We start from the raw sequence: 144,179 nt of genomic DNA, 5'->3' as shown, positions 1-144,179 counted from the left end.
GGTGCTATTTAGAGTGATGAGACCAGTTTACGATTGTGGTGGATGCATTTATGCACTGCAAGAAATGGAAGGTAAAAGCACAGACTGTGAGATCAGACTGGCTTGACCCAAATCAGAATTCTGAGAATAAATCCAAATAGTTTACTTGCAGTGCTGTTCGTGCAGTTTCCTTTCTTTGGCCACCTTTCTTCCTCTTTGATGATGAAGACACTTCAGTCTAAGAAGCATTGGATGAGTCTGGAAGGGAAGGGAAGGGTGTAAAGCAAATGTAAGAAAATTGCGATTTCCACTGTCCTGCAGGCTCAGGGTCAGTGTTGGTTGGGCTTAGGTGCTCTGCTCAGCCTTGCTGTGTCCTTGGCAGAGGAGCTGGTAGTGGCTGTGCAAACTGTGGCTGTGCAAAAAGTGGCTGAGTTTGAAGATGCTTGGAAAAGTATAGGTATTCCTGTGCATCACCAAAATAATTATCAATGGAGGTCCCATTTCTTCTCATTCTAAGAATTGCTGCAAGTCTAGGAAATAAGCTTCATTTTAATGGAAATTTTTTACCTCAGCTTCAGGAGATGAAGCACTTCTGCAATAGAATTAATCTTTGAATATGCATGCTGTTGCACATGCTTTTTCTTATTAGAAGAATTAACTTCTAGTGCTGAAAAAAAACAGTGTAAAAAATAAAGAGGGCACTAAAAACATAATATTGAAAAGCACATAAATCTGTTTAAAAATTATAACTTTTCTAGTTGAGCTGTTTATTGCCATTCATATTAAAATTTTATGGGACACTAAAAATGTTGGTTATTTCTGTGCATCTGACCATTAAACTGCAAGCTTGCACATTAGTTAGAATAATGAAGTTCAAAGCACATACTCATATCTGAATGGCCAAGTCATCTGGAATTTCGAAATACTTTAAGTTAATGACATAAAAAATAATGTATTTCAAAGAAGTTATACAAAGTTAATATAACGCAATATAAGCAGGTAAGGAATGATTAACTGTTAGGTAATAAATTGTTTTCTTAAGAAATTTCCATCGGTACTACTTATAAAGAGTCTTCCACAGAAGTACACTTGGTTTAGCACAATTCTACCTCTCAAATAACAAGTGTAACAAGAATCTGAAAGGTAATCACTGCTAGTAAAATTTGCCAATGACAAAAAATTAATGAAGTAGCCATAAGTAATGGTGATGGATCAGTTCTACAGTTCAGCTTGGGTGAGAAGGCATACTTACTTGAACACAAATGACAGGCTCAGTGCAAGTGTCCCTGGCTAAGAGATATTATCGTGTATGCTGCAGGAGATTAGACTAGATGAACGTAATGATATTTTAGTGGCTCTTGAAGCTCCAAACAACTGTGTAGTCTTCAGTACAGTAAAAACACCCTTGGTCGACTGGATCTATATATCAGATCTCTGTAAATGATTGTGAAAGTATACTCTGTGGAGAAGAGCTTTTGTTTTGCTTTGGTTTTTTAAGCTTTGTTTTTACAAGTAACGGTTTATTGCTTCCAAGATATGCCTCATGTTGCTAAGATCTACACATTTGCAAAAAGAACTAGTTTTTTATGCACTTTAGGAAAAATGTTCTTTATAGCCTGTGATTGCAGATGGGTTCTGGTTATTATCTTTCAGTCTGACATCACATTCTCCTCATTCAACATCTTTTTGCATTTCCTTTTTGTCACTGTGATTCTGATTATTTACACAAATAGAAACCTTTAAAACTAAATACTCAAGTTCATATTTTCACTAGTTTGCTAACATCTATTGACACACAGTGTCTCCTGCAGAATTTCTTTATGCTCTTCAGTGTTGTAGTTTTAGCTGTCCTAAGTCCTGTTTTGAGTCTGGGGTTTTAAAAGTGTCAAAAAAAGGGAAATATTTAACTCTGGTTCTCACTTCAAAATCATACAAAAGGAGGAGTCTGACATAGTTTCAACATAAAATCTCAAATCAGAACTATTTTTCCTATGCCTGATACCAGGGCAGCTGTAAGAATCTGTAATTTCTGGTGTGATTCATACTATATCCACTTACATTTGAAACTAGATAAGTTTTCCATAATCTTAAATTTTCCTTTATGCTTTCTGTAACACCAGTAGTTAACCTCTGGCCTTGCTCTCACTAAAATGCCCCTTTGTTGCAGGACTTCTTTCTGTGACGACTCCCTCCCTCCAAGGTGCCTTTCCTTTCAATGATGATGACAGTGTTGCTGAGTCTTTATTGTTTGCTTCGTGACATATTTAATATAAATAGCTGCTACCCAAGATGTAAATTCTTCTGTGGGACTAAGCTAAGTGATCACTGGCTCAGGGTAAATAAATCCTCTGTGACCTTGGGCAAGACACTTCAGTACTCTGTAACAAAATTCTATATAACAACATGTGAATGACACCACTTGAGCTATTGCTTAAGAAGAAAACAACAGTAAAGCTTTTTGCTTCTTGCACTATGATAATACATACCCAGCAGGTGTTACTGTTCACCAGGAAAGAAATCACTGAGTACATTAGCACTAAGTAATTAACCATGTACAAGTTCAAGATTTTGAGAATTTTATACTTATACACAAGTGTTTCAACTTTTGAATCCATATGTAGAGACTTGGGAGTTTGCTTATTATTACTTTACTAAGACAAGTAAAAAAAAATGTTGTTGTTCTTTGTTCATTACTGAACCTGCCATGTGAAGAGTTCAATTTTTGAGTGCATTGCATTCAATTTGCTTGGTAGATGCAATAAAGATCTGAGCCCTTGAAGTCTGCAGAGAGCTATCTGTCAATATGTCATTATAACATGGCTTCAGGAAAACTACAAAGTCCACTGCTGTGGCACAACCTGTCCTTTCCACCACACTGAGAAATTCCACACTGACATCACCAGGAATGGGCTGCGGCCGTCTGCAAGGAATGCTTGCTTTCTGAGGTGGGAATATAGTTAGGTTAACTATTCTGTTATGATTTAACATCAGTATTTTAGTTACTAATATTTATACTTTTCAGAAAACTAGGTGCTCCTAGGTACATAGGAGGTACAAATATCTTCCATGATTGTAACTAGGGAAAAGTGCCTAGTTTGCTTTTATATTTACTGTTGTTGCCAGTTTTGAGTATTAAAACAATAAACTGCTTCTAACTGCCTCACTTTAAGAGGTGATGGGCTGGATTTATTTCTCTTTTTCTACCAAACTACTCAGAAATACAATTTTTTCTTTTGTTGATGGTTTATGACTTAAAAAATAAAAACAAAAAAAAAATCACTTCCTGTGGTATCAGTCTTCTAACCCACAGCTCATCTCCATCTTATCTTGCAGGCTCACAGGACTGTTCCTCTTCCCCAGACACACTGGAGCTCACATGCAGGTACGTGCTTCCTGCTAAGCCATTAATAAACAGCATGTTGCTGTGTTTCCAACAATTTGCAAATCACAAAATACCAAATACATATTGAGCATATCAATTAATTTAGCTCACAATTTCTGCAGTAAAACATTGCAATTGTTCTACACGGTGCATTCTGATCCTCACTGCGATTTCAAGTTAGGTAACTGAGAATCTGCAGATACTCACTGGTGGTCAGGACAAGGGATTTGCTCATTCTCACCTCAGTCATTGACTCTAGAAACCTCAGATAAATTTCTGCTGGAGAAGTTATTAAAAGAGATTCCTACGTCTGGGTTACAGGTATGCAGCTTCTAACCATGACTGAAGTTTGATGCAGTGATCTCTCTTCCTACCTGTTTTAAATGTGTCTATAGTGTTGTATATAGAGAAATCTAAGGCTTTTGCAGTTTGGTTATAAAAGAATGCCTTGGCTAAGGTAACTTTATTCTATATAATGTTTTTATAATTTCCTATTCTTGTTCGTTGCTAAATTTAAACATCATCAGAATATTATAGCAAGATTTTTGCAATATGTGAATTGAAGCAGGTATGTTTGCCTTTCAGGTTCATGAGGCGTCGTCTGCACAGGTGAGACCCTGTGTAAACCAGCAAGGACTTTCCTTCTGTTCCTTGCACTTTCATTTCCAGGGGAAATAAAGCCAGGCCCACACAGGCTGCAAGAGAAAGTGGCCTCCAACATTGTCTCTCCTTGATTACTGATCTGGATAATCACAACCCTGTGACACACTAAAGTATACAGGCAGCCTGGAAAAAAAAAAAAAAAAAAAAGTGGTTATCTGAATTTGGATTTTGAGCTTACATTTGCTTTCCAATAAGGACTCCTTGAGAGGCTCTAACTAGCCAGTACCTTTATATAGTGGTATGCAACTCTTTTTGTTTTTCTTTATAAATTTGGCTTTATTTTGGGGACTTGGTTTATATCAACTCCCCCCCCGCCCAAAAAAAAAAAAAAAAGAAAAGTTTTCAATGTATTACTCTGTTATCCCAAAAAAAAAAAAAAAAAAAGATGCTATGCTGTTTCTCTATTTGGGTGCAATGATACTTAATATGCTTCTCAGAGAGCTGCATGGCTTGAAGTCAGAGAAACCAGAGCTTTTCTTCTGACCTTTCTCATGTCCTTTGTATAATTGTTATTTTTAAATCTTTTTGATTTTTTTGAAGTCCAAGAGTGGGAAAGTGACTTTTAGTTCTATAACCATTTCTTAAGACAGATAAAAGGGTGCAGAATTTCTGGTATCAGGTTGCCAGTATCTTGAAGAATCACAAGAAGTGATTTAAAAGTTGACACAGTTTGAGTCTTTTATTTAAATTCAGATCTGCTGTAAGTAGATTTTGAGTGCCCTGAAATCAGTGAAGTGGAATGCTTTTATGAAAAGTTTCATTGATTACTTTATTATTATCTAAAGAGATGACTTTATTTGAAGTATTTCTCACCTCCAGCACCAGCATAGAGGTGCCCCTGCCCCAAAATGGGGCACCAGCAAGATAGCTGGCAGCTACAGCAACCCTTATATCCTGCTCCAGGCTGCCTTTTTTTCCAGGCTACCTTATACGTACTTCACAGCTTGCAGGCAGAAAATAGCCTGTAGGTTGTAAGATGGCAACAGTCCTTAGATTTAGCCTTCTTTTTATAAAAGAAAACATAATGCCGAACTCATTTAAAAAGGCAGGCACGTGGCTTTGCTTCTTCTGTTTCGTTTTATAAAACTTGTAGAGTAACAATGCCCTGAGCATTCTGAAGAGCCTGGGGCATCTGGACTGGAAGATTTCTTTGAGGTTTGATTTTTCTTGCTGTTTGCCTTGGTCTGATCTTACCCATGACTGATCTGGATTACAGAATCAGATAAACATCTGATGAAAAGGAGCGGGATACCATCCTCCTCCCCACCCCACCCCACCCCTCAAAAAAAAAACCATATATATATATATATATATATTTGAGGCAATAGGTAAAGAGAACATTAAAAAAAAAAAGTGATACTTTACATGCATGTTTCTGGGCATGTCATGCAGGACCCTCACTGTTTTTTACATTGGCTAGTGGGGCTGCAGGGACATGATACAATAAACACTATTGAAAATACAGTTCTGTGTACTGATGCACAACAAGAAAGAGGTATAAGAAGAAAGTATGAGAAAAAACGTAAAAGAGTTGCACACACTTGCAAATCAGCAGTGTGACAGTTAACCAGAATAAAAGCTGCTCACCTTAATTATGTCTTGAAAATATGCAGTAATTAGGCATGATAGTCTTGAGATGCACTTCTTTCACAACATCAGGCATATGATGAGCATTTAACTCACAGAGATTTTTTTTCATTAAAAATGATTACTCAAGCATGGTTTTAATTTTTTTTTTGAGGAAAAATATATACAGGAGTTAAATCCCTTAGCCTTTATACATCTCAGAGGTTCTTTTCTGTGTCAGTTTTGGATAAGCTAAAAGGCTAGGGAAGGAGTTTGAAATTGTGTTTTTAACACAGTATAGAATTTTTCCAAGTATTAATATTTATTAAAGGAAGTTTAATACCTAACTAATACCAAATCTATTTAATGGTGTAATACTGTGGCTTTATATACTCTTCTCTGGAATAAGCTAAGGCTTCCTACCAAAAAAATGCAGGAACTAATTTCCTTATCAAATTGTGGGGCAAAGACAGGCGATATTTAATTTTTCTTTCTAACCACTATCTTAAAGATTATTGTGAAAACACAGCATCTTCATGCTGCTGAATGATATGGGGCATGTCTCTATCTTGGGAATAGATACAGCTGATTAAAATCTTGTTTCTCTCCTCTCTGTTCCTCCCTCCCTCTTTCTCACAGTACACCCACGTTGTTGTATACATTGTCCAGTACTGATATTTTACTGTTTTTAAGGGCTAGCCACATCAGCAGCTGTTACTAGACTCTTCAATGGCAGAACATGAAGGAGAGGAACTGCAAAAACCCTCCCAGGTCTAATTGACTTGGATGCTTCCCACAACTTCAGAATAGCAAAACCTCTGGTCTGCTCGTCAAGAGGAAAACAAGCAGCTGGTCAGTGAACCTACCAGGGGTGGTGCCCCGCTAGACCTTCTCTTCACAAACAGAGAAGGACTGGTGGGAGATGTGGTGGTCGGAAGCTGTCTGGGGCAGAGTGACCACGAAATGGTAGAGTTCTCTATTCTTGGCGAGGCCAGGAAGGGGACCAGTAAAACTGCTGTCTTGGACTTCCGGAGGGCTGACTTTGAGCTGCTCAGGAAGCTGGTTGGCCGAGTCCCTTGGGAGGCAGTTCTGAAGGGCAGAGGAGTCCAGGAAGGCTGGGCGCTCCTCAAGAAGGAAATCGTGATGGCACAGGAGCGGTCCGTCCCCACGTGCCCAAAGATGAGCTGGCATGGAAGAAGACCGGCCTGGCTCGGTCAGACAAAACAGAGAGTTGCGGCTGGAGCTTAGCAGAAAAAAGAGGGTTTATAATCTTTGGAGAAGAGGGCGGGCCACTGAGGAGGACTACAAGGATGTAGCGAGGCTGTGCAGGGAGAAAATTAGAAAGGCCAAAGCTCATCTGGAGCTCAATCTGGCTACTGCCGTTAAAGACAACAAAAAACCCTTTTACAAATACATCAACGCGAAACGGAGGACTAGGGAGAATCTCCATCCTTTACTGGATGCGAGGGGAAACCTAGTTACTAAGGATGAGGAAAAGGCTGAGGTGCTTAATGCCGCCTTTGCCTCAGTCTTTAGCGGCAATACCGGTTGTTCTCCGGACAGCCAGTGCCCTGAGCTGGTGGAAGGGGATGGGGAGCAGGATGTGGCCTTCGCTATCCATGAGGAAATGGTTGGCGACCTACTACGGAGCTTGGATGTGCGCAAGTCGATGGGGCCGGATGGGATCCACCCAAGGGTACTGAGAGAACTGGCGGAGGAGCTGGCCGAGCCGCTTTCCATCATTTATCGGCAGTCCTGGCTATCGGGGGAGGTCCCGGTTGACTGGCGGCTAGCCAATGTGACGCCCATCTATAAGAAGGGCCGGAGGGCAGACCCGGGGAACTATAGGCCTGTCAGTTTGACCTCAGTGCCGGGGAAGCTCATGGAGCAGATTATCTTGAGGGTCATCACGCGGCACTTGCAGGGCAAGCAGGCGATCAGGCCCAGTCAGCATGGGTTTATGAAAGGCAGGTCCTGCTTGACGAACCTGATCTCCTTCTATGACCAAGTGACGCGCTTGGTGGATGAGGGAAAGGCTGTGGACGTGGTCTACCTTGACCTCAGTAAGGCTTTTGACACCGTTCCCCACAACATTCTCCTCAAGAAACTGGCTGCTCGTGGCTTGGACTGGCGTACGCTTCGCTGGGTTAGAAACTGGCTGGATGGCTGGGCCCAAAGAGTTGTGGTGAATGGAGTCAAATCTGGTTGGAGGCCGGTCACTAGTGGAGTCCCCCAGGGCTCGGTACTGGGGCCGGTCCTCTTTAATATCTTTATTGATGATCTGGATGAGGGCGTCCAGTGCACCCTCAGTAAGTTTGCAGATGACACCAAGCTAAGTGCGTGTGTCGATCTGCTCGAGGGCAGGAAGGCTCTGCAGGAGGATCTGGATAGGCTGGAGCGATGGGCTGAGGTCAACTGCATGAAGTTCAACAAGGCCAAGTGCCGGGTCCTGCACCTGGGCTGCAACAACCCCAAGCAGAGCTACAGGCTGGGAGATGAGTGGCTGGAAAGCTGCCTGGCCGAGAAGGACCTGGGAGTATTGGTGGATAGTCGGCTGAATATGAGCCAGCAGTGTGCTCAGGTGGCCAAGAAGGCCAACGGCATCCTGGCCTGTATAAGAAGCAGTGTGGCCAGCAGGTCGAGGGAAGTGATTGTGCCCCTGTACTCGGCTCTGGTGAGGCCGCACCTCGAGTACTGTGTTCAGTTTTGGGCCCCTCGCTACAGGAAGGACATGGACGTGCTCGAGCGAGTCCAGAGAAGGGCGACCAAGCTTGTGAGGGGTCTGGAGAACAAGTCTTACGAGGAGCGGCTGAGGGAGCTGGGCTTGTTCAGCCTGGAGAAGAGGAGGCTCAGGGGCGACCTTATCGCTCTCTACAGTTACCTGAAAGGAGGCTGTAGAGAGGTGGGGGTTGGTCTATTCTCCCACGTGCCTAGTGACAGGACGAGGGGGAATGGGCTAAAGTTGCGACAGGGGAGTTTTAGGTTGGATGTTAGGAAGTACTTCTTTACCGAAAGGGTTATTAAGCATTGAAACGGGCTGCCCAGGGAGGTGGTGGAGTCACCATCCCTGGAGGTCTTTAAAAGACGTTTAGATGTAGAGCTTAGGGATATGGTTTAGTGGAGTACTTAGTGTTAGGTCGGAGGTTGGACTCGATGATCTTGAGGTCTCTTCCAACCTAGAGAAATCTGTGAATCTGTGAAGATGACTTGTTAAAATACAGGCACCAATTTCTCTGCTTCTGGTGTTCACTAAAGCTCAGACACTGGGATTTCATTGCTGGGCAAATCCAGGAACATTGGTAATTTTGTGGCTCAAGTAAGTACAAAATGTCATTAAACCATTTATACTGGTTTACTGGTTGGTTAGTACATACAAAATTGCTGTGAGTAGGTGGAGCTGTTAGCTATATAACAGGATGACAGATTCCTTTTTCAACCCTGTTACAGTACAGTAGAGACCAACACCCGAAGTGCTTCATGTTAAGTCTTCTGAGCAGTGTGGACAACACAGATCTTGGATGAGCAAGTAGAAATAGTTTGGTAAGTTGTTTATCACTGATAGTAAGGAACAGACTATATCCACTATATTATTGAACATGCAATTTATAGATGTATCATGGGTTTTAGTAGTATTTTGACTAATTTTCAGTGTGCGTTTTTGTTTGCTGTGCATGGTGAGAATATATAATGAGCAGGCATGGATCACTTTTTTATATACTTTTCATCTTTCCTACTCTGATATATGCACTACTTTGCCTAGAATATTTCTTCACAATATCCTACATAGTGTTTCCTTTTTTCTTTAGCAGGATATACAGGGAGAAAGCCTATAGTGAAGAAAAGACACTAAATATTGACATGCCATTGAATCAAAATAATTCAGTATCTATACAACATCAGTATTGTAATCATAATAAGACATACAGAAATATTAAAATTTTAATTAATCCAGTTGTATCATTATTATCCTTCAAACCCAAATGGACCAGGTAAGGAGTAATATTAAAACTGCTAAAACACACATTAGTAGTTTTTAAGACATTTATAATTTAATGCAAGAAAATAAAGAAGATCAAGACTAGTCTTATGTTGTACTAACTCAAAAGTTGGACTAAGTCGAGGATTATAACATGAAGTTGCCCAAATTAGGTTCACCCTAAATAAAAGCATGTCTAACCAGAGAAGAGATGTGAAAAAGAGATCACTTTGCACTACTGATATGCTCAGTTATTACAAAGTCCCTGGGAGGCACCTGTACCTATTCTAGGGATGCTCTGACTTACAACAGGAAATAAAGGAATATAGAAAATGACTCAACTGGGGTTTTGCCTCAGCAGTCTATTCCTGTGCTGGGCGTAGTTCGAGCACAATAGAGACAGAGGCTCAGAATGTATCAGAGTGTTATCAGTCAGAACACAGAGCCTATAAAATATTCATAAAAACTCCGCAATTTGAGTTGGCCTTTCAAGTAATAAAAGAATACATCAAAGTAATACAATAAATGAGGAGTTCCCTCTACTGCATGTGATATAAAACAGAAGAATTTCTATTAAATATTTGATTATTGTAAGGTAAATTAGGCTTTTTCTGATGTGACAATTATGGGATTTCATACAGTATGAAACTAACAAGAAAGATACTGTGTTATTGTTAATGCCTCAATTTCTTAACTTCTAAACTAATGAGCATGTTTGATCTTCCCTGATTTCTTCATGCTTCATTGTTTCCATCATTGTCAAAAGCCCACCTTTTCACTTTTCTTGTGAAATAATCTGCATAATGCAAACTGACTGTTTATGGAGCACAGTGAGTATTCCACTAGCAAGGAAGAGAGGACATCATTTGATAAAAGCAGACATATCATTGAGACAGCTACAAAATTAGATAATTTTAGCAGAGAGCAGATTTTTTTTTGCTGCCAGCCAGGATTTAAACAAAAGAATAATCCCACATTTGGCAGATAATTATGCTTCTCCAAGGGAAAACATAACACTGAGTGAAAAGAGTTAAGGTCTCATTTTTCTCAGATAATTTTGTTCTTTGAACATTTGCAACTGTTTGTTTCACAAAAAAAAAAAACTGTAGCAATTATTGTTCCAGAGATATAAGCAATGTTCATGTCATCATTATATGAGTTAATTTTTTTGTTGTTTTTTCTGTTTCTAGACTCCTGTATCAGTAATTTTTTGCTTTTGGTCCCCAGAGCTGCAGATACCAATGTAGGAGGAGACACCTGTCATCCTCTATATTGCTGGTATACAAATTTGGATAGATTTATTTAGGCATTGATTTGAATATTGATATCTATCCAATCCTTTTCTTAATTATAATAGTATTGAGTGTCTATCTGAAGTCTACATATGCAGAGTTTTTGCAGGTTTTGTTATTAGCCATATTTCCACAAGAAACAAGAGGATATGATTTTAATGATCTTTAATTACAAATTTGTATATATTTAGCACAGCCTGGCCAAATTTGAATCACTGTTACAAATAAAATCTATGTTTTAAAAAGCATGTTCTTACTCTCAAATAGGTATCACTGATATGACAGAGTCTGGAAAAGAGAAGATCCCACACATGAATATACAAGACCTGATTCTTTCTGCATTTGTGCCCAACACAGTCTCCATTAACATCAGAGACCACAGACTGACATCTGTGTGAATGACATGATAACCAAGACAGTAAAAATGGTTGGGACTTCCCATCTCTAAATAGGCTGATTTTTCAAACTGGAAGCAAATTTGAAGTACAGCAGCCTTCTGCAATGCCTTGACCTGCCCATTCAATGTGTCCAAGCATTACATGTGTGAGTATGTGCAATTTTTCTGTTTTGCTACACTTTAAAGTGCCCTCCTATCACAGAGGACAGTTTTCAAACTGAGAGCCCAGCTGCTGCTTGGCTCCCCTGAACTTTCTTTGTCTGAAAGTGGGAAAATAAAGCAAAGTTTGTCTTAGGAAAATAGGATAGGAAAATAGTAGGATGTTTTGTTTGCAGTGGGATTGGGACATGGAGAGTACTGAGGAGACTATGATTGATAACTCATTGCTGTGCAAAATATTTTATATACTTTCCGCATACAGAACATATCAATTTGAATTTTATGCGTGTTTTGTCTGCTTGTAAATTGAGCTGAAAGGGGGATTATTAATAATAATAATAATAACAGTAATGCACATTAAAGTGCAGAGGTAATAGGTAATAGAGGTTGGGACAAATGTTTGCTGGATCAGAGGAAAAGATTGTTCAGACTTTACTGGGCACAGAATGGGCTCCAAGTCTCTCTCTCTAAATTAAATGGCAGTCTTGAAATACATAAAACACAAAGGTATAATGAATATAGGAGGAATTTTCCATTGAATACTTACAGCCCACAGTGCTGGAGTTACAGAGGCAGTGGCTGGAAAGACCATTTTAGCAGAAACTGATATGTTACTGTATTACTATCAGTGGAACAATTATGATGTGTTATGTGCTAAGTTAAAGATTTCAGGATGTACCTTGCTAGCCTGGTTTCAAGAGAGACAGAATTTGAGTCCAATCCCAGTGTAGTGATTAAGGCTATTTAGGAAAGTCCAGAAAAATCTGTAAACATTCTCATTTTAAAGCAAACTGAATATTTACAATTTTTCAGAAATATTAACTATAAAATAAATATGGGAGTCTCACTGCAGTACCTCAGCCCAGGCAAATCAATATATGTTAAGAATACATGCAAACATCAAGTATTAGATTAGATTTAGGTAATATTATTCTAAATATATTAAAATATCTCTATATAAATGCCTATAGTTGTTTAAATCATTTTTTCTTTATGACCTTTCCATATTACATCTTATATCTCTGTAAGCTTTTGTTTTTGTTTTTTTGTTTTGTTTTTGTTTTTTGTTGTTGTTGTTGTTTTTTGTTGTTTTTTTTTTTTTCCTGGCAGCGTCTACAAGTTGCATTTACTTCTCTGCTCTGTTACTGAAGCACAGATGAACTGCTTTATGTAACTTCCCATGTTCACAATTTTTCTTTTTTTTTTTTCCTTTTCTCTCACTTTTTATATTTTACTTGGCTAAAGTAACTGTTACTTTACTGCAAGTTATGCATAAACCTTAGATTAGTGATAGCTGAATACAGAAGGCCAAATTCCTGGCTGCAATGAAAATAGGAATACTTGTGCAACTTGACTGACTGCCTGAGAGTTATCTTGGCTTTCACGGCCAAAGTGCTACATGGAGAGAAGCTGGCTAAATTTTGATGTTCCTTTCTGAAGCCAGCCTAACTGAAAGGTCGACAACAATAAAAAAAAAAAAAACAAGAGCCGGTTTTCAAAGAGGGAGTAGGAGAGAGCAGCAAGAAGCTGCCTGATCCCTGGAGGAAGGAGATTTTGCTCATTTTCTTCCCTGCTCGTACAGTCCTGGGGATATCTTGACCAATATCAGAGCTCTAATGCAATATGTAAAAGAGATTGTATTTCATTACATATTTTAAATTGTACCTTTCCGTACACTGTATTAGCATACAATACAGTGCATTTTGTAGGAATGCAATTTTATCTGATTTTAATACTTTAATGTTAGCTTCCATTATTTGCATAGTAGGTAAACAAGGAAATTCACATGATATCTGGATTTAATTCGATAGGACATGCTATCACTGACTGACATGAGTAGAATACATTAAATACGGGCATTGTATAATATTCTGTCCTGAGATGACGCACAGCAAGTTACATTTAATGTGGACCACCAAAACCCAGCCACTTGAGTTTTGTTTAAAACACATGAAATTAAATTTTGTAGACAGTAGATGTGGCATTGATAACATTTTCTATTTTTTTTTTTTTTGTGGCTAGAATTTTTCACCAGATTCATCCAGTATTTGTTATTTCTTTCAAAAATGTTCTTCGGACTTTCATTAAGCAACCAAAAGAAAATCTTGTACATTCTCCAGTAACTGAGTCTTAGTGCTCTTACTATCTGTCGATGTTTTCCTTACCCCAAATGTGTTGTTGTTATGCCATGTACAAGAGCACCAGGTGTAAAAGTCAAAAAGAGAAGGGGGTTGTGGGAGGAAAGAGCCAGGAAGTGTCTCCATCCTGATATTTTGAAACCCTACCACAGAATGAAATTACTTTTTTCATGTTTTATTTCCCATGGCATGTGGTCCTACATGTCTCCGTGGTTCACCGATGTCCCTGATAGTTCTCTGAGGCATTAGTTATGCCTCATTAGGTATTACTAATCCCATCTGAGTTCCTTGCTGGTGTCTGGAGCCCAGTTGGCAGGCATGGCATTGTGTAGCTGTTCTCCTGTTCAGGAGGGCTTTTCACTCCAGCACTGCTTTCAAAGCCCACTGGTGATGGCCAAATAACAAATGTTGTGTAAGCCTTACTCTTTGCTCTGTTTTACTCTGTTTTATAGCTCCAGGTCACCAACAAAACTGAAGGCAGTAATCACTTGGGGTTTCTCTGCTGTTCTCCTGCTGCTTTTCCTCTCTGAAGTACTTTTCTAGCCCTTTCATTGCTATGCTATCTGACCACCTCATTGTCTTTAATCTCTCAGTAGCTTCGAAGCTGTATCTGGGGTGGCAGCTGCAGCAGACCCTGCTGGCATAACCTCAGGCACCACCATGGCACAGTCAAAGTGGGTTGATACCAACACTGACAGCCCGGATCTCAGCATGAGCTCATTCAGCCACCTTCTTGGGTAAGTTTTGCATCCTGTTTTGTGTCCGTAGTGCTGTCCTGGGACTGCAGAGGTACCTAGTGCTGATCTGCAGTGGTACCTGGCCCTTCAGCTGCTCCTCTATTAACTTTATACAGGATCATATGTACTGAAATGTTAAGGTGGACACAGGGCAACCAGAAGTCCTGCAACCACAATGTATTGGCTGTGGCAGAGCTAGAGGGCATTTGGAAAACCAATACAAGTGTTCTAATATCTGAAAATCCTCCAGGACAAGAAAAAGAATGGAGACTAGTGCTTTGGTAACCCCACATACTTTCCTCTATGGTATCTTTTTTCTTCTTGGTTGGTAGTTCCTATTAGACAAAAAACTTTCTACACCACAAACAAACTGTGTTCACTATACACAATCCATGCAGAAAATTGCTAGCTGACATTAATGTTTCTTATTTTATATGAGAATAGTCAAAAGAAAACCAGAGCCATTAAATTCCTCTCTGTCTCAACAGGTCTGATTTCCAGTAGCTCCTTTCACTTCCACATGGGTTTTTGATTTTCCCTCACAGCAGGCTCCTTCTAATATTCAGGAAACCTTTATTCACAGCTACAGACATTCTTGGTTTGTTATTTATGCTATCTACAATAATACCCCTTGCATTGTAAAGCACCATACAGAGTATGTCTGGATTTTATATTAAAGCTTACGCTGATAAAACACATGGGATATTATTTGTATTTACTTATACAGCTGCAGTATCTAGCACAACATCACAAGTTCTATAAAGTATTATCCCATAAAGATCCTTTTGAAAGTGAATGTCATATCTCATTTTACTTTGACATGTAAATACATTTCAGCCTACTTATCTAGGCCTTTCCAGCACATCTATCACTACAGAAGTGTGCTGGTGCCAGTGAATCAAAAGCTATAGAAGCAGTTAACAAGCACTGCACTAATTAATGGCTCAAGCAGAAAGTTTTAAGAGTGATTTTACCAGCCACTTCACTCATAAGAGATTGAGAAGGAAATGCCTTTTTAAAGTTTTTGATATAATGTCACACTAAATGAACCATGAAGAAACAATATAGAAAATACATAGCTTGGAATTTATGAGAACATTTTACAACTATTAAAGACCACATTTAAAGGTCTGGATATTAAATGGAGACAAGGGACCTTTGAAACCAGCTTTTACCAGCAAGGTCATCTTTAAAAATGAGAAGGAAGAAAGCCAGTTCCCAGTCCTCACACTGAAGAACATAACAAAGTCTGGAATTGCTAGACAAGAGAGGAAACAAATGAAGCTAACATGCTAAGAAATCATTATCCAGATCATATTTATTCAGATCCAAGAGAAGTGTTGACTGCCAGTCAGCAGCAAAATGAGAAATGGCATTGCGGCTGGCTTTTAAGCAAAGGTCTTTGGGACCAGTCATGCTCTACTGCTACATAAAACTGTTGCTGTTCACAGCTCAACTGGTGTCATGTTCCTGCATCTCAGAAGATGCAAATCTTGGCTCATCAGAAATGGGAATTCACAAAACATTATTTCTTTCTGCTGAAGTATGGAAAGAAACTCTTCGTACATATTGAAACTATTTTACTTTCTTTCAAGCAGTTTCTGTCATATGCTATCTAGTAAAGTATAAAAAGCATTGCCGAAGTAAAAATAATAAAAAAAATAGAAAAAAAAATCTGAAACATTTTTACAATGTTTTCTTTTAGGAACATCATTTTTCCCATCTTTTCATCAATAAATTCAATTTCTGTGAAATGGACATTACCCTTAAAAAAGTAAATTTTCTTTGCTAAGGCAATGTGTTGACTTAGATTTGGATTCTCTGGCAACATTTCTCCCAAAACCTTTTTTTTTTTTTTTTTCAGATCGCCCTACTGTCATTCAAAATGACAGTAGAATCATTATCTTTGTAAAAAAATAAAGGTTCTCTTTGCTTTAAAAGAGGCAGTTATTGTTCCCTACCCCCTCCAAAAAGACAGAACACACATTGGTTGAAAGGGAGTACAAAGCCAACTACTAATAGTTTTTTGGCAGCGGATATCAGGCCAAGTTCTATTAGTATCTGAAAAACGGAAAGCAAAAGTCTGTTGGTTGAAACAAAATTTATTAGTTGTATCCTTGATTAGTTTTGTTTGTTTGTTTGTTTTCCCCGGTAACTCTAGCCCCTCCCAGCCATGCAGATCGTCATACCTACTATGTGGCCATAATCTAAACAGTGTCAAATGCACACTTGTCCTTGTCTGCCCTACAAATATTAGGCTGTGGTTGCATTATTGGAGGAGCAGCATGTCACAACTGCACATTTGCAGGTGATGGGAGAAGTAGTGGGAGAACACACCCTTTGCATTAAATGATCTAATAATCCACATCTGCAATACTCATCATATATAGGCAGGCTCCCACTACATGAGTCTTAATTTTAACTATTGCATGGATAGAAAGTGATTTTGTTTATCATAAGTGAGGAGCTGAGGAAAGTCACGCAGCTCAGAGTGGGAAGTGATTTCCAAATCTGAGATTCAAAAGGCACAGCCTGGCTCTGCTGCAGGCTGCTGTCGGCAGGTCTGTGTGGGCTGGGGGCATCTCCTCGCCTCTGCTCTGTGCACTGCTTGGAGGAGGGGACAAGGCAGGGCTGGGGCTCATGCTGAGAGGTGCAGACTTTCCTGTGTGTGACTGAGTAATGAACACCCCAGTGCATCTGTTGCCTTCAGTGAGTCAACAGAGAAAAAGCTTGCCAGCTGTTCTTATTTCTTTCTTTGCACAGCACTGGGAGGGGGTGCAGGGGTGGACAGTGTTCTGGCTGCTAAGATCATTCTCTGCTTGAAGTTTGGGAATTGCTTAAACACATATACCCTTTACCTTTGAAAAAGACATCATTACTGAAGTTTTTACAAAGTAATATTAGCCTATTTCATATGCATTGAAGAGTGCTACTTTTCTTCATGCAAAGCTAAAGTGAATGTATCTAGAACAGAGCTCAAAGTTAATTAGCAATGATGTTTTGCCACCTTTTTCTTAGTCAGACACTTTCAATCATTGTAAATAAGTAGCACCTAGCATTATTTATTTATTTTTATATAATATTTTACTTATCAGTTCTTAAAGAAAAGAAAATAGGCCTAGAATCTTGTAAAATTTTAGCCTAGAGCAGACTTCACCGAAGTTAAAGAGCCTTGAAAAATAAGATTTAGCTTGGGAAGGCTGCTAAAACCCTTTTAGTTATTTAAAAAAAAAAAAAAAGTATTTTGACTGAGTTGTACCTTTTTGGCACCAAGAGCATGGGAATAGCTGCAGAGGCAGGGAGAGGACTTGCCTGCTGGGGAAATATTGGTCTGAATAGACCTCTGAAAATCATCTAGTCCAACCCCCCTGCCAAGCAGGATCACCCAGAGCACGTTGCACAGGATGGCATCCAGGGGGGTTTTGAATATCTCCAGAGAAGGAGACTCTGTTACCCTCACAGGAAAGGAGTGCCCTCTCGTTTTCAGATGGAATTTCCTCTGCTTCAGTTTGTGCCCATTGCCCCAGCTGCTACCCTGCTTCCTTCTCCCCTGCCCAGTGTGCTGGGGCAGGAGAGATGGTGGCAATGAGCTCCTTCATTCATCAATACCTGGATTGAGCTCAGAAACTCCCACACCATCAGTAAGGAAAGATTTTTTCCCTCCCCTAAGTCCCTCTAGCAAAAGACAGTAAATGTGGGATGTGCATCTTTTTGTTATTTTTTTTTAAGTATGAAAAATGGGAAAAAGGCAATTTCTGCTTTAGTTTTGCAAAAAATGTTCCTGCTATGGAAAGGGATATTCTCTGTTGACCCTATTGCAAACCAGAATAGTACATATTTCATCTTGAAGACAGAATAAACCTGTTCATCAGTAGTGCAAAGTGGTAAAGTGCCAGAAACTAGAGCTGGCTGAAGATAATTATTTCACTGGTAATTTTGGCAGAGTATCTTGTCAGATAAATGAGAACACACTCAGATCAGCCTGATCTCCAGGAAAACAATTGAGAAGTTTAATTTTCTTTTGTGGTTGTTCATATATATGTATATATAGGCTTACTTACACATGCGTATGTATCAATGTATATATATCTCACATAAGTATGTATAGTATAGTATGTATAGTACAGTAAGTAGACCAAAGTGTGTATTTTCCTACATATGCAATACAGATAAAAGGAGTTCTGGGAGAAAGGTATAACTCTCAGTTGTAACAATAAGTTGTATCAATAAGCTCTTGCATTTTGAAAATGTCATTGTACTGGGAGTAGGGGGAACATTCATTCCATGCTTGCTGTGCACCATGTAACATTGCATACCTGATGAACACGATTGAAAATGATCATAAAACACCCTTGTAAATGTTCTATGTCTTATTTGGGTTTGTCTTTTTTTTTTTTTTTTCCTCCTAACCTTGAACCATTGTAATCTGGACTGAGAAAAATTACAAAATGCAATGGTGAATTTAGGAGACTGGCTTTTGTTAACATGTTAATGCTGTGTCTACACATTTACTTATTTAGCAAACATTTTTATTTCATGAACAAACTGTATCACTTCCTATTTTAAATTAAGGTTATCACAGAAATCAAAACAAATTAAAAGACCCATTTGCTTTTCTGCGCAGGGTAAACTAGTACAGTTCTGTAATAAAGTTTTAATCAATTTTGTGTTCTACTTGCAATTCTTTTTTATATCCCTGTCCCACCCCCACCCCTACCCCCCCTTTTTTTTTTTTCAAGACAGATGTCTGGGGAAAAACAGAAAAAAACAAACTGTCACTACATTCACCAGGCTGGACCCTCATCCAAAATGTCATTTTTTTCTCACGCTGCTTGGTAGGATCATATAAGAAATGACATAGAAAGGTCACAGAACCATCACTTCTATATTAAAATGAAATAGCCTCTCATTTGCCAGGCTTCTTCACAGTTTTCAGAACTTAATATGAGTAAACCAGTGGCATAAAAATGGCATTTATAAATTCAGTCTATTTTGTCGTAGCTAGAAAAAAGAAATGGAACTTGGCACCTTCTGGGTGTTTTCTTGATAGCAGATATTTAGAAAAATATCCATCTACAAGAAGAATTATTTATCAAACTAAACACGCTATCTATATGTAAACACCCCTACCTGTTGCAGAGATTACTTTTACATTCCCATTTTTCTCCAGTCTTGTTGTCATATTGTAGCACTTGAAGTGGTGATAAAAATGATTGGATCCTGCTGACAGCAGAATAGATGAAAATTCACAGATTAAAGTGAAAATAATTGCTGAACTTGCTCTTGTTGCTTGTACATATCTTCTTGGCAACACAATGTTCATATTAAATAGACAAGTGTAATAGATAAATGTCTCTCCAGCCTTACTATCTCTGTCCAAAAAAAGAATGCCTTACAAAATTACTGGCTACGAACATTAGCACTCCATCCTAGTGGGCGAACATTGTTATGAGATTAGTCACTAAACTTCCCTCATTACTTTTTTGAAATGATACTAGCTGCTGCCTGTCAGCACCTAAATATCTATGACCATCTGGTCCATGTGAGTAGATACTTAAAGGGGCATGACAATGGGTAATGTGGGAATGGATACGGTTCCTTAATATGTGGAAAAGGAGAACTCTGGACTAAGAAAGTTTCCTGACCTGAAGTACTTCTGAGAAACCTATCCAAAAGCAAAGGCCAAGGGCTGAACAGTCATTGGATCCAGCTCCTTGTAAGCAAGCCCACTAGTGACTTCAAACTCCATCCGAAACTGAAGCAGAACAGCTGCTTCCCTTCTCCTGGCTTGCCATACCACACCTACACTATCTTCACATTCATAATCCACACTCATACTCCTAGTGAAAATGTAACATACTTATCTCCTGTAGAGCCCCTCTGCATTGTCTTAAACCTCCCATTTTCCTTTCCGTTTCATTTGGATATCCAAGATTTTTATTTATTTTTATTTTATTTTTATTTTATTTTTATTTTATTTTTATTTTATTTTTATTTTATTTTTATTTTATTTTTATTTTATTTTTATTTTATTTTTATTTTATTTTTATTTATTTTTTATTTCCTTTGTGTAGTCTGACAACTTCAACTTCCTTCTTTCCCTTTCTCTCTAGATTTCCTTTTCCTTGCCTAAATCTCCTCCCTGGAGCTTTGGCTCCAGATAAGTTCTTTTTGACTCCACCTTTCATTCAGCATCCCAAGAATTGGATGCCATCAGTGCGTGTCCTGCGATATATGACTCATCCTGCAGCAGAACTTCTTATTTCTGTTTTACTCCTCTGAAGGTTTTTGTTTGTTTGTTTTGGTTTGGTTTGTTTTTTTATCATCTTTTCTTACTAACAGACATGGCAGATGTTCCTCTCTCCTTATTAAACCTAGTTGTATGACATGACAGCTAAGAAGCTCATTGTCTCTGCTGCTGAAAGGTAATATTTTTATATTAGTAAGGCCCCTTTGTAATATTTCGCCAGTGCAGCTGTAGGATGTGAGTTCTGGGTCATTTTTGTCTCAAACCTTAGAAAACCATTTTGTGTTTAAGATGTAAAGTGTTTTCCTGATCAAGGGAGATGCAGTGACAGATTCTGCTGGATCAAGTCTCTAGTGTATTCTTTCTGTTACTGTTCAGGTAAGGCAGATGAGCGAGAGATGGGCGCTTCTCTTCTTGTCGATAATTCCAGAATTTCTTGAGAGAAAAATCCATGTTCTTAAATGGAAAAGACTGGATTTTCAGTACTATACTTTCCTTAATATTTATGCTTATGAGTGCAGACTATTATTTTCTCAATGAGTAGGAAGAGAAATGGAAATAACACTTTGTTGTTCCTTGGTCTGTAAAAGTGATATTTTTTCCTGTTACTTCTATTCATTGGCTATTGAATAGGAAAAGTAACTCCCAGAATTTGGCAACTTACACCCATTAAAATTTGCAGCAAAACTTCCATTCAACTTAGCAGAGATTGCATGAGAGGGTCTTCCTGCCTTTTAGCAGGATTCAGTTCCTATTCCACTCACTAAAGGAAGCAATGGCGTCAGTGAAGTGCAAGCTCAAGTATACAGTAGATATGAGATATCTAAGGCCAGTTAAGAACATATCAACATAAAGATCATTAAAAACAGTTATGGACCTGACAATGGACTAGTCTGCCAAGAGACAAATTTTCCAGGACCATCTCCAGCCACTCTAAATTTACTCTGGGGTGCAGTAACTGAATTACTCTCTCTTTTTTATAACCTCTAGGTCAAAACCATTTTGGTTCTTGAGAGTTGAAAGACACAAAAAATGTGACAAATGTGTGTCGTGGAAACGCCACAAAGTTACACTACCAGTGAATCTGATGTCCATACCATAAAAATTAGTAAAAACTATAAGAAAAACAGAAACTGATAAACCAGAGCTTTCTCTGACTCAAGCAGTTTCTGATTTCAGAAATTGTCCTAGGTCTGTCCTAGGCATATCCTTTCATCATGGATAGAGACGGCATATTAGGAGGTTTGTTCTTGACCAATATAAGCATTTTTAATGCTTTTACCAAAATGATTCAGAGAATTAAGCACTGTATATCAGACATCACAACTACATTTTATTTGTTGTTGATGCAGTTTCTTCAGTGTTTTGTTTATTTTGTGATTTGTTGTTTTTTTGTTTGTTTGTTTTTTTCTAAAGACTTCCGTAAGTAATATACATAAGCCTAATTACATCAGGCTTGTTTTCCTTTCTTATGGGTTTATATATCCATTTTGCACCCATTTTATTCCTTTAATCTTAAACTGCGATGTTGCTTTTGTTCCATCTTATATCCTTTATATTTATCTCTCTTTAAATGTTCCTATTATGTATGTTCCTCCAAATCATGGCTTTGTCTAGGAAGGCTAAGGAAGTTTAAAATCAACTGTTCTGAACTTGACTGGACATAATTTGACTGGCAGGTTGCATTACATATTATGTTGTTCTCTACATATGCTTTCGATTTTACATCAGAAGTTTCCCTGAAGCAGCACTTACATTATGATGCTTTTCCTAAGACAGGTTAATTGCTATTCTTTTTAATTATTCTCTACTCAGCTTCAAAAGAGCTGTCAAAATATATCTTTATGTTAATATATTTCAGATAAAATTGGAATGAGGACTGGACTATTGAAATTGAAAGTAAAAAAAAAAAAAAAAAAAACTAGATAAATTAGTTTTTCTCATCAGCTATCTTGGAAGAAATTTGTACAGCATAATGTATTGCATACATCTTTTGGAGTAAAGCATGTATGGTATGGAACAGCTTATTGAGAGTGACAAATAATTTAAAAAGTTTGATAAGAGAAAGATGCCAGCATATGAAGACTCGTAGAAATCCTAAAGTCTTTATTAGATTCAATTCATACAGCAAATTGGGCTACTTCAAGTAATGTCCTCCTTTTGATGTTCCTACCTCAAGCTCAAAATAAAACAAATCAAAAAATTTTGATAGAATTAGGTCCATGCCTTGAAAACTTCTTCATCACTTTATTGTAGGTTGTCGAAGATCATTATCTGTATTATAAATGAGGGTCTGCTTTGGCTGTTGCCAAGTTATTCACTGTCTTCCCTTGGCCTTTGAGATATATTTTTCTCTTTTGTCTTTTGCTGTTCTGATTGAGCCACATCTTTTCTGTTACTCACTATTTCTCTCTGCCTGTGACCAAGTTAGCTTTACTTTTCCAAAGCCCACATGCCTCGGGAGTCTTTGAGCACAAAGTGTCTTCAGAGATAGGCATAGACAGATGCTGGATGAAGCTTCATTACCACTTTAGGCTGATCTAGATCATAGAATCATAGTCATAGAATGGTTTTCTACTAGAAAACATGGAATTACCTACACAGAAATTTCTACATAGAATTTCTACTACTTTTAGTGAGGTTGTCTCTCCAGTGTGACTCAAGTTCCTCTTTAGCTGCAATGCTCGTTTCTTCTGTTATAACAAGTCCTTCTGTCACCATCCCTTTGGATGACTGCAGTTTTTTTAAGCATCAGGGAGTTTCATAGACTTTAAGGACAGAGGAGAGATTTTCAAATCTTGTATACTCCAGGCCTTTAGAGTTCATGCACAAACCCTATTGCTATTGCCAAAGTGGCTGAGTTTATAATCTTAGACATGTTTTAAGAGGTACATGCAGCACCCTTTGCCTGCAGCAGAAGTTGCAAGCAATATCAGACTCAATCTTACATCTGTCACTGTGTCCTTTGGATCTGCCACAGTGCAGGAAAGCCAGGGAACTGTCATGTGGTTGCTATATCATTAATCACATCCATGCAGACCTGCATACCCATCTCCAGTTGTTGGAAAAGGCAGAAAACAGAAAAAAAAAAAAAGAGAAAATCAGGCTGCTGATCTTTCAATGGCCTCAAAACTTGAACCAGCCTCTCTGCCGGGTTTTAGACAAGTCCAATAACAAGGAACACAAAGCTGAATTACAGAGGCCAGTAAACTGATCAGAGGTTAATCTCTAAGGTCATGTCTAAAGTGTGGTTAAAGATATTTTAGTGACTTTTTCTTACAAAGTATGCAATGCAAATACTAGCATATATCCCAGTTACAACAATCTTAAAACCTAACTAATCTTCTGAGCATCAGTTCCGTTGTAAATTTGTAAAATTATGCACAAGCCCAAGGCTGTATTATTTCACATCATAATGAGAGAACATCATAACTATGGAAAGGAATCTGTTGAGTTCCTTGGGAAAAAAAAGACCCAAAGAAAACTTCTACTTCTGAATTATTCACTTTGCTAGCATATGCACAACTTCAGACCCACAGACATTAGCTGTCTTACAGATGCTAGTTAAAATATGTGGGATCTGGCCAGCAAATAAAATATATGAAGGCATACTCACTTTCCATACAGATATATTCCCTTCTTCAGCTCAGATAAGCAAGTTACATATCTCATTCATAGAAAAAATATGCAATTGGTCAGTTTATTTAGCATTTACAGTGTATTTACAGGTATGGAGAAAGAAGTGAATGCCTTTGACAAATGTAAACCATGTAGCATTATAATCTGATAACTTTTAGCTAGCCAACTTGGAGGGTATGTTTCCCAAAAATGCCTGTACTACCATTCATTGCTCAAAATAAACATCTACTCTTGAACTGTCACTTTTTATTGGGATGTGAAATAAAAGTTTATAGCCATCTTGCTTTAATTTATTTATTCTTAGATGAAAATGTATAGGCTGGAGCAGAGCACCCAATATATGCCTCATCTACATATGGTTTTTGTGCAAGAAAATTATTTCATAAGAGTAAATGCTTTAGAAATTTCCCTGGAAGTAAGCCAGTGAAGTATTGCAAGAGCATTTCTCAGCTGTATGCTTGTGCCAAATTCAGTGAAGTCTTTTTCAAATTAGACATAATACGCATTTGTTTTACTACTAGTTTGAATATCTGAGAATCAAATTCAAGGATATTCCTTTGAATCCCTTTCCTTCGAGCATAATCAAAACCATCCATCTCGTAAGTTCAATAAGGCTCAACATTGCCAATAAAACCGCAGCCCTGTGTTGTATGTCCCACTTATAATTTCTGGATAGCCATGAACATCTTTTGCTGGGTGAGGTAAATGCATGAGACTGCCATGTCTGCATAATGTCTTGGCCTCCCTTTCTAGTACATGGTATCCAGTGCCTTAATCCATAGGGCAATATGATGATTTTGCACAAATATTCGTTGTCAGTACCAAAAAGACTAATATGTCTGAAACTAGTTGCAAGTATCTAACAGAAAGCATAGTTCTGGCTTAAGTTGATCTTTTGGTAAGACACAGTAACATCAAACATCTGTTTTATATCTCATATTTGTTTAAAGGTATAACTTATATTTTTCAAACTTATACAGAAAAACAAAAACAGAGAGGCCAGCATCTCCCACAAGGCTGCATTTTGTAAACAGTATTCCACTGAAAATTTAAAAATGTTTTTTTTTTTTTGCTTACATGATTTCTGTTCTAACATGCCTGTTAAATGTAGTTTAATACATGCAAGTCTTCCTAGGATTTTGTTTTCAGAGGGCTGTAGGAGATATTTTAGTTCTTGTGCGTCTCAGTACTCACTGTTACCGGACTGGTAAGGTTTTGTGTAAGAACCCAAACCCACCCAGACAGAAAGCATTTTAGACTTCAGTAAGGGCAGTGAGTCCTTACAGATGTTCTTGTCTTGGCCTGCACCACTCTATATCATGATTATACATTATCAAACATAGGTAAGTGAGATATTGCCCACCCCAGACTGTCTATTCACAGGTTTAATTAAATGTTTAATTAATAGGTTTAATAGGTTTAATTAAACGTTACTCTTCAGCTTTGTCTTTCTCTGAATCTCAAGCAGCATTGGAGAACTTTTTTTTAAAAAAAATACATGTATGGGCCAAGGTTTAGCCCTGAGATAGAAGGTTGGTTGCAGAGTGAACTTGTTTCATTTCTCTGCTTTCTACCTTCTTTCCTTAGCAAAGCAGGGCTTGTTCTGGAATAGAAAAGGTACTACTTTTGTGCAATTTTTTGTCAACATTTTGTGGTCGATCAAAGCCTGTTATTTGGGGGCCCTTTCCATGGAATTTAGCCATTCCAATGACACTTTGTAATTTGCTTTGTTCAGGAGAGCTTTACAGTCATGCAAGTAGCATGAATACAGAAGACCAAAATAAATACTTTTCCAAACAGTGAGATGTTTATATAGAAGAAGGCTTGCCGAGAAGTGAAGTAATTATGGGAAGAATCTATATATCCTATATAGTTCCATTGGCCATGTACAGCTTTAGTGACAAGTGCTTCATATTCAGAATAACTATTCCAAAAACAAACACACACACACACACACAAAAAAAAAATTTGTCCTGCAATTTTCTGGACCTTAAAAATGTCAAAGCTAAAATAAAATCTGAAGTTGAAAACTCTCTGAGACTTTGGAAAAATACATTGTTTCAGTGCTTTTTTTTTCATTTTTTAATCTGTTGCTAAAAAAATTTCACTCCACACCGATTGTTCATTTGTATGATGGTAGTGTCCAAGTAGCCAGGCAGAATAAGGTACAGACATTGTATGTAAGCTCTGTAAGTGCCATTCAGTTCAACTGATTGCTTATGTATAACTTTGTACTCTTAGGGAATATCAAGAATTAAATCTTTGCACAGGCACCTGTTATTTTGGTTCTGTTCCATCTCTAAGAGCAATAATGTGATCAACAGAGAGTAGCATACAGTCAAAGGACTCATTGCAATATTGGCAATAGTTTGGAGTTTGTTTGTTTTTTGTCTTGTTTTGTTTTTCCTTCACCTCCCTTAATAAGACCCTTTCAATAAGAAATACCATCTTTACATCCACTTCTGGATGTGGGAGCCTCACATTCCTGATTTTTCTGTTATGTATTTCCTGTGACATATTTACCATTTGCAGACACCAGCGTTCCAGGCCAGGGATGCCATCAAGTGTGTGTAAGACCTGCATCTCAGAGGACACCAGGGTTGTAATTGAGTTATGGATTGCTGCTTCCCCAGGACTGAAGTCTGCAATATATATGGCATTTCTAGTCCTTGCCAGCTAAAGCAGAGCATCTTATTTTTACAATAGTTTAATCAATAGGGATTGAAGCGTGCAATGAAATATCAATGCCTGTAGTAACATGGTTTTCCATCCATCCCCAGCATGTTTTTATGGCTACTGTAGATCACTTTTACTTGTGTTCCCAAAGTAGGTATCTTCAAACCACTCAATATTCAGACTTAGAGTGGAAACTGGAAACCCACCCATAGTGATGACAGCTGAATGAATATGCAGTACGATGCAAAAAGCTCCACATGTTAACTGGAAAGGAAAGACATAAATTCTTCCTATACATGCCAGGGCATTTTCAAGCAGGCTTTACCATTATAGCAGAATAAATGCAGTTATTCTTTCTCATAGTTGAAGAAGTATGTTGAAGGCCAGGCCAGGTTGGATGGGGCTTTGGGCAACCAGGTCTAGCGGAAGATGTACCTGCCCATGGCAAGAGGGTTGGAATGAGATGATCTTTAAGGCCCCTTCCAGCCCAAACTGTTCTATGCTATATCAAAGGAAAGATGACCAGAGTACTATTGTGGTATTTTCTACAGAAGTCATGTCTTGACCAAGGTTACAGAAGGCAGGAAAAGACAGCAACAGTCAGAGGTTGAACTGCCACTGAAAATATGGGGACAGTAATTCATCAGGCAATACCTAAGAGGAAATGTTAGTCAATGTATGTCACTACTGCCACCCACTGTGTGGCTATATATGTAAATGTATATATGTATTTTTCTAAACCTGACGTTGTCCTGTGGCTTTTTTTCAACTGTAAGATTTCTCTGTGCTAATAGTGCCAGCTAAGCTTTTAGGTTTTCACCCTTTTCTGATTGCACAGGGAGGCAGGAATAGCAGTGCAGCTTTCCTGCACTGCAAAAGCACATCAACTTTAACAGTGTGAAATTGTGCAGAACTCCAAGTCTTCAGCTTCTCTTCTTTGCTGGAGAATTGCGCTGCTGGTAGCAGAGAATGTTCACAAAAAAATTGCAAAATTTTATGACCAGATATTGTGCTTATTTTTCCTGTCAACAATGTGAAAATAGAAATCAAAATCCTTTCTGTAATAAGGATGTTTTTCTTTTTTTTTTTTGATTAATTTTTGAAGGGCTTTTTTTTTTTTTTTAAGGGAAAAAGAAAATGTCGGGAACATTTTTATGAAGTGTTTTCAAGATTTTTTTTTCTTTTCTGTATGAACACTTCTTCCTGTTTGTCCTCCCAGGAAGCTATGTTTCAAACAGTTCTGCTCACTCCTTTTCATTCACTTTTGGTTTAGGAAAAAAAATATTATTGAGATCATCAAGAAAAACCAAAAAAGTTTAGTAAATGGAAAGATACCAGAATTTTCACAGTGTTTTTCACAAAATATCAAACATAAGGATTGTTTGATTAAAAAATCTTCTGATTCATTGTAACAATGGACATCCCTCTGAAACTTTAGCTTTGAAAGTTATTTTTCTAGACTGTCAATAATCTTGAGCAAACATGTCTACATTTTCATTGTATTTGTAGTTTTGGACTTTATGACCTAAATTTAAAATTAAGAGTTTGGGGGCTGGGGTGTTTCTTTGCTTTTTATTGTTGTTCATGTAAATAGAGGAGGAAATTCTTTTTTCAGAAAATGCCTAGAAAAGTGAGAACAGCAGATACTGCCCTGTGGTGGCCTATTCCAAGTTCTGGTGCACAATACCTTAAATAGCCTTACGTAGCTTTTCCCCCTCTGCATAAAGGGAGAAGGGAGGAGGATTTCCATCACAACAGAGAGCCTATGGGGGCAGCGTCATGGTAGCACATACAAGATAGCTTCTGTTATGGTGTCATGGCCTGATATTATAGTTTTACATGAAATAATTTATTATACCTAGTCTGCTATATGATAATTTTACAGTTGGAAAATTCAGAAACGAGAGAGATAAATTTAATTCTATGATTTTCCACACATAAAAGTTAATGACCATGGAAGGTCAAACTGTTGTTTTTTTCAAGACTGGGTACATCCAACACTAAATGCATACTGCCCCCATTTATATCACCTGCAGGAAAGCACTGGCTGAGTCCAGCATTTTCCTGAGGAGGTCGGTGGACTTTATAAGAGTGTCTGAATGCTGCTCAGAAAATAATGACGGTAAGCCAAGAAGAGGTGGAAATACCTGACTGTGAGAAGTGATCTATGAGAAAAAAATCTGCTCTACAGCTGGAGTGAGTTCTATGGTTGGTACGGGAAAAAAAAATCATGGATGGGTCCGAAACCATTGAGGGAAGAATGTAGTTCACTTTAGAATGGACTTTTGGTTGTAATCCTAAATCTGTTGAAGTCTATAGAAGGATTTGTATTGGCTTCAAAGGATATTGAGCTGTGGCGTGGTTCCTGAGCTGCCTTTGGGTTACAGGATCACAGGAATATATGACAAGATTTCAACCATCTGCTGAAATCATTGCTTGAATAGAACAGTCAAGGGTGCACTTTAAACCATTTTCCACTTAATATAGAATCATTTCATACAGAGTGGGATCTTTTCTTTTAAATAAGGTGTCAAAAATGGCTTTTGATGTGTATCAAAGAAATATCTGCCTAGAAATACGTCACATTTCAAATTGGCACAAAGTCACCATTGTGTTAGCTTCAACTTACAAAGTTTCACCATTTTTCTCCAGAATATATACTCATCTAATCTCATTTATGTGTTAAAAATCATCATATGCACTGCATTTAAATTATTTTAACACTCTTTTTTGCACTTTGAAAGTGTAAAGTACATCTAGCCTAGTTCTGAAAATATATTGTATGGATTTCTTTGACTGAAAATGATTGTTTCTTCCGGGAAAGCAAAATGCATTGTGATGTACCTTTATGTGTGTTCTGCTGTAAAGCTCGCTTAGATTTATGATTTTAATATTAACTGCTCCTGGACAGAGCTTGTATGGAGCCTGTGCTCTTCCCTTAAAATAAAGGAGACTGTATGCAAGGGTCAAACATCTGTATCCAAATGCTAAATTGCATGCAGAACTAGACGCTAGAATTCTAGATATACCATGTTAATAAAATATTAATATAATCTTAACATTAACCATTTTTTCCTCACTTTTGCACTTCTGTATATCAGATTCCTTAAGAGGCTAACTACAAATTAAGTTGTATGACATGGTTTCAAAATATTTATATCTGAAAGGCAAACCAGTCAGTAAGTTTTCACTGAATATCAAACTTGAAAGTTCCTCTGATAAGTTTCTGTTTCAATGCAATAACAAATGATGCCATAATTATTAAGTACCAATACAATCACAGTAGCCATAAACTAGCTTTTGTCCTCCCTGCACTTAGGCACAAGGCCTGGTCCAACCCAGGCCTGCATGGACTCCCTTCTTGTTATAAAGGCATACTTCTCTCGCCAAACATTTCATGCATCATGGTTTGTATGTTTTCAAAGGGAGGGCTACACTAGCCAGAAGCAGATTCCACTACTCCAGCAAATGTTGCAGGGTTTTAAAGGAAGTGCTATATGCTGCATTACCAGAAAAATGGACGGCACATATAGCAACTCTGAAAAGTGAAGCAGTTTGAAACAAGGATTTGTATTAATCTGCTAAATAATTGCTCCAGGAATTTTCTGCTAAGCATAATTGACTATTGAATCTCTATTTCCTATCTTTTGTTTTCTTTTTCATGCTGACGTCTATTTTCTGGTTCTCCAGATATGATGCTCCACTTCCATGATTTTCTGTATCTTTAAAATTCTTTCTCCTTTTGTTTGTTAAGAAACAACATCAAAGAAGCTATTATCTTTCTTTTAATTACTGAAGTTTTAACCTCTCTGAAATGTCTTTTTTAATACCTCAAACCAATAAAATGTTATAGCTAGTAGTAGTTCACCATTGCATTACAAAGACAAAGTCCACCTCAGTTGTTACTCCTCCTTAGGTATCTCTGTAGCTTCTCTCCGTAGAGCCAGACATGTCCACCAAGCAGTTTTGTCAGGAGAAGAGAAACGCTCACTAGGCAGACATTACAGCAATTGGGAGAAGATGAGCATATTTATTTCTTTATTTAATTAACTAACATGTGAATCCCAATAGTTGCTTAGTCTTTGCAGAATTATTGCTTCCATTAACTTTTTAAGCTTTTTTAATTCTGAAATGTGCTGGGCCTGAGTCCAATTAATCTGGAAATATTATTATTTTCAAGCTTCATTTAAGATCAGTGGCTTAAAGAATCCATGGGCTGCAAGCTTCACTGGTGGCAGGGCAGCAGAGAAGTCCATATTGACTAGTCTACAGAACCAGGCTCCAAGCAGAAGAAATATGCAGGTGGGGGGACTTAAAGATTTCTATGAATTTTAGTTTGTTTGTTTCAATCCTTTGCTCTGGGCACTGCAGAAATATGACAACAAATAATTCTTGGTTTGGAGGAGGATTTTTAAAATACCCATCATTAATGTTACCAGATACTTGTGATGGGAAGTGTTGAATTCAACAGGAAAACCTGAGCTAGTTTAGTAACAGAAAGGCTATAGAGTGTCTGCCACTGGTGCAACCCCATGATTCCACCCCCAAAATGGCCAACATTAGGTAAACCATCCTCCACTTGCTCAAGCAGCCACCCTGGAGAAGCAACCTATAGCTAACTGATTTCACAGGATGCTGTAGCAGAAGGTAAATGAGTTACATATGTGAAAGAAGGGCACGTACTGAAAGCACTGAGTAATCTGTGAAGTTTCCTGAATCATGAAAAATTGAGTATCACTTAATGTTGCAATAGCACTAGCTTGCTAATGGTATTAACAAAGCCATCAGATATATTTTTGCAAATCATGTGTTTCTTTAATGGGTCATATTTAATTGGCTTTGTGTCTCAACTAGGCTATTTTTCAGGCAGAACAGCTCATAGATCACAAAGTAATGTGTTTGGGTAACAGAATATTCCTGATGTTCTTGTGTAACAGCCCTCCCAATCTCTGAAAATGCAGCTCCTATGGGACTCAAATTGCACATCTCATATATCAACTTTATGAAAGGTAATAAGCCAGGGCTGTTTCAGACTGATGCAGAGTGAAGAAACTGAGCCAGAGCTTCCATGTAATTTCATAGGAAAGTATACGAGGTACAAAGCAGAGCAGACATATGTGGTTTCTGATCCTGTTGGAGTGATTTATTTCCCTGAGAGCTAATGAAGGAGAGATAATTAAGACCAATTAGATAGAAAATCAAGATCCCTGACCCTCTTATTTCATGGGTAACAGGAGTGTAAGTATCTTACTGATACTGTTACTTATACTAACTTTTGCAAAGCTATATTGGTGTGAAAATGTTCTCACAAAAGATCAAAAGCCACCTTTATTACAATGTTCCCGTGTGAAAGGCATCATTGTTACTCACATAGTTTCTGCCCACCCAAAGGCAGCGGGTCTGACTGTGGCAGTGCTGCAGCCAAGAGCGAAGACTGCTGAAGCCTAGTGAAATGTGTACGGTATGCCTCCCTCCTTCTTCTCTTATATATTAAACTTGCAATTATTTCCATCACTTGACAAAAGCAGAGGGTATTTTATTCAAATAAAGCCTAGGTTTGTCCAATAGTTCTTATAATGGCCACGGCTGGCTGCTTCATTACTAGTAAAGAATCTAGGGGGTTTGGCAGAGTGCTGATGTGAAGTGGTATCACCCTGACCAGAGACAGCAAGTATTCCAGCCCTTTGTCTCTGGGACTAATTTCACTGAAGACTTTGTTTTTGTAATTTCAGAAAGGGTCTAGCAAAGGCATTCACAACCCATTAACTCTTACAAATCCCACCACCACATTAGGGGGAAAACAAAAGTCAGGATTGTTTGTTTTTCATTAAGCACTTCTTGCCCACCATTAAACCTCGTCCAAGTGGGCTCTGTAGCACACTTGCCAATAACATGCTAACCTACAACATGTGTTAAAAGAGAAGTTTGGCAGGCAGTATGTATGCAGTAAATAAACACTAGTGTTTCAAAATATAAACAGGATGCTGAATAAGACAATGAAGATTTAAGCTCTGTGTTGTTCGTTTGATACTATTCTGCCTATCATTCCCCCTTTTTTCCTACAGCAAACTCTCACCCCTTCCTACTGTTATGGTTCATTTTAGTCCATTATAGTGTCCTAGCATTGTAGTTCACTGTAGTGTTGCTTTGAAGAGCTTTAAGTCAGTCTCTCTGATTGTTCATGAGTCTTTTCCAAGCTGTAGAAAATCCTGAGCTTTATATTGCAGAAAATCTTAGAACTGGTGAATTCAGTAGAAGGAAATGCTGGTGCATAGGTGACGCAGAGAAAGCTCTCTGACCCTGCTGTCATTCCAACCCCTGTGTTGAGCCCTGCGGTCATTCCAACCCCTGTGACGGGCCCTGCAGTCGTTCCGTTCCAAGCCCTGTGACAGGCCCAGCAGTCATTCCAACCCCTGTGACAGGCCCTGTGGCTGGGTCAGGGAAACAGACTGTAGCAGTGCAAGTTGCCCCTGTAACCAAGATGAAACAATGGATGAGAAAGTCAGGTTGTTTAGAACTCAGAGGAACTCCTATTCAGACTGGAGAGGAAGACGATGATGGGATGGGCTACTCCACAGTGGCTGGGCCATCACACGAACAGAAAGATGAAGAGGAAGATATCATAAAAGCATCAACAACTACCCGGGCCCCCAAGTGGTGGGCAAAAATTCTACCACTGAACCACCATATTCCATGCATTTCTCAGAGCCACTCTGTAGCTCTACCATAGTCTCAGCTTGCCCCATCACATCTTCTCCAGAATTATTCCTTGCAATCCTATTCATACTGATAGCATTGCAAAAATATATTGTCGTACTATATGTGAGTAACAGAGGAAGTGAATACAGTTCACCCAAAGTCTAATAAAAACATGCTTTACTCAATTTAAAAAAAAAAAAAAAAAAGCTTTGAGTCATCAATATGAAAAGCTGTTAAAATTGAATGTGTGTTCCAAATATTTAAACCAACAAAGTAGTTTAAAGGATAAAGAAGTGTCTTGCCAACTGCCTTAAAAACAAACACAACCAATATATTTAAATAGCTAAGCATTGATTTTCTTCTAATTAAGTGCCTAAAAACCTTGTTAAAAAAAAAAAAAAAAAGTAACTATCAAAATAAAGATGTAATAGGGCAGTAGCAGCTTTCAGAAGACGCAACACACGTACATGCTGGTATAGGATCTAATGTAGCAAGCACCTCTGAGGAGTATATTAAATCTGGAATACCATAAGAAACTTTTGTTTTGAGACTAAGATACATAGAACATACTGTTATCTTGGCAGTTATTTCTTTCTTTGGATCTCTGTAACATGCTTGCCAATCATTTAGTCATTCTAGTATTCTTGTCAGCCTAGTTCAGTGATAGCTCAGAGCACCCTAAGATTATGAAGTTTCCAAAATAATGAGGAAAGAACTAATTCACACAGTTTAGCACCACTTGAAAATGTTTTAGACATGAACAGAGTGATAAAACAATCAAATCTCATAAGATTTTGAGAATACAGCGTTTTAACAGATACATAATCTACTAAAGAACAGCCTGATAATCATTATCCAGAGGAAACGGAAGAACCAGGAAGGTCCAACAAAGAAGAGTGCTTCTCTTAAAGAAATAACGGAAAACAAGGTGGAAAAGGAGATAAGAACTGTTACAAAGAAAAGTTACAGGCCAATGGCCAAGATGTTATTTTTTATTCTGTTTGGCAGAGATCTGAACATAAAGCAGGCTCATTTCAGCTTGTTCTGAAACATTTACAGTTCTGGGCTAGCTAGGCCTATAAGGTGCTATTTACACATACGTGATTGGCAACCTCAATAATGCAGGGAGTAAATCAAAATGGAAGCAAATGAAAAGTAAGGAATGTAGATATTCTACTCCTTTTTATAACTTTCCTGAGTAGAAAAGAAATATTTTAGTGAAAAATAACATCAACATTAAAAGATCACAAAATAAGAATAATATTACGGTACTATCTACTTGAAAATTGATGGAGGGGGGCAAACAGAAAAAGATATCTTTCCATACAATAAGTAGCTTATTTATTAATACCGCTTCAACAATTATTTTACACTCATCAGCACGCAAAGCTCCAACAACGACATTTCATGCAGAGTTCATAAAACTACCACCAGAGAACCTGGCTTGCCCAGAAAATTTCATGACAGAAGACACAAATTACATTTTCTTTGTCCTCCAGCACTACTTTGTATAGCACAGGCAGGTTGAATATTTACTTTTTGCATCAAACTAAGTTGTTTTTTGAACCATAAAATTGTCAGTCGAGCACAATTTCCTTCCAGAGCATCGCACTCTGATGTTTAGCTGGAGTGCACCAAACTTGCAAGTGTGCATCATTTCCTAAGGCAGCTGAATCCAGGCCAGTCCGGGTTTCACCAGGAGGGCTACCTGTGCTGCAGCTCCCTCTTTCCATTCCCAGTGTCACACACACACTTTGCCATGTGACGAATAAGCATCAGGCGGTGCAGGGCTCCCCACAGTTTCATCTGAATGGGCATTTCTCTCTCTCCCTCTGTGGTTAGCCACTTGTGCTGCACTTGAAGACACTACAACCTCAACAGGGCAGGTTGGTGCTTCTTTCGCACCTGAACAGGTCCTTTGGGATGTGTCTTACATGGCAATTCCTGCTTCACTAAAATGTTATATTAATGCTGGGGAAACCTTTCAAATAACTGGTTGTTTGAGCTGCTCAGAGACAAAAGATAGGTATACCAGGAAATATCCTCCATGTCGATGTGCTGTCCTCACTTTAATCATTGCATCTCCTTTGTGGATTACATAGCTCCAATCTTTTTACAGTTTCATCCCATTTTCTTTAAGCCTACAGCTTCTTCTGTTGATCTCCTGACTCAATAATATTTGTGACCTTAGCCCTCTTTTTTAGGATATTTCCTCCATTGTGGATCAGAAACTGCCGCAGTTATTGGACCTATATAACCTATACAGAAATCACCAGACTGGAGTTTTCTGGACTCTCTTTTTACCCCAGGCATCAATGTTGTAATGAACTCTGAAGATACTTCCAGGTAGTTTTATCTTGGCTTATTTATGATCTGCTCCTACACCACTTTTTCTGAACGATGCACTCCCCATTACCCCGGTACGCCAGGTCATTAAATTAATGATTCAGCCAAACTGGCTTTGACTCCCCAGATCTAATCAAGTTCAAACCCATTGCCTTAACTGTATTTGTGCCATTTTCATCAAACACTCATAGCCTGAATTGCTGTCTGCTAGCACAGCTCCAATGGTGCTTGCTAACCCCCCAAATGCAATTAACATTTTCCAGGCTGCTTTGGAGCACAGAAATTGTTTATAAGGTTTCAAAATCTGTCATCACCTCTGTTCCTGGATCTCTAGAGGATGAACAATCTCTCTGAAGCCCTTGAGGCATTGTGACTGAGCACACCACAACCTAAAATCTGTCATAAGAAATCCATTGCTCTGTAAAAGATTTTCTCTCCACTCTCTCTGCAGTGCTGAATGGGCATTAGTGGTGCATAACTCTTAGGTAAAGAGTCCTCATGTTATGTATAATCACTCTGTGCATGAGCAGACAATGAGGTAGTTCATATTTCTGCTTGATACCTGTATTGTCATAAGTGTTTGACCTTTTATAACTTTCAGAGCACCACTACTATGTGATAATGCCAAAACAGAAAAGGGCTATGAGAGAATAAATGTATTTGTGTAAAAGCTGATGCACAGGCTCCTGAGTCCAGTGCACTCAGTGATGTAGAAAAAATGCATGTTGAAGTACAGGTCAGCAGAATGGAGGCAAATGAGTAAGAAGTGAAAGGACTCGGCAGATCTGACTTCAAATAACAGAAATTAAACATGAAGCATTAAAAACAAAACAAAAAAAAACCTGCACAAGATTCATATATAAGTGAAAAAGTTAAAGTTGACACTGAATCTGATAATGTTATGTGCTCTTTACTGTATGGACCAGAAAGGTTACTGATGTGTTATTAAATGAAAGAGCAGAGAGAGACTGTAGTATGCAAGACGGGTAATGAAAGTTTCCCAAAGTAAGGATGAGATTAGGTTCATACTTATTCTGTGACCATCCTATCTGCCTAAATTCCTTATGTCTTTAGTATAAATATTGCAATAGTTCTGTATCTTATTTTACATGAAAATAAGAGCAAAAAGCTGTCTGTGATGCCAATAAAGATCATATTTGCCAGCTGATTTTACCAGTTGAATTTAGATTCAGATACATAGAAATATTTTACTGAGGCTCACAGAAAGTGAATGGCATCCAACAGTTAAGACTAAAGTAATGTTCAGAGGTCTCAAACAAGACAAGTGTCCTATTGTCTTCTTGTAAGAAAAAACAAGGTGATGGGACATAAGCTATAAAATCAGAATGAAAAAAAAAAAAATCTTTCTCAGGACACAGAAGCAAAAACAGGTCACAGACCTCTTAATAATTGCATAGATGTCATATACCACTTCTGTTGTACCTTATTTTGGTATATACTGTGTTCAGATGCTTTGAGCTAAATTTCAGTTTTTGACTTTTCTATTGGCTTGGCTGCCTGGAAACCTTATTATTTTTCTTTTGCATTTGAATATCTGCCACGGCTGATCATCAGAGCCATAAATAGCAAATTTGGTGTGGAGAGTGTCATATCTATTTGTGAATCTTCATGCAAATACATGAACATAATATCATGGAAAATCATTCCTTTGACTGCTACAATTTTTACTAAGATAAATAGGTTTATGTGGAATAATGTTTCCTGGAAATGTAACTGGCCCTTGCTGTTCAAGAAAGGCAATCTGGTGACTCTGTTGCAATGGGTTTGCAAGTTAAAGCTGTGAAAGGTGAGAAGCAGATGGTTATCTCAGGTACAGTGAGAAAAGCAAGTCTTCACAAGTCTGACATTTTGCTAAAGAATTACTTTACTAAGAGGCCACAGTAGCAAATCTCAGTACCAAGTGAAACGTCCAGCTTTTACATGCAAGTCTGTTTCTGATGGAGGACACAAGTAAGGCCCAACATAATACTTGAAAGGTCATGCAAGGATAAGACTAATGTCCTTTGCCACCACACACTAGCTGTAAGCAAATACCAGAGAGAAGAAACAGTATTTTCAGTAAAAAGAGACTGATTTGGGGGTCTTTACATCTGTCTCACTTTTCGGTGAGTTCATAAACCTCAGGCCTTGCCTCTCTGTTCATCTTCGGGCTTTTGTAAGTGTAAAAATTGGCAATACCTTTGGAGCTGACAGGATTTTGGCACAAGTCTTTTGGCACCTAAATGTTGAGTCCATTTTGTTAGGCTTAAAATATTTACTATGATTAAATTTTTTTAAATAGTAATTAATTTTTATGCTCAGTATTTGTCACCTGGAGAAAAAAATACTCCTTTCAGTATTAATATGCATAGATGTAGATAGTTTATTTTTTTAAACAAAAGGAATAGCTTTTTAGAAATTTTATCAATGAGTACACAAAATTGATATAATATCAGCTTAAATAATATGGCTTGTACCTCTCCATTTCCATTAAAATTGTCATGTCAGCAATTCTTATCATCTTTCATAAAAGGCTTTAGAAAATACTTGCAAATATATCAATTGGAAATTTAAATTCTTAATGAGTTGAAAGAATAGATATTCCATTATTATTCCCTGTCTAAACAGCTTTATATTTGTATTCTGAAAATCCTGTTGTTTAAGACATATTTTGCTTTATTCTGATGAACAAAAGTTTTAAATGCCTTTGTCCATCAACAAGATAAAAAATAATGTTGCTCTTGTTTTCTTCTTTATATACTTAATGTCAAATTTCCATATAAAATGTTCCTAGGTGTCTTTTACAGAACCACCTGCTCCTGCTAATATGCTATTGATTTTAATTTTCAAAATAAAAATATATTCAGCTCTTTCTGTGTAGTGATTGTGCAGATTTTTGACAAATATGTGCAGAGTGGTAGCTCTGCTGCACTTCTGAGTCCTGTTTAAATTAGATTCTAGGTAAATAGAGACAGACTGGAAAAAGAAGGTATTCACATTTCAGCAGACAAAGACCTCAAGAAAACTAATTAATAAAGTCAAATAAAGTGAAGTTTACCAACATACAAGCTCAGGTAGAATTTGCAAATTCAGTTTAAAACACACATCCTGAAAGGAACATTAGCAAAATAAGTAGGGAAAAAAAAAAAAAAGGAAAAAAAAAAAAAAAGGAACCAGAAGTGTCATACAGTACAGATGATATAAATTTTAATGAATTTATGCCCCAATTTGAAATGAAACATGCCTACATTTTCAGTGCAGATGATAAAGTAGAATAAGGGGAAAAAAATACGGTTAGTTAATGAACTGAGACTATAGAAATGAAAATTACACCACATCTAAGGTTTATCCAGGACTGAAATTCGTGTGTTCACACAAGGAATCTCCATCTAGAAATATCCACAGAACTGGCACAGTATCAAACCTGGGATGCCTCACAGCAGAGGAAATACAAAAGTAGAACTTCCATTTAAAAAAAAAAAAAAAAGGAAAAACACCAAAACAGCAGTGTGAATTACTGACTGATGGATCATCACCTTTAATACCAGGATAAGTTTAGCAAAAATAGTGTAACGAGAGGAGGTATGAAGAAAAGATTAAAATACAGCATGCAATTAGTAGTGCTCAGTTGTATCAAACTAATTGAATTGATCCTTGATGTACATGGCCTTTTTCCTAGAAGAGTAAAAGCCAAGAAATCAGACTATAGAAAATAATAAAAATAATAATAAATATTAATAAAAATATTTTATGCAAATTTTGGAATAATATCCTTTTTTTCACCCTTGAAATAGTAACTCGCTTTTAGTAGACACTTCTTCCTACAGATGCTCACAGTGAGATATGGCAAAATAAAAACAGAGCTGGCTTTCCAATTTCAGCCCTTATTTTTGCATGCTTCTTCATATGGTTTTGTTTTTAAACATTCTCCAATAGACATGTAACTTACTTTAGGGCTTACTTCGAGGAAGTTCCCTACGAGTTCCCATATGTGGCTGCCTAACCCAGAACAGCTGATCTCTGTAAATCAGCAGCAGGCCCAGCAGCAATTGCTGACTGTACAGAGTTGATGGGCTTTGCCTATTTGCAGCACAGTCAGCTCACTAATGAAGAGCTGGCAAGAGGCATGATGCCCTCTGGACCTCATTAGAAAGGCTGATTTTGGCCTGTTGAAACGTTACCTCAGGACTTGAGCTCTGGATCCATGCTGTGCTGCTGAGGGAGGCCCTGCCTCCCTGGCAAAAGTGGTGCCTTCCTGAGGCATTTGGTAGTTAGCTGTCCTCCCTGTCACCATCATGGTCACTGTCTCTTCAGGCATGGCACAATGACACTTGGATGCAACTGAATTCAACTCAGAGACCTGCCAATGCCCCAATGCCCCCTCTGCAGAGGCTTGGTACAGCATTGGGGGCCACTCTGTGGCAGCTCCCCATGCTGATGGTCGGCGAGCACCTGCAGGCCTGCTCAGGCTTCTCTGCTCCTCTCTGCAGTGCTAAGTGCCTTTAAAGCTTACTCATCAGATTGCACAGACATAATCTTCCTGACATAAGGGTCATCCTCCTGACATTGAGTGGTGGGTGCCCACACAGCCTGCCCCGTGTCACGCTGCCTTCCAGGGAGCCCCCACTGCCTGCGGAGGAATTAAAGCTCTACATGTGTTGACGTTACTCTAGCCAAACCTCATTACTTGGTTCTCTCAGGTATGGGGGCTGTTTAAAAATGAACTGCACTCAGTCGTTAGTGCTTCCTAACCTGCTCTTATTTTCCTCAGCTGTCATGTCCAGGTTTGCTATTTCCAGCTCAGGCACGTTGGCAAAATGGACGCTTATGGAGTGAAGCTCAGTGCCAAATCTAAAGGTCCCTTGAGGCTGCCAATTATTTTGCTTGGAGGCTCATCTCCACTCTGGCTAACCAGAAGAGTGAAAACATGACAAATTTGATTAGTCTTTCTTCAGCCCTTGAGTATGTAACTTCCGCTGCTGTAAAAACTGGAACCCGAGGCCCTGATTGTATAAAAATTTCTTTAGACAGGAAACAGCGACTTGACCTGTGACAGCAGTGTTCCCAGTCAGGCGGAGGAGCCAAATTGTGGACAACCAGCCCCATGCTGGAGCTTGATGTGCGATGCCTGCTGATTGCAGTGCCGGTGGCCCCACGCAGGAGGCCCTTGCAAAGCTAAGGGGAGCGTTAGGCCGAGCAGGGAAGCCTCTGTTGGGTTTTAGTCTCCTCCAGTGTTGGGCAGTCTCTGGGACAGGCACACAACAGCCAGCAGAAGTGTTCTCCAGCCAGGATTTTGCTTTTAAGCCACTGGGTATTGGATTGGAACCAAAGCTGCAGAAGTATTTGGAAAATAAGGTAAAGATTTAGGATCTTAACTGCAGATTTTCATTAGCAAAGATTAAAAGCTAAGTTAGCCTAAATAGAGCCTTTACTTACTAATATAGCATTTAACATTTCCAGGTCGCTATAAGTATAGCTGGCAGTGCAGTGTCAGCTGCTTCACCTGCACGATTACATTTGGTGTTTGGAGACTACCCATGTATTTGGTTAATGCAATGGGAGTTTGTTGGGCAGGCTGCTGCAGGTAAAACATCTTGATGCTTATCTATGAACTCAGAGGCAGGGTTTATATAAAGAGATATATGAGAAACACTTTTCTGAACTAACAATGGGTTTAATACTCTAGACAGGAATATCCTGGCTATGGACATCTAAGACTTTTTTTCTTCTGTGTCTGTATACAGAAATATAATATACATAATTGTATAACATTAGTAGCATCCAGCTTCCTGAGATGTCTGTCAGAGATACTCAAGCTCAGCGTCACACTGGAGCACATGCTCACAGCAGCACTCCCAGCTGTCTGTCCTTCAGGACATTTGTGTTTCCCACTGGCTTAGTGGGGCACAGAACTCACTGCTGTCGTCCTGGCTCCAGCTTTGCTGCAACCTCCACCTCAGCCTTTTTTCATTTGATAGAAGCATGGCATCCTGAAAAACACTGGCAAACTCTCAGTTGTTGTGGTGTGCCTTATTTGACAGACTTTACAGCTAGGCTACTGCTTCAGTTTACCATAGTAAAGTAACCATTTTAGTGCACACTGAGGGTGTTTCTTTTTCCTTTTTAAGTCTCCTGTACTTCTGATTTATTGTGGTTCCATTACGTGTCTCTAAGGAATGTCTCTCACTGTATTTTCTGCAGATAATGTTGTCTTGCGGCAGAGTGCCAATTTAGAAGATAAGCAGTTATACCTGTTTCAAGATTTGCCATTTGGCATCTCCATGGAGAAAATTCCCATTAACAAAGGAAAAAACTAAGCACTCACAGCTCCCCAAATGCACCCTAGAAGTGTAATTACAAAGCTAAGCACTGAGCCCTGCCTTCCAGGGATGTGCTGGCTGAGGGGCACAGGTTACACTGCACCTTTGGCCGCGATCACCTTTGCTGTCACACCAGGCATTTGTTGAGCACTGTTGCATTGCTTTAATTACTGTCTTCTCTGGGCAGTAGAGAATATTTTCTACAGCTACGTATGAAATATATGCATGTCATTAATCTACTGCCATTAAACTGCAGGCTTATCAAGTTTTCTTTTCCTTTATTTCATTCTTTCTTTTAAAAAAGAAGACTTCAAATCTCTTCAAATCTCTTGATTTTCAATGGCAAATCCATTTCTGTCCCCTATTATATTGCAGTTTGCTCCTCTTACATACAGTTCACATCTTAAATAGAGTGACAAGCCATAAGTCATACTGCATGAATTAATTTCTCCTTATTGAAGCAATGCTGATAGATTAGTTTTTTAATGTAATTTTAGTCCAAAGACATTTGACTGAGGAGGATTTAAAAACAAAAAAGCGGGGATATCACATCTCCAGTGCCTAATGTCTCTGCTTAGCCTGGGATAACTTTGATCCCAACTCTTTCAGTTCTTTACTGGGCAGAAGCTGAGACTGACTTGCTTTTAGTGCTTCTGATGTTTATTTGATGAGAGAATACTTTCCTGACAAAGCTACATGGAGCTTTAAGACACACTTCTAGTTAGCATTAGAAAACTGCTTTTTAGTTTTCTCTAATTTAGATAACACACATTTGTCCAAGTGACCTACATTCCACATAAAATAAAAGCAAAAGTAGAAAATTCGCTAAGCTGAATTCCCTACATAGGGAAGTTCCCAAAGGAGCTGTAAGGAGCCAATGTTTCCTGGTGCTTTCTAATATTTAACCAAATTAATAATAATAATAATAATAATAATAATAATTGGAATGAAGTATGCAGACAATTTTTGCTTCAGTCCATTATGCCTAAACACTGACACAGAAAAGGATAATGTATCTCAAAACAAACAAAGAAACATGCATATTAAAGAAAAAAAAAATAAGTATCTTTATGGCCATGTTGGCATCGGCAACATAAATTTCCACTAAAATTAAAATTCAACAGTACACTTCCCATGTTTACTTCCAGAACTTAATGCACTGTTTTTACTTCACAATTTTTTCATCAAGACTAGGTAATAATTGTTCACAGCCACTTACAGGTTGCTTTGATCATTACCTAAAAGCTAGCTTTTTTTTTTTCCCAGTTACTTTTGATATTTTTGTTCACTGGAAAATACTTGTGTGGCTATTTCATACTACTGTTTTAATCAACTTTCATTAGAATATATTCTACATTAAGGTCAGTCGGTAACTAATAACTTGAACAAATGCCTCTATAAGATTTCTTCTAAGACTGGCAAAATTATATTAAGCCTCTTACCTATCTTGAGTAGTATGCATCTGAAAATCAGCACACTCTGACAGATATAGGTGTGTAAATATTAAGTTCCAAAAAATAACCTGAAGGATTAAGCTATGCAACAGTATTCCTAACAAGGAATGCAGAAAATTGGGAAAGATTTTTCAGATTTCCTCTTGCCATGAGATTCTGAGCCTCCAAGAACCTTCATGGGCTACCTGACTGCAAGTTGTGTGCATTGGAGAGGGGAAAAATCTTCCATGGGTTGTCCTAAAATTAAAATTTTCCTGCTGTACTTCCAACAGGCTCTGTAGAAAACAGGACAGTAACAGTAATTTAAATTATTGCTTTAAAATAAATGTGTATGCGAAATATATTTTTAGATAATTTCTCCCAATAGAACAGTGGCTTCCAGCTGAACCATTAAACAGATCAGTTCTAGCCAGGGACTTAGCACTAACAGTGCAAACAAATTACACTTCAGTTAGAGTCACTAGCTCCCAGTGGAAAAGCTTACTCTCAACTACATCCCTCAAGCAGGGAAAAAAAGAAGGAAAAAAAATGTGCTTTTTTTTATTATTTTGTTTTTGTTTGTTTGTTTTGCTTTGCTTTTACTATTCAACTGCTGAGTTATTTGTCTTATATTTTCTATTTCCAGCATAAATTAAACTCTGTGCAGTAGATTGCAAGAATAATTGACCTCTTTAAGCAGACAACATGACACACACCATCTTGCAAGAGCTATTTTTTTTTGTTTCCATTTGTGGAGCAGGCAAATTATGTACTGTAGAATTTGAAAAAACCCATCCATGTGATTTTATCAAAGATCTTCCTTTTGTGGTTATAAGTTCTGCCACACCACTTGATGGTCTGTTTTTCATAAATGGAAACATTTCTGGCTGCTGGAGGGTGAAGAAGATGACATTTCCGTAAGCGGAGTAGCTACATGTATATTTGTGGTTCACTCATTGGCAAAAATCTAGTAAATGCCAAACTCAAGGGGTTTGGGATCATATATATGTTAGCCACAGACTTGTTTCTTCTCTGAAGGAATCAAAAAAGAGGTTGCTGAAAGCATTTTTCCACCCATTTGTTATACATTCTACAGGTCACAAAGGCTAACTTCGTGACCTGCCATTTATTCTCATTCAGTAAGATTATTTCCTCAAGAAAAGTGACACTATGCCTTTGACTAAATACACATTAAATAAAATGATTTCTTGCAGGCAAAGTTTAAAATTGCACAAGTGCTGATTGAGAGTCTGATCCAACACTCCTGAGACTGGAGCACACCGAGTTCTGGGAGGCACTGCAGGACTAGCCATCATGTAGGGAGCAAGTCTTCCTCATGGGGTAAAGGATGCCCTGTGTAACGGGGCTGCTGTCTCAACACAACATAGGAAGTGTCTCCCTAAGATGCCCCCTACAACCACCCAGCAGATATGAAGGCCACCCAGGGCAGGTAGCCTCCACGGAGTAAGGGCTGCACCAGCGATATGGTGGTCCTGCCTGGACCTTAGGTGCAGGTATTTGAGTATGCATTTGGCCTGTGCTGTGAAGGCCCCAGAACCAACAAAGCCAAACTGCTACAAGCAAAGCTTCTGAAGAGCCCTGGGATAGGAAAGGTTGGAGGAAAATGAATTGCCTACAAGAAAATGTGTGAGGGAACACCAACGGCTCCCTAACACAGACAGGGAACCTAATGCAGCTGTTCAGGTGCCAGCTGCTCACACCAGCTCCATAGGCTCTTGCAGTCTTCTCCCCATATAACAGTGACACTGAATATGAGGAAAAGTTAGTACTGAAGCAGCATTGTTTTTTTCAAAATGTTGAAGCAGCAATGTCTTTGTTGTTTTTGTTGTTTTTCTTACGTAGAACTGTTTATATGCTAGAAAACTTTTCATCCTTATGTACAAGGCCTTACTGCTGGAAAAATGGATATTCAACACAAGATTTTTTTCATTAATTTTTATGAGATAAAGGTTAACATTTTTTCTATAGTTTACTTTGTTCCCTTAGTATTACTTTAGACTATTGGCAGCCTAACTGCCTGCTATTTATCAGAAAGCTAATTTGATAACCCACATAGCAGGCAGATCCATGGCCCTCCTCCAGAGGATATTGAAAATGCTGGTTTAGCATTGAGGAGGTTATAAATCCACTCAATGTGATCAGGCTGAAGGTTCAAGGAACAGCCACACTGAAAAATAAGTGATCATTTTCTTGTTACAGCCTTGAGATCATTTCTAAGTTAGCTGGTCCCTCTAGAGTCTGACTTATGTGCCAGAACAGCATAAAACCATAAGAAATTTTATAAAGCAATCATATAGATTTCTAAATTTTCTAATGTTAAGAAATAAACACATAGATCAACAGAGTAAGTAAAAAATATTTCAGAGAAAATGAATTCTTCTGGGTCTTGGAAAATATGAACTTTACTGTTCATCCTGAGAGACCTTAACCCATGTGCTTCATCCTGTTGGGAACCCCATGAGCCTCTTGCACTCAGTATCTTACTCAGTACTCTGAGAGGACCAATATATGTGGCTTGTGTTAAAGAACACATGTTCTGGCAATATAGCTTAATTCCTCATTAACATCCTCAGGAATATCCTTTTGTCTCAGAGTCGGAAGTATACCCATACACCTGCTTAGCCTGTCAGAATCTGTAGGAAGGAACTGCACTTGTTTTGACATAGTTGTTAGTAACTGGCTCACCTACTATACAGCTCAAGTAGCAGGTTCTCTGCATGTGCAATCACTGTGCTAACTTCTATGTGGAAGTGTTAATTAATAGTAATACACAAGGTCACCTCTCTAGAACTGAAATTCCTTCCATGTGGAGAAAAGCACAGAGAAGCAGTGATGCAAGAGAACCCACTAAAGCCACTGTAAATAATGCAAGCAGACTTTTCTCTTCCTTGAGCTTCTCTTCTTACAAGAAAGGATGAACTCTTTGTGCTAGACTATAACTTCTCACAGATTACAAGTGCAGACAGATCCTCTGCTGCAGAATGGGAATCTCAATTTACCTAATAAAGATGAACTGATTTGTAGGAAAAGCTTGTAAGCTGGTAAGAAAGCAGAAAAGGAACACAGAGTAGAGCCATTTCATCTTTCTCTGTCTCCTCACACAGCTATGTTTCATCTCAGTTAAAAATTAAACCCAGGGAGGACACTAAGAGATTAGTTCAGAAAGTAATAAAAATTATACAAGGAATGTACCTTCCCTGGCCTCTTCTCCTGTGCAAGAGGGGAAATAAATCAGGTAAAAGAACAATCAGAGCCCTGGCTTTGTTGAAATATATGACAGAGAAAGAGAAAACCCTTTGTGTAAGCCATTTTCCTACATGGTGAGTCAGGGAATTTATGTCCCATTATGTGCTCAACAAGCAGACTGTCTCTGTTAAAATACAACTCCTTCAAGCATGTGTGATCAGATTCAGGTTGCATGACTGAGGTCAACACAGCCAGAAAAGCATTGATGCTGCCAGTCAGCACTTAGGTGATATGTGAGGATGCTCTGTGGTTTAGATTTAGGCTATAGTCAAGTTATGTGGTCATCTGGAGAGAGATATTAATTATACTCCTTTGTGCCTTTCAGGATCCTTACTTCCAGAAAGCTGCTTCTCTGAATTTCACCCGAGAGGACAGGAACAGGCATCATTCTCCATGGGCAGAAGCAGCTGAAAGAGCACTTGGATGAGCTTTGCAGCCGCATGTGGGACTGTGCCTGGTATGTCCCTGTGTTCACCAGAAACTCACAGTTTTTGCACTCAGGCTTCAAGTATGCAACTCCTGAGCAAATGAAGTCGCAGCTTCTATATTCATCTTCTACTGCATGTGCTGGCTGTGCTACTATAGATCCTTGTATTGAATTTAGCCCTAAAGCCATCAGAGTTTCACAGGTACTAAATTCTCCAACATAATTTTTAGAAATATAAAATAAGGCAGTAAAGTTGTTAATGTAGAACTCACTTGATATATTGTCAGCTCTAGGCCTTTCTGAGAAAACACATGGCAGAAAACCAAAACAAAGCTAAACAGCAACATAAATTCTGAGTTTATAAAATGTTCAGTGCATTTTACAGTGTTGATATTTGTTACAGTCCTGTCTTATGCTGCCAGAAAATACTTAAACATACTTAAATATATGTGATCCACCCTGCCAGACGAAACTATATGCTACGTAAAGACAGATGCAAATGAGCTGTGTATTCTGTCATTTGACTGATGGATTGTATCATAATAAAACTGGTTGGAGTCAAGACAGTCATGCAACTGTTCATATTTTTCTAGAAGTTTTCAAGACATTCATTGAAACAATGCTTCTTTTTTTACCTAAGAAAACAAGTGCAGAGATTGAAATTATCCAAGCTGTTCTGTAAGATGCTAACGTAATCAAGGCTTATTGCTTTCTTTCCAGTCACACAAGGAAATGGGTGAAGTGTAGGAGTCACCAGACAGAAAAAAAAAATAAAAAAATCACTGAGCACTTGGTGCTTGTAGCCTGACCAATGCAAAGCAGCAAAAGTTGATGACAAAACCTGTGAAACATTCCAGAAATAAATGATGAGGAGTAGGGATTAAAGCTCTGGACAAGTACTACTTTGCAGTAAAAGTATGTGAATCTTCATGAAGAAACAAATCTAAAATAAGATTTATTTTTTTAAAGGCCCTCAAAATTGAATACCTCCATTGTCCAGTAACTCTGGGGTTTATAATAGACGGATAGACCATCTGTTTCAGAGACCAGTAATGCAACCTGTGCAGTTAGTCAGAATGATAGCAGTAGGAAATGATTTCATAGGGGTCCATTACATCTATTTTTAAAGTTAGCACTCTTTTAGGTTTTTCTTTTTCTTTTTTTTTTTTTTTCTTCCTCAATAATACAATACCTTTATCTCTCACAAAACCTTTTTTTTTTTTTTTTTGGTAGGGTTTATGGTTTAGAAGACAGCTTTTAAAATTTTTGTATCAGTTGCTGAACAGGAATATATGAGTACATAAATACACAGTAAAGTGCATGGGTGTTCCTGCAGCCTATTACTACCTCTGTGAACAGCAGTTAAGGTTATGTCAGCAATGGAGAAAATTACTGTCATCATAAAAGATTACCATAAAAATCTTATTACATGGACTCCCTTGATTAATTATCATTAAAAAAAAAAAAAGCAGTCCATTAACTACTTATCTATTTTTCATTTTTAGGAGCTTATATAATTATTATCTGAATATAATTTTGGATAATATTCAAATATTTTGTTAAATTCAGAATATGTAGTTAATGGACATTTTAATTAGTACATTTTTGGTCGATTTATTTTTTGTCAAAAACAGGAAAATGTGTAATAAAAATACTACATTGTTCAGAAATCTATTTACTACCTCTTTCAATGGTAGGAATATTTGTTATAATGCATCTAAATGAACATATCTTAAAGCACTTAGAGAAGAAATTTTTTATCAGGTATTTCTGTGGATGGTGGGAGATACAGGGTTGTTTGTTTTATTTTTACAGCAACTTTACACAAGTCTGACACAAATGTCCTAGATATTGTTATAAGTCATCTTTAATACTTAAGTGAACATCATTGACACTTCCTTTTAAATTTACCTCTATAAAGTCTATCTAACTGCTTTCCTGGAAGGACATCCCTGTGCTTTCTTTTCAGGGCACAAATGGAAAATTGTGACCTAAGAACTTTGGGAAATTAATAGAAATAAATGAAAAATGTGATACAGTTACTCTATTCCTGTTCTTCATCTACCCTCACAGGAGGAATTACATAGAAAGAGCCACAGTTTCTGTTCTTGCTGAACCCTGTAGGAGGAGGAACAATATTACTAAAAGCAAGTCTCAGGTGACACTGATGATCCTGCAATGGATTGACCACCTCTGGCCACGTGTGGACCAAATGGATCCTTACAACGCTAATGATACAAAAGTGAAAGAAAGCTGGTATTTGTTCAGTTGTGTTGAGAAAGACCGTGAGAAGACCTGAATGGCATTGTGCACTAGAACATTTGAGTTCTTTGGTTCCATCATACTGTGAAGAAAACATCTTGTATGTAGAACAAATAGTCTTTAGAGCTAGCCATAAAACAAAATAAAAAAATGCATACTTCTTCTTTTTAATTTTTGAATATGAAAATAACTTTGACACTTAATCTTCATTAATTTTCAAATGTCATAAACACTGAAATAAAAATTGCTCCTTAGTGGAAACTGTTTCTATGTACTTCTCTAAGACATCTGGATCATAAGCTCAAATGGGTTCAAAGTGACTGATAATCATAATGACTCTAGATCTGGATTTTGGACATTCTACATTTGGAGATTAAATCATTTGCTTCCTGACAATAAGGCATTAAAATCAACTATGGAGTACATTGAATTAATTAATTGTTTCCATGTGGATTTGGAAAACAAAAACCAAAAAACCCTCACTCTTATCTGAGAAATAAATTGATGGAAAATAGAACTTCTGATTCCATACAAATTGCAATAACAGTGTTGCTGTTCATTACACTTTATCTCAGCAACTTGGAAAGTCAGTATGATCAAATGAAAATATATCAATATGCACTGCAGTTTTGTTCCATCAGAAGTATTGGCTCTGAACACCATGTGCCTCTACACATGTACCTGTAGTGGTTTATAGGATTTTCACCTAATTTCTCTGGAGCATTATGTCTGCAAACAGTTAAGTAAAGTGGGAAAGTTAAAGAATACAAAATATACCAACAACTAGTCTTTCATTACAGCAAAGCAGGAATGGTTACCTAGAATAAATAAATAAGAAAGAACTGGAAATATTTGAATGACGTCATTATTGAAAATACCGTTTATATATTTTGGTCTGCTTTACTATTATATGCAGGATTTTCCCCTTGTACACTCCTGATGAACTGTCACTTGTGTTTTTCCTGGCAGCATGAAGGAATTAACACTACTCAACATGCTTAGAGTTGTACTGTGGCCTAACTGAGAAAAGGAAATCTGCACTAGTGAAGGAACTCACAGCCTTCCCTCCCACACCCCTTTGCTCATGTCAGCAGTTCCCCAGCAGGCTGGAATTTCCTTTTCTTGTGGCAGCTATCTCAGAGCTCCATCCTCCAGCCTCGGGACCCCAGGAAGTTACTGTGTCATCTGCTGAAGCCTGGCTAGTACACAAAGGGCCAGTGTTGCAATCCGTTTCCTAAGAAGTCTAATTTCTCTGGTATTATCTTTCCCTCTTTCTCCCACAGGAAATAAGACAAGAACAAACTTTTGTTTAATCAAGTCTGCGTCTTTGCTTAGCAAGCTCTAATCTTAGAAAGCTCTACCATGACAACAAACCTCATTTCAGAGGTGATCAACGTAAGCAGGTAGTGTTTCTACCAGGGGTGTTCAAATTAGATATTGAAGTGGTTTTGAAAGCTTAAAGCTCCATTCTTATGGGATAGGGTGTGCTTTAGGGTCTTATGTTCCTTCCACAGAAGACTGAGATTTATCACTGATGGATTTGGAAGAAGGGCTGCATTTACATATTCTGCTTGTCTCAGTATTAAAATTCTGGTCACTAATACTGATAAGAGGGCTACAACATAAGAAAAGCGTGTAACAAAATTAACTGGGCCCTGTCAAGTTAGGGGCGTGTTAATAATGATGTATCAACCAGGAGAGCTTGTATTTTTCCTGAGAAAAAAACCTTTGACTTGTTTGTTTTCCTCATCTGTTTGCAAATGGCATGTGCTGTCAGCACATTGACTGCAGTCGTTCCAACATATGGATCAGCTCTAAGTGAAAGAGCATTCTCTGCATGTGAGCTCTGCTCAGAACCAAGGCTGGACAGAAATGATCAATGTACATTTGCAATTTATGAGCAGTTTTCAGTCAGCTTAACTTAGGTTGTCCCTAGATAATGCAGATGAAAATTTGAAGCTATCCTATTAAGATTAGGCTAATTAAATTAATTCTGAGCCATAGCTACTGGGTTTTAATAATAAACCTCTGATATGCAAGAAAGTAAAAAGAGACCATTTGGAATTAATTTTGATTGCAGATCTGATCTTTGCAAGGTGGTGCCTAAGTTGGAAACTCCTCAGATTCCAACCTATCTTCTGTTTCCTCCTAACTCTTATCCTTATCATAACAAAAAATTCCAGCTGTGAGCAATTCAGGGACTGAGTTGCTATCCCCACTGGTCTGTAAGCAGGGCTTTAAAAAATGCTAATGTAAACACAAAGCTCATGCAGAAAAAATGTATCGCTTAGAAAAATAAAGAGGATGGAACAGCAGAACAAAGTAACTGCAAGATATACTGTAAGTGCAGTAGGGATATGTAGTTATACTTACAGGCCAATGGACATAAACCAAGCACTTAATTCCCCCTCTGTTTCCCTCCATCCAATTTTCCTGGGTACTAGAACTAGAAGTTATCTAGCCGCCCCTGCAACACTAGGATGAGCTCAAACAATAATTCTGCTATTTAGTAAGAATAGTTGACTAAATCTGTAAGATATTTAGGCCCAGAATTTAAGATTTTCTTGCAAGTTTCTAAAGGTTATTTAGCAAAAATCTTACTTCATGAAATGATTCCTGAGTCGAATTGTTGAAGGACAACTTGTGATCGGATCCTTCCTGCTACATTTGCAATTAAGACTTGCATTATCATGTGGGTGGCATAAGGACTCTACAAAACTATAGGGCAATATAAGGAAAGAGGCTGGTGGAGCCAGCAGCAATGACCACCTCACTCCATGCTTGCAGTCGCTCACCTCACAGGAGGGTACAGATGGGAACAAGCCACGGTGGTCACCTCTGAATTCCAACAGCCACACTCATCTATAGCATCTTGTAAGGCTGCCCCAACTAAACATTACACTTATGCATACACAGTTAAAATATCTTAGGTCTACACCTGACTTCTGTAAGGCACAGGGAGACAGAGGACATTTTGGTACTGTAGCAGAATGCAGCCCTCCTCCCTTCCAGGAGGAAGGACAATCTTCCAAAACAGGGACATGGTGATCAATAGATTTAAGCCTTGCCTCTTTGCCTAGCACACAAGTACAACACATGCAGTAACAGCTGGGTCAGCTATGAGAAAATTCTTTCACTTGATTAATACAGAGAAGTAGTTGTTTTGCATTTGTTACCTTTTTAAATCCCAGAGTATTTTTCAATCTGTATTTTTCCATGCTGAAAACCAGACAGCTTCTCAGGAAGAGAGGAGTAATATTTCTATTTGAGAAACTAAGTGCTTCAGAGGATGATGTGGTTTACTAGACATCGTACACAAACCAGAGTGTCTTCTCTTTGAGGATTTTCAAAGCAGCAGATCCCTCCTCACCACGCAGGATGCTTTAAAATGTCCAAGTGACAGGATCTAAAAGAAAACACAAGCTACTATAGGATATTTTCCCACTCCTATGCAAATACTATGCTGCAATGACAGAGCTTTCGGTGTAACAGGGAAATACATTATCATGGGATGATAGCCAGGTTACGTTATGACAAGTAGGGCACAGTGCCCACTGCAAGGTTGGTTACAAACTCTGTGCACTAGCTAGCACCACCGTTACAGCCACAACAACTTGATGAAGCAGGACTTCTATAACCAGATGAGAGGCAGGTCCAGCCCCAGGTAACTGCAGGCAACTGCAGGGCACAAGCCCTTAACTCAGTTAAGGGCTTTGGGCATGCCCACTGCTTTAACATAAGCTATACTTTTTCCTGGCCTGCTTCTTCTGTGCTAAGTTTGTGTATGCAGCAGATCATTTTAGTGTGGAAATAAAGCTTTATAATACCTGAGAATATTACCATCCTAGTATTTCTACCTGAAATTCAAATAGATATTCATTATTTTTTACTATAAAAATTAGGAACTAATTATCCTAGTGAAAATTTTCTCATGTCAAGCGGTAACATAAAGTCTGCTCTTGTGCTAGGCTGAAAACAAAACAGCCTAAACTAAATGGAGCAATGTGAGAGATGAGGCAGAACTCTTCACATTTGGTCTCTTCAAGACCTAAACCTCTTGTTTTGCCATTGAAGGTCTCTCTGACAATGTGCTGAGCAGCAAACCTAACATGGAAGTCAGACACCAGCCTCAGCAAACTAATCATATATAATCATCAAAGATCACAAAACAATTTCTAAGAGTGAAACTACCTGAAATGTGTCTTTTCTTGAAGCCTTACCAACCTCACTGGTAGTCAGCAAGTGAAACAACCTTATAGCTTTTAATTGATTTCTGTATATTAACAGTGAAAGGGATTCACAAGCATTATAACCTGCAGTTCTCTAGTCTGGTAGAGTCAATCCCTCCCATGAAGGGATAAATTATAGAAACCTACTGTGTAACAAACAGAGGAAAAAAAGATATGAGAGTGGTTTGAAATATTAGCAAGTTAATTAATATTTAAATACATTTTTGAAAGTTAGATCTGCAGATAGTCACAGAAATAAATACAGATATTTAGACAGATACATAGACATAGATCTAGCTGACAACATTATAGTTATAAATAACATCAGAAAATCATGTGGTTCAAATGAGGAAAATCTGAGTAGTACTCAAGTTTTATTTTCATCTATAAAAGAGATGTTGAAATCCTATTCATTTTTTTCTTTTTATTTTTCCAAAGCCAATGTTATCCTGACTTCTGTGTTTTTTCCTGAGTTTGTCCTTAGATAGCCTTGAAGGTAGTGCAAGGATTGAGAAGACCTGGTGTTCTTTTGGACTATATCTGTTTTTTCACAGCTGTATCTAATTTTCCTGTCCTATAACACTGAAGAGTTCATTCAGAAGAAAAAAATGTTGATAAAATTGCCACAAGTTGCCCATCAAACACCGATATGAAAGTCTGATAATACAAATAGTTTCTAAAAACTTTTTTCAGGGGAATGACTACTTAATAGCTTAGTAAAAATAGAAACTTCATGAAACATAAAATACAAAACACATAATCTAGGTTGTAAAGCAATGGGTGGCCAAATAAAATAATTGCAAAATACTTGAAAACAAGTCTCAATGGTGAATTGTCACAGGTTGTACATCAGTTTTCGTTCTGAAACAGCAATTAGGACCTTTTTACTCATTTACTCAGCTAATACTAAATACATTCAGAATACATATGAATGTGGGAAATATAATCAGATGAGTAGGAAGAAATTTTCTTATTCCCTTGTGTAAGCTACAAGACTTTAATATGTAAAAGCAAGTTAGTTGCTTAAAAATTAGCTTTATAGCCTTGAAGAGTTTAAAGGAGGACTAAAAAAAAATATGGTTTTTGAATATTTTTGTTTTCTTTTTGAACAGTTATAGAAATATCAGAAATACCTTTTATTTATTTATTTATTTATTTTAGTTTTTTAGTTTTCAGCATCAGGGAGGATTACTACAACTCCAAATCATCTGCTCTGAATGCACACACACACAAAAATTATTCCATTCTGTACAGTATTTCTGATAGAAAAAAAAAAAAAAAGAAAAAAAAAAAGAAAAAATAAGCCACACTGAAATATTTTAATGATTAAAATTATAGTTTGTTCTTAATGACTAAAGTTTTATTTTCTGGAATCCATTGATGTTACTAATCCACTAGTTGTATTATTAAAGCAAGCAGCAGAAAATGAGGGGGGACAGGACAAATCTCTTTCCAAGAGAAGGAGCTAACAAAAGCATCTTTCACAAATACTAGAAACCATGAATATAAGAAGATATACATTCCACCTTTAAAGAAAGACAATCTAGATTTTACTGAGAATATAAACTGCATGTCTTCCTTTACAATGAAGACATGGTCTTCTTATTTTGTGCCAAAATTATATTTAGGCTTCCATATACATTAAAGTTAAACCAAACCACCAAAAGCAAAGAAGTCTGTTAACCTAAAATTCTGAGTAGGTATTTTTCCTGTAATTTGTCAGTACGTGTTTTGATTAATCCCTACCCTTGAAGCCAGTGGAGTTTTTATGAACAGCTTCAATTGTGATAAGCACATATCTAAAATTTCTAAGCACTTTAAGATGCTTTAAATAAATAAATATGATATTTAAAAGTTTTATATATATGTTTCTAAAATTTATTTTTACACTTAGAATAAATGATGGAAAATGACAAAAGCCCCAGCTTTGTAAACCCACCAACTTGAATATCTTTCTAAATATTTCACCTTAAAATACTGCCATCTCAGGGTATAATGGTTTATGTCTGTTTCTTTTGGACCCTTATATTTCCAGCACGAGAGCACAAAGCACAGGGGAAAAGGAAAGACCCTGCTTATGTGCCTTCAGAACTGCAAGAATTTCTCCTTATATACCATAACCATACTCATATGCATGATGTTGGATAACCCCTTAAGGATGGAATAGTCTGGATGGGTTACACTTACGCAGGCAGGTCAATGAGCTTGGATTCTTAGGAAGCCAGGCTGAAAGAAAGAAATAAAATAAATAAATAAATAAATATGTCTGATGGATTAAACTCCCTGTCTATCCTTGTGGTATTGAGCTGAGATGTGCAAGCACGAGACGTAAATGGTATCAGATTGTACCTTGGGGAAAAACGTTAACTGGCTGTCACTTTCAGAAACATCTTTCTAAAAGATGAGCCTAGAATCAAAGACATTTTAACCTGGGAATTAAAGAGTTCAGAGGAATTATTCCTCAAAGGAAACCACCCATGTAGTTAATTAGCAAAGAACCTTACCATGATAGGGTGCTTTTTTTTATACATATAATTTTGCTTTCACTGAGCTCAAATAAATTGTATATTAGCTTTTAAAAATGCTTTGAAATGAAGATTTGGGGACTTAGCATAAGCAGGCATAAGAGAATGTAAAGGGGGTTAAAAGTTCAGGAAGATACTTGAGACAAATAATTGCATAAAATATGTCAGTACATTCTTGAGGAGGAGAAAAAGCAATGGTCGTTTATGAATGTTTCATGATTTTACTCCAGGATCAGTGAACTCTTAATCAAAGTGGGATGCATACTTAGCCTGATCAAATAATGCATGAAGATTCAAATATTCTTTCTGAATACTAATGTGGTATAATACTAAGGTCCAGTTCTAATACTTGGACCTTTAAGTAATCAAGATTTGAAAAATGTCAAAAAATCTCCAGAGGACATGGCAGAAATGCATGGTTCAGTTAAACATTTTAAATTTCATGTCTTCAACATGGATATTATCCTAATCTCGGAAATTAAAGCGTCTACTAAACTTTTTTTCAGGCAGACTCAGGAACACTGAACGTCATTTGGCAAGTGTACTATTGGCAAGTTGTCTAAATGTTCCCTTCTGCATCTGAAGCTATTTATCTTCTCCAAACAGTACAGTAGGCAACGGTAATGTGTATATGGAAATGCTGAAAGTTAGGATCCTCCACCCTTCTATGTTACAGCAAGCATTGCTATACTTACCCTACTTCCAGATCTCATCTTCTCACGTTGTTTCTTCAAAGGGAGTGTTTTCTAAACTATTTATATAGAATCAGCAGTACACGTATTCACGTACATATCTATAGATGCAGAGCAAGTCACAAAACAGGCCCACAAAATCACATACTTGGCTCTAGATGTCCATGATGTCACAATAAACAAATAAACAAAAAAAACCCAAGCTTTTTCTCCAGTCAAAATCATTTAATCTGAAACTTTGTGTCTTATATTCAGAGTACTTGAAATCTGAACTGACATTCCAGGCATGAAAACTGTGCATTCAGTTCTTTTCAGGTTTGGAGAGGGGAAAAAACAGAAATAACAGATAGGACTTTATATTACATCAAAATAAGTTTTCAAAATTTTGGTTTGATTTTATTCCCTGAATATATATATGCACAATATGCAAGTCTGCCTTTTTGTTTTCCCCAGTCACGTCACAAGGACTTTCACTGAGGGACACCAAGACTGCTCTGTGTTCTACACGTCACCAATGCTAGGGATCTGTATGCAGACACAAGCTAAATATTATCCACCTGCACTAGCATAGCAAACTTTTTGATTTAAAAAAAAAATAATAAAAAAATAAAGGTGAAAATGGTTAAGTTTTTCTCTGGAACAAAAAGAACTAGGAGGAGAAGTACAGAGCTGTTTTTATTTTGTAAGATTTTTTTTTTCCCCTCTTAATTTACTTTCCTTTCTAATCAATGGTATTACATCTAATTCCAAATGTAGCCTAACACTTTTTGAGGTTTTGTAGAGCATTAAGGCTATAGGTACAGAAAAAAAGATCTTGACTTATCTCTGCCAAACTGGCCATTATCCAGAGAAATCCCAGTATGAGTGCTTCCACACTCCTGGGCTTTGCTTTTATTGTTTTCACCATTACCACATATGTATACACACATTGTCTAAACCTGAAATAGGAATAATCATGAAATGACAGCAAAACTCTGTGATAACTCACCATATAGATATCAAGCATAGGTATTACCTTGTCATACAGATACTAAGCATAGACTGATTAATCAGTTATATAGAAGTGGACTGATGGTCAGTGATCACAAGTCAAACCCTCATACTTGCAAGACACAGGCTCAACGCACAAGACATTTAATGGCAGGCAGTACAGAGTAGCCAACATATTCATTTATTTTAATGAGAGAGAAGTAATTAATCTAAAGGTGGCCAATAAAGAAATAACCTTACATGGTGTGCATTGCCCACCAACACACATTTAATACCCTAATATTTATGTAAATTATATGTACAGGAAAACGTCTAACATCTCATTGTAAAAGATATAATGGATTGAGATCAGCTACACAACTATTTTTAATGAGTCACATTTATGCAGTTAATTTTTAGGGTCTGAAAAATAGGTGGATAAATTATTTCTGAAAGAGGGCAGTGCTCATATGATGTTACTGTAGTGAGACTATCCAAAAGCTATTCTTTGCTCTATATATGCCGTACAAATCTGTGGAGGATATAGAAAGGAGAGAGAAAACTCAATGAAAGTTTGAAGATGAACAAAAAGCCCAGCACAAAGCAAATTGTTAATTCTTAAACTCTGGGAAATGAATGTTCCTCCTATGTTTACTTTAATAAAGAACCAGGATTAGTAGTTCCTTCATGTATATACATTGAAATAACTTGCCCTTTTAGGAAGATTACTAGGTTTCTGCCATTTATTATGACTAACATGCAGTACCTCTTACTATTCAGCATTATTATGAATTAGGTTTTATTCCTACATTCAAATAAGTGCTATTAGATTTTTTTTTAATTATTCCAGTGTACATTTAGAACTGCTAGCAAACTACCCAACTGCTTGTTCTTTACTAGAGTCTTTTACAGTATTTTCTGGAAAATGTTCCACTGATGTGATAGTCAGAATACTTTAACCACTATAGTTTTGATGTTAAAAAAAAAAAAAAAAAAAAAAAAAAAAAAAAAGAGCCATACCCAAGGAGATCTGGATCCAAACACACAGACTATTCTGGCATTTGTGTTGGTAATATTTCCTTTTATGGCTTGATGGAATAAGTCTTGCAAGTATGAAAAACCATCAACACTCACAGCAAACTGGAAAATATTATACGAGCTGTGTTTTTGAACTTGTCTTTTGCTCCTGGAGGTGGCCCTTTCAAAACACAGCTGAGCATCTTTGCCAGTACTCAGTGCCAGGGCTGATATTGCTGATTTTATGCATATACTGAGTTCATAGTTTCCACCACTGCTGACACCTGGCAGAATTTCTTTTCAGAAAGAAATGAAAGAGAAATCCTTATTTTGATGTACTGTCTGAAAGAACGGTTTACAAACAACAACAAAAATCTAGCACAACTTTCTAAAGTCAGATATTTCTGTTACAGAGTTCCTAAGGGCAAAGCATTCAGCTCAGTTCAAATAAACAGCATCTTACTATTATCAGGTTTACATGATGCAGGCTTTGTGGATTAGTGGTATTAGTCATGTTTAGCCAAAAAGGAAACTACAGCTTATATAGTCTTATGGATTCCTTATTCAATAAAGGAATTTGGCAGCATATATTTAAACCTGCAGTCAAGAACTGATTTCTGGTCACTGCTCCCAGTGGTTAAAGGATTACCCATGGAGACATAAATGCCATCCCTGAGGCTCTGCTCTTCAAGTCAACATTAGGATATTGCTGGATCCAGAGGTTCCTAATGCTAATTTGGCAACAGAGGGCACAGATTTTTCTTTATGGGCTAGGCAGACAATTGCTTCTGGCAATTAGATTGACAAATCCTCAAAAAACTTAGATAGTCTGTAACTAGTAAAGGAGTAGTTGTTTTACTTTCTTATTCTTGTATAATTTTTGTTTCTTCCCCTAACAATGCAGATACTTTGAACTTATAAGGTAAAGCAAATACATAGGGCTTCCCCAGAAGGGGAGCAGCACATGCTCCTTCTATTTACTGTTTTCAGATATATTGGCTCCTTGGTTGTGATGCTTTCAGAATGTGTTGATTATAAAATATTTTGATAAGCATTTTCTCCAGAAATTACATTTTAGCTAAAAATATAAGTAGAAACAACATGAGAAAAGGTTGTTTTATTATCTGTGGATCTCTATTGGAGGTTTTATTTTCTGTCACTATAGAAATGAGAAGTGTTTAGATCTTGGAAGAAATATCAATTATTAACAAACATGGTGAAGAAAGAAAGCACAGTTTTTCATGACAAATTACACCATAAGCAGAGTTCTGCACCCACGGCAGTCTGTTTGTCTCAGCCTCCCAAATACCTCCACGCCCATTGTGTATCAGCATGATGCTCGGTGCTGTCATATCACTTCATTAGCCCAGAGCTTTGAGGTACATAGGATGCCCCATGTGCTTCTCAGGCTGCTCTGACTGCCACACTCCAGCTGTGAGTCTGCTCACTGCATGCCCCTGTGCAGTAATACGGGCACACATTGCCAACACCCGCTCCCATTCCTGCCATGTCCTGCCTCTGCTCTTGCTTATTATTTCTAGCAGATTCTACTACCTGTACCTAGAAGGAAACACTTTATTTTAGTAACTGACTGCAATCTGAAAGCATCACATGTCCAAAGTCTCAGACAGTGTTTGAGTGCCAAACACCCCCTGACCTGGCTTCTCAGCTGCTTAGGACCTGGCACATCTCCTGCTTCACTGCTCAGCTCCTCCCGAGTGTGGCTCCTCAGCCTCACTGAGAATCTGGCTCCAGGCTGTGCTCAGGATGTATGGAGACTATAAGTTACTGCTGAACAGGGACCTTCATGTAGCTACACTTGCTGGGCTACCAAGACTACTGAAAACCACCTGCATTAAACACTGTAGTTGATATGTTGCCCTAATAACTGAATTTCCTACTATCAAGATCATACAGTTCACATTCTCATCCTGTTATCCTTGTAATGTTTTCCTCAAGACAACCTCACAATTCAAAATCATAATCCTAATAATCTTTTTCCTGCAACACACTTAACTATGCAATACAGTTTAGGATGAGAAGCACAAAGAAAAAAACAGAGCTGCTATCTAGAACCACTGTCTATAACATATGACTTTGCCTTATTCTTTACAACATATTTCTCGTTGGCCACAAATTATAAAAGCGAATTTAGGGCAATTACTGATTAAGCGCAAATCAACAAAACACAAAGTCAGAGTAGATGCAAACCAATGCATCGGTAAATAGCCAGAGTCTATAACAACTCTAAATTAGCTAATTCGCTCCAATTCATTAATTTTTGAATTAGTAAACTGCACACCTGTGTTTGGCAAAGCCTGCTTGTTTCAGCTGCGGCTCAATGTTGCCCTCCTGTGGGCTGAGAAAAGGGAAAGCGTTGGTTTCTTCACACCTTTGACGCACCAAGAAACATATGTGTGTGGACATCTTTCCAAATGTGATGGAGTGAATGAAGAGGAGCCAAGTCCCTGTGAATCATGTAAACTCTACATCCTTCCCCAGATTTATTCAATTCTGGTCTTCTTTCAGCACAAATCTGCTCCAAACCAGCCATAGGAATAAACATCAGCATCTTGCCAAATTATCCACAGCTCACAATGTGGTATGATTTTCTGGTATGACTTTTCAATATGGCTGACTTTCTCCCAGCTGAGGGAAGAAAAGTTATACCTGAAGTTTGCAGGAACAATGCGCTAATCTTCTAAACATTTTCAGCAAGTTTGTGAATTTGTGTCATCCTTTGCCTCCTGCCAGTACAGGTGCCTTACAACAGGGTCTTCAGTCTTGATGATGTCCCTGTGTAAAAAAACCTTTTGGCTTCCATTTTGATGAAGGCCTCTCCCTTGCCTACGGCTGAATTGCTCTGGGGACAGCATGCAGCCAGCTCAGACTTCAGTGAGTCTTCCCCTTCCCAAGGACAAGATAAAGGGGCAAATTCCCCACCACCAGGAAGTAGGAAAACCTGCAAAAACAGGGACTTGTGAAACAAAGACAGCCGTTAAGGACAAGGCAATAATTGAGTTCTTCATGCTTGAAGCAACAGCTGAGAGAAATGATGGGAGTACCTCCATTATGGGCTATGGAGGAAAAGCACACACTCCTTTTTTCTGTGTGTGATGCAGGAGTAGTGACAGCTGTGAGGAATTCAAGGTACCTACAGCGTTTTGTTGTTCAAACCTTTAGTCATTCTTCCCACATCAAACCCACTACAGAACAGTGCTGGCTATGCTTTTCTTCCAGAGCATGTCAGTCACTGCGGCCAGGCTGACCCCGGAGCCTCCAGAGAGGCCTACACAGGGCTGAGGGACGGAAAAGGGGCCTGAGGCAGCCATGGGCAGAAACTGAGCTCCAGTCCCTGCCGTCAGGACAGCACAGGCCACCTCTGGGCCAGGACCACCTCAGGGAGACACGGTCCCAAGTCCAGCCTACTAAGACAGACTCTCCTCCTTCCTGAGCTGGTATTTTTGTCTCTCTGGAGCAAAATCACATTGAGCTCTGGGATGTTTATTTTCACTGAAGATGGAAGTTGTCCATAGCGCTGTCCTAAACCAAAAAAGGAGTTAAATCTTTAGCAATTGAGTTTGAATCTACACGTAGTCAACATGAAGCAACAGCTTGTGTAGTCTTGGGTCATTGGTAAATGCCACCTCTGAATTCAGAAATGAACTCTGTGGCTGGGCTCTGCTGATGCTATAGGCCAAACCAAAATCTCAAATCCAAACATAAACCCAAGCTGAGGAAGCTGAGGTCAGAAAATTGCGGCTTGGTTCTGTGTCTGGTTGCTACCAAGTCAAAGGCTTCCCTCTGGAAAACAGAGTGCTAATGATCAAGTGACAATCCAAATACAACCAACAAAGAAGCAACAAGAAAACATCTGGAAGCAATACGGGTTGGAAAAGAACACAGAGACGTGGCCAAATGCTTCATTGCCAAAGAGGCAAAAAAAAAAAAAAGTGTATTAATGACAAGGGGCTTTTCCTTGTTTACTTTCAAAGAACATCAACAGAGCATCTGTACAGAATAAAAAACTAAGAGAGAAAGTACATACGTGGCTAGGGAATGAGGAAAGAAGAAGAAACTACTAGAAGAACAACACAGTAAAGGAAAAGGCAGCTGTTTAACATGTAGTCATTTAAGATCTATGCGATAAATAGCATAATCAGTATTCATATATTTCTGTCCAATAAAACCTGTAAAAGCCCACATTTTTTCCTTAGCAATCACCAAGTTTATATCAGAAATTACTATGAGCTAGCAAACAAAGTCTAATTTCTCAAATTTCTATTGCTACAATCGATCTGTTGATTAAGCATCAGAATAATGCAAGGAGTCAAATTAGTGAAAAGCACTGCAAACTTTTACATTAATACATAGACAGTAGTGGATGCTGATAGAATGAATTAAAATTAATTCCCAGAGACTAGCTGGCAAAGAAAATATTTTGAAGCAGAGATAAATTTTAAGACAAACCTATGCACTTCCTGAAAAGGTAATTTTGCTACTGTTTGTTTGTAAAAGCCTGTTTTTGTTTTTTTTTTTTGTTTGTTTGTTTGTTTGTTTTTTAGAAAAAAAAAGAAAAAAAAGAAAACCACCTCTGTTTCATTCTCCCACTGCTCCTTTAACAGAGTCATCACTGCCTGTCCCCTGGCAGGTCCTAGCAAAACAGAGAGATGCAGCGCAGATATTTACTCTGTGCTGTGATGTAAGGAGTAAGTAGCAGTAACATGCAGACTTGTTATGGCTCATAAAAAGAGATGCATTTTGCCATGTTGCCTGTTTCCCATTTCCCAACTCCCAGCGCCCATCTCTGGGTGGCTGAGACTCCCCCAGGGCAGTGGTAGCACTGCCTGCGCCTTCCCACTGTCCCTTCAGGCAGAGATCGTGGTGTGTGTCCTCAGGGACAAGCTTTGGTTCATGCCTTCCTGCTGAGCTCCCACCTCACAGCCTACGAACGCAGTGTACAGGAACCAACACCCCTCACAAAAAGTCAGGACAGAGGAAAATCTGTTGTCTGCAGGAATGGCTTTTTGAGGAGCTAGTTCTACAGCTGGAAGCACTTTAACCTACTGTCAAATTGTGTAACGGAGCAGGGGACAAATTATTGCCTCTTTCCAGCTCTGCTGAAGGTGAGTTCCTCAGGTTTTATTTTCTCCCTGAATCACTTCAGCTCTAGCTTAGTCCTCCAGTTAAAAACCCATTGTAGAAAGTGCCTTATCCAAATGACAATTCAAATAAAATATACTGCATGCAGACATTTATTTGTCCTTAAAAGTACCTTCTTTGATGGATATATACTTTCCATACACCTAGGAAATGAAACCCAAGCAGATAAGAATTTGCAAGGAAGTGAGATCTGATGAGTAAGCAGCTGCTTTATTAGCAGCCATACAGCTCTTGATTTAGAGGTTTCATTCACTCTGAGCTGAAGAACATCTTGCCTGATGCTATAAATGTTGGCAAGAGCTAAAGACAGTAACAAGGACATTTTCATTGCAGCTCAGCCCTGTCGTTTGGGTCCAGTGAAGCTGAATGGGTGATAGAGGATGATGTAGCAGCAATGCAGCAGTCATGAGCTTCCACGTCTCTTTCTTTCCTGCAGTGGGGAAGGCTCTTGGGGGACAGCAGAGCCATGAGAAGCAGCAGCATTCCCAGCAGCTGCCTGGCAGCACTGGGCGTGCACTGCCTCTGCTTGTGATTTCCAGCCTCTTCACCAATGAAATCCTGGTCTCTCAAGAACTGCTTCATACTTTTAAAACTATCTGGATCATCAGACCATATTCAATCCTGGCCAAGAATGATCTCTCCAGATAAACACGGCATAAGTGACCTGGCTGAAAGCCCAGCTATGATGAGTACTGTATGATGGCCAGGGACTCTTGGGGGACACTGGAGAAGACCATGGCATTTGTGGAACAGTGCTGCCCTGTGGCACAAAAGCTGCTCAGCAGACATTAATATTCCCAGCAACCTGTTTGTGTGTGTGTGCGCTTTGTTTTTAATTAAAGAATCTGTTCTTTTTTCTGCCTTAACCTGAGTCAGTACAAGCAACCACAGCAGTTCCTGGGTAACTGAACAGATACTTGCTATATTTTGCATTCTTACAGGAAAGACAGTTATTAAACCTTTATGGTCCTTTGTTTTTTAGTGCATTTAGAAGGAACAGAAGTAACCACCATAAGTAACCACGAAACAGGATGAAGATTAAACCATCAAAAAATCCTTAAGTTTAGTTTATGAATTTCTTATTTTTCAGTCACTATTTTTAAAATGCTATCCCCACTCACCACAACTGAAAAGGAAATCATGCAACATGAAATGGTTCCATGTGGTCCAAAACCATAATTTCTCAGGTCATAAGGAAGAGGGAGTTGTTAATCTCCAGTAAGAAAGTGATTCTACAGTTATACCCCTCGATCTGCTGCACCAGTAAATTCAAATTCCAATCCAAAAATTCAAACTGGCTTTAATCACTAAGAAATTGCCTCTTCTCATGATAACGACTTCTTTTGACAATGAAATTACATTGAAACAATTGAACTTAGACAAGAGAAAATTTATGAGGTGAAAAAATGAAAACTTGGCCCTATCAGACAGTGGCTCAAGATCTAGCACAGAGCAGTTAAGGGAAATAGAATTATTTATTATTAACAATGAATCTTTATAAAACATAACAGCATGAGCAATTTACAGTTTTAAGGTTGATGTAAATCATTTTTCCATTTTGTCTTTTCCTCTGTAGCCTACACGCCACATAACCAGTTAGTTTGCTCACTGAAGTGTAGCAAGTTTCCATTTAACTTTTTTTTTTTTTTGGCTAAAGTGAGTAGGAAAAAACATCGGATTAGAGCTCATAAAAGTGGCTCTATCCACCTAAAACTCTTCCTGTTAAAGGACTGCAGGAAAGTGTTCTGTAGAAATATTTCTTAAAATATATTTTTAAGTTCTAAATTTTTTTTTGAACAGGCTTTGGGAAAGTACAAAAACATACGTATGCATCAGTGGTCATGTAAGATATTTGACACTTTTTTGATAAGGATTTGAACAATTAAAACAAAACCAAACGACTTCAATTTTTGGAACAGTAAGTCATTTTAAAGAAACAAGACAAAACTTTACATTTAATCCTTGGAGAGAAGTTATTTTCTCACGTAAAAATAATTAGAAGAAAGACTTATGAAAGTGTTCCCACCTCCCAGGTAATTCATACATACCACATATGCCATCTGAAAAGGTAAATCCAACCAACATCTAGGAAAATAATAAACAATTTATTTTATCTGTCATATATTAACAAAGTCCCTATATTATTAATATTCAAACAAAGGTGTAAGTCAGAAATACTAACATTTCATTTGAGTGCCAAACAAGTGCATTAATGCCAGGTGCAGCAGAGATTTGGTACCATGGATTTGGAGTGTTCCCCACATACAAGACAAGGAAAGGGAAGAGATGCTCCCACGGCATTGCGTTGGCTGGCCTCGCTCTTGGCTCCAATGATCCAGAGATTTTGGTTTCTTACCAGGAGACATTTTTAGAAAGAAGCAGAGCTGGACCGGGGAAGAGATCCTGCACTAGACATCAGCATGTTAGGAAAGTTTCTCTTGCTTTCTGCTTTGTGCATCGAGCTGGCTGAGAGCTGTGTCTGGTATTTGAAGCACGTCCCGTCCCACCAGCCCGCTTCCATCCCCCCAGGCTGGAGAGGGGCTGCCGGGAAGGCGCAGATGCATTGCGGATGCTCGCCTGGCCACCGAGTCACTCAGCTGGAGGTCAGAGCCAAGGCTGCAAACTGAGACGCTGCAGCCTCTTCCCAGATCTGGTGCCAAACAGTATGAACAAATCATTTTATTCTGAGCTTCAATTTTCCCATCTAGTTGCAAAATACTTTGACGCACTTAGATGAAAAGCTATACAAGTACTGCTGTATGAGTGGACACCACTTAATCCCCTTTCAGACTATGCTTTGCAACTACTACCTAAAAACGTGGTTATGCAGGCATTTTTCATGGTTTTCTTTTTCTTTTTTTAAGGCATATGCATCTAAATGGACAGTGTTCACAAGTGAATATTACCAGACTTGAATTCTAAAATTGTACCTTAATTATTAAGCTTAAGTATTTTTGAAACTATTATGTCTACCTTAATTTCTAGTATCATGATCCCTTTCTTTCTTTAGTAAGCATCTGTAAAATTCTATGTTGGCCACAGGATGGCAGACAGTATAAAGGCACTATTATGTTTTCAGCTTCTCACCAGGGAAAAAGCATGTACGTAAGGTAAAGCATTTTTTTCTTTCCATTGTCCTAATTTGCTCAATCTTTTATTAACTAGGTTAAATACTTGGACCTCCCCAGCAAATTATAGAAGACTGTTTATAGAACAGACATACTATGGAAATAAATTGAGAAAGATCATTTCAAGAAGAAACAAATCAGATGTGCAACACAAGTCAGATGTGCAAAAAAGCAGCAATTTGGAGGCGTGGGCCCAAAACAGATGTCCTTATTTTATTGTTCATACCTAGTGCTATTTTTATTGTGAGAAAATTAAAATTACTATACTTTTTATTCTTGCAAACAGCCTTAAGTAACCACCAAGTTAATTAAATTAAGGTCATTAATTAAATTAAGGTCCTGTTGTTGTGGGAATAATCAAAAATTACTCACAAATTAGAAGCATTTTCTTCCTTATTGTTTTTATTCTTGGTTCAAGTTTAGTGAATTTGAGATTAATAGCCTTCTGCCCCAACCTCTAAAGAAAATGAGCACTAAGTATCAGTAAATGTTACAGAACGCTTTCTTTGAGCTTCATGTGTTATGGTTTGGTCAAAGCATAATGCACTCTAGCTTGTAGAGGGCAGCAGTTCAGTTCAAACTGTTATAATGGTTCTTCAAATAATTTCCTGAGAGATGAGTACAGGCTTGACACAGTGCAAAGCAGTTCATCTAGTACCTATACAAGTCTTCCTACAGTCCTGAAGCTATTTGCAGTCTAAAAAGGTAAGGAAAGTTTTTCTTTGGCTCTTGGTTTGACTACATTTTTTTTCTGAATTGAAGGAGGGATGGAGACAAAGAAGAACTGGAGCATGGAAAAGCATTCCATGCAGAAACCATACTTCACAATTAAGTACCATTTATATTGCCAATGCTACTGGCTGGGTTGTTGGAGTGTTTTCTCCTTCCTCACAACACTTTATTACAAAGAAAAACATTCATAATTCAAAACTTAGGAGGTTGGAAAGCTGGCTGAAAAGGATGAATATTCTCTTTATCAAAGTTCACTTTATACGGAAGCTACCAACATGCTGAACTAAAGCCAGGTGGGGACATAGAAAGAAGCTCTGTATCTACAACCAATTTCCAGGTTCTTGAAAAAGTGAAATATTTAATAAAGTGGTAAGGAAGGACTGCAGGCATCTCTGTAATCGCTTTACCAGTGGACCACAGGCATTTAGGAAAATACTGGATTCAAGAAAGACGTTGGCAGAAAGTACAGAGAAATGCCATGTCCTAGTGCTCCACTTGTAACATGAAACATTCTACCAGGCAACACATGCAGAAGTTAGCACAGTGAAATTAAAAAATAATACACCAAACTCATCTAGAAGCTGATGACAAGGAAACAGAAAAGTAAACAAGTTGGGGGGGGAACTCTAGGAGTTCCCATTAGTGGCCTTATGAATAATCCTTGGTGCTTCGGATGACAAAACATGGCAAATGACAGCAGACAAGTTTGTTGGGGAATCAGCCTCATAGAGCAGACAATGAAAGACAGCAGAGGATCTGCTTAACTCTGACAATGCCAATCTTTTTCACCATTCCTTACAACTTAGCAACTGGATTGAAAAAAAGACACTAAATGCTATTTTTCTCCTTAATAGTAGAGCATGATATGCCATGTTGGTCACTCGCTTACTCAGTTCCACTGCCTTACACTTCTTTTTTTTCTTTTTTTTTTTACTGCAATAATATTCATTTCTTATGCATGAAGGCTTACAGCTTTACTTTGAATACAACCACTTGGCTCCACTGAAAAAAAAATAAATTTATTTCTTCCACTTTAAAAAACAAAACTGAAAATCAACCCAGTTTTCCTTCAGTAGATATTTTGGATCTGAAAACTTCATTATTGAAAGGAAAACATTCTTACGATTAGCAATAAATACTCTTCTTATCTCTTCTTGGACATTTAAGAGAAAAGATAAAAAAAACAGTAAAGTTTCCTATAACGTTTTTTCATAGGCAAATATTCTGTGGAAGGCATTCAGTCCAGAAGAGCTCCCTTGGCTTGTCTTTAAAGTAAATGAGTAGTGTTACAATATAGCATGCTGCACATAAAAACTTCAGCTTGAAGAAAAACATCAAAAAACGAAACAGCAAAAACAGTAGTTTTTTATATAGGAAAGATAAAACTCAACTTGTCTTTATAAAGTAAAAGTAATTACACTGTTCCGGTATCTATGTATGAGTTATAATACACAAGAAGATACTCTTCTCTAAAGTTTTTGTGAAGTGAAATATTTTCAGCATTATGAGACCAACTCCTTTTGCATGAGCAAAAAGCTGCAGTTCTCCTTTGCATATAGTATTTAGCTCCCATTATGTAAGGAAATCAAATAATTCTCTCTAATGGCATCTCCAGCACAAAACACGAGCTTTGCTTACTTCAGACCTCCAGCCTCACGGGGCACTGGATATACTTTGTCAACAGGACTTTCTTTATATATGCACACTCGGGTTATATATTTTATCTATTTATCACTTCTCACATTAATACATTTATTCCTATAGGCCTAGGGGCTTATATTTCTTAAGAACTACATGAACTTCCTTACTTCTTCTCTTAAATAAAAAAAAATCAAAAAAAATACAGTGTAGTAGACTGCCCCACACCAATGCAGTGAAAAAATCAGATTGGTTATCTGATTTTTTTTTTTTTTAATTAAGAGGCTTTTTGTAAGGTTTCACTTTCTTGGCTCTACCTTCTTTAAACTGTAAATTAGTTTTTAAACTTAACTCCAAACACTGCTACATATTCAAACCTGTCTTGCATTTTAGATCCATCTTTCCTACCTTAAGCTTCACTGCCCATATCAAAGAGAGGTTTTTATTTAATATTTTCAGGAAATCCATTCAAATCTCTAGGATTTTTACTGAAAATTCACTCAAATTGTACAGAAGCTCTACAATAAAAACACCTTCCTACTAAGCATAAATCAGTTTCACAAGTGGTGTTGAAATAGGACTTTGCCAACCACAAAGTTTTATGCAATTTTAATACAGCAAAGATGGCATGAGTTAAAGGATTTTTTTATTTTTTTATTTTTTTTTTTGGACTGAGACCTGAAGAACAACAATACTGGCAACAAACCTGTGCGAGACTCAGGCCAAGGCTGTTCTGTCCAAGACAAGCAGAACAAGAAGAGCAGCTTCTCCATTTCCTCATGGTGTTGCGCAGAGGTTGGAGTTACAGAAGCACTGACCACAGCGGGACAGGACCCTGTCTCCAGCAATGGTCAGAAGCAGGTCCCTGGGCAGGAGGCAACAACAGAGTAAAAACACAAGTCTTTACCTAGGTGGGCCCTTAAGCACCTGCAGTTTGGGGATGTTTTCTTAAAAACCCTCAGGGGCTCTCTCACCCATGACCTTGAGCAGTCTGCTCTAGCAACCTGTGAACATCCACATCTTAAATACATGTCATGCAAAAAAGCTTCGGACCCACTACTTTCATTTCATGCCTCCTTGCTCAATGTCTCTTCCAGTTAAAGGACTACCCCACTCACCACCTCCCCTCCATTTGAGGCCTCACAGACCTCTCTGACATCCTCTGCACCCAAAGAGTCTCAATACAAACCGTCACCTGCTTTGCAGGAAGAAAATTGATGAGCACTTCACATATGAATTTTTCGCTAACTTATCAACTCATAGACAATTCCAAGTAAAGGATACTTTGAAGCTGTATACACACACTCACTCCAGCTGAAATTAATACTTGTACCAGCAACCTGCATTCACAAATTCAAATTATTGCTTAAAATCTATTCAAAAACAGATTCCTCTATTTGTCTTTTATTTAACTGTTAGCCTAGAATAACTTACTTGTAATGGAGTTTTAATGCCAGGCACGAGCCCCGTTAGGCAACAGTGCCACATGCAGTAGCATGCCCAGGGAGCTTCCTGGCTGAGGAACGATCACAAGGCTGCAAGTCCAGCCCTATGGTCGAATACCTGTGCTTTATGCTAACTCGTATTTTTGGTTGTCCATGAAGAGAGGACCCTTCAGGAAGCAAGTCTGCAGCTAGGAGTACTTCCTGATCTGAGAATTATTTTTAAAGAATGCTAAATCCATACAAAAATAAAAATAGGCCTTCAGGGTGCGGTATTTGGACAACATTCCTCAAGTGCCTCCTCAGGGCTCTGGTCATAAAAAAAATTCTCCATGCAGGTAGTAGTTTTGACATCTTAATGGCTGTAAAGTTTCCCTTTCCTCTGCAATATAATCTCTTTTTTTTTTTAAAAAAAAAAAAAGAGCTTCTCTTTCCCAACATTTGAATGGTGCTATAGCTTTATAATGTCTTTTTTGTTCCTTTCAGACTAAAAGTAAATAAGAATGGGACCAACTTGGCAAGAATAGAACCATTTATTTGCTCAAGCAACATTTCAAGAATACCTGCAGAGCTATTTTGGAAACACAGTGGTATCTCTATTCAGCCTTCCACGTCTGTGTTTCCCAGCTTCAGGTAGGTTATGTCTGCCTACCGATGCAAAATGCACAGCATTTCCCTCACCTCTGTGTTCAGCTTGTATCTTGTTTTCCTATTTCTCCTTTACAATTTCTTTTGATGTGGATCAGTTAGTTCCTGGAAAGTTCCTTTATGTCAGTTTATTTACTTAAAATCAAGCCTTGGCTGCGTGCTTCCCTGTGCTCCCTAGCTTTCAGAACGTGGGAAACCCCTTTTTCCAAGTCTGAGGAGCACAATGAAAAACATCCCCTTTGCTGAACAAGACCGAGATACAGCCAGGCTTCGGAAGAGATCAAGCATGGATTTGTGTTCCTACACTCATGTGGACTGATGGATCATGAGGGGAAGACTAAAAACCCTCACTGAACACATAGCACGGCAGTGAAGCAGCTCAGTGGTTACCTACTCCAGCCATGTGACAGGGCAGGACAGAAGGCTCGCCTGCAGCACCAGGGGAATGGCATTCACCAGTGGCTCACTGTGTCCATCTCATTCCACTGGCTCTATAAACTGCAAAAAAACAAGGTTATCAGGAAATATCTTCTATGCCTCATAGGGAAGCACACCACAGCTAGACCTTTGATATATAATAGCTCACCAACTCCTCTCCTAAGGCATCTTTCATTGCCACAGGAGCAGCAGTTACGTTTTACAATTCAAGGAGGCTTTAAAACAAAGATTCCTTGTCTCTGCCTCCCTCGCTGCTGCCTGTGTATATGCAAAACCAGTGCCTTTTTTTCCCTGTCCCTGAAAAACCAGTTCCTTTTTTAACCTGTCCCAGCTGGAAAGTTGAGATGTGACAAATGAATGAGATGCAAAGGGGGGCACAGTTTGGATCGAAAGTAACATGCACATGTACACATGCCTGAGTGATGAGGGCACAGGCAAAGAGAACCAAGAGTTCCTACCTTGTGTGGCCAAAACACTCATACAGACTAAGCATACAGCTGCACAAGTATAAGAAGTAAGAATTTTCTCTTGTTCCAAGTAATGCTATCAAGATCTCTATTCTAATTCATGATGGCACAGCAAAGTCTGAGACAATATGAATCTGGAAATTTTAAGGCAAAATAATGTTTTAGGTATTAGGACCTTGACTGCCTGACCTACTTTATGTGGTACGTGTTTTAAAGAATAACCAACTTGCTTTATATATCTCATGATCCCTTGAGCTTGCAGAAGTGACTCAAAGATGAGTCTCTACGTTGGCTGTGCCAGAATTTCAGCATTGCATTTTGCACCCACTCACTGCATTCACCACTACTCCAAATTCTTCTAAGTGTTAAAATTAGCTTTCAGTAGCTTTTGCTTAACACTTTCTGCCCCAACTTCTCACACATGTTGCTTCATGCTTGTGACCCTTCCTTTGAAAAGCCACAATGCTCTCACACTTGGGATTTTAAACTCAGTAAGGATCAAAGTGCTGCCCATGATGCGACCAGTTTCCTCCATGCTGGCCAGGTCACAGCTTTGCTGCTTCTGAATCTGGACTGATGCCAGTAAAGGCTGTAAACATGCTGAGTGAAACCCTACCTTTGAACTCCTACCTTAATTTATTAAATAGCTTGATACTAATATGCTTTTATCAGATAGCTAGCTTATCTCATATTTGTTTCTGGTGCAAAATAATCCCAAGAGGTACTGCTTTAAGCACAGGCAGAACTGCTTCTCTGAAGTGATGCTCAATCCAGGAAACTAACTTTCCAAAAGTAATAAATTATTGAGGGAGAAAGCAAACGACGATCAACTCTCTACACATAGCAGCCTTAGGAACACGTCAAAAAATCAATTGCTTCTCAGATCTCCTTCTAGCTTATGGTGAAGGAACACGCTGTGCAGCTGTGCCGATGCTGCAATTCTCTGGGAAGAATTTTGAGGTTTCCTGAGCACTGACTCATCACCTCCTCATTTCCCCCTCCCAAGAATCACTAAAAGATAGACATCAATCTGTAAGTGGGATGTATTTATGCAGTTCTTAAAAACTATATCAAATGGGAATATAACTATAGAAAAAAAGAATACAGCTAACAAAAAAGGTTTCAATTAAGATGATAGAAGCATTTCTTTCCAATTGTGTATAACATTTGATTTGTATTCAAGAACTGGATTTTGAAAATTGATAATGTTACAAGGTTCTCCATTACTGTTGAACAAGACAGTCTGCTTCATTAGATCCAGAATTACTCATTAAGGGGGGCTTTCTAGACTTCTCCCTCTAAGTATCTTTATCTCCTTATTTCCTACACATTGAAAAGAAAGCTATTGTGGAAGCTCTGCTTTGAATTAACATTTATTCCATGAATACTGTAAACTGGGGAAAAGACATGAAAAAGGCAGAATCAAATTGACTTTTGTTATTTGCCTTACTGAAAATCCATCTTTCTTTTGGGCTTGTCAATCTTATTCTTATCAGTTCACAGTAAGAGTGGAGCAGTAATACTTTGGGGAAAAAAAGTGACAAATATTGGAATTCCTTGTTGTAAGTGATGTAAAAGGTTAAAAGTGTGAAAGTATTACTAAACATCCTGAATGTTATTTAGAAGTAGCAGAGTCTCACAAATATGAAGACAATCTATATCCTTTCAGTTAAAATAGTTAAGAAATCCTCTTTATCCATACGCCTCCTTCTACTGCCTCTTACCCATGCCATTCAAGTACTTAGCAGTGAAAAATAATGCTAGTGAAAGCAAAACAAACCAGATACTTTACAAACATCTCATCTGTTGCAGAGCACCTTTATGTCCCTGTACTCCCAAGGTCTCTCATACTCTCTCATACGCTTCTGGGATTAAAGTTACTGCTTTCTTTCTGAGGCACATACGCATGTCTCAAAATAAACACTGTTAGGGGACTGAAAAACCTTTTAAAACTGCTTTTAAAATTAATGAAAATTAAAAATAGTTTCTTAATAGTGACAGTTTGAGCTAGTGCACTGACATAATAGCAGTGTAGTAAAGCTTTCAGAATGAATTCAGGTGAACAATTAAGACCTTTTTTCCTGGTATCTGTCAGTTCTCAAGAAGTGATTTTAGACAACTCTGTACAATTCAAGCGAGTGGACAACCTTGTCAAGAACTTTTCTTAAAAAGATAATTTTTTGGAAGAGACCCATGGTCACATTACTATGAGTGTGCAATACATTAAATAAAGCATTACATCTGCAAGTGAATTAACAGATGAAAACAAATTTAACAATAAGTACAAATATTTACGTTGTGGGGGGAAAAGGCAGAAAGAAATCTAATGTGACTGAGTAGTATAAAATAAGACAAGTTATGAAAGAACCCTTTAAAAACTTCCCATGTTTTGTATTAAAGGATTGTCTTTTTTTTTTGTTGCAGCTTTTCAAGAAAACTCCATGTAGAATTAAACTGTCTTTAACTGATCCAGTGATAAATAACACTACTCTGTTCTGAGTTAGTCTAACAGACTGCAGGCGAATGCTCAGAAAAAAAGCAATTAACAAAGGCTGCTTTCATTCTAAAGTCCTGAGGATTTTCTGGTCTGTAGCATTTGCCTAAGCACAGGCTATATATCCACAGATGCTCATTAAGAGGTGTTTTGTGTCTGGAAAGAAAGTTGGGGGATACATTTGTCAACCTCTGATCATTATCCTGAAATGGAGAAGGGTTGAGAAGTGTACAGGAAATGAAAAGAAAGCAAAGAGTTTCCTGTGAGAAAACTTTTTTTCAAGTCAGCTCACTTGTATATTAGAGAAGTTACTACCTTTTGATGTATTTTCTTCAGTGTGACTTCAGGTATGGTTACAACCTACTTCTCAAAACAACCTGGTAGGGAAATAAACATGCATGTTTGGGGTAATATGATCGTCTTTGAACTTCTCTCCCAATCCTCTCAGCTCCAAGTAGAGCTTCTGTTTAGGAAACTTGATATGAAGCTTCTTCAGCAAGTAAAAAGTGATTTACTATTTAGACCAAAATCCTCCCTGCTAAAAATAAAGTTGGGCACAGACAAGAAATATCCATCCTGCTGGGGTTGTTCTGAAAGTGTAACGCAATATTTGGTTCATAGGTGCCAACTCACAAGAGAAGTAACTTTGTAACAGTAACAAAGCAAAAAAAGCTGAAAACCAGCACCATCTTGGGAAGCTTCTAGCAATCTAAATGCATCTAGAACTCCTTGAAAAATAATCATCAATAAGTATAACTTCTGTAAGAATAAAGGCAACATGCAAAAAAATCCTAATACATTCAAGCAAAAGGTGTGTAGTGGGTTTACATGGCAATGTTTTGGTAGCAGGGGGCCATAGGGGTGGCTTCTGTGAGAAGGATCTAGAAGCTGCCCTATGTTAGTTAAGGGCCCCACTGCTGACCAGAGCTGAGCCAATAAGTAATGATGTTTTGCACCTCTGTGAGAGCATATTTAAGACAGAAAAAAAACATGCTGCGCCACACAGCAGCTGGGAGAGTGAGAGGAGTGAGGAACAGCCTTGCAGGCGCCAAGGTCAGTGAAGAAGGAGGGGGAGAGGTGCTCCAGGCGCCGGAGCAGAAGTCCCCTGAGGCCTGTGGTGAGGACCATGGTGAAGCAGGCTGTCCCCCTGCAGCCCATGGAGTACCACGGTGGAGCAGGGTTCCACCCTGCAGCCTGTGGAGGAGACCACGGTGGAGCAGGTGGACCTGCACCGACGGAGGCTGCGGCCTGTGGAAGACCCCTGCCGGAGCAGATTCCGGGCCGGACCTGTAGCCCATGGAGAGGAGACCACGCAGGAGCAGGTGAGCTGGCAGGAGCTGCTGCCCGTGGGGGATCCAGGTTGGAGCAGTTTGCTTCTGAGGGGTGGACCCCTTGGTACGGACCCATATCTGGAGCAGTTCTTGAAGAGCTGCTGCCTGTGGGAAGCCCACACTGGATCAGTTCAGCAAGGACTGCATCCCGTGGGAGGGACCCCACAGCACAGGGGACAAGAGTGACCGAGAAGGAGCAGCGGAGAAGCAGCGCTATAGACTGACCATAACCCCCGTTCCCCCATTCTCCTGCACCACTCAGGGGGAGGAGGTGGAAGAGGGTGGATGGGGGGGAAGGTGCTTTTGGTTTCTTTCCTTTGTTTCTCGCTTCACTAGCTTGTTAGTAATAGGCAATAAATCTTACTACCTCCCTATGCTGAGTCTGTTTTGCCCATCATGATAATTACTTTGCAATCTCCTCATCCTTATCTCAACCCTTGAGCCCTTTTCATCATATTTTCTCCCCATTCCTCTTTGAGGAGGGGGAGTGAGAGCACGGTTATGGTGGAGCTCGGCTGCCCACCTGAGTAAAACCACCACAAGGTGTTACATTAATTTAAAATTACCCTTTATTTTTCACAAGATTTTCCAACATGTGCATTTTGGCACTGTAGACTTCGAGATAGTTTGCTTCAAGTTTCTTTAAATTACAAACAGTAGATACAGCAGGAATATTTTAAACGTATTTCTTTAAAATAAACGGCAAGTTAAGACCCTTAGGTTTAAAAGGGACTTCCACAATTTCATTTTCCTGATACAAAATTCAAGTAACTTTAAATACGAGTAGAAAATTGTCTTTATAAAAGATCCTGCTATTAAAATTTACCATCACTGCGAAAATAAATTTCTAGCATCAGTTGGGTTCAATTACACACTTAGAAAAATAACTATTTTAAGTGAAGGTCACTTGGTGAAGAAAAGTAAATTTTTAACAGGTTGAGTTCTTAAAACAAATGATAAAACCATTTTTCTTAGCTAAATTATTTAATCATTACTCCATCTCTGCATTTTTTTCCCTAAAGATGCACATTTCAGTACTTTAAGAAAACAGGCTACTGAGATGTTTTCCCTTAAATATATATACCAGTCTCTGGAATTATTGCTTAACCCCAATAAATGCATATGACATTCACTTTGTTTTTAGGCTGTGCTTTTTAATTAGTTGGTACCAAATATACACACTACACAATTTTAAATGTGTCACTTGAATAAAAACACAAGTTTCAGATAATTTTGCATCTAGGATTGTTTTTTCCAAAATAGAAACAGATTCATTGTAAAATGCTTTTCCATTTTTCCTCCTCACCTACTCTTTAAGACAGCAAAATGGAAAAATAAGCAGGACATGTTTACTTTGTGACTCAAGGCTCAGAGCAGATATTGAGAAATTTAAAAACTTTGTTATTTAGCCCAAAGTAACCCTGCTGTCTAGGAACAGTAACTTAATTTCTTGTATCACCATCTTCCAGAAGAAAACTATAAATAAATGTTTAGGTAAAGAATCAAACACTGGTGTTGAAGAGGGCAAAATGAAATTACGGGTCAATAAACGATACTGCAATGTATCTCGTGCCATTCAAGATAGGAAGTCCTTCATGTAAATGAGTAAGTCTTCCTGGGTGCATGAAGCTCCATCCTTTCCTGGGTGACTCAATGGAGCAGTTGTACCTAAGAAATTTACATCCACCTCCCTGTAGCAAAAAAACAAAACACCACACTTATTTATCATTACTTGTTTTATATGAATGAACAGGTTATTTATATTTATCCACAATTTAAAATATACTATTAATAGCCTATGATTAATAATAAATTTGGTTTTTTTGTTTAAACTATCCATACTATGAATATTGTTCAAATTACACCATCTTCAAAGCAACACGTAACAGGCAAGCTTTAGCAATAATTAAGACTCCCCCTTGCTTTACTTTAGCATTCCCTGGATACCAACTCATTCAAGCTGCACCTCTGAGAAACAGATTTTCAGTAACATTACTGCAGATGATACAGAATAGCAAACCAATGTTCATAGGTCCTGTTCTAGAACTGCATCTCTATCCAGGAAAGCACGTAAACACTGCTAATTAAATAAATCAATCTAGCTGTTGGTTTCAAACTGAAGCAATATTTTCTAAAGGAATAAATTTGAGAAACATACGTATGGGTGTTAAGTGCAAATGATACAGGACACGGCCTTATAATGGTTAGGTTTCCCTACCAGTCAAAGCTGGATGTTATTGTTACTGCCCTGTCTCCATTTCCTGAGGGCTGTTTTATTTGAATAAGTATCATAGCAAAAAATAATTTATCGGGAGGGGGGGGGGGGGGCGCGCGGGGGAGTAAGAAAGTAGTACAGTTGAAGATTTTGGTTTTGTGGCTGACCTGAAGAATTTTTTAAAAAAGAAAAAACTAAAGAAAAGCCACTTAAGAGAACTTGGTAGTATTTAAAAAAGCTTGAAAAAAATTGTATTTCACTACATTAAGCGTTTCAAAAGTGTTAAAAGTGAACAGTTTTTATTAAACTCCTTTCCTCCACCATCTAAAGCCATTTTGACCAATTCAACTTTAGTGCATTAACAGGCATAGATCCCGCAACAGAGGAAAATTAGTTCTCATCAAAACCACCAAGAAATAAAATATCTCGGCTTGTGTTGCACATCTTTTCCCCTTCAACACAGCCTTTCCCTTTCAACACAGCTTTTCAGTATGTCCATTTGGGCTCTACTATGAAAACAATATTAGACACTCCAAGAATGACATTTTTTAAATTCAGTAAGTTTGTTGCCAACTTACTTGAAAATCCTCTCCTACTTTGTTGAGTGCAATATTGATTGTGAATGTAGAGGAGTCGTGATGAGGTCTGAGTGACCGCTGTCTGTCAGGGCTGTATTTTACAACAAAATTCAATAAAGCATATCCCTGAAACAAAATATATAGTCAGACTTCAACATGCAAACTTCCAAGTCACACATAAGGTTGTTTTTTGTTGCTGTTTTTTGTTTCTCCATTTGAAGCTGAGTTAACACCACAATATTCATCTATAACTACTGCTACGCCACTTGTAAACATGCCGATCAACCTAAACAGGATACACTCATTAAAATACTTAGAATTAGTAATTGCATTTAGAGATTATCTGCAATACTTTTAAACACATACCTTGGTATAATAGCCAGCAAATACTTTTAGTGTCACTGGTGCAATAAACTCTCTTATGAAATGCAGCCATTCATTATCCAGTCCGATTTGCTTCATATGAATATCATCGGTTGGGACATTTTCATAACCTCCAGAAATACGGCTGTCCTAATGAAAACACCATAAATAGTCTTGAAATATGGGCATGGAATGCTTCTGGCACTTCCACAAACATTCATGATTCTGCAGAACCGCAAAACTGCAACAGAGCAGTGCTTTACTGGGCATATCTAAGCTTAACATACAGTAATCTCACAGCTAACTGCTGTGAGAAAAATTGCTGAAGTATCAATGATCAAGAATGATTTTTTTTTTTAAGAAGGTGAGTCAGTATTTGGATGTTCTGCCCGTAAATAAGAGTTTCACTAGGGAACTGGTTTTAATTATTGAGATGTAGATGCAAAAAGTTAGATCAGATCAGAGCACAGGCCCCAGCTGTCATGATAATAAATATGGTAAAATAATTTTAAGAAAAAAGCATTTTTAAAAGACTTTCTAGAGGCTGCAACCTGCAGTAAAATCATGACTGCAACATATCTCCTTTGCAAGCATTTGTGAAATTAACAAGCCTGTCTGTTTTTAGAACTTGGATTTAAGCAGTAGTTATGAATACTTTGAACTTGGTGCAAATACAAACTCAGTATCTCCTAACACCTGTGGGTAACCACTTAGGGGGGCAAGTCTGACAAATCAGGATTTATGAGGTGAATGAGTAAAACTTCTCTGAACAGTTATCAAAGATCAGCCCTGGATAACTGCTGGATAACTACTACAGCTGCTGCAGCACTATTAAAGTCTGAATTTGTTACTTCAAGGCTAATTGAGGAATGTCTCAAAAACTACTGAACAAGCTACATAGTAGACAAAACTAGACATTTTTATACCATGCAGCAGATGTCTCAGGTCATTAGCATTTGTTGGAAAGTTTGTTTATTGCAGTACACTGTGACTTATTATAAATGTATTCTCTTAATAATGTTTATGTAGGCTGACACTTACTTGGTGTTTTCCGCCAGACCATTGTCCAAAATGTTCCATTTCTTCTACCAATTCATCACAGGCCGTGTCAGAAAATATGGGAAACCAAAAAACATCTGGACATGGCTACGAAAACACAAAATCTACATTCGTCTCTTTTAGTGGAGTTAAGTTACAACAGTTACCTTTTATTTTCAGCTGTAAAACCAACTCATGCCAACAACACTTTCACTTTTTTGGTCACTAAAGAATATCAGCCATTCTCTTCTGAGCCATAATTCAGATCTATTTAAATAATCAAGTTTTGTCTTGGTCCACAAGTGTATTTTCACAGAATGAAGCAAAAGCTATGAGCTACCTTGGAAGTTGTGACTCAGCTTTAACAGCTGCGTCAGTGTACCCAAATATTCTGTGTCTTGGTTGGTCTAATAGCCTGAGTCTTCTACATAAGAACTATTAAGAAAAACCTGTTTCAAAATTAACATGATTTCAAATACAAAAGCAATTTATCCCAGCTTTTTAATGAAGCCAAGTTTATTAAAACACTGTGCCTAATTTTCACAAAAATAGTCATCCAACACTGGTAAACAACTATCTTAAAAGCACTGTGTCCAGATCAGTTACATGAAAGCAAGCAGACAGACAGACACGAAAAAACACTTAGTATCCAGCAAAAGGCTTCATCTCGGGTTGATGGTTACCAGATCTTATAGAATCCATACGGAAATGCAAACCCCAAGGAAAGCATCTGTAAGAGCTTGACTTTACCAGATACTAAAACCACAACAATCTTACAAAAATTTTATTAGGTCTTTTGCTAGTGGTACTAGCTCGCCCAACTAAACAAACTACAATTTTATTTTGGAGAAGGCTCTACTTCTACAATTACATTATTCTGAACAATCTAACAAATTTTTCTGGACTTCTCTCATCTCAATTTTCACAGTGACAGAAATTTAGTAGTGGTCCAAAACCTCAAACTGTTCAGCCACACACCAAAGCAACATTCGCATGGAAACAGCTACTATAATGCCAACTTATTATCAGTCAATCCCAAAAATAAGACGAGCACTCTTTGTCTAACAATAGTTATACCCACCTGTTCTACTATATTATCCGTGAAGATCTTTGAATAGTTGGGATTTATGTAGGTTTCCTTCCAGTCCTGGAAAGAATGATTTTAGAAGATTAAGAATTAATCTATTCTTTAAGTGGTAGAAAAAAGAATCATTTGTGCTCTGTTCATGTGCTTTGCTGAAAGCACAATTTCTTATAATCACAGAAGAAATGAATTTCATCATGTCTAAATCATGAATCCACAGCCTACATCAGGGCCATATCTCCAACTCCTTACTGCAGTCATCAGCATCAACTTATTGTCATCAAATGGGTGGTAGAGAACACCATTAAATATACAACCAATATTTAGTGCACAATAAGCAAATGTTTTCTGTGTAGTCTTTAAGTCCCAAGTACTTTACAATACATTATCTTTATATTTTAAAAAATGTTTAATCAATAATTAGATGCATACCACAGGATTTTCAAATATCTGCCAGAGGTCATTGTTATAGTGGGAGGTATTGTAATTGGCTGTGGAAATAAGTCTTCCAAATTCATGTCTGTTGGTGATGTACATGAAAACACCCTACACCAAAACAGAAAATGTCATTAGCAAAACCGTCCATCTTAGCAAAATACTTGACTAATCAAAAACTTGATTTCTTGTTTACAAGCATTGGATTGAATATATCTTTCAAGCAAGTTAAACAAAGACATTCATAATGCAAAAACATACAGAAAGGAGAAAACAGAGAAAAGATTGTTTTCCAGAAAACCTAAGCAGCCACACCAGAAGTATGTTCTCAAACTGAAGATATCCATACAAAAAAAGAAATCAATATCTAAGCTTTAGTTTCTAACTAAAAAACAAAAGAACAAGCTAAACAAAGTCCTAATGGAAATCAGAACAAGAAACATTATTTCAGAGTATTCACTATACGATCCTTCTGGTGAATTGGCCTGAAATAAAAAAAGGTATTGGCAAATACAGCACAAGAATACTCAGATCAGGGTGCAAAATAGCTGAGCACTTTCAAATATTATCCCCTTAGTAAACATTGGAAAAATATGTACAAAATATGAAGTGTGGTAATACAGTTTTATTATTAAACTGTTAACAGAAGATATTAAAAACTCCCTTGATTAGCAATGGTAGCAGAAAATATTTTAAAAAAGAAATTGATTATTCATTAAGTTTACTGTTTTTCAGACTTAAATCTCATTTCAGAAGCATTTGTGACCTAGATTTGCAATAAATGAAGGCATTCCCATTCTGATATTGTTATTTCTTGGATATTATTTCTATGTTTTTGTCTGAAAAAGAGTTAAATTGTTAGAATGATAATGATTGTTAAATACGTGCCCTATTTTGGGCACCTATCAAATCATAAAATAGCTGCAGCAGGGAGAATAAGGAGGGTCTGGCTCAAGAAAAACAGCTTAAAATGACACTGATTTCACAGCTACCCTGTGTTCATGGAGGAGCCCTGGCTGACCTCGTAGGGATTTTAGCTTTATTCCTTTCTAGGCCTGCTGAAACAATTTTAGCTGCTAGAACACAGTTTCAGCATGTCATGACCCCAGGAGCACTGAGAAACCGTCCTGGGGAAATAACTAGCCTAAATCATTTGGAGCTGGTCGTGAAGAACCTGTGCTGTTGCAAATTGGAACCTTACAAGACTGAAGAGAAAGCTGTAGTGATATTTTATGAAGAGTAAGTGGACAGAGGAAAATGATCTTCCTTTGGTAGAATAGCACTGCATGTAATAAGAACTAACAAATAAAAAAATAAATCAACACCTTTGGGGGTCTGAGCATATGGAATGCTTCCGAAGAAGGGGAGTCTTTTTCCCTTTGTAAAGTCTAAAATGAAGGAGAATCATCACATCAGTTTTCCGATACAGTTTCTTTCTCTTTGACCGAGTACTACTAGGTTTCCACAGTTACAATAGGGAAATAGCAGCCTTTGATCAAAAGCTGATATGCCTTTACAGACAACATGCATCTCCAAGCAAAGCTCAACGTACAAGTCAAAGCTGTTTCCACCAGCCCCTTCTTATCTGCTGCAATACAAAAACAAGCATGTACCAAACTATCTTACAGCACAGACTGGGAAAGAAGAAAAAGCAATTTTCTGATGAGCCAGTCAGATTAGTTGAACGAGCGCATGGGAAGCACAGGTCTGCAATAACTGATGCTGAGAAGGTTTGAATACAAGAGAATTGGATGGGGAGGTTCCAAGGAATCAGCACAAACAAAGGAAATCATGCCTTGTTATGAGGGGATAAAAAAAATTAATACTTGCCAACTTTTCTTGTTCAATTCAGCAAAATTATTTTTCAATGCTATAGTGTCTGGAAATAGGTCTGGTTTAGCTTGTATTTGTTTCTGTGCTGAAACTAGTGTAAATATCAGTAGAAATGTGGATTTACATACTCATTTTTACAGTACAAGTTAAGTTTCTCTCATTACTTACAAGTTTAATGGAAGTAACAAATTTCTGATACAGTTTTAATCAAACCTTGAAAAATTAGTAATTCACGTCCTCTAAGAAGATTCCTACAATTTCACGTATCGCTCAGTTTTTTTATACCAACATTGTCCATTATTGGTTTAAAAATGTATCAACTTATAAAATTGCAGAATATTCCAACTTAGTCTTCTAGAAGTTTCATATTCTATCAGAATGTGCATAGTAAAGATCTATGTGCATTAATAAATTTGAAGTCATACACAGCAGAGAAGTTGAATCTTCTTTCCTCCTGTTGAGGTTCCACCACCAAGGAAGGTCTTAACCTCAATAGGAAGTTTCAGTATGTTTAAATAAATCAAAACCACCACATAGCCAGTGCACTGCCACCGGAAAAACTTCCGATCTGTTCTTCTCAACAATTAAAAAAGATACACCTAAAATGTTCTATGTCACAAAAATTGGCCAGTACTTTGAATTAGAAGTAAAAATTTTAAAACCAAAATCAATTAATTGAAGCAGTCAAGTGTAGCATGACACAAAGAAGCCTGTGTGCATTTAAAAGCAAGCTGTTATAGATACACCTTACCATTTCCCTGGCGTTCCTACAGAAAGCCATATCAGGATCCAACTTATCACGTGTGAAGTAGTTCTTCTCTTTCATCTCTGATCTGAGGGTTTGTCCCTTAATCAAGTATATATTTGCCATATATGGAATATTCCATACTCCTCTGTAAAAAAAAGCAAGTAACTCATTTCATAATAATTCAATTTCATAATAATTCGATCCTCATGGGTCCCTTCCAACTTGGGATATTCTATGATTCTAATTTGTTGTCTATTCTACTAAATCAGCATCTCTGTATTTGCTGATAAGACAAAGCAAGTTTCAAGGCAATGAAGCTGAAACATTCCCAAGACATCTGAAAAATTACAGCTGGACATCGAGAAGTCACATCTCAAATGTGGGCGTAGGCAGTAATTCAAAGTATTGTCATAAAAAATAAAAAGGTCAAGTTCCCTGAAGAGAGTTTTAACTATAAATGTACTTCATGTTTCCATATTTAAGGCAAACTCTAAATTATAATGTTATTCTACAATGGCAGATGGAAAAAGTAATTCTGAAACAGATTTTTAAATGGGTTGAAAAACTGTACTAAGGCTTCACACAGCTTGTCTGACCTCCTCACACAAACACCCACTGACCACCGCAGGCCATATATTTGAGTTTGGCCAATATCTACAACAAAGCAGTGCTGCTATAATGCATGCTTTGCAGATTCCCTCCCTCCCAAGGCCAGGCCTCCCAGCACCACGAGCACATCTTTCAGTGCTATTGAGAACAAGCCAGTTCTGTTCAAGCAATCTGTTTCAGACCTTTTTGTTCTTCCAAGGGCAACAAAAACACATCACCACATGGGAAAGTCAGGCTTAGAAGACCTTACAGCACATTCATTTAGGGTAAGGACAAACCTAAAAGGCTACAGCAGAAAAATGTTTCTCAAGAGGTCTGTAGGATATACCTGACAATATACAAGAAGAAACACCAGAACAAAGAAATTACAATAATTCAGTCCCTTGTTGATTAAGCATCTGCCTCAAAGAGATGAAGACATTTGATGAATGCAGAGATCATTTTTGACTAAGATTCCTGGGATAGTTGTTTTTTGCTATTTGTTTTGCTATTTTCCATATTATACACTACCAGCATAACCAGACACTATCAGACAGGTACTAGCAATGATTATATCCATGATGAATAACTCATTGTGTTTGCTTTTTTTTTTTTAATTTCAGGATGTGAACTTGGAAAAAAAAGAAAAATTTCTATGAAATAGAAAAAGCTGAACAATACAAATAACTTAAGGCCCTTCAGAAATAACACAGAAATAAGACTGTATAAAAATTTATATTAAAGTGTAAGAAAATGTTCCTAATAACCATACATGGGTGTCTTGACTTTAAAAATTAGCTTACAATTACTTACACTCTGTTCCCTTGGACAATATCAACATAATCTTCTGACCGAGCATAGTAGCCATCTGGGCTCAAAGCACCCCAGAAATTGGACCAAAGCTTCCCATGACGAGTTACAAGTGGAGCAATTATTTTTCTGCAAAGTGACATTGAATAAGAAAACATGAACTGTGATACATAAACGGTATGTCAAAACATACCAGCTTTTCTCACCTCAGAAAAGAGCATAGTTAAAACACGGGTGACTGTCAAACCTTATAGCAGCTATTCTGAGCTTGTGCTGGACAAAAAAGCATTCAGGCTCTCACATCCCAGAGACAAAATCAGTATACCAAATGCAACAATTCCCATAAACCAGAGGTGGCTTGAATTTCCATAATCAAAAAAATACTACTTACAGCACAGTGACATAAAAAGCATCACAATGTCAGAGACAAGAAAAAAATGGTGAAACTTCAGGTAGTGAAGTTATTCCAGGTTGAAAATTAGCTTACCCAAAATTTAACACTGCATCAAAATAGGGAAGTCCAGGTGACATACCTGAGATACCAGATTCATTACCAAGAAGCAGACACCACCAACCTAACATGGGGAGTTTCAAATTGGCAGAAGTGCACAGACTGGGTACCATGGCCGTAGTATACAGAAAAGCAGGATCTCCTACAGGGCTGGGGCTCAGTGAGGCAGCACTGGGACTACCAGCAGGGATATCAGCTGGCCACACTGCTACACACTGCATGGCAAACAGCACTTCCACCAGGTACAGCTGCCAAAAGCTGCTGCTGACTAAGTCACTGCTCAGTACAGCTTAAGAGATCATATTAAAACAAGGAGACACTGGTCATTACATATGCTTTATCTACAATAAAAGATTTCTACTATGTTATCACATTTATGATTTTAAAATAAAGTAATATTACTGCAACACCAATAGTAAGCTATTGGTTCATGGTTTGTGGATTTGGATTTCTTGTTTTGTTGGTATTTTTTTCGTTGTTGGTTTAAGCATAATGCTTGAACAACTTTTGAAATCATTATTCCTTGAAATATTGATTGATTTCACAAAACCTGTTTACACTATACCATTCTTTCCAGATCAATTTTGAAGCATTTGAAATTCACATCAGGAATTGTTGCCTGACAGGAACAAAATGCTTTGTGAATTGTTGGCTTCCAAGCCTGTTATGAGCCATGGCAATCAAATAGCACAGGTAAACAAAGAGGATCTAATTTTGCAAGAACAGAAAGGATCCTATTTTCACTGGAAGGGCCCCAGAGAATCCTTTCCAGTTGGAAGGCATTCTGTAAAATCAAGAGATATACTACACCTGTTCTGTTCTATCAGTAACTTTAAAGTCTTCGGGTTTGTCAATACAACATCTGCATCTATGCTGAAGTAATATTCACATGCTTTATCCTGGCGACAAAGGTCCCTAAAAAGACAAAAAGGAATGGTTAGCTTACTCATGTCCAGAAAAGGTGCACAAATGCCAGAAAAACACACCACAATCAATTACCCTAGTTGTACATTGCATAAAAATCCCTGTCATGTTATGCAGCAAAAGATAGGTAAGTTTAGATCACAGTACTGCGATAAACTAAAAAAACTAAAAGCATGGATCAGATGTCTTATACTTCTCTTTTAATAAAAGTGATCTCAAGCCTTCACCAAGTCCTGTAAGAGCTACTATGCTCTGTACTAATAGGAAACAAAGAAATCAGGCCACTACAACAGACACCTGGATACCAATGCCAATGCTCAGTAGTGGATAGCTAAAAATATGAAATGTAAGCTTCTCCAGGAAATAACTGCACATGGCTGTCACACTGTCATTAGGCAAAGGTGGTACAGATGTGATCTGCTGATTTGAATAGTAATTGAATCTTTACAGAGAATGAAAGGCAAAAAGTAAAAAAGGAATATATGTAAAGACCTTTTCTTGGTCATTTTGTGACATACAACACCACCACAGTTGTTACAGTGAAGCATAAGACAAATGCATGGCTGCTGAACAGAATTTGGACAAAGGTGGTTTTTTTGTCCCATACGCTATTCCCATCAATTACGATTTTGATTTTATAAGAATAAATTATTTGCACAGATTTCCACGTATTCAACAGAAAGCTTCCATTAAACAGAAAATGAAACATTCTACCATAAATATAAGTCTAAGACAGACTACATATCACTACATATCTATGTTTTTGGCAGAAATACAATTGCTAGGCAAAGATTTGTTAAAGTGAATTGAGCCTCCCTCCACCACCAGAGTAGTAGGAGATTACAGTAAATCAAAGGTACTTTTCAAGAAATTGAAACAATTCCTCAAGTCATACTAGAGCAGCAGCTTTCTGTCATGCAAATGGTATTATTGATTTTGTCTATTCTCCCCACTATTATTTACAGACTTGCATCAACTCCATCATAACAGCTTGAAGTGTTAAAATTATTTTACTTTCATGCTTTGAATTGTCTACAAACGAGGTTTTGGTTCAAGTTCAATTTGACTTGATTGTTTCTGACCGGTTTTCTACAAAAGAAGAGACCCCTGCCACTTCAGGAGAAGACAAACAGCAGACATGACAGGTTACATACAAGTCACAGTGATCACTGGCATGGCTCCCTGCTTATATCTTCTCCCTTCCCTTCCACTACCTAACATAGCACTTGGATCAGCATTTAGGACATCCCTTGTAAGGATTATTTGTCAACACAACTGGGATCTCTTATCAAACTTTCTTATGCACAAAGGATTTCAGATGTATGACTTCACTGAAGTCAAAGAATTTAGGGCATTTTCCATCCATAAATTTAAGCAATCTTCCTCTTCAACCACTAAAGATGCGATGACTCAAAACAAATTTTTAAAGTACCAAAGTGACAGAAATAGCATTCCCACTACTGCAGAAGTCAGTGTTTGGACGCAAACCCACTGTTTAAATCTTTGGTCAGTCTCCATTTTTTTCTTAACATCTCCTTCACTGACAGTTTTCTGTCTTATGAATACACTCATAGGACTGGAATTCCTTAATCAGCACTGTCTCACATAATTGCTCCAACTTAAAGTGGCAGATTTTATTTCTGCCATAACACAGCCCAGCAATTAAGTCTTTATAGCATTTTCCATTAGTAGCCTACTCCATTCAAAGCTTTACAACTACTGAATGCAATTCACCTGTAGCTTTATTAGCATAACTACAATTGTTAGTAGTAACCTTTTATATTGCATTTGACATTAGTTAAATTCATTCCAAAAATATTCAAGTATCTTTATCCCCACTCTACTAATGAGGAAGCTAAACCTGACAGTGACAGACTGTGTCAGTCCAGGCTTCTAGCCACAGCACTGACCAGTACCTCCCCAGAAGGAGCAAAATCCTTTGCCATTAACAAAGATATGAATGGAATTCATGTTTTTAATTATGAACAATGTGAAGAAACAAACAAAAGAGATTTGTACGTAGTCATAGGCAAACACAGCTGGAAAACTGTTTACATTATTTTAGAATTTACGGTCCCTTAGCTTGCTTTTACCCTTTCTTAATTAGCCAGAATTCCATTAAACCTGGTTCAGTGTGTTTAGTGTTGACAAATTCTGTTCATCATTCACATATTAATCCAAAACAAAATACTAAATTAAAAGTTTCAGTCTAAGTTGTACTTGAACATTCAATAATACATTGAGAAGTCTTTAAAAGATTTACTGCCTTAGTCTGGAATTTTAGCAGTAGCACAAGTCACTAATATTAAGAAAGCTCTAACTTCAACCTTTATAAACAAGAATATTAAGTACATTTTATCTTTATACCTATGATATATATTTATATGTGTATATACACACAGACTAAAAGAGGCCAAAAATGAAGGCTGCTATTGTGACCCTTTTTCCTCCTATTTCCTTCTACACAACACTGAAGACTAGATCACCAAATGACAAATGTACTAAATGATAATTATCCCTGCATTTCTAGGTACTAATCAAATGTAAAATACAAGTTTTGCCTTTGCATTTTAAGGTCACTAACAAAAGCCTCCATTAAAACACTTCCAGTTTCAGATATACAGAAAAAAATTGTAAAGATTTGTCAAAATGAAGACAACAAGCCTATTCATAGCAAATTCATGCATCTTTTCTTCAGGATTTCAATGTTTGCAAGTAGCTTCTCTGAGGGAATTTAAGTAATCTTGGATATTGTGGTGCTTTAAAGTATTACATTCTTATGATGTATGCTAACCTTTACAGATACAGAAATCCCAGATTACATTTGAAACTATTTAGTATGTGCATTCAGGCCACAGCAAGGAACAAGTGGAAAGTGCTTTCTAGCAATACTCTTATGTATAATAATATACTTCTTAATTGGCTTAAACCTTTGATGCACTTAAATGGCTAAAATCTTTAATGTACTTTCTTTACACTTTGTCTGCTTATAAACAAAGACCAAATGTTGAAAAGAAAGCTTGATTTTTGTACAAAAAAGTTATTTCAGTGTAGCTATTTAGTACATGTAGCACTTTTAGTAGAACACCAAGATACTTTATTGGAAGTACAAAGAAAAGCTCAGCAGATTAGTTTACAGCATTTTGCACTCAACTATGACTTTACTGACAAACCATGAGCCCATCTAGCAACACTGACCTCATCTAAGAAGGATCAGGGTCACGGCTCTTCTGCTCATGAAGCTTTCCCCTGAGATCTTCTAATGGGTAACTTGTTAATATGGGAACATACTATCTACTCAAATGCATTAGCACTGAGTCATTTACATTTTGTTTAGATATAGTTTGAGTTCACAATTTATGATTTTCATATTCCTCACAGTTTGGAAGAATGATTCCAAATGTGGACTGTGGACTATGAGCCAAAGAGAGTACTCAGGCCATCCGATGGACCCCTGTAAGAAAAGGGGCCTACAATGCTCATTGACAGACTTGGCATCATTGCTGCCATTTAGCATAGCATTTTGCATCTCTCAGTATCTCAGCCATAGCCATTGCTTCTCCCAAAGAAGCTCCTATCACCCATTACTGAAGATGAATAAATGTAGCCCCAGAATAGATAGAGCACTAACATTTAGTTTAGCATCTCAGACTTGGGTAACATCACCACAGTTACTGCAACTGGAAACTACTGAAGCAGATATGGGCGGGAAGTTGTTTTTCCTTTGCTACACTGGAAGTTCAAAATGCTGAGCCTGAAACCCAAAACCACCAAAGCATTCAGAAGCAGCAGCTCTGGAAAATCCAAGTCTGACACTTGACATCCAAGACACACAGATTTAATCCCCGTTCTTCCTTTAACAACAGCCAAAATATCTGCCTTATGGGCAGTGCTAAAAGAAGTTCGCCTGTGTCCAGTCCATCAGTAACCAACACTAAATGGGAGCCCTGAAACCTTGATGTAATATCCTGACTTTCAAGAAGCAAATAGATGACAAAATGCAGCTCAAAAATCTAACAGTGAGGTCATCGAACAGACCAACTAGTTCCAGTCTTTTTCCCAAAACTTTTGAAATCTTTCAGTATAAACTTCCATTAAAATATTCATATTCCCCCTAAAAGCAGAGGTAAATCACATTTTCAAGGAGTTCAGAAAAAAATAGTTCTATTGCTAATCGTTTTCACACAAAAAAATCAAAAATAAAGAATCCCAATATAAGTACTGGGGGGAAAGTTTAGAGAATAGCTTTTTACAAATAAAAATTCAGAGAAGTGAATGAGAAATTCATCTCTCTCTACTTCCTATTATTGCTTGTAAGTATCTCATACTGTTATTTTCCATTTTGTCGTAAATTCTTTAAAGATGGTTGGAATCTTAACTCCAAATAAGGCAAAACCACAACGATGAACCCAAGTGAAAATTTTCTTTAAAGGAAAAAACTGTAAGAACTTGTAAACATAGGTTAAAAAAGACAAGAAAGATGTGCTTTGAAGGGATATACATGGAGAGAGAAACTACACAGAAAACATGCAGCTAAGATTTCCTTCTTTTTATTCTACTTTACCTCCTCTCCCCATTTCTGCCTGTTGTAGTATAAGGAAAGTTGTGCACTCCTGTTGCCAATGTTGCTGAATTGTCAAAACAAGTCTTTGCTGACTACACGATTTTGGGTCTTTTCCAACACCTATACAACTACACCCCAAGCTCAGGAGAGGGCTTTTCCATATCAGTAGACAGCAAGAAAGTAAATGCCTTTTTATAGTTTATTATGTGAATGAGAAAAGTAGGCAGAAGTTTGCTGCATGGTTATGAGTGAAATTAAAAAAGTTATTTTCTCACATTTATATTGACATAAGAGTTTCATTCATTGAGAACCTCACGATTTATCACCAGTTTTTACTGAGCCAAGAAGTGGAAAAATGAAGTAAGAAGAAAATTGACCAAGTGAATTAAATACTCAGAAGTATTCTCCTGGAAACAAACTGGGTCTTCAGCTGAAGTTCTTTTCTTTTGTTTATTTTAACTCCAGGCAATGAATATAAACTGAAGACTGTTTTGCTGCTTCAGATAAACAGTTTTTGTGGGAAACATGCAAGTAAGGAGGCCAAATTCATTCTAAATCTACTATATATTAGAGAAAATTTAAAATTTAAAACTGCTAAATTGGAAAAAAAGAGTCAGATGGAACAAAAATATCAATTGTGGATAGATGCAGGAGAGAGAAATACATCAATGCCTGCAAATCAAACCCTTAAAATTTGAAGAATCTCTTATCAAGTTATTCCCACCACAATATTATTGAGAAACAAATGAGGTTATGTTGGAAGCTAGTTGGAGGGTTGAAAGCAAATAAATTGTTTTTTTTTAAAAAGCAATTGCCTTTCCCGCAAAAATCCCATACTTCTGAGTAAAATTAAAATGTAGTTGACCCCAGAGAAGTTGATAAGAAGGCTAACCAAGCAAACCAGGAATGCAAAGGAAGAAGCAGATGACCTGAAACTGACCTATCCCAGCCAAAATGAAAGGAGACATCAAATTATATCTACATTATTCAAACGAAAGATCCTACTACTAATGCTCATGCTTTATAAACACGTCAATGGCTGCTTCCACAGCCACGGACATTTATAATGTTTCCTAGAAAAGCTATGGGAGAGGCTAGGAGCTCAGCCAAATATCAATTTCTCAGTGGCTTGAGGACAACAAAACCCCATTCAAACAAATTTCCAATAGCATCACAAAGACTAGTTCTTTCATTTTTTCAGCTGATACTGTGAACAGCCTATGCAGTACTCTTAACCTCTGAATATAACAGAAAGGGGCCTCAAATTTATTTCTCTGCTCTTCTCATTCATTGAAGACTGGGAGGAGAGATGAATGCAAGAATTATATGAGAATAAAGCCTGCCCAATTACCACAGCAAGGTCTCAGTGGGATCCTGGTCTGTAAGACACTATAACCTGATGAATGGACCTACAGGGAGAACCACAAGCAACTCTAGCAGTGGCCAGTGCTGCAGTCACTAGGAGACCCAGTGGCATGCAGGTCTGACACAGGACACGTCCCAGGGGCAGATTCAGGCCCCGCAAGTGCCAGGTGTAAGCCTAGAGTCAGATTCCCTAGCAGGAGGGGGGAGGGCATAAGACAAAGTCAGTTGCAAGTTCTCTTTTTCTGAGAGCAGAAACTTGTACTAGAGCACTTCTAGAAGATCCCCATCTCTTTGATCCATAGGAAGAAATATAATTGTCACCTGTATACCCAGGTCCAGCTCTAACCGTATTTTTACTTAAAGGTGTGGACTAAGCCAACAAAACATCTGAAATTAAATGCATATCAAGTGCAAGGTGTAATTCTGTTCTGTAGAATCACTGACAACTCAGCTTGAAAGTGTTTTGGATAAAAATGAAAACATTTTTTGAAAATGCAATAATTAGAATTTCTACTTATATTTGCAACTACTACATAGTTACTGCTACACGTACTTTTCTGCACAAAAAAATATTAAAGTTCATTGTATCACATCCTCTCTTTCACTTGAGAATGAAAGATTGAAAGCTTTAAGTATTTAAACCTTAAGAGTTCAAGCTGGTGACAGATATTTAAATATATAGTTTGTGCTGAGTATAATGTAAAAATAAACTGACATTTGTTATTTCTTCAGTCTACTATTGTCTGTGCCTTCATCAAAAGATGACAGACTATTGAAGTAGAACAGTCCAAACCAGAAAGATGTTTTCCACAAATGACCAACAGCTTTTATATTAAGCAGACACCATAAAATACTCGACAGTTCATATTTCATATCTAGGGTTTGTTCTACCACAAAAGCTCTCATTTCTACACTTTAAGATGTAAAATTGTTAGTATTTAAGATGCAAAGTAACATATGTTAAAGATGAAAAATGTTAGTGTGTGCAGAACTATAAAGGATTTATAAATTAGAAATTACATTCCCATGTTCCGGGCTTCTGCTTGACTCAGATTTTCTTCAGGTCCAACAATTTTTATATTTCTGATAATGTTCTTGGCTTTTTCCCAGAATTTCTTGATGTGCTTTTCATGGTAAACCTCCTGTAATCATGTTAACATTTTTGTAATGAATGAAAAGTACAAATTGCTGTGAAATCATAAACAGTGTCCAAGAACAAATTGTATTCTATCCTAAACAAACAGATGGAAAACAATATTTGAAGATATTCCAATATAGCTATCATTAAAGATCAAGCTCTTCTGTCCAAAGTTTTAGCAAGAGAACCCAACACATCAGCTATATAAATCAGAGCTGTACATCCAGACCAACAATGCAATTCACAAACTGTTTATGCAGTATTTTATCATAATACTTACTTTAACCCCCATCCTACAACCTCATAGGCACAGAGGAGTTTTTAAAGCACTCCAGAAGGGCTTCAGAGAGAGGGAGACTGTGCCCAGCCAGCGGAGGATGGCTCTTTGGCGCCCCAGCTCCTGCCCATGACCATCCCTACTCTGCCATCCCCAGGGAGAGAGCACCCAGCAGGAAGGAAGCATTCAGCACTACCAAGGTGGCTGGGGATGAAGCCACACTCAGCAGTGCTCACAATAAGGAAGTTTGGAATATCGCAAGCTTTTCATTCGTACTGCAACATCTAAAAATTACATTTTGCAGAATAGTAGCATACTTACATTATTATGAATGAAGATACTGAGGGCCTCCTTTGGGTAGTCCAGTGTCAACAGTCTGTCTAAAAATTTAGGTAGGAAAGGAGTGGGTTGTTCTATGAAAACACCAATTTTTACTCTTGGATACTCCTAAAAAAATGATATTTTGACACAACCAGTAAGACTTGCCTCCTTTAAGGTTATTTTTATTAAAAAGCAACTAATATCATGCTGGAGTAAATTAGGCCACACATCTTCCCAACAATCAAAACCAACCAGCTCAGAGGTGTTATTGCCCATGTTTATGTTCATTATTTGACAGAACAAAGATAATGGATTTAAAATTGCTAAAAAACTTCAAATTCCAACAACAGAAAATGGAAGTAGAGAGTGTAAAAAGATTTGTAACATATTTACTTATAAAAATATTAAAACAGCAATAAGTACATAATGAAATACACCCAGAACTGCAAAGTGTATATGTTTTTTAGAGCTAACAAATATATATTAAACTTACAAGAAAACACAGGGAAATATTTTTTAAAGTAGTAGTTAAAGAATAAATACCACAACAACATTTTACTCATCTGTATCTTCATCTGAAGACTGCAAAACACTTGCACACACTTTTTTTTTCATGCACTATACCCACCACCCCCCAGCCATCATAAATGAGTTCCATGTTACTTCCCTGCTGATTTTGTCAAGACCTGTGATAAACCAGAGCAACTCCCCTTACACCAAAGGATACCGAAGTTTTCTCCACCGTATCTCATATGAATTCATATCTTTTAAACTCCTGGTTTGTATGTGTCCAGTATAGAGATCATGACCTCTAAAACAAAACTACACTCGTGTATTCTTAAAAATATATTACATTATTTGAAACAAAGAAATTTAACCTTGAAAGGCCTTTACTCATGCAGAAATGCACTGATTCAAAGCTTCTTTGCACCTCTAAAGTGGACAGTCAGTCAACACCTGAACAACTACCAGAGAGAAAGCTTATATGCGTATAAGACTGCAAGTTAATTTTCCTTGAGCAAGTCCACATCCAGTTGAGAAGTGTCTGGATAAACAATCAGCACATGTTGAGGCTTCAGTGTCACTGCCTATGTCAGAAATCCAGAACACACTGGCAAGTGCACCAGCTAGGAAACATTAAAACACCAGCTTTTTATCCTGACTGCTTCCTATTTATGACTTCATTTGCAAACCCAACACGCACTCATCCAATATGCACTCATGCAGGCAACCTAATAACTTCCCAACAGCTGATGAAGACATGGACTCTGACATGTCCCAAAAGAAGCAATTGTGGTATTTGCTGGAAACCACCCCATTGTCAGAGTAACCAATACTGGTGATCGCAAGCAATGAGGGGAGCAGCCTTGCCATGAGGCTTACTGAGCTGAAAAAACATGTGCTACCAATAATAGAACTGCTACAATAATTTCTTCTGCATATTTTTCTGATTCTAAACCATTGCCCTCTTTTTTTTTTTAGAGGAGAAGGAAGCAGGTTCAGGCTGGATCTGCAGAGGTTATAGGGACAAGCAGGAATCACTAATACTTCTGCAACATACTGAAGCATGAACTGCTTGGCTCCAATGTCTACACCAAAAAACTCAGGAGCATGATGAAAACTAAGTAGTGCATAAAAGACCGTAGATCCCTGCAAACTGTTTTCCCGTTATATCTCCTCAAAGCAGAGTTCATTGATCTAGGCCCTGGCTCACCATGCTTACAAGATTCAGATTACAGTGAGGTCAGAAAGAACAATTTTAATACCCAGAGCTTTCAGCAAATCAAGTCTGAAGTTTTGGTTCTTCCCAGTTATGCCCCAGCAAAAAACACTTCATAAGCATCCAGTCTACTGGTGGATGCTATATTTTCTGATAGATTTTCTCATTTTTATGAAGGTCATATGTTCACCTTTTAAAGTTCACTTCTTCCACTAGCAGAAGGTGAGCTTATGATGATTTTTGGAAGAAATGCAGGACAGTGTTCTGCGCAGTCAGAAGACAGAGTCCAGGAGTCCTTTTGACAGGAGGTGCCAATGAAGCAGGAGGCAGCAACAACATTATCCTTGCTGCTCACACCAGCAAGTCTCCACATCAGTAACAAATGTCAGGATTTAAGAAGTAGCTCTAGGGACATTAAGTTTGTTATTCAATTTAATTTAGGTTACTAAAATTATATCCCACTAAATAAGGCATCTACTCCAACTGCCTCCGGGTGCATCATAGGCTCTTCTGCTTGTCTAGTGCAGACTGACCTGCAGAGCCCACAGTGATGCTTCCACCCACCTCTGCCTCACATACATCACCCCAACCTTCACAGAGGGAAGGATATCCTCGTGGCCATGATGGAAAGCAGTATTGTTTCAGCTACTTGTTCTATATCAGAGTGCATCTGTTTTGTACTACTTCAGTCAAGGTCTGTAGGTAAGGCCCAGCCCAAAATAGAACAGCAACAGTCAATCAAGTCAAGAACCCATGCCAGAATTCATCTGAAGAAACTCAAAGCCCATAACATAGTTGGTATCGACAAATCTGATCCTGTACTTCCTTGTACAGAGAACCAAGTAAGTTCTCAGGAGATGAGTGCATCAATGCAGAAAGTCAAACAAAACCATACGGAAGGGCAATTACAGACCGAGAGCTGCTATTGCTTTTTTCTCTGAAGATTTCTTGTTAAGTAGCAACCAGCCAGGCCAGAACAGAAAGTGAGTTCTGAAAATGAAATATTGCTTGTAGTCAGAAAAGCCAGAAGTAAACACTTCCACAGAGACCAAGGAAGAGTCTTGCTATTTCTGCTGGCAAAGCAAGTGAGGTATGATGCCCAAAGAATGAGTTACAGTAAGGAAGACACATTCCAAGTAGATGTACTTGAACTATACAAAGCTATCCAGTAAATCATTGCAAGTTACTCCCCATTACTGGCTTTAAGGTAAACTACTTCCCAGCCATGTTTGAATTGCCAGCACTGTCAGATAGAACTGAGATAATCTCTTTTCCTGAGAAAAACTTTAAATTAGAGCTGAAAGTGCAAACAATTTCAGCAGAACATCAGTAGAATACTGTATTTTCAAGTCAAAATTATATATGTATGTGAAAAGAATCTGAAAGTGATTACAATTTCAGCAGTAACTTTTTGAATTTATATTCTATTCCATAAGCTTCTTATTGTCCAGATATTTTCACTTCGTACTTTCAGGGCCAAACCAGCCACCACTTCTTTAATGCTATCCTCAATCTTCACAGCACTCTAAACACTTCTCATTCACATCTTCACTGCAGACAAGAAATGAAACTGCTTTAAGAATAATCTGAACATTCTTTTAAGTACAAGCCTTACATTTCCACATTGTAGATCTTAATATTTACTCTACCTAAAGTTTACTTAATACAAACTGAAAATTGTGCAAAGACATTATAGGTGTCATACTTGGAGCCAAAGAGTTAAAACAAGTTCCCAAATATCAGATACATGCACATATGTATTTAGGTGGGTTTGTCCTATGAGAATTTCTGAGACTTCACTAGTATCTGTTTTCATTTACATCAGATTTATTTCACATATATTGATTTACAGATATCTATATCATCCTTTACAAGGCAAAGAAATTGATTATTTCTCTATATCTCAGAAAACAGCAACTGCAAGCATGTAGCAGCTAACTGTTAATCACCTTTTGTAACAAATTATTAAACTGATGCATATTCTAGTGTTTTGGTGTTGTTTTTGTGAAGGTCTTTATTTAAAAATCTGAAAGATATAAAGAGCTTCCATACCTCCCCAAAATTCAAGTTATTCACTTGAATCTTGCACAATTCAGAAATGATTCATTTATCCTCAATGAACAGAAGTAAGGATCTGGAGAGCTTTTGGGGGAAGGGACTAGATTCAGTAATATTTGGGAAACCTATATTAAAATGCACACATGAAAATATTTCTAAAAGTATTGATATTTCCAGTAAGTTAAAATTCCTTCCTTATAGTTTCATATATCAGCCAAAATATCCTCAGGTTTCTAGAAAACATAATACTGCATACTGAAGACATTTTACTTCAGAAATCACTACACACCTTTCAAAATAGTGTTGCTCCAGTGAAAGTATTCTTACCTTTACTGTTGACAGGTCTAGTAAGTCTAAGTCACAAATACTGCATCCAGTTTCCCGTGTCCAAGCATTGGGGATATAGTTTCCCAAGTAATTCAAGTGAATCTGGTAAACAAATGACCAATTCAGGTTACTGAGATGTGCGTGTCATCAGTGAGTTGTACCTTTTACAGAATTCAGGCTTAACCATTTAATCCCATATACCTAATGGCAATAGGCTGTCTTTTAGATAAAAAAATCAAACCAACATCCAAAAATACCCGATAAAAGTTTTTTACTTTATTTATAAACCAGAAATTATACTCTCCTAATACCTACATTTATGGTTTCAATTAAACAAAAAATTGTTTCAAGAATGCTTGTATGATGTACAAGAAACACGCTATAGATCATCTAGCTCTCAAAAGCTGCTGTGCATGATTTCGAACCAAAAAGATTATAGTTAATTCTTTTCCCAAATATCAGAATCAACCCTTAACACAAAACAGACAGATTGCCTATATGAAAAGCACATAGAAAATGTAGGTGTATTTCCTGAAGATATATGTTGACAGACTATGCCAAGACTCAGAAGCCAGCCAGTGGAATATGTTTTAAAGCAGCATCTACCTTCTTAACACATTTTGAATTGGCACCGAACAAACTGTACTTTCTCTGTTGATGGAATGTCTGGGCTGCCCTGTCCTCCTGGATTCAACAACAAACTTGTGCAGAGCTTCACACTTCTCTATTACAATTTGCAATGGATCTCTTATACTACAGACAGTATACCTGAGGAAAGGCTGCTTGTCTACTGCCTTTATCAAAACTGGAAGGATAGAATATCATTTTGCATAGACAACGCAGTCCAGACCAATATTCAGCCTGCATTTTACCACACTTCAGAAGGTTTGTTTGTGTATATTGAAAGCCATTCTTGACAGATTATAGAATTGTTTCAGAGATGTACAATAAAGTCTAGAAAAACTTTGGCACCGATGAATAGTAGATGAATAGTAGATGTCACATAATTTGGTATCTATTTAAAAGAAGCATCTTCGACCAACGCAATTTGTTAATCTGCAAATCAGATTACTTACAAGAGAAAGTTCTTATAAACACAAAACTTTTACTTTTTGGAGCTGATTCTGGGAATTTAGTGCTAGTTTATTTACTAACTAGTGAAAACTTTTTCCAATCCCATTTTATTATTGTCTTTTTAATACTATTCTGTGCTTAAAACAGAAGAATCTAATCACAGATTGAGAAAGTGGTATTAAATAAAATTTTCTTTTGTTTTTAAAATGACAATTACATGTAGAGATTGAGTTTTGTTTAATGTAGCATACTTTGTGGATTGGCGTAAGGAGTTTCGGCCTAAGCTGTTTGCCCCACTGAAAAATACAGCATCTTTCTTTTCACTGGCAACATGAAAACCCCCACAAAGCCAATGATGATAACCAAACTGAGGTTCTAATTGAGGCAAAATAGCTGAAGCTATATAGAAGAATCGGGTCATGTATTTCACCACTACTGAGTAATTAATTATAGGCCAAACAAATAATGACATTAGTAAATTCACTAATTCATTATATGAAATACCACAGACAAAAAAACATTTGTTGGGATACTAATATGAGTTTCAAAACCTTTCATTCTCTTTAGAGGTATTTTTCTGAAAATAATGAGTTACATTAAGGAATGTGCATTCAGAAGAACTTAGGAAGTTGTGGTGCCCAACCCTTCTAATAGGCTATGTAGGCTATTAGAGATAATAGCCATGCGATTAAAAAATGCAGCTGCCATACAACCAAGATGTAGCCATTTCTCCCAAAAGAACTATGCCCAGTCCTTTGGACCATCAAATCCTTACAAATGGAGAGAAAATGTCAAATCAGATTTTCATATGGCAGAAACAGTCCCAAAACTAGTGAGTCATTGTTACATTGAAGATAGTGATCAGTGTCACTGAAGATGCAACAAATGTGAGCTGCATGTATGCACCTATATGCAGTATATTTTTAATATGCATGTGTATACACACGCTCACGTAAGCAGGTCTGTGGTAGGATCAGACAATTGCTGTTTTGTACCCCAGTCTGCAGCTCTTGCTTAGACTTTTCTTCCCTACCATTTAATAAACAGATGGAAATTCTTCACTACCTTCAAGAATTATTTTGTGATAGCGAGAAAATTAACATCAGCTTATTTGCTTCTAATATCTCATGCTCAATGAATTTGGGAGCAAAGTGAGCTGTTCCAGCAGTGATATCAAGTTACAGTGACAACAGAATGACATGGAGACTGCTGCTAGAATGGTTTGTTTATCCCTGCAAATTTTATTAACATTAATTGGAAGTGAGCAGTAGTGGTGCGCTACAACTGCTTCAGATTCTTCCATTGTTTTTGCCTGAAACAAAATTGCTGTCTTTGCACAAAACCAAAACTCAACTGTCACTCACTTTAGTTGGACTGTTTCCAAGAACAGTGACTGGTAATGTCTCATACGCAGAATTCCTTGCTCTTACTTTTCCTTCTTCAAATTTCAGAAGAACTTCATCTGCAGATTAATAAGGAACATACTGTAAAAAGTTTATAAAAAGCTAAAAATTCAGATTTCTTTAAGTTCTTGCTGACACAGTATGTCCTACTGTAGCTATCATTTTTAATGTTACTTGTCTGGAAGTTTATCTGAGAGTTTTTCAGTTTTTAACCAGACCTTGAACTCTAAGTTCTTTACACCAAATGAGGCTACATTAAGCTTCAGAGTTTGCCATCAGCAGCCTTCAAAATTTGAATAAAGCCTGCTTAAAAGACTAATTTTGTCCAAAAGCTATTTATAAAGAAATTGCATGGTTATTTTAGATATGATCTGAATATAAAGCTGTTCTATAATTGGATGATAAACATAAGGAAAGAAGTTTGTACAAATGCAGTTTTCAATTTTAATTCAAGACAATTAAAGACAGGAAGTGACATATCATTCCACATTCATTTCAATATATATAACATCGAGAATGCAATTTTAATTAACATCCTTACTGCTGTAATTAAGTTTGTGAAAGGCTGATGGAAAAATGTTTCCTAACTTTGTATTTATTGTTAATTTCATTTATTTAAAGTTATTTTCCTATTTTATGTCTTTTTTTTGTCAGTGGAACCAATCAACTATTAGAAGACCTGAAGACCTGTGATTAATATGGTAATCAGGTTTACCCATACAAATATTTCTTTGAAACAAAGAAGCATATTCTTAAGGAACTATGTTCATGATTAAGCAAAGAAAGTGTTAATAACACATTTAATGAGATACACTTACCAATAGCCCCATTTAGGGTCTGGAAAATGGTACATTTGTGGTCCAAAGTAATGTTTATGCGTTCCTGAAATAAAAGTAGCAAAGATGCTGAGGTATTCTAAAAGTCAATGCTTTTACTGTCATGCTACAGGCACATTACAGTGACAGCAAGTAATTGTGTTAAACTACTTTACATACTTAGCTCTCAGATTTAATTCTTGATTTTCTACTGTTAAGTTTTGCAGTTCTATAGTAATCAGTTTTATATATGTAAAAGCCTTATCTAAACTTGAATGATAAAGATCATAACTCTCCAAAGAAACTACAATTTGGCAATATAAGCCAAAGAAAATCTGCATCTTATCTTAAAGGATATTTACAATTATTAGACAAGCAACAAAACTTACTGGCAGTTCTTATCAAAATCATTGCATTTCACAGTTTTAAAAAAATAGAAGAATCAAACATAAGAACCATATCAGAACAGAAAATACCACTGACTTTAAAACATGCTCCTAGTAACAAGTTATTATACCTACCTGCATTCCTATTTAGCATACCTTGTTCTAAAGTTTTAACATGTTGATCAAAATACATAGCCTTTAAAATAGATTTTAAAGCACTTGTTTAGATATGATGACTGCTTTGAATCATCCAAGATTTCCTTATATATTCTACAGTTCTGGACATAACCATACAGGGAATCAGTGCTAATACAGGGCATAGCATCCCAAGCCAGAACTACAGGGGTGTTTTGAAGCACAGTGTAGTGGTACTCTGTGCTGAGGAATACACTTTGTCTACAATACTCTGTTCAGACAACTAATTGTTATTACTTCTGACTTTGGTGCAGAGTCAGCTCTAGCGTCTCTACTCCCTGTCTTTTCAATTGCATATCTAGCATCTGACTTAACTTGCATAAAGACAGTTCAAACATTTCTGTACCTGGATGTACACATGCTCTACACTGCAGGAACAACTTGATAGAACTTAACAGAAAAACACATGTATTTCAAAGACTTTACATCTGTCTTAAGCGCACACACTCAAAATCATTCTCAAAATACCGCAATATCAGCTTGTAAAAGTCCTTTTGCATCTAAACTTCATTAAGGAGACTTAACCCTCTTTTTCCAGCATCAGGCCCATGTCTCTAACCTGCCATACTGTAATGCTGCTACCTGGCAAAGACCTTTGTTAAGCTATGGCTCGAAGGGGTCTCACCCCACAATTTACGATGCAGTCTTATAGAATGTATCCACATAAAAAGCTGAGGAGCCAGAGGCAGTTGCAGGCAGGACCTGAAATGGCAGCAAGCCAAAATTCAAAAAACACTAAATCAGCAAGTAGTTTAGTGAGACTCTGGAAAAATGCCACATTTTCTGACTGTCAAACTGTAGAGTACACGGGACCCTCATTGAGATAAATGTTCCTGATCACATACCTCAGAGCTATTATTTCTAACAACGAAGTACAGCCTGCCTGGATATGCTGGCAGCCTGAAATAATATTTCAAGTCATGATCCTTCAGAAGTCTGTTCATCATTCTGACAGTAGAAGCCTCCAGTGAACAAACAAGACTGTCAACATGGCATTCAGAAAAAAGGAGACAGTGCTCCTTTTATTTTTATCTCCTGATGTTCTATGAGGAGCAGCATGCTATTTCAAGCAGAAAGAAGTGAGAAAGCCAGTCACTACCTACCCGTGCCAATGGGTCAACATAGATTTTGGTGTAAAACAGCTGATCGTCATCATTATCCTGCAGATCCCATTGCTGCACAATACGATTTATATATGGAGCATAACCAATAAATCCTGCAATATCACACACAAATTATTTTCATAAAAAGCACTACTCTGCCAATGCTGCTTATCAGTCACGGACTTCATTCAGACTTCTGGTGCCAGCAAAGGAAAAGTATGAAGTTTACACAACTTGGCTCAAAAATTCAGTTTTCTTCCTGCGATATGCATTAGTTTTGTTTGAAAGAGTTCATAATTAAGGGTTATTTTTACACTATTTTAAGGGGAAAAACAGGAAATAGAGATGTGCCTTAGATGGTCCTGTGAGCTCCACAGCATGAGACTGGGCTACTGCTGCTCCCAAGAAAGAAGCCCATCTGTAGGAAAAAAGCTTCGTTTTTATCACTTCCTTCTGGCAGAGAAGCCTGAATCTAATCCTGCCAGAAGTACAAGCGGAATACAATTCAAACATGAAATGCATTACATTTAAGTGAAAACAGAAAGATAGGGATGATAGGTGAGGTAAAGAGAAAAAGATGTGGGGACAACCAGATCTGCACAGTGCTCAGCACCACATATCCAGAAAGAGTGATTTACCATGCTTTGTAGCAGGGAAATGTCAGCATCAATGCATGCATGTGTTAATCAGCTGCAAAATTAACAAAGTCAGCATTTAAAGGAGAAGTGACTCCAGAACTAACACTGCATTGAGATAAACTGGAGTAACCCACACTTCTCTTGGAACGAATGGCTCAAGCTGTGCTGATGGAGCAGGCAGCACCATCACCAGGGTGTCGAGATCCTTCAGAACAAGAGAGCCAAAGCAGGGAATTCTGATACAACTCACGACATGTCCCTGCAAATAGCTTGTACCCCTCGATCGTTTCTGAAGCAGATCCAGTTGATTGCAACTGGGCAATCGCTGCATAGCACTCCACTGTAAGGCAGAGTTACACCCCAGACTGTACTTGATTTATGTGCTTTTCACACCAGTATTGCCAAAAATACCCTAAAAGTTTGAAGGAAATATATTCCTGAGCACAGACGAGCAGACATTCAAGGAGCAGGGAGTGGTAAACAGCAAATCCAATCTCCAATTTTTTCCTGGGGAGTTCAGGAACAACTACACAAAAAATACATAAAACAGACAGCCAAAGAGAGTCAATGTCAAGTTCAAGAGTTTAATGCATTCATAAATCACACTTGCCTCCTGAGTTCAGGAATCGTTTTCCGCTCCGGACAACAGGATACTTGTCAGCTAGCTTTTTATCTGGCCAAATTAGTCCATCTGCTGCAAACACCACTTTATGATTTGTTTCCTGAAATTTCTTTAGCAGTTCTTCAGGCCCCCCTGCAAAGATAACGTCGTAGCTGAAAATGCAGAAAAGATGTTCATTAGATTCATTTGTTGTTTTTGAACACAAACATTAAAATAAAAAGGGTTGGATTATTTAGCTTTTTAAAATCATATAGACAGCCATTTTATTCTGAAAAGTGACTCAAGAAATCATGCTGTATCATCATATAAAAATCCTATACCTTTCTAGGAGAATAAGTCCTCAATCAATACTATTTATCTAACAGTTTCCCCTTCTATTTACACTCATTTTTCTGAGCCTTCTACATTTTGGATGTTCTTCCTTCAGAGTTTGTCTGCCTGAAACTGGTTTTCAGATTTCATGTATTGAGTAACGCTTATGTAAGTATATTGTCCCCTTAGAAAACTTTTATGTTTAAAAGAACAAAATCTTTAATGTACAAAGAGTAGGACTGAAAAAATGATTTAGGTGACTTCCCAGCAAACGCAAGATGATTTTGTTCCAAAATACAATGGCGCAGACTCTCTTCTAGAAAGTCTTTTTAAGCATGTACTCTTAGTTTCTCAACACAATCTAGTTATCCGTAAACTTAAACTGTGCTGCATCCTGACAATATACAGATTTCTGCTTTAATGGCTTTGATGCACTGAATACTTCAGAGGACTCTAAACTTCAGAGTATCTACTTATAAAAAACATCACCTGCTTTTATGCATTCATCAGATTTGGCTCCTAACTCTCAATGAGACCTACAGGTGGAGAGTTCATACCTAAAATCAGTAGTTATCCATAACCAGAGGTCAGCGCTAAACCAAAATAAAAGATATGCACAGGTTTAGCAAAGGTCACGTAGTACCACAAACCTAGCAGTTACGTGTTGTTGAATCAAATCTAAATTAATGCCACTGAAAAAAACTCAAAATGAGTATAAATGATTAAATTATTTAGAGTATAACTCTTTGTTTGTACTTGATAGTACATATAAAAGCATGAATGCACAAACCACTTCAAGGTTCATTTTACATAGCATTCTATGACAAATATTGGAACCTGATCATAGCAGACTAATCTCTGGCAGGAAAAAAAGTATTTGGATTTAATGTTACTGTCTCAGCCATAACTTGTGGGCATGTTCTTACTCCACAATCTTAGTCACCAAAAATCAGCAACCCTGGAATAGGGCAGAAGAAAGGTACAGGTCTGACCTTGATCAAGATCTTGTTCTCGCTAAGTATTTGAGCTGGGTTGAAAGGAAGGGCAGTAGTACCCACTCCAGCAATAAACAAAACTTTCTGCATTGCAATGTGTTGCTCAGCAACAGTGCCGAGAAATCAACCCTTCCTGCCTTCTGGTACTCCTTTATTACAGTTTTGAATTATTTTTAAAACATCCTTTCTTCAAAGGGGATTTCATGCAATTGGACTAAGACGACTGAACAACAGCTGGCTTACAAATGCAACAGATCTCCACCACAGAGCAAAGCATGAGCTCTGGAGAGGAAGTGTATTATGTAGTCTATATAAAGTAAGTGGTTTTCTGCAAACTGCTTTGTTTTTCTGTAACTTTGGCAGAAGAATGTAGGAAAAAATATAATGTACATTTTGGAGCTTCCCCAGTTTTACAAAAATGCCCATTTCAGCCCAAAATATACAGAATACTTCCCTCCCTTTCCCATTCAATTGGTGCAGCCCAATCAAAGCCAGAATGAGCATGAAGAACAAGGAAGAAACAGGAGACAAGTTGAAGAAGACAGACAATAACACAGATTTATCTTAGGCTTTAACTTAATAGCTTATGGCAGGCTGTGCTTCTCCTCTTTGATCAGGTTAGTGCTACTGCTGCAATGACTTACAGCTGCAGGAAGGAACCAAACACCCCTGGAACATTGCTTCCCGAGGAGTGTCATTCTGGAAAAGAAAGCCAAAGCTGAGCAACACACTGGGCTAGCCACAGGCTCTGCTTGGGAAAGGGATGTGCTACTTAATACAGCACAGTTTATAATACAAAGCACAGTACAGAGCTCAGAACAGCTAGACTGTATTAGCAATTATTGTAAACTTTACAAACTAAAGGATATTGTGCAAGAGCATGAATCCACCATGTACCTACATTTTCCAATGATTTTAAGATCATAGAATGTCCCAAGTTGGAAGGGATCCACAAGAATCACGGCCCTCTATTTGGTGAGAAGGGCAAGTAAGGCTGTAACCTGCAGGCTTATTCCACACTCCCTCCCTAGGCAGGGCCTCCACCTTCCACCCCTTGCTGCCAGTCCCTCACCAGCTGCTTTACAAGGTTTTCTCTCCAGGCAACAGGAAAACTTCTAGAACCAAGCTAAAACCAATATAGCAACCACTTGCCTTGCTTACCTGCTACATCAGATTATGTTCAGTGTATCCGGCATTGAATTCCTACCATAAGGGAGGACCCACCTCAGGTCTATGCCACTAAGACCTTTGCAGAATGGGTCCCAGGACTATCCTTGAGAGCTGACACTTTCTAGGGATTGTGCACATGACCTGTGCTCTCATTTTGAGTAGGAGATCAGAATTGGCCAGAGGAGAGAAAGTAGAGATATATCCAGGAAGAAGCAGGCTGTCCTGGCAAGCTGGAGGAGCTCATATACTCTTATTTATTCTTCATAAATCCTTGTGATTAACTAAAAGGTAAGGGGGGGGGTAAGGGGGGGGGAAGAAAGTTTCCACAACTCCAGCCCCATTTCCTGAAGCTCCCAGATGGCAGATGTTCAGGGCTGGAATCCTTCCTTTCTTGCAGCCACAACCAGAACTGAATGTGCAAATTTTGCACCCACAGCTTTTACAACAATAAGGATTTGTTACTATTTGAGCTGCAGGGTAAGAGCTCGAAGTACAAGCAAGAGGGGGCTTGCTGGTAACCATGTGTAATGGTAATTCCTGTCTCACATTTTGTATTACTTACATGGACTATTAGACCCCCACAACCACCTTGCTGTTTGCAAAGTATCTCCACCAGAACCATACCTGACTAGCATTTTCTGCACATCTCAAAATGGTTATCCTTCACTTCCTGAGGAATGTTTAAAAAAGTGATTGAGATTTCAGATATCTTCCATGACCCAAGTCGATTGCTGTGGGAGTTCTGGGTGAGCAGCCACAGCACCAACCATTTCAGTCCAGTCTACGCTGGCCCTTAGCCAGTTCAATCTGAAATGCTCCAAAGTAAACCAGCAGTTAGCTCTTGCCAAAACAAACCTAATTTAAATAAACATCTGCAGGCAGAGTGTTTTGCTATCTGCACCTAGACACAAGCCATTCACTAAGGACCTGAGTAAGTTCAAACTATTTCTAGAGTTGCGAGCCACGTAAAAAACACCGCTCAGAAAATGGCAAGAAGCTACATTTAAACAAACAGCTCACTAGAAAGGACTTGCCTAGTTACAGTAAGTAAACTAGATGTTTCCTTCCCACCCCCCAGTTTAATATTTCAAATGCCTGGCCATTAATATAGTGAAAAATACTTGAAAAACAAAGGGAGTTCATCATATTTGACATTTCCAAATTTAGTGCTGTGTTTCCCAACATTTAAATTGCAAACCAGGATTCCTAAAAATGAAAACACTCCTTACAATTAAAACATAGGGCTAGAATCAGAAAGAAGACTTCCCTTCCCCCTTATTTGGAGGCTCTTCCACTAGCTTCAAGTCAATACATGCTTGGAATTATTGTCTTCAAGAACGTGGAAGGCCTGAAATTGCAAGTTTTCATGGAAAGAAAGATTATGGCATCTGTACTTCAATACACGTGGTCCTCCATACTCTCTCATCCATCCCTATCTAACAGCCCACCCCGAAGAGAATAAATTATGTTGGAGAAGAATTTCAGCTATACAAAAACCAATAACAAATTTGCATATTTTGCCATATAGGGAAAAATATTGAGGCATCATGATAATAAATTTAAAAACAAGAAGAGTCAATGTACATAGCAATCGTTCTGGAAATATTTAATTCATTTCAGTCTAGTAAAGAACAAAATCCCCGAAATTACTCTTAAATGCATATCAAGCTTTGGAAGATCAGTAGAACAGTATAAACATGTTATATATTTACTTTTAGAAAGATACTTGATTTCCACTTATTGAATGCAAAACTGCTAATCAAGTCACTAAGAAAATAATTGAAGAAAATGAACATATAGCTCTAAACTGTACGTTATTTTTAAAGTCATTTTTAAAAATAAAATTTAAAAAGATATTTAAACCATTTCCCATATAAAGCTTGTTCATAAAGTGATTAAGATGACTTCGACATGGGCCTTCTAACTCTACCTCCTACTTATCACAAGAGGCTAAATTTAAGAAGAAAAAATGAATTGCATCTTTAAAACTGCTGCCAGTTTAATAGGCTACTCCAACTTTAACTTAGGCAAAGCAACAAGTGAACTTTTCATTAAATACTACTGTCTGACCACTTTTTCCTTGTGATGAGGTTTGCTGCACGGATCCTGACCAACTTCTGAATTGCAAAAGGGTCCCTCAAATTCTTCAGCTACCAAATGAAGAGAGGCAGGTTAAGTGCTGAAGGGAAATTCAGGAGCAGACACCCCAAACAAGTCGGTAACAGAGCACCAACCATGCATGGAGTTCCAGGCTTGCACTCAGCTGCCCCCAAAGAGCTGGCTGGCTGTGCTCAGGGTTGCATGCCTCTCATTCAGGGCCTGGTCCTGCACCCTCCTGTAGGATTCCTTCAGTGCTACAAGCCCACTCTGGCATGGAAGACTTCGGTGATGGCCTGAGCTGAGTTCTTAGCTGCTCAAATCATGCTCTTGTCACAGGAGCAAAAGAACAGGATGGAAAAAAAGGCAGAGAGGAGCTATGAAAAAAAATCTGGTTTTGAACACGTTTGTGCTCCCTGTTTTCTGAGACAGAAAGAAACCTATCTGGCCTCCAGTGAGGATGTTCAGGCATAGCCCTGCTATGAGCTGTAATCTGGCACCCCTCAGCAGCACTCTCCATCCGTGCTTCCACCACACAGGCAGCACAGGCACCAGGGGCCTATCTGGCACAAAGCCTCCCGTCCGTTTCAGTTTTCTAGCATAAAAGGAGTTGTCTCCATAAGTGCTTTCTTTAAGAGCCCATTTTCCAGTTTCCTTCACATGACCGATACTTCACAGAACAAGATCATGCTCTGGTCCCAGCTGAGCACTTGATTTCTGGAGCTGCTTTTGCCACCCTTCACTTGCAGCTCCCAGCCACATCCCGCATTACAGCGGGGGAACAGGGGAAGGATACATGCTGAAAGCCTGTCAGCTCCAACAACTTTTTTCACTGCCTCAAGGCAGCAGAACTATGAGCAACTCTTACATCTGTAAATCCCTTAAAAATACCAAAAAAATCAGTGACTGCTCCAAGCACAATCTACTATTTTTATGAATGGAGAAAAACAGAAGCAAACTGTCTCAAATAAACAGAGAGGGGGAAAAGCAGCATGCAACTGTCAGCATGTCACATCAGCTACTTTTGAGTGCCTACCCAGACTAAAATGTAAAGGCAACAAGCCAGGTTCGCTCACCATTCAACAAACATTACAATCAAGTCCTCTTGATCAGCATAGCTTTCTATGCCTTCTTTCAGCAGTCGAACTTTCTGCCCTCCACCAATAGAGTTAGCCAGCTCACCACCTCTCCACTCTTCACCTTTTCCAAGTACCTGGAATAAGGAAAAAGCGCTTTTTGCTGGTACCAAAAACAAGAGGCTTTTTTAAGTAGACCCTTATTGAAAACAGATGTTAAAGCAGAAGCAACACATTAAAGCACAGCAAGCCAGCATTTCCAGCATCATAAGTTTTCCATGTCTGAAGCAGCATTCAGCACAATGACATCACTGCAAAAACACGAGACACATTTCTTAACCAAATAAGAAATGAGCATGCCTTCTTCAGAAAAAGGAAAAACTGAATAACTGTTTCAAAGTTTATATTAGAAAAAACATTCTGAATGAGACCTTTAAAAGACAATGTAATCGTTTTAGAAACAGGAAGTATAAGAGAGCTTGGATCAGGATATTATTAATAAAAAAACCAAGCTCCAGTCTTCCCAAAATCTCTCCAGAACACTTTTATAAAAAGTAAAGGATGGATTTCTCAATTTACAGAGTGCTGCTAAGATCTGGTAAACAAAATTATTCCCTAGCCAGGTCTTATAACCTATTACACCTTAAACCTTCTGTGGGTTTTGAGCATAAAGAACAAAAGATTTTTGGAACTCCTAATATATGCAAGAACTGCATTGCATAGTGTTTTAGACAATCTGCAAAGCTAATTGGCATACTCAGAGCCCAGGCTTCTCGGGTGCTTCAGCACCTCATTAAGGAAAGGTTCTCTCAGTCTTCCAAGTTCAGCATCAGATATTAAACTTCAGAGACTCAAATCATGTCTTAATTATAGTTTAGACACTGTGGTAAGCAAGCGGTAAGTTATCACAACACGATCTGAATTCCTGGATTTTCTCTTGCAGAAACAATTTGCGTGGAAGTTTACAAGGAGGTTAGTGCTTTCCTTTTTTCCCCAAGGTCACGTCGAGGCCAACCTCAATACGTGACATATGGAGATACAGAACAAGGCATAAGGGGCTGGGAAGAATGATAAACATTTTGTGCTCTCAGAGAATTACAGGTTCTCGGGAAGCACAAGGAAACTTGCAGTCTTGCAGTTGTGACCCTCCCTCCTTCCCCGCAGCAGGGCCTCAGCCTTGCTTAAGGAGGACAGGGACACCCAAAGCCTTTTGTGCTGCCGCTGCAGCTTCCAGAAGCAGTCATGCAGCTGCTCAGACAAAATAGGAGCACTGAAAAGCAAGGCTACATGATAAATCACAACAGAGCCTACAAGCAACTGAGGACACTGGCCACAGTATTTACTAACCTGCAAAAAATTTCCTAAGACAGTGGAAGGCGCACCCCCCAGAGGCAGCAGGGCCACCAGCAGGGCTCTGTGACTCTTACCTTACCCCAGAGCACACCCAAGCCAACACACCTTCAGCTACTACTGTGCCGTCTTAAAGGCTGTGCAGTATGAATAACTGGCATGAGAACATACAGTACCTTCACTGTGTAGTTGAAGTGCCTTGCAGTTTGCATGAAGCGGTGAAAGCCATCAGTTTCTTTAGTTGCTACAGTAAAAACTAGGAGTTTATCTGTAAGACAAAAGGAAGGAACACATATTAGTATGTTTTCAGGCCACAGTTATAACAAAAGCACACTGTACAGCACTGGATCAAGGGCCTTTATGAGTCGCCTGCATCTGATTCAAAGAGATGAGGCAAACACGCTGTCATATTACAGGCATGAGATGTCATCACACAAGAACTTCTATGGACAAGGATGCTGCATTTAAAATTATCCTCAGGAAGAGGAAGCAAAGTAATATTGGCTCTGTAAACAACTGGCTCAAGAGATAAAAACAAAGCTAGTATGACTGCTGGACAGGAAGGAATCTTTGAAACAAAAATAGTTTATTACTTCTCCATCTGAGCTAATCCTGTCACCTCTTGTCACATGACTGAATGGTACCAGAGGACTTCACCTAGCAGTGGGCAGAGGAAACCAGTACCCTAGCAGGTTGCATGCAGTGCTTTTCAGTCCTTGGTCAGAGACAAGAGCGTGTTTGGTTTTTTTTTTTTATTTGTTTTCCTGTTTTATTCAGAATCTGGTGTCTGCAGGTTATACCAGTTGTAATTTTGACCTCTTAACTGCATGCAAGCAAGTGACCCTGCAACCAACTTCCTTTTCATATCCCAGGGCTTTTGACATAGTTCAAGTGAGGCCATGAATTCCCATTACACAGCTTGATATTTCCCCAATTAAACGACTGAACAATGTTCCATACCCTATGCAATATACTGCATAATCGAGGTACATAATTGGAAGCTATCAAAAATACAGGACCCCTATCCAACAGCAAGTATTTAATCAGACCTGCCTGGATCCCAGAGCACATTGCAGTTCCCCCGTTTGGTCCGAGTTCAAGTAACAGCTGCCCTCTGAACAGAGCCCAGGAGATCAGTCCATACAGAAAGTCAAATTAATCACCTCTAATGGGTATTCCAGACAGTGCCTGTTGTTGCCTCACTTTCCTATAAAACATCCTCTGGGTTTATCCTCACTAGCACAGTAACACTTGCTAGAGGTGGCTGCTGTGAAAAACATTTGTATTAACCCTTTGGTCTCTTCCACTCTTGCAGACTTCGCAGCCCTCAGATACACGAGAGCTCATCCTGAGTTTATTCAAGTCAACCACTGCTTGCCATTTTATTTTGCTTGACACCAGCAAAATTAACACACTAGATCCACTTCCTCCTTCACAGAAGAAATGCACCTTGCTAGTGATCTGTGTGATGCTCTACAGGCAAGCATGAGTGTACTTCAAAGGGTACCACCAAGCAATCCAGCAGAGCTAGCAAAAATAGCTGTAGGAACACAGACAACTTGCAGAGCAACAAAAACACATTCTAATGAAATTCATATCTGTCTAATATAGCTGCAGCAGGCAAACCATGGAGATTTGTCTCAGGAGTTGCTGATTTCCCCACCACCACCGAAAGAAGACTTGCTTCAGCATCAGTAAGCAAGTCACTCCCACGAGCACTCCTGCCAGGTCAGACAGTGGTCTGGCAAGTCCATCCTCAGCAGCAGCCATGATGCTATGTATGAGACAGAGCAAGGATAAGGCAAGCATATAGAATCACAATCATTTAGGCTGGAAAAAACCTCTAAGATATCTAGTCCAAGCTTCAACCTAGTACTGACAAGTCCACAACTAAACCATGCCACTAAGTTCTATGTGCGCATGTTTCTTGAAGCCCTCCAGTGATGGTGGCTCAACCACTTCCCTGGGCAACTTATTCCAATGCTGCACAACCCTTTCAGTAAAGATATAATGGTATGTATATATGATGCTTTCTCTGCTTTTTCTACCAGTCTCAGTTTATGGGTTTTTGTGACCTGGATGTGGTTTCTCTATACCCTGAACCACTTGATCCATTTCTTTACCTTGCTCTTACCCAGTCATTCACCAATCTGATGTAAACCTTAAGCAATGACAGCCACACATGCCCAGTACCTACTCCATGAAAACCACAATTTTACTTGTTCAGAATAGACCTTTTACAGCTTTGCAATGGCACTGCCCAAGTTCAGCTGCAGTCAGCGCTACCTGCCCCCCTACCCTCATTCATGATTTTGGGGACTTCTCTCATATCCTGCCCATCCAGCTTTTGTGGGGCTGTTCCACTCACTGACTGGTCCTAGAGAAGATTTAACCTGCTGGCTCTGCCAAACCAGATTAACACTCCTGCAACAGAGTACACAGCAAAGAAACTGGCAATACTTGAAATGCTTCAATCAACTTAACCTGGACACCCAAAAATTTGGAGAAGACAGTTTTAAAAGGTGTATTACACCATCTTTTTTCCATGAGAGCTAGGAGCCTTTTGTAAGCAAAAATCAGAAGAAAATCCCATGAGTATACCTCAGAAGGGCAAGACAACTCTCCCACAGGATTCCAGCACAATGCACTCATAGACACGCTGACTCACAGACAGACATAAGCACAGTAATAATAGTTCATTACGTTCTTTTAAAGGTCACACAATCTAAAGTAATTCTACAGGAGTGACCACAGAATGGTGGAAGAACATGATATCTTAGATTATGGCTAAAACAGAACTGATGACAGAAGGTAGGATTTTTCACTATGGAACAGATAAAGGAAAATCTGATCATACCAGACTGCACCACCAAGCCGAGTGAATCCATTACTGACAGCTTCCTAGATGAACAAGAAAAGCACTAACTATAACTGCGAAATTTGGTAGGGGTAGACATTTTTCAGTCTAGTCCTAGTCTTCAGTGGAACTTCCTGAGTAATGTACAGAGCAAGGATCTCAAAACCAGAACTTGACTACATGATGTAAGAGATAAGATACAGACTGCATCAGATCAATCTTATTTTATCCCCCATAGTAACTAAGTCTAACAGACAGAGTATTAAATAAATACATAAGTACAGTCTGGCAAGCACAAAATAATATACTATTCTCTATGGGATACTGTTACTCTGTTTTAAATGAGACCCACAGTAATTCCACCTACACACTGTTCATGCATTTCAAGAGTCACTGTGCAGTCTGGTATGTTACTTGAGTTTTGTGGAATAGGAGGGAAAAAAAAGATGTGTCAGAGGCTAAGGGATTCCAACCTGAGCCATATAGAGAAAGCAGGCCAGACAAATAATGCAGTTTATATTGACATGAAAATGAAAGAATCTGTATGACGCTCATAGTGAATGAAGCCATCTAAATAGACTGCCCGAGACAGTTTTGCAAACAGTCACAAAAAAACAGGAAGCTATTTTTATAAAGGTTCTGTTTACTTTGGAAATGCTTTCTTTTCAGCATACTTGCCAATGTTTTTTGTTGTTGTTTGTGTGTTTTTTTTAACAGATGAAGAGATTTACAATGCATTATTTCAATGTCTATGCTGCACTGCCACAGACCTTTACCTGCATGTGGTACTTAAATATTTTTTATGTGCAGCAGAATTGTAATTACAGCATTATTTAGAGTCTATTTAGAATTTGAGATTATTTACAGACTATTTAGTCTTTGGGGTTTTGTTTGTTTTGGTTCTTGGTTGGTTGGTTTTGTGTGCACACAGACTGGCCTGTTTCAAATAAAGAAGCAGAAAAGACACTTTTATCCTGTAACTAGTGCGCACAGAGAAGACATGGCAGAGTATACCTGTGCCCTGCAGGCCTCACCATGGCATTGGCCAGTTTCTCAGACCCCCAGCTACCACTGTGGCCAGGTACTCCCCAGTGAGTGAGCTACAAAATTCTCAGCCTCCACAGAAACACTGTGATGGCATCCCAGCTGAAGCAATACAGCTCTGCTTTGCCACTCAGCTTGGGTGCAAACCCCCCACCCTGCCCTCCACCCAGGGGCCTTCCCACAGGAGCTCTGCTGCATGGTCTTACACCCAGACTTGAGTTATCTGGCTTCTTTTGTCTGACTGGCCCCCTCATGGGAGGGACATGTGCACATGGCAGTTTTCTCCAACTGTAATAGCATCCCCAAAATACAAAAATACAGGAGAAACCACGAACGCAGCAGGCAGCCACTGCCCTGCCCACTCAGTCTGCCCAACAGGGCCTGCAGCCCACCACAGCCAGCATGGTTGTCACTGCAGGGGTCACCACGCCTGGCATCCGCTCCTGCAAGCGGAGTCAGTCCGTGTGAAAACGAAACGCAAACCCTATACTGAGGTTCAACAGGAAGGCATGGGAAGAAAAAAAATCTCTTCAGAGCTTCATGCCAGGTATGAGGGTGCTGAAGTTACTACAATGCAATTATTCCAGACAGCTTTCAGATAGTTACATTCACAAAACAGCTGTTCTGTTTTGAAAACAAGCCTGAGAGTGCGTGTTTGGCCAATAAAAGTATATCCAGTGACAAGCAGAGTTCATTTTTACGTGCAAACTAGGAAACGTTTTAGTTCTCAAGTTGTGAAGGACAACATTGCATACAGAGCTCATGCAACACATTAAGAAACCCAGTGAATGTTTATCAAAACACTTCACTCCTTTTGTGCTGCTACTATCAGGGATCTGACTGTATCATAAATATTTATTTCCAGAAATAAGAGCCATAAGGAACAGGCAAAGTGCTCCAGTCCTCACACACCCACATGGTTCTTATTTATTGTGAGTGAACACTGACAGAGATTACTATGTAATTCCTACCAGGGGTTGTGGGCACTAGCACAGTAGCTTTAGAGCAGCCAAAAATGAGGCTGTTGCTTACAGCCACATGGGAGCTGACATTTAGCCCTCAGATTCAACTGCCGGGGACTTCTCTGGGGTAGGCATAAGCTGTAAAAAATCAAAGAACACCTGCACACAGCACCGTGTTATGTCATTGAATCCTATGCCTATCTGTAAAACTAGTGGCTTATAATGGTAAATAAATGATGACTGGTTCTTCAAAAATGGTTTGATCCATGTCCTAGTGTCTATACAACACAGTCTTATTGCAAAGTAATCCACCAAAGGTTTCCAGCAAACAAATGAACAAATTGCTAGAGGCTATGGAAAAGCTTTGGGGACTAGAAACCTAATAGGAACACCTCCATGGATTTTAAAAACAAATATATACACACTGTCAAAGATGGACTGAGATATTACAATTCTCTAGGGAAAGCCAGGTAACCTTGGCAGCTGTCTGTGTGACCTTAATCCAAGGTGTAGGTTGGGCAGATGCCTGGAGGGGAAAAGGCACGTGGATGCATTCAAGTGCAATAAAGAAGCTATGTAGTTGTGTCTGTTATTCTCCCAAACCTCTAGAGATGGGGGAGATAAACAGGATACAATTTTCCAAAAAAAAAGACTTGATTTAACTTGCCTTTACACCACACTAGAATATGCTTCTCCATCACTGGAGAGATGAACTAAAATGTACCACAGCTGAAGAAGTGTTTTCAGTCTGGATTCCTCCTCTGTCACACATCAAGAGCACAGTCATGAGAAATGTTTAGAAGTATGGTAAACTGAGAAGTAGCTGTCAGAATGACACTAAACAGTCCCAGCTAACCACAGGCTTCTGATTGAACTTCTGCTATTATTTATTATTTCCACAGATTAACTGTTAATAAGAAAAAAATAAGGAAAGGTTTGTTTGGTTTTTGATTACAGCTTTCAATATGCCTGCTTATTCCCACAGCAGACAACCTACCCCATGGCCAATCACCAGAAACTCAGCAACACCATCCAATGTCTGCATCCAGAAGGGAATGAGAATGTAGCCAGTGGCCCAAATGGAACCTGAGGACTTGTCCTCACGCTATTTTCCTTCCTCATGCACCTCACATAAAGCACAGCGATCAACAAAATGTATGTTCTGAGACTCTTTCAGTAGTCTGAATTAGAAACTAAATGAACAGATAATTAGCAGTTTGCTCATTCTTTCCATCCTCCCTGCTCTTCTGAAAAGGGAACATCTCTGTGCCTACAGGAGAAATCGCCATCGGCAGCCACACACAACACAGAAACTTGCACACCAGCAGCTCCTGGGGATACCTCCCAGCATGTCACCAGCCCAGGTGGTTTGGGGGATAAGTCATTTTAACATCATTGCCCCAAAAAGTAATTGGAGTTAAAGAAATATAATAGTGCAGGTTGAGTTGTATGCAGGTCAGCTGGTATGCTGTGAAAGCATGATCCACAAGTCATTCTAGATTTTCTTATAATTTCATGATAAAATAGTAAATTTTGGAAGAATTAAAGGCTATTTAGTAATAGACTACAACTAACCTCCTGTAATTTCTCTAACAGATGAGTTATATTTCTGGAAGTTATCCCAGAAAAATGTAAAATCCTGTCCAATATCTTCTGAACAAGACAAAACTTACAGAGATCCAAACAACTCAAAACTGCTATGCCAACTAAGAAGTCAGAATGCTAAAGACCACTTTCAAAACTCAGATTTTTAGCACAAAAGCTTTCACTTATCTTTCAGGAAGACAGTATTAAACTTCTCAAAAGGAAAACTTTTTCCTCTAAACAAAAGTTATAGCCTAGACCTTGAATCTTACGCCAAATAAACTTTTGAAAATCCACATACTCTAAAAAGATGAGAGTTGGAAACAGAATAAACCTATCATATGTAACATAACCATAATTACAAGTTATACCTACATATATATACTTGGCTAATGTAATCTAGCAGCAAACAAATAAGATCTTAAATACACAATGTGAAAAACACAAACTTTAAACACATACATCTACCCCATGGTACTTTACATGACTTACAGTCAAAGAAAGCAGTAAGCAAACTTAAGAGTTTCTGGTCAAATAAAGCTGCTAGCAAAATGAGGTGAAAGAGTCACATAATGTTTATTTCACCTCAGATTTTCTGAATAGCACTGAATGTACTAATAGCCAGCATGGTCTTTCTTAAGAAAGCTGTCCCTAGCCAGGCAACAGGACTAGTGAAGGCAGAAAGCCTTCAGAAGCCGTCTAGGGAAAGAAATATAAAATGTATAGAATGTATGATTTCCCAGTTTCTGTTACTTTCAAGCATCTGGTACTGTTGCAACTTCCTCAGTAACAATACACTTTGCCTGCTACAACCTTCTGCTACTTCTCATGTTGTGTTTTTTTTTTTTTTTTTGAGGAACAAAGAAGCTGTACTAGCAGAAATTAGTGCTTACAGTTAGCAAAAGCTGCTCTGAATTTTCTCATAATACAGAACTTATACTAGATTAGCACTTACTAATACACAGTCCCTTAACAGGGCAGTAAGTTTATTTTTCATGCTATGTGAAATTGATGCTCTCTACAACTTAGGAAAAGATTTAACATTCAAGAGTCCCATTATTGTTGAAAAAACATCCAGAATCTAAATCAATCTATAAAGAGGCAAACAATGCTGTCTGTAACAGCGCATTTCAGCATCTAAAGTCTGCTATGAAAATAGTAAAGACTCCTCATACAAAGAAATCCTCTCCCTTTAACTCGCAGCCCACAGGATGCAGACAGGCAGTTCCCTCCTCCATACACCCTGGCTCCGCAGCAAGTTTGAGGTGCTGCTGCTTGCTGCCTGCCTTCTACCACATCATTTCTGGTGTCACCTCAATACAGCATCTGAAATGTTTACATGGAAGTGACAAACTGTTGAATATAGCTGGTTTGAAAAATAATAATGAAAAAACACCACCCGTTGATCAACTCTGTGAGGCACATACACACTGTCAGATAAAGATCAGCAGCTACTCCCAATATTAATACTTAACCATTCTTAGAAAACATTTGCAAGTTGGTTCCGCCTCAGCTATTACATATATATATTTAATTATTTTCAGTTCAGTAGTACTGCTGGGACAGTCAACACAGGCTCATTAGGACCTGTGTGTGCACTCATCAATCACCGCAGCACTGGCCACTGCTCAGGCCCACACTCCTAACGCGAGACTTCCTGAACAAACCCAGGCACAAGCTGCAGCACTTACAGGTTTTTTCCACCAGCTGCAGGAGACTTGGGTGAGACCCTGTTTACTGAATCAGTCTGTAGTAGAACAAAGATAAGACCTATTTCTTAGTCTCCAGACAAGGAAAAGAACTATTAATGAATAGTTGCACGTGGTATCTTTGCAAAGCATGAAGCAGCTCTCCAAGGAGAGCTGCCCAACTTCCTGACATGCAGCAAACAGATTGGGTGATGGGGTTACAGTAGTTTGAGTGCCCAGATGGCAGCTAGACACAGAAGTCCCTCTGAGAGTGGCAGGGATGGAGCCATGGCAGCGGCTGGGTGTGTTCATGCCTGTTGGACAGTCTGGCTGTGATCTGCCACCGAGGCTACACAGCTGGGGCCAGGGGACAACTAACATCAGCTGCCCGAGTGAGAAAGGTTACTCAGCTTCCATCTTTTAGTAGCCTTGCCCTCTGTCTCTCTCATAAATGTGTGTCTGGAGAAGAGCATGCTGCTGGCTAAGCTGTTATTCAGCAACTCCAGCTGTTTAAACAGGCAGTCACACACAGCACCAGACATCATTAAATCTTGGTTTTGGACAGCTAATCAAGCCATCAGTGAAACTCTGCAATTAAGACTTGCAATTGTGATTTCTCCTTTGACTAGTCTTTGTTTAACAAAGGAGAAAGTGGAGCTAGAGCTGTCTTGAAGAGGCATAACCAACCTGGATGCCTGCAACCGGCCTGCTTCCAGACACAGGACATTCAAAACACAGCCTCTGATCTCCACAGCCCAGCTTGGACCATTTCAATAACCAAACAGAAATGCAGGCCCCACAGCCCTGGGAGGAGAAAACCACACTTTTCAGAGGCCTTTTCTATGTGAAAGAGGGACTGCAACTCCACACTTGCAACAGAAAGGTAGTGCCTGTCCCAAGTGAGCCAGTCCTTCAAGCCACAGAACAGCACCAAAGACTTCTGTCCTGCTTCTGACACCAAACACCAGGACAGAGTATGAATGACGTGTATTTCAAGGCACTTTTAACATCAAACAGCTGACTAGCAACCTCAGTTACTAGGTTTATGGACCCAGTCCTGATCTTATGCAAACACATGTACAGTTGTTTTACAGTGATATAAGAAAGAATTAGTAAATTGCTTATGAAAGCCTAAAGAAATACTTTGTTGTATTAAACTTTCATGCTAGATTCATAACTAAACTATCTAGTTTCACCTTTTTTTTTTAAATGGCAAAGCAGTTCAGTTGCTAAACAACAAGATACATTTATCTTCCACACAGTTGACTTCAGTGAGACCCTCTGATGGGCTGATTCAGTACACTGACACTTAGACCCACCCCAGGTACAAAATTAACTCTCAAAGGAACAGCACTTAAACACCAAATCTGTTTTTGTTTAGCACTTTCCTGTCTTTTTTCTTAGCTTGCATATTTTTCCCTGATCAAATGTCTGCATTACTTATAAATACAGCATATGTCAGCTTTAAAAACATATTTGCAGTTACATTTCAAGAATCAGTACTACCATCAAAAAGGACACACACCCATGTCCTACATCTGTTTTCTAAGAAAATCCACAGTGGACCAATAGAGTTGCAACTTATTACAAGGAAAAAAAATGTTAGAACATTTTCAAAGGATAGCCTGAAAGAACTGGTGGGTCAACCACTAAAAGTTATTTTCTTTAGAGTTTTCCTATAAATTAGGATGTTTTAAGCCAAGGCAGAGTTCTACTGATTAGCCTTAAACTATTAAAGAAGTTGATCTGTAATTACTTTGTATTACATCACAAAAACAGCTGTGTTTTAAAAGAAATTTAAGTAATCCACGGTAATCTACAGTATCTTTGATTTGATTTGAGTAGAAACAGATTGAAATGATCATATGTTAACTGCATAATTTATCTGCCAATAATCTAAATAGTTCAACAATTAGTAGATACCTAAATTTCTGCAGTCAGTGCTCATTTTGAAGCAATATGAAACTCTTAATTAAAAAAAAGATGTGCAAGCAGACAATGAGAACATGGAAAAGGCAGATTACTGTCAAGATTACCAAATGAAAGATTTATTCTATTTCTTTGTGTTTGTCATCCCCTCCCCCCCCCAGCTGCAAGTTATAACATGAATTCTAGCTCCTCAAAAGAAATAATCTGTTGATTTTATTTACGTAGTCTCCTCATGGCCAGTATAATCCCTACTTTTAAAAGTGAATTCACCATAAAGAAATACTGAAAAGCAGTTATATCACAGAACTTACAGCATAAACACCACAGTCGTGTCAGACTGTGCTTGCAAGCACATATTCCTCGATGATTAAGTGTCACTTATTCTATAGAGCTACGACATTCCTACGCACAGACACATTCCTGTTACCGATCTGTTTGGTCAATTTGTGCTCCGTGCTGAAGGGAACTACGTTCTGTGTTTAAATTAAGAGGGAATAAAGATATTCTTCACTTTCAAAATCTCTCTCCTTGCTGGTCCCTCAAGAGCTATAAAAACAGACATTAAAAATGAAAATAAAAATGCCCTTACTGTGACCATAACTGCTCTTCATGCCAAGAGAAATTACTTGATGCACTGCTCCAGTGAATTAAGTTTTAAACAGATTAGCAGCTCAACAGAAATGGAAAGGTGTTCCTTCTGATCATGTAGTGTAATAGCAGTAGTTCAACAAACTAAACAGCTCCCTATGAAAAGGCTGAGTCACTTAAATAAGCAGGAGTGATGGTGAAAAAAAGACAAGAACTCAGACATAAATCATGGCTCTCCAGAATATTCAACCAGCGCAAAGAAAGATTTGAGAAATAATCACTTAGTTTAGATCCTTGACAGGAACGTTTCAGGCAAAACCTTCCTGGCTAGCATAACATGGTGGTCATTCCACTGCACCTTTACACAGTAACTTACAGCACCAAGTATTGATGATAGATGTCACAGCTGTTTTACTTTTTCCTGTTTTAATTAGAAATGCATTTTCTGGTTAAAGTTTCAGTGATCTTACTTGACTGCACCACATATCACAGCAAGAGCAATATCATATCCACCACTGTGGTCTACCTTCACCTAAGGAAAGTAAAAACCTGACCAAAAAGCTCAAGTTTATTACTATTATTTCTTCTCCATCAGAAGCTTCCATTGTGCAGCCTCTCAAACAGGTGCTACAAAGACCTCAGACTGCCAACAGTGTGCCTTCACACACAGCAATGTTTTCAAGGGGAAAACGTGTGATGGAAGGATGACTTTGTTGCTGTACCCTGACCCCAAATACTCCCCGGAAAATTGTGGTGAAGGTGCCTGGCACACGGGTAAACCAGCATGGCCAGGGCCCCGGGCACAGCCCTGCCTTTACCCCTCACTTGTCAGAAGCACATGGCAGCGCTCTCCTACTGTCCTCACAGGCACATCCTGTACAAAGGCACGGACCTCCTCAGGGACAGCACCAGCACAGCATCACAAGCTCTTGCAGCAGTTTCAGATACTGTGGTGACAAGCTGGGACAAAAGCAGTATCAGCATAGAAGCACAAAACAGAAAACTAGGCAAGAAGAGAAAGGTGTGGAGTGCTGTACTTACGGCCTCCACCAAACAGTCTTTCAGTTCTTTCAATATGTGTTTAGATGCTGAAGTGATTAAATCCCCTTGCTTCTTTACTAGAGAGCCTCAGTGAAAGGGCTATAATCGCTGTCAGTCACAGTCATCAGTTTGGCCGAGCTCAAAATAAGTCAACAGTAATGGCAATAGTACATGCTGCATCTCTGGCGAGCCCCCCCACAGCTACACCCGTTACCTACTATTGCCCGAAGTGCTTGCAGCCAGCACAAGAAGCCACACGGCCTGGCCACGTCAGCACTGGAAGCCACCTCTGCTCCCCGCAACAAACCCCAAATCCCCACTCCTGCATTTGGGGGAGCACACACAGATGGCAGCGACCCACCCAGCCAGCTCAACGCTTTTACAACCTGTAGCAGCAACAGGACCATGCAGCCAAGTGACCAAGCCCACTGCCTCTGGGGAACGGACCCAATAAAGGCAGGGAAATTCACATTCTCAGTGGGAACTGAGAATGAAAAGTGTCTTTACCACTCCCTCTCCACATCTCCTTCAGCACTGCATGGTAAGCAGCAGGTACACTATAAGCTTGGCGCAACAGGAATACACTGATGCCATTGTTCTACACTAAAACTTCTGTGTCTTCATCACCCAGGAGTCAGAGTCCATGTACACACACAAAGAATAGAAAGAAATAGACTAGACTAGAAAGTAAAGCCAGATTCCTAGAACTGAAAGCACACTAAGGGCTGTTCCTCTTCAAGCAAACACCACAGACTTGTGGATAACATTTAATGGTTAAAACTGGAACGAAAACAAGCAACACAGCAGGCAGCAGCTGGGGTCAAGGAGTGGTTTCCACTCAGCAGTTTGCTACAGTTCAATACAGACTGTTTTTGTGTAACATTTTTATTATTTATCTAGATGTAGCAGTCTGTTTATAGTTTGCTGAATCACAGTGCAACATCCACCACTCTGAACTACAGTCTCTGATTTTCACACCTTTGAACACCAGCAGGATTTAAAACCAGAACTCATTACTAGCCCAGCCATTAGCTTACATCAACATGAGATTCCACAGCTAAAACACCTAGCTTAAAAATGCATTGAATAGCTATTGCAGAGAACAAATGTAACTGTGATTGCTACAGCTGATGGCCAAGGGAGCCTGCCCTACAGTCTCACTGCCCTGACCGCAGACACAGGAGCGGAGTGTTTTGCCCAACACACACCCTAGGAGGCTGCAGCTCTGCAGGCCTGCTGTGGCCAGGACAGAGATGCTCAGGGTGTCCAGAGCATGAGCAGCAGCGCACACTGCAGCCTTCAGGGAACCCCGCAGAATGACCAAAAGTAGCAAAAGAAAAAAACTGGGCATGAGCAGCGCCTGGTATCCATCCACACCAATTTTTTTCTTACACCGGTTATCAGCTAAGGCAGCAGATTTCCAGTCAAAAATCAGAACTTGCTAGAAATGAGATCGCAGGAAGGGGAGCTTCTTTCAGCACACCAAAAAGAAAATTAAGCCAGATAATAAAAATAACTTGATTACACTCCTGAGTAAACAAGGCAGGAAATAAAATTACTTCAGATTTCATGTGGTAACAGTCCAGTGGGATAGAATACCTTTCTATTTCTAGAATAGAGAAGAGAAATACAGACTCTAAAGCAGCACCAGCACAGGACCTATGTTCTGACACATAGTTTAATGCATATGTGTTTGGACACCTCTCTTTGAGAGAATTTCCTGTATACATTCTTTTATTTTACATGCTGAAGATAAAGTTGCTTTCTACCTTCTGGCTCCTCGAAGCCAAAGAGACTACAAAGCACAAGGAGCAATGAGAGAGTGAGACTCCGAGGGCCAGCTTGCTTTTTGCTGGAAGAAGGGCACTTCTCCAGGAGCTTCTAGAGTTTAGGGCAGAGGCGAACGGGCTGTGGTTTCCCTAGCAGTGGAAAAACCCGTGCCCATCACCACCTTGTCGGGGAGAAGGGAAGAAAGCGAGGGGGAGGGAGAAAGGCAGAGCCTCTGGCTTCCCAGCAGGGGATCTATTTTTACCCTCGTGCCTAGGCTGAGCCCCGCATCTCTCTGCGGGTACCGGCGCTCCTTCCGACAGCAACCTGGGGCGCTGCCTACCCCATAAAGCACGCGCACGAATTAAGCAATTAACCCATAACCGCGGCAGCTCCCAGCCTGCGCAGCGCGGCTCGCGGCTCTCCCTCCCGCACCGCTCCGCGCCTCACCTGCGGGGCCGGGGCCGGGCCCGGGGCCGCGCTCCGCCGCCGCCGGCAGCGCCAGGGCGAGCAGCAGCAGCAGGAGGAGGCGCGGGGGCCGGGCTCCGCTCCTCGCCATCTTCCCCCTCCGCACCCGCCGGCCTGCCGCCGCTCCCCGAGGGCTGGGGTGGGAAAGAAAAAATATTTAAAAAGGCGAAAGAAACGGTGCTAGGAACCTCCGCGGTACCGCTGCTCCTCCCGAGCGGGCAGGAAGCCAGTGCGCCGCCGCCCGCCCCAGCCTTTATAGGGCGCCGGGAGCGCAACGCCAGCCGCTGCCGCGCCCGGCCGCACGCCGCCGGGGGCGGGGCTGCCCGATAAATCGCGCCCTTTTGCGCACTAAGCCACGCCCCCTGGCCGATAAACCCCTCCTTCTGCGTTAAGCCCCGCCTGTGAGTCGCTAAGCCCCGCCCCCTGGCTGGGAGTACCCGTCCCCACGCACGTTGAGTGGAACAGCAGCTGGCGGGCCGTGGGTTGCGCCTTGGAAATGTTCGAGCACTAAGGGCTGAATCCAAAAGAAAAATCAGTGCTGAAAGCAGGATTCATGTATTTAAGCCCCACTTGTGTAACAGTCAGGGAGACACCTCATTTTTTATCCTGAATGGTTCTATAGGCCTAGCAGATGGGCTTTTTTTGGACCCACGGATTAAAAATTAAAGAAAAAAACAAGGGTGAAAGAAGGGAAAGCTTGACCCTGGCTCCTGCAGCAGTAAGAACGGGGTGCTTTTGCCTGGAAGCCAAAGCAGAAACCAGACCCAACACTACGTGCCCAGATGCTTTCACAGTTCTTTGGCAGGACTCGCTCTGTCCGGCCCAGGCAGCACACAGGGCATGGGGGGAGAGCGAAGGAAGAGGGCAGGTCCTTGGTCCCACCAGCTCCTAGAGCAGAGAAGGCCCCACGGCAGTGGGGATGGGGAAACACTGAAAACCAAGTAACACAATGGTGAAGGCACAGTTGGTAACTTCAGGAAAAACACCAAAGCCCCTCACGTTCTTGGGCAATTACTTGTGACCTACTTTCTCCTGCCACCCCTGTCAGGCAGGCAGAGATTTACCAGAGAACAAACATCTTCTGACTGCAGACAGCATGAGCACAGCTCTGCACTCACCCACGTGCGGCCTCTGCTCACTCTTCCGAGGAGCAGCTCTGCTGCTGCTGAGTGCTCCCCCGCGCTACACAGGCTGCGCTGGCTGCCGGCGAGCAGTGCCGTGGCTGGGACGACACTGCAAGCACTTCTCTCTTGGTTGTTTTATTTTATTTTATTTTTTAAGAAAAAAGTTCAAAATATCAAGTAAGAAATTGGGCCTATGAAAAGTGAAGATGGAAAAAAATAGTTACTATGCTACAGCTATAGTCTTAAGGTAGAAAACAGGTAAGCAACTTTTAGAAAGAGTTGTCCTCAACAGATCAAACCTCACCTCAGATCCAGAACAGCTTAACAGTAACACTTGTACTGAGAGATATACAGAGTGTGTCATTAACAAGTTGAAAAATAAGAAGTCGTCAAGAAGGAATTAAATCAGAGGAGACATGTAGAACACTTAATACTACCAACCGTGAAAGAAATGACAGACTTCTTCTGTAACGCCTGAGGGGAAAAAGGACGGTTGGCCACCATTTCAGAATACCATGGAGCTGAGGTCATGGCTCCCACAGATGGGATGGGATGGAAAGCAGGCAAAGCTTCAGCCCTCAGGGTTGAGGGTAAAATCATCAGCTGAGTGTCATGTCCACACACAGTGCTCTGAGGAGCCACAGCCCGGCAGCTCACCTCTAGCAGCAGCAGCAGCAGCTAGTTTCAATGGAGATTGATACGCAGGTCCCAAAACAACACCGTTACCTGGACACCACTGAACAAAACAGGAGGCAGCATCTCAGAAAAACCCTAGGAGTATTTTAGGTATTAGGAGTATTAGGTATTTTGTTATCAAAAGTGCAGGTAGACAGTAGCAAGGGAGAATGAAAAGTGAAAGAAGGATGTAAATATACAATACTGAAAGAAAAGTAGATAGCTGGCAAGGACAGATTTCTAATGCATAACAAAAATGGGAGGAGAGAACAGTGATAGAAACAAACACAACTCGTATGTACAAGTTCAAACCCAGAATGTGACTAGAAACGTCTACATTTTCTTATTGTCCCTGGTCTCTTGTAAGCTAATTTTATTTTAGACTGTTCTTAGAAAATTCAAGCTTTTCCCCCAGGACAATGCAGAGCTGAAAGCAGTGCTTTCAAAGTGATAGATGTGGCCAAGACATCTCCTACCCCCAGAGGCTTCACTCAGACACTGCCTGATGGAAGGAAAAACGCTTGTGAAACTCCAGCGCTGAGCTCAAGCAGCTACGGAACGCCCAGGAGCTCTGTCTCGCCCTGCCTCTGCAGACACTCGGGTTAGAAATGCCACTGTTGTCCAGAAATACCAACTTCAAGGCGTGAACTGGCAGCTGGTGGTTAGCAGGGTCTGGGACTCTCCTGATACTATTGCAAGCAGCTCCAGTACTGTTACCGTTACAGTTCACTCAACATCTAAATCTCTGAACTGAGTAGGAACTTATTATTTAAAGAATAACACAGACAGTGTGCAATGTGCCATGCAAATATGCATATTGTACTACAGAAGTTAACTCCAGAAACAATTTCTAGAAGTGTCCCAAGAAACAGTCTCACATTGTCACCATTTGCTCCTTTGACTTTTGACCTTATCAACCTTTTTTTCATAAAGAATAAAACCTTTTTCCTTTGCAACAAGGCAATTTCTTCACGAGAAATGAATAAATTTGGTTAAGCAGGCATGGAGGAGGAGAGTTAATTCATTCCTGTTAGTTGTGGGGCTCTGAACATGGGAGCCCGAAGGATTTTCTTGTTCCAAAACTCCAGCAACAGTGAGCAAAACCAGAAAAGGGAGAAACTGCAAGCAGTCCTCTCTTCAGATAGTCACTGTGACAAGTGATTTTCTGTAACCACACAGTCAGTTGCCAAACTATTAATTTTTTTGCAGGCACAGTACATTTTCAACACATCAGCAATAACATCTAGGATTCAGCTGGCAGATATTTGGGCAAAATTCTATGAGACCTTTGCAGGAGACAACAGCTTCCTGATTTTTTAGAAATCTCCATTCCTTCAGTGACTTTTTCCTCAGATGCCCAGACACCTCTTTTACAGTCTCAGTGACTCCCTGCCTGTATTTGCATATCCCTACCTCCTTCTCCCCATCTGTTTCCTAGCTGTATGAAATCATCATAGGGCTGGCAACTTCCATCTTCTCTAAACCACCAACAATTTAACATTTCAACATACACATAACTGGTGCAACGTGGAATGGAACCAGATGTTCATCACAATGCAAGCCCATCATCGCAGCCAGATGGAGGTAGGTCCTATCATAGGAAGCTGCCCTCTGAGTTTTGAAAGCTGTAGCTGTGCTTTCTAAGGACCAAACTGCAGCAGGGAAGGAAGGATCTTACTTGGCCCATGTAAATCAGCAGTAGTCAGAGCTTTGTTTGTTGCTTGAGATGTGCTAAACAGCTGTCACTTGTAGCGCAGTTAAGAGGAAAGGTTTGATTTCAAAGGCTTTTGAAATCAAAGACAAAGGTGGCAAAGCTTTTACATAGCACTTAGAAAGGAACAGCAGCTCTCTTTCTCTCCAAAGCAAGCTCTCCAGCTCCCCTGTACTCAGACATGGTGCATCTTCCACAAACTTTTTGCAGAGAAATTGTAAAAACTAACATGTAGAACAAACCAGGAAGACCAGAGATTACTTGCATCTTTTTCTAAGAGATCTTTTTCATATCTTCCAACTACTCTTTATTTCACTCTGTAAGAAAAACAGAAAACCGCAGACTGTGCTCCTGCTGGGCTTTTCCTGTTCTTGGACTCATCTCATTCCACAAGTCTAGGCCTTCAAACCTCCTCCTTCGTTCAGGAGCCCCACTATCATACCTTTTCCACAGGTGCTGAAATGAGGCAGCAGTGCTCACATGAAATATTGTAACACTGAAGTTGTTCAATAGACTGTGATAAAATCAAAAGCAAAGAAAAATAATGAGATTAGTCTGTGGAAAACTGTGGGATAGAGGAATTGTCAACAATTCACTATCAGCAGTACTTCAAGAATAAAAAAGAAATTTAATGCAAGAACCCTAAGTCCTATACCTCGATAAAGATCATAAAGGGTTTTCTAACAAATAGCGAATTTGACAAGTAATAATCCAGTCTATTTTTCTGGGCAAATGCCAGTCACTCCTCACATATTTTCAATTGCAGTAGTCATAACTTATTTGTTATGAAGAACAAGTTCATTCCTCTTCCATTCTGTTCCATCTTGTCCCTTCAAATGTCTTTCTAGTTTTATAACATTTGTCCTCTCCGTGTGTCACAGAGGTAATTCCATATCTCTGTGATTCCACTGCCTGGCTCAAGTGCATGTAAACGACAGAGTTAAATGGAAGGTTTTGGCTTCATGTGGTTATATCACTGCTCTAATTTAAGATAATATTTTATTACTGTCATGTAATAAACATTCGGTAACCTGAGTTTATCTTTGAGCTTAGATTAGTAAATCATACCTATTTTCCCAGTTAAATGATTTACTTTGTGTAATTTCTGAAAATACTGGTTTTGAATGATAAATTCAACACACATATCAATATTTTACATGAGTCAGGGGTAGCTGAAAATAGCAGGCTTTTATTATAGAATAATACTAAAAAATATATTCCAAAGAAATAGAAAGCTTAGAAAACCCTTTTCGGTTACAGAAAAAAATGCTCTACAGGTATATATCATTTAAATGCTTTTGTCTGTTTAACTTGAGCACAAGTCTGTGAAATACTAGAACTAAACAAAAAAGAAAAACAGCAATTCGTGTTTTTTTTTTTTAAGAAAAAAGATCAAAATGAGCTTAAAGGCCCATCTGGCAATAATATAGCATTAAAATGTGCATCGCATTGCCTGACCTACTCTGTATATATGCGTCTTTAATAACGGCTGCTTTAGTAGTTCAACCGTAATAAGAAATCTTCCATAGACATTTTATTTTCCAAGAATCAAGCTTAATGTTACCAAAATTCCACTCTTACTGTCTGAAAATAGTTTCTCTTTGGTTGCCTCCCTTTAATTTATCCTCAACTTCAATCAGAATTGTCCTGGGAGCTGCCGCCCCAGTCTTGTTATTATGGGTATGATCCAGCCCATGACCGAGAGGCTCAGCACTCCTCGGGAGCGGTCGGAGCCACTGAGTTCAGGGGATGCTCAGCACCTTGCACTACTGAGCATGGAGTGAATCGCTCAGGCTAAATTCATTGGTTCTTTCCCAAGCCACCCAATCAGAAATTACTTTGTTTCATTCACTTATTTATAATTATAGCCATAAACAGCCCAAACGAGCAAAAGATTAATAGTGTTAGCAAGCATTTCCAGGGTATAATCAGCTGTCATCCCATAATTACTCAAAAGATCAACTGAGTGGCTTTGAAATTACAAGGAGAGTTACATTCCTTTACTGAGACTGAGCAGCAAGACATGAGTGCCCATGAAAAGCCGTGCTAAGTTTTTGTCTGCGGTCCATCCTTTGGCATTTATGACATGATTGCTCCAGCCTTGAGGTCCAATCCTGCACTACTTAAGTCAGCATGCATCATAAGTGAATAAATCCTGCTGACCTGACCTTAAACCAGATGTTTAAGACCTCCCTCGGTGAGGGAGGTCTGGTTTAAGGCCAGGTCTGATCCCCATTTTTTGCTTTCATTGCACTCATTTGTGCATGATTTATATAGGCACAAAAAGCTGAGAATTAAGCCCTGCAGAGTGTATCTTGTAAACCCTGCTGATCGGGGTTGATCTTGTAAAAATTTCAGTCCCGTCACCCCATAAACTATAAAATGCTTTGCAGAGCCTCAAATGAGTGGTGTTGAAATGGACAATTAATCATAATGAGCAATTTAGTCTTGCTTTTTTTATAGTTTAGAGATGCAGAAAATAATATAATGGAAAGGAACTGACATTCAAGAAAACTGGCTGAAAGAGAAAAAAAATAAACATTTACTGTGGAATGAATAGAAACTGGTGGAAAAAATGCATTTATAAAATCATCTAAAACTGGGAGTCTATGTGAGTGTTTGTGTCTCTGTCAACAAACCATCGTACTGTAAAAAATGTTCCTCTGAGTAAGTCTGTGGTATTAAACAGACTGAAGAGTGTCCCATGTGTTCAGCCAATAGAGGAGGGCCGGTCAGTGTGTGTTCTACAAAAGTTAGCCTAAAGCCTACTCTTTGTTTTTTCTGTGATTTCAGAAGCCTGGTCGAGGCTCCTAGAAAAGCAATTTGGGAAAACTGCAGGAGCAGGGAAGCTTGTCCCACAAGTATTCCCCTAAGGGAAGACATCACAATTCATATTCTCTCTTACTGGAATGTTTTTGGTCTAATTTTCTTTTCCTGACCCTTCTCTGGTAGTTTTATGACTGTTCCGCCTGTCTGCAATGATCTCATTCTCTCCAGCTGACTTATTTAAGGTAAATAGAAACTGCTGCCTGACAAAACCTAATTTTGACAGGTAGGACATTTTTTAGTAATTTAAGTTGATTTAAACAAAATTGCAATTAACTTCGTAGTCTTATTTCCTACTTCCTGTGTGACCTAAATGAGGAATCACAGATGGCCTCAGAATGACTTTTGGCAGAATTTCTGCAGCACTGGATTTGAGAAAGAAAGACAGGAGATGGGCTGGCGATGATTTTGCTCCTGCTACAGTCCCCTTACAGAAAGCCTTCAGCATTCCAGTTTTCAGGAGTCATTGTGTGACGGTCTCACCACAGGAAAGGCGAGGAAAAGCTGAGAGTCACAGATCTTACTTAATTTAGTGCCTCTCTGGTTGGTCAAAAAATCATATGGCTTTGCAGTGCCTAACTGTTTTGCCTCTTCACAAGAAAACCTTTTAAAGGGAAACAGAGGTGGCAGCCAATAAAAACAAAGTATGGAAAATAAGAATTCTATCTTTAAATGAACAGTTAAATACCATTACCAGGAAAGCTGAGGTTGTCAGCAGAATGTCCTTGACACAAGCAAGAAAGAAAGAAAGAAAATTTCATGACCAAAGCCGTAGGAGAATGTGCTTTTCTCCTTAGAAACATTTAGGAGCTTAATTCTGCCTTTGAGATATTTATTTTTTTATCATTCTATTCTTCATCTTGTTTTACCTGTGCACTTATTTTTATTTGGTAAAAGGGGATATGAAGGGAAGGTATGTTCACATTGGTAGTAGAAAAATGTTTCTGCAGAACAGGGGTTGCACCTATATAAGTGCACATAAGTGCCTGGCTTAGTTGCTGTCAGGGCAAGCATGAGATAGGAACAGATTCCAGCCTTTAGTATTAGAATGACCAGGAGTGGCTGAAACAACACAAAAGTTTTATGTTCTAGGTGGTGTACTGTGAAAGCGAGATGTATTCAGACTGGGTGCTTCTTCTCAATTGCACTTCTTAGGCAGCAAGCAAAAGCATGGACACCTTCTTTGAGATGGACAGCTTGACTGGGAGGCATGCTGCGAGCAGCAGCGTGCTTATGGTAAATGCAATCCACTCTGCATTCAAGACAAACAATATGCAGTTTAGTGTTTGCCTATCTGCTGTTCAGGGAATGATGGACTGGAATAAACTAAGAACTTCCAGTAGAGCCTCAAGAGGGTTCTTTTCAAATGATTTGGTAATTTAATTTATTATTTCTTTTTAGCCTATCACTCAACAGAAGCCAGAACGATGGCTACTTTGGATCTTTGAAATAGTTTCTCAGAGACCGAAGTTTTGCTGCTATAGTTTGGTTGCTCAGGAAGGTTATGATAATTCTGATGACTTGTCAGGTTGGCAAAACCTGTCATTGGCAGTACATTTTGCTCCTGTAGTCTGGGCTGTATGAGGGTATTTTCAGAGGTGATCTGGCGGCTTCGCTTCCAGATAATCCTTGAGCCTGTATTGCTCAAGGCAACCTACAGATTGATTCTACATTAGGGAATGTGATGGAATGAAATTCCTTCCTATTTAAAGAAAAATAAACAAACTTCCATTATGTACTGGAAGAAGGCAGCAATCTCCTCCAGAATGGGGAGAACGTTGTGATCAATAGCAGGAGTCACAAATAGCCCAGCAGTGTGCCAGTGCTGTGAATGGCTGTTCATAAAATCACAAGCAGGATTAAGAATGCAGGCAAAACTGCACATAGCCTGAGAATCACAAGCCAATAAGCCTGCGTCATTGTCTTGCTGTTCCTTCTTCCTTAGGCCATCAAAGAGGATATGTGTAGTATAGAAGGCTGCAGCCAAAATCACTTTCATGGAGTTTATAAGAGTAGAACTCACAATACTCAAGTTAATAGTGTCCGCAGGTACACTGTGCAAGGCAGACTCCATCTGAGGGTGCCTAAAGAAGGAGAGAAAGTTGGTAGGCACAGAACACACATCCCCAGCACACTCCTTGGAAGTGGCCAGGTAAAAGCAATCCCGTTGTCATAGCACAGAAAAGTGGTACACAAGAACCCTTCGCTTGTATCAATGTAGGAATAGTCTTGCCTTTGAGATATTTACACGTTAACAAAGTTCTTTCATATAGCCACACAGAAATATGGAGAACCTTATAGCTTCTATACCTGACTCTGGCAGGCAGCTACCTAGCAAATTATCACCTCTGCAAAACCGTTACTTACAGGAAAGTCTGACTTACTAGCACAGTTCTCATATTGTGCTTACATCTCCTAGAACTGAGAATCCTGCTGAAATAAGGCCTGCAGCACTCACTATGGCTCAGCTGTAACATTTACCACACATAGTGGGGAATGTTGTTCTTAATTCTTGCATTTGGGTTCCCAGAGTGGGATTTGTACACCTGATCCAGGAAAAGAAAAAAGAAAGAAAAAAAAAAAGTAATACTGTTCTCGTTGCACTGCTATTAGCCTAGTCTCAAGATAAACACCTCTTTCAAAAGCTCTGAGGGTCAGTACCTATTTCATTCTCTTGTGTTTCATGACAGGGACACGTGACTATCTCTAGCTCAGTCCCCTTTTGTCATGCTTTATCTTTTGGTCTGCCAGCTCTGTATGGAGATGACTCAACTGCCTCTAAGTCTGCCAGTCTGCTCCAACCTGGACCAGAGCTCAGAAACAGCAGCATTCATTTCCAGGACTTTGGTAAATGCATTCAAAAATGAATACAACATTTCCAGTCATGTGGCCTTCATCTTTTTTCAAGATCCTTTTGAAGCTGTTAGTTCATGAGATTCAAGAATCGGGTCCCAGGACTGTAGATCACTCGATCATCTCTCTCTGGCTGAATTTTTCTTCTTGCCAGTTGGAGTGTGTGTACCTAAATGGAACAAGGGTCAAGGGAGTTGCTGGATCCAGCCCCTGCAGATCAGTGCCATCTGAAAGATTTCAGGCTGCCAGATGACATAAAAGCCATGGTTTCCACTTCTCAAAGTAGTGTCTGGGTAAGTCATTTTGAAATTGTAGTGCATGCATGGAACTAGGAACTACTACAAATGTTACTAGTTTCTCATCTGAAGGCAAGGTGATTTGTTTTAATCCTGCCATCCTAAGTAGCACATCAATACTATAAGCACCTTTGGAAGATTTTCAAGATAATAAAAAGCACTAAGGTGTCTTTCTTCAGACAGGAACATTAAGGAATCCCAGTAGATTATTATTAGTTCAATTTTATTATTGCTATCAGTTTGGTAAATTTGCTACTGCTTGTCTCTGGAGGAGCATCAGACACCATGCATCGCAGTGACGGTCTGCAAAAGCCCACCGAGCAACACCCTGGCTAGCAGGGGACAAGTCAGCTGAATGATGATAAGACTATTTTTAAATATTTACTGAACTATGAGGGCTCCTCAAAACACTAGATAAAGCCATTATGAGGCATTAGTATTGCCACAGACTGTTCACATTACCCAGTTTTAAGACACAATAGTGAGAACCTCCCCAGCTTTCCAATCCACATGATAGAAATCACTTGCTCACAAACCAAAACATAATCTTTAAATTGCCCCATGTTTGAAGTAGCTACTGAAGCCAGAGAGAGCACTATGATGCAATTTCCAAAAGAAAACAAAGACAAGACAAAGGCAGATAAAAACTCCCCTCTAAATCACAGAAACCCAGGAAAAAATCGTATACCACTAAAGATAGGCTTCTGCATAATCTCAGTTGCTGCCTTTTTCTCCTCTTGATACCTTGTGTTTTTCCAAATTAGGGTCAGACGGGATGAAGATTCACATTGTTTTAGTAAGAGCAGGCTATTTAATCCTGCTCTTTTTATCTTCCTTCTGCTGTTCATTAGCAGCCCAGCTTGCTGTGTGTCAAGATGCATTTGATCTGCTGAGTTATTACAAATGCTTCTCCACTGTCTAGTATTTAGATGGAAAATTTTGCAAAGTTTATGCTGTTGGGAAAGTAAAGATTTTTTTGGCTGCAAATGGGGTGGGTAAAGGGAGAGGAGGGGAGGGATGTGGCGAATCACATAGTTCTCAAACATAATTCTAATGTGTCGTTCCCCCTATGCTCTAGGACTATAATTGCGACATCTAATGGTGCAGCTGAATATAAGCTTCCATAAACAAGCGCTGTGCATTTGAACTCAACTGCACGTAGGCCATCCACACACTTTTTCCACTCTGGCTGTTTCTCCTTGCAGCCAATTGGGGAAGATGTTTTGGCCACAACTCTGCTGTAGATTACTCCACATTTTGGTCTGATTGGATCGAGGAAAAAAATACTGGTTAAATGTCCATGATTTTCAGCCAGCATGCCAAGAACCTCAGAGGAGGCTCACTCCCTCTCCTTTGAAAGGAATCAGTGCTCCCAGGCTGACCTCCAAAGCAGAGCTCTGCTTGTGAGAGCATGTACTCTTTGACAGTGAATTTACTAAAGCCTTCGAAATTTTACTGGCTCTGATTGCTTTTGATATAGTGCAGACAGGGAATACTAGCTTTACAATCGCCGTTTATATCATTTACTCTTTTTCTTTTTGTCCCAGAGAAAGACTAATCTTTTTCCCAAGGAATTTCTCTGAAGTGAGTCACAGAAGTCAGCTGCTGTCCAGGCAATTACAGGAAAGATGGATTTACATTTTATGTGCATTTTTAGGAAAACGCTTCTGTCACATCATACATCTCAATGACTAAATTAGGTCATTCCTTTCCTTTTTGCCTCCTTGTGTTGTAGAAGAAAACAGATGTGATCTATCAGTCTGTCATTATGGAAGAGATTGATTCCAAGTTTGTCCATCCACTTCTAACTCCACACAGACCACAGTCTGTGATTCCCATCAGTTTGGTCCTCCATAACCAGCAAGCATGTCTGGGCAGAGAAAAGCTTTGATAGTTTGGTGAGTAAACATTTGAGAAACACCTAATTTAGATGACGGATGGATGACAGCAAGGCTGCAGCATCTCTCTGTGACATGGTCTTCTCTTAACCCACTGAAAAATATTTGGCATTCAGCAAAGATTCAGAAAACAGGTACTAGTAAATAGGAGTTGCTTCTCCACATATGCTGTGCCTGAGATGTCTGTCCACGACAAGTCACTTCGGGTACAGCATGCATCACTGGGCAGCAGGAACTACAGTCACACTGCACAGAACCTTGGTCCTCTCCAGGTGCCCCGATTCTGCACCTGGCAGCAGTGCTACAGGGAATCCTGTGCCTTTTCAGTGGTAATAGGAAATGCAAATACAGCTTTAAAGGGGATGATTCCCATGAATGCCTTCTACAGATTTTAAACTTATGGAATAAATTCTTAATCTTGCACTAAAACTCACCCAGGAGTTACATACATGAAGTTTTAAACAAAAGTACCCCTTTGCACTAGCCATCTGCTCAGTCACTAGCGAGGGACTAATGGGACTTAGCTCAGTTACTGCTCTACAGGCACAGGGATCTCCAAGGAAGAGGCCACTGTCTAACTACATCTGATGCAATCATTAACTCAAGTATCATTATCTAGAGAATTTCATGATACCTGAAAATATTAAAACCCTGACCACAAACATGCTGGATTAACAGAAGTGTAGCAACTTCGTAATACTACTTGGTTGCTCTTATTTCTTTCTTTTTAGGGGAAAAAATGTAAGTCTTTTATTTAAATGCAAGAGACACTTGATTACTTGTTCTAACCTGAATGTCACACTCAATACATTCCTCTTACATACCCTCATATTAGAGACAAGACCATGAGTTAGATTAACACACGGCCAACTCGAGCAAGTCCAGGAGGTTCATAACGCACCTAGATGATAACTTCTTGGTGCAGGTGCTAAGGGAGCCAACTAGGAAAGGTGCCCTCCTAGATCTGTTGCTGGAGAACAGAGAGGGTCTTGTGGGGGACATGGCAATTGGCAGCCATCTCGGTCATAGTGACCATGAAGTGGTTGAGTTTAAAATTTATGGTGACAGAAGGAAAACTGCCACCAAAACTTCAGCCCTGGATATGGTGAAAGCAGACTTCAGGCTGCTCAGGGAACTAGTCAGCAAGGTCCCCTGGGAAACTGCTTTTGAAGGCATTGGCATCCATCAGTGCTGGTCAGTCTTTAAGCACTGCCTCCTAAAAGCACAAGATCAGGCAATTCCAAAACATCAGAAGTCAAGCAGGCGGGGCAGAAGGCCGGTCTGGCTGACCAGGGAACTTCTACTGGAGCTTAGGCGAAAAAAGAAAGTGTACGGCTGCTGGAAGGAGGGTCAGGCGACGTGGAAGGAATACAGGGATGCTGTTCATGTTTGTAGGGAGAAAATTCGTGTGGCCAAAGCCCAACTAGAGTTGAAGCTGGCCATGTCTGTGGGAGACAATAAAAAAGGTTTTTTTAAATATATGAACAGAAAAAGGAGAACCAAAGAAAACATAGGTCCGCTACTTCATGGGGAAGGTCTCCTCACAGACAATGACATAGGCAAAGCAGAGATGTTTAATGCCTTCTTTGCCTCTGTCTTCAACACTGATGATGGGCTTCGGGACCCAGGGTGCCCTGAGCTGGAGGACCATGATGGTGGGAATGATAAACTCCCAACTGACCCTGAATGTGTGCAGGATTTGCTGCTACACCTGGATCCATACAAGTCTGTGGATCTGGATGGAATTCATCCCAGGGTGCTTAAAGAACTGGCTGACGTCATCGCGGGACCTCTCTCAATTATTTTTCAACGATCTTGGGAATCTGGAGAGGTCCCAGTAGACTGGAAGCTGGCAAATGTTGTGCCAATTTTCAAGAAGAGCAAGAAAGAAGACCCCAGCAATTACAGGCCTGTCAGTCTCACATCAGTGCCTGGTAAAATTATGGAGAAGATGATCCTTGAGGTTACTGAAGCGCACCTGGGGGACAATGCAGTCATTGGTCCCAGCCAGCATGGGTTCATGAGGGGTACGTCCTGCCTAACAAATTTGATTTCCTTTTATGATAAGATCACCCATCTAGTCGATCAAGGGAAACCAGCTGATGTGATCTTTTTGGACTTCAGCAAAGCTTTTGACATGGTTTCCCATAGGATCCTACTGGACAAAATGTCCAGCATACAACTTAACAAAAACATCATACGATGGGTGAGCAATTGGCTGATGGGCAGGGCTCAAAGGATTGTGGTAAATGGGGCCACATCAGGCTGGCGGATGGTCACTAGTGGGGTCCCTCCAGGCTCCATTTTAGGGCCAGTTCTCTTCAATGTTTTCACAAATGATTTGGATGTAGGACTAGAGGGTGTTTTGAGCAAATTTGCTGACGACACCAAACTTGGAGGAGTTGTGGACTCGGATGAGGGTGGAAAGGCCTTACAGAGAGATCTGGACAGATTGGAGAGCTGGGCGATCACCAACCACATGAAGTTTAACAAGAGCAAGTGCTGGGTCCTGCACTTGGAATGGGGCAACCCTGGCTATATGTACAGACTGGGCGACGAAATGCTGGAGAGCAGCCCTGCAGAGAGGGATCTGGGGGTTGTGGTTGACAGCAAGTTGAGTATGAGCCAGCAGTGTGCCCTGGCAGCCAGGAGGGCCAACCGTGTCCTGGGGTGCATCAAGCACAGCATTGCTAGTCGGTTGAGGGAAGTGATTGTCCCGCTCTACTCTGCGCTGGTGCGGCCTCACCTTGAGTACTGTGTGCAGTTCTGGGCACCACAGTACAAAAAGGATGTAAAACTGCTGGAGAGTGTCCAGAGGAGGGCGACGAAGATGGTGAAGGGCCTAGAGGGGAAGACATATGAGGAGTGGCTGAGGTCACTGGGCCTGTTCAGCCTGGAGAAGAGGAGGCTGAGGGGAGTCCTCATCGCAGTCTACAACTTCCTCGTGAGGGGGAGTGGAGAGGCAGGGGACCTGTTCTCCTTAATCACCAGTGATAGGATCTGCGGGAACGGTGTCAAGCTGAGGCAGGGGAGGTTTAGGCTGGACATCAGGAAGAGGCTCTTCGCCGAGAGGGTGGTGGCACACTGGAACAGGCTCCCCAGTGAAGCAGTCACTGTACCAAGCCTGTCTGAATTTAAGAAGTGATTGGACTGTGCACTTAAGTCACATGGTCTAAACTTTTGGGTAGATCTGTGCGGTGCCAGGAGTTGGACTTGATGATCCCTATGGGTCCCTTCCGACTCGGGATATTCTATGATTCTGTGATTTTAGTCCTCAGCAGACTGAACTGTTGACACCATGCTGACCGCCTGTTAGAAGTCACCAACTATTACTGGCATTTCGTGGGAGTTTGTAGGAAGGCATTTGCAAATGCTTTATCAGTACAGCCTTACCTCAGCAGGAAAAAGGACAGGTAGCATCAGTTGTTGTGGCCTGGCCACATATGTATATGTATGTCATATTCCTCCATATGTATGCCATATTCCTCCTGGCTGAAGAGAAAATACTTTAGTTGGTATGAACAGCAGGTGGGTAGCGCAGGTGGAGAGGAAGGTGATGGTCTCAGGGAGGGGATGAAGTTTCAGGAAATGTGACAATTTTCCACATACCTGTAATGAGGTAGCACCAAAGCATGTCTTCAGGGAAAGCACTCATCACGTTTTCTTAACCACTCCAGACTGCAGCTCAATTATGGTGAGATTTCAAGCCCTGTTACTTTTAGCATAATTCTCTTGCATCTTTTCCATTGCCAGCAGGTATATTGTATTTTTACACTAGTCATATAGTCAGATTCTAATCTCAAATGTTTATTAACCAAAAATCTCCTCATCTGTGCCTGGACAGAAATACTGGTGTGGCTGGATCTGAGCTGAGGCACAGAGATTCATCCATGATGCTAGGTGTCCTCTGGACTGGACACTTCGTTGGCTTTGACTTTTCTGAGCTCAATAGGATTTTGACGTCAAATATATTTCATTGATGTTTACACCTCATTACACCTTTTTGAAAAGATAAAAACTTGACCAGTGCATATTTCTGTTAGCAAATATGGCTTGAGTTTATCTGATAGCGAAAGCTTTTGTTGAATTTCACTATAAAATTACTCAAGTGCTAATCCCCAGGAAAAAAAAATATATTTGCTGTAAAGATTTCGTATTTGCAGCTTAAGAGTTGTTGATTAGTTCATGTTTTACTTTGGCACTGCATGGTAGTGGCTCCCTTAAAGCACACATAACCGCTGATGATTTCATAATTTATTTTTCAGAACTTTAATATGCACTGTTGCACAAACTGCTCCTGCAACTTAACTTACTGCTTAGAAAGTTGAATAACATAAATGGAGCACAGACAACATACATAAAGTTAGTTGATTTATTCAACAGAGATTTTACCTTCCTCTCTCTTGCTCCATTTTCTACCATGGAAATACTATTTGCTTTTTTTTTTTTTTTTTTTTTTCCACGGGAAAATGTGTGCTGCAGTGCACAGGTAAATTCTTGTTCATTTCAATGTCTGACTTTATTGCTTGGTGCATTTTAATGTTAGCTCACCACCTCTCACAGCCTTTCCAAAATTTGTTCAGTGGAAAAAGAGGACAGGGCACAGTGAGCCCTTGTCTGTGTTGAACAGCTTTGCTTCTATTTCTTTTCTATCCTAATCTGGCAACAAGCAGAATACAGACACAAACACAGTGCCAGCAAGCTCAGCCTCAGTCCACCAAATGTCCTACGTTTTCCAGGAGCCACAAATTCTGCTTCCTGAAAAATGAGAAATTTGATGTAACAATGAAGCCTTGGTTCCATTGCATAGCCACGCTCAACAAGATTTAAAAAAAAAATAAATACTGAAGTCACTGTTGTACACCAGTTAAAAAGCAGGATGGGCTGCAGGAATAAAAGACAAAAGGATTTTGGAATCATAGAATTATAGAATCATTCAGGTTGGAAAAGACCTCTAACATCATCTAGTCCAACCTTTAACCTAGTACTGACAAGTCCCCCCTATACCATGCTACTAAGTTCTACATACACACGTTTCTTGAAGACCTCCAGGGACAGTAACTTAACCACTTCCCTGAGCAGCCTATTCCAATGCCACACAACTGTTTCAGTAGAGAAATTTCTCCTAGTATCCAACCTAAACCTCTCCTGGTGCAACTTAAGGACATTTCCCCTCATCTTATCACTTGCTGCCTGGGAGAAGAACTCAATCCCCACCTCACTATAGCCTCCTTTAAGGAAATTGTCAAGTGTGATACCGTCTCCCCTGAGCCTCCCTTTCTTTAGGTTAAACAACCCCAGTTCCCTCAGCTGCTCCTCATAAGACTTGTTTTCTAGACCCTTCACCAGCTTTGTTGCCTTTCTTTGGACATGCTCCAGCACCTCGATGTCCTTCATGTAGTGAAGCTACACTTCAGCTGCTAAGGTGTAGGTCTCTGTCAAATGTACACAGCACTTGCAGTATTAGGATTTATTCTGCTCAAATTCCCTCGGCCAAGCGTTGTTCCGTGTCACACGATGTGGTTGGAGAGCCACAGCAAAACCAGGAGACAGTGCCTGAGCTGAACTAATGGCTGCACAGGCTGGGAAAAGTCACCGACAGCTGATGGAGCCACTGAGAGAACGCAAAGGCTGTGGGACTGAGCTCATCAGTAGTGCACATGACAGTTCAGGTAGGCAATGGGCTGCAATGAAAGGGAAAGCAAACCACCATAAAGCCATGTTCATGCAAGTCCGAGTACTTCGGCAGGTTGTACTAAGTCAAACTGTGCCCCAAAATCCCAGCACTCAGGAAGAACTTTAGACTTGCACATGAGGAACTGTGCTTAGAGCAGGAACACATAACCAGGATCTCAGCTACAAACCACCACTGAACTGACATGCCAGGTACACATAATATGGTGCTGTAAACCAGGACAAGGCAGCCCCAATTCCTGCAGCATGCGGGCACGTACCTCAGGCTCAGCACGGACTGCCCTCTGCGTGCACTGCCAGCCTCCAAGCACTGCCTGTTTGCTCCTCAAAATGAACAGCAATCAACAACAGAGAAATGCTGACTTCTTTGGCTGCTTCCCGCTGCCCTAGTTCAATAACTAGGTCAGTTAAAGGTTAAACCAGCTGAGGCATGAGCAGCAAGCTTAAATGCAATTTAAAAAAAAAAAGGCAAAACACGTCCATAGGCTTTTGACACCATTTCCCACAACATTCTCCTCAAGAA

General features: G+C 39.0%; 1 protein-coding gene across 2 annotated transcripts; it reads right to left on the bottom strand.

Annotated features, from left to right (window-relative positions):
* Positions 1 to 77,069: 77,069 nt before the first annotated feature.
* PLOD2 (procollagen-lysine,2-oxoglutarate 5-dioxygenase 2) lies at positions 77,070 to 126,898 on the bottom strand. 2 transcript variants are annotated; one of them, XM_013181434.3, is made up of 20 exons: positions 126,562 to 126,898; positions 112,828 to 112,919; positions 111,302 to 111,438; positions 105,640 to 105,803; positions 104,392 to 104,504; positions 102,711 to 102,774; positions 101,854 to 101,951; positions 99,416 to 99,517; positions 95,311 to 95,436; positions 94,595 to 94,716; positions 87,532 to 87,636; positions 86,214 to 86,339; positions 84,816 to 84,957; positions 83,557 to 83,619; positions 82,229 to 82,342; positions 81,794 to 81,859; positions 80,716 to 80,820; positions 79,678 to 79,824; positions 79,312 to 79,437; positions 77,070 to 78,209 (listed from the first exon to the last, which is right to left on the bottom strand). In XM_013181434.3, exons 1-20 carry the CDS (start codon positions 126,668 to 126,670, stop codon positions 78,054 to 78,056), a joined length of 2,277 nt encoding a protein of 758 aa, XP_013036888.3. In that variant the 5' UTR covers positions 126,671 to 126,898; the 3' UTR covers positions 77,070 to 78,053. The 2 variants fall into 2 exon arrangements, with proteins under 2 accessions (XP_013036888.3, XP_047905347.2); XM_048049390.2 differs by lacking the exon at positions 83,557 to 83,619.
* Between the last annotated feature and the right edge of the window lie 17,281 nt (positions 126,899 to 144,179).

The sequence above is a fragment of the Anser cygnoides genome, chromosome 9 (genome assembly GCF_040182565.1).
Source record: "Anser cygnoides isolate HZ-2024a breed goose chromosome 9, Taihu_goose_T2T_genome, whole genome shotgun sequence".
Classification (NCBI taxonomy): Eukaryota; Metazoa; Chordata; class Aves; order Anseriformes; family Anatidae; genus Anser; species Anser cygnoides.
The sequence above is the reverse complement of the archived record's forward strand: the minus strand, read 5'-3'. Positions and strand labels throughout refer to the sequence as shown.

Coding starts and splice junctions, on each gene's coding strand:
- PLOD2 (XM_013181434.3), bottom strand. CDS start 126,670: ATGGCGAGGAGCGGAGCCCGGCCCCCGCGCCTCCTCCTGCTGCTGCTG. Junction 95,437..99,415: donor TAGACCTGTCAACAGTAAAG/GTAAGAATACTT, acceptor TCATTTTTTTAG/GAGTATCCAAGAGTAAAAAT. Junction 86,340..87,531: donor TTACTGATAGAACAGAACAG/GTGTAGTATATC, acceptor GTCACTTTGCAG/AAAAATAATTGCTCCACTTG.